General features: G+C 48.2%; 4 protein-coding genes across 6 annotated transcripts in view; 1 reads left to right on the top strand and 3 right to left on the bottom strand.

Moving 5' to 3' along the window:
• The window catches only part of FLVCR1 (FLVCR choline and heme transporter 1), a 40484-nt gene extending 32939 nt beyond the window's left edge, over window positions 1–7545 (bottom strand). For both annotated transcript variants that reach the window (XR_004245045.2, XM_032136863.2), the window contains exons 1-2: window positions 6660–7545; window positions 1677–1821 (exon numbers count right to left, since the gene is read on the bottom strand). Coding sequence is in view for 1 of the 2 variants with exons in the window: in XM_032136863.2 (XP_031992754.1) it covers window positions 1677–1821; window positions 6660–7397 (883 nt within the window). In the remaining variant the exon portion in view is untranslated. The remainder of the gene's footprint in view (window positions 1–1676; window positions 1822–6659) is intronic.
• Window positions 7546–16487: 8942 nt separating this feature from the next.
• TTC22 (tetratricopeptide repeat domain 22) lies at window positions 16488–39874 on the bottom strand. Of its 2 annotated transcripts, XM_032137674.2 has the most exons (7): window positions 39056–39874; window positions 25123–25178; window positions 24790–24905; window positions 24034–24152; window positions 23065–23226; window positions 19081–19233; window positions 16488–18537 (listed from the first exon to the last, which is right to left on the bottom strand). In XM_032137674.2, the coding sequence occupies exons 1-7, from the start codon at window positions 39620–39622 to the stop codon at window positions 18004–18006; spliced, it is 1707 nt and encodes a 568-aa protein (XP_031993565.1). In that variant the 5' UTR covers window positions 39623–39874; the 3' UTR covers window positions 16488–18003. The 2 variants fall into 2 exon arrangements, with proteins under 2 accessions (XP_031993565.1, XP_058286846.1); XM_058430863.1 differs by lacking the exons at window positions 16488–18537; window positions 19081–19233 and adding an exon at window positions 21634–22727.
• Window positions 39875–44558: 4684 nt separating this feature from the next.
• On the top strand, window positions 44559–64914 carry CIMAP2 (ciliary microtubule associated protein 2). Its single transcript, XM_058430868.1, has 11 exons — window positions 44559–44662; window positions 45430–45517; window positions 45961–46125; window positions 46324–46446; window positions 50351–50488; window positions 50603–50746; window positions 52355–52516; window positions 53457–53582; window positions 55528–55661; window positions 64463–64599; window positions 64755–64914. The coding sequence occupies exons 1-10, from the start codon at window positions 44559–44561 to the stop codon at window positions 64533–64535; spliced, it is 1257 nt and encodes a 418-aa protein (XP_058286851.1). The 3' UTR covers window positions 64536–64599; window positions 64755–64914.
• Window positions 64915–72561: 7647 nt separating this feature from the next.
• Window positions 72562–106578, bottom strand: DHCR24 (24-dehydrocholesterol reductase). The gene is made up of 9 exons (XM_032137670.2): window positions 106266–106578; window positions 102982–103137; window positions 95267–95372; window positions 94418–94536; window positions 90693–90956; window positions 84656–84799; window positions 76933–77130; window positions 76330–76508; window positions 72562–75293 (listed from the first exon to the last, which is right to left on the bottom strand). Exons 1-9 carry the CDS (start codon window positions 106494–106496, stop codon window positions 75140–75142), a joined length of 1551 nt encoding a protein of 516 aa, XP_031993561.1. The 5' UTR covers window positions 106497–106578; the 3' UTR covers window positions 72562–75139.
• Window positions 106579–133691: the final 27113 nt, after the last annotated feature.

Here is a 133691-nt window from a genome sequence, read left to right as displayed (position 1 = left end):
TGCCACTGCACTCCAGCCTGGGTGACAGAGCGAGACTCTGTCTCAAAAAAAAAGAAAAAAAAATCCCTATTGCAAATGGAAGGTCCGTTTATGCAAAATATATTTCCTATTTCATCTAGCAAATCAAACGTGGCTACCAGAAAAGTAGACTTAAGAATTTTAGTGTTTTTACCACATGTTCTCACTCATAGGTGGGAATTGAACAATGAAAACACATGGACACAGGAAGGCGAACATCACACACCAGGGCCTGTTGTGGGGTGGGGGGAGGGGGGAGGGATAGCATTAGGAGATACACCTAACGTAAATGACAAGTTAATGGGTGCAGCACACCAACATGGCACATGTATACATATGTAACAAACCTGCACATTGTGCACATGTACCCTAAAACTTAAATTAAAAAAAAAAAGGAATTTTGGTGTTTTTTTTTTAAGAATACAAAGTTCTTTTAAAACTTTGCTAAACTGCTAAAATAGGATAGTAATAATGTGTCCTTTTTAGTAGTCTGCACATTACAAATATGTCACTCCCTAACTAACTGAAAACAAAAACCAACAAGTGGATTAGACATGCTTGAATACTTATATGTTACCAAGAGAACATTCTGCTCATTATATTAAGGGAAATTAAGTACGTGGTCTGAGCTTCCTGTACCTGGATCCTGCAGTTCATCTACCAAGGCAGTCTCTATTCAAACACTCTAGAATCTTCAGCATACATTTCTTTGAAAACTAAGGATTTTATATCTGGAGATCACAAAATATGGATTTTCCATTACTATTATAGCCATTGTAAAAACTAGTATATAAATTTAAAACTCCAGCTATAATGAAATTATAAATTTGAATGATTAAAAGATGGCATTTCAACTTTATTAGTTCTTTTCCTCTTCAAATCAATTTCAGATAAGTGCCTAAAGGGCAATATTATAGTTATGCTAGCAGCTATATTACTTAAATAAACCTTACCTATCCTTTTCCCTGAAATCAGAAGTTTCCCATTAAAAATAAACTTTAAAAAGCAGACCTTCCCAAAGCTTCTTCCAAACTGATGATGGCTGCTTGCAGCTGATTTTGACTGACTGCTTCAAGAGACAGGCTCAGACGAGAGGACTCAGTGACGAGTGGTGGCAGCCGTGCTTTGCTGGAGTGGCCTAACAAGTAGATAGTTGCCACAGTTTGAAATTCTGCTGAACAGCTTGCTGCTGCCCAGGACCATTCACTAGTCAACATTTTCAGATCCAGTTAATTGTTAAATTGGAAATCCTTGGGAGAATTTAGCATTACCAGAAAGACCATAGCCTGCGTGCATCAGTTCAAAGCATGGCAAGAACTTGTTCCTGGCTAGGTAGGCATAAGAGGCATAAGCTGCAGACCATGTAGGCGAATATGAGAAGAGGAGGTAGGTAATATTTGAAACCAATAGTTACCAAGAAGAAAAGTTAGTAGAGGGATAAATGAATTAGTCTTCAAACCCTTTACAATGTGAAAACAAATGTAGTGGGCCATAACATCCCTAGGGTTGTAGCATTCATTACCTGAGCAAGACAGGGCATGGAAGAATGAAACAAGCACATGACACTTGAGATACTACCAACAAAAATTTCCAGAGTTAGTTATCCTCAAATTTCTATCATGCATTCATTTAAGCTTTAGGGAAAGTAATTCACTTACCAATTGCTGTTAAAATAAATAAAAGTGTGGCAACAGCTGATGTTCCATAAAACATGGTGCTGATATTACAAGCCAGGAGAGTTGTGTCATTCTGTGTGTTGGGTACTAAAACTGGTGGTAGCAAAAAGCCAACTGCAGTTCCAAGCTGAAAAACACATAGTCCTGTTAACAGCTGTTATCCTTAGAGAAAAAAGTAAATGCTGGCAATTAACAGAACATAAAGAGGACAGCTAGTGTTTATAAAGGTGCTTTGAAAATTAAACTATTATGTTCTTTTTTTTTTTTTTTTGAGACAGTCTCACTCTGTCGCCCAGGCTGGAGTGCAGTGACGCAATCTCTGCTCACTGCAACCTCTCCCTCCCAGGTTCAAGCAATTCTCCTGACTCAGCCTCCTGAGTAGCTGGGATTACAGGTGCGTGCCACCACGCTCAGCTAATTTTTGTATTTTAGTACAGACGGGGTTTCACCATGTTGGTCAGGCTGGTGTCGAACTCCTGACCTCATGATCCGCCCGCCTCAGCCTCCCAAAGTGCCGGGATTACAGGCGTGAGCCACTGCGCCCAGCCTAAACTACTATGTTCTAATGTCTTTTTTACTATTGTATTGTTAAAGGGAAATTGCTCACCAATATCTTTCCTATTCAAAAAACATTTACTGAGTTCCTACCATCTGAGTGATGCTGCTATTATAAAGCTGTGTAATATACAGTCCTTGTCCTGCAGATGCTTACAAAAGGGGAATAAGAATATGTAAAATAAGGCTGACAAAAGATGACCTACAGAATGAGAAAATATTTGTAAATTATATATCTGATTAGGGTATAGCTTCTAGAATACATAAAGACCATTACAGCTCAACAACAAAAAAGCAATATCCCAATTTTAAAATGGGTGAAAGACTTGAATAGACATTTCTCCAAAGAAGATATACAAATGGTCAATAAGCATTTGAAAACATGCCCAAATCAAAACCATAAGATACCACTCCACACCAGGTAGCATGGCTACTATAATAATAATAATAGCAATAGAAAAGTGTTGGCAAGAATGTGGAAAAATTGGAACCCTTCAATACTGCTGGTGGGACTATAAAATGGTGCAGCCACTGCAGACAAGTTTGGCAGTTCCTTAATAAGTTTAACATAGAATTACCATATGACCTAGCAATTCTACTCCTAGGTATATGTCCCCAAAACTGAGAACAGAAATTCAAACAAATAATTACATATGAATGTTCATAGCAGCCCTATTCACATTACCACAATAACCAAAAGGTGAAAATAATCCAAACGTTTATCAACAGATAAATGGATAAACAAAATGTGGTATATTCATACAATGAAATATTATTCAGCTATTAAAAAGGAATGAAGTACTGATACAGTGCTACAACATGGATGAACTTTGCAAATAAGCTAAGTGAAAGAAGCCAGACACAAAAGGTCACCTACTGTATGATTCCACTTATATGAAATATCCAGAACAGGTCAATCCACAGAAAGAAAAGGGAAATTAGTACTTGCCACAGGCTAGGGGAGGTGGCAATGGTAGGGAAGTGACGGTTTAGTAGGTATTGGGTCTTCTTTGGGGGTGGATAAAAATGTTTTGAAACTAGACAGAAGTAACAGTTGCACAACACTGTAAATGTACTAAATGCCACTGAATTGTACACATTAAAATGGTTAGTTTTATGTTATGTGAATTTTACCTCAACAAAAAATATGGCTAAATATCATAATCACAAGAAATACAATCAAACTATTAGGAGGTTCAATGGAGGAAGGTTTTTAGAAGGAAGATTTTTAGGAGGAAGGGCGTGAGGAGGAAGGGCCCAAGAAAGGAGTCTGAGGCAGAGATAGTCACACTTATCAAATACTTCATTTGCTCCCTTACAAAAAGCTAGATAAAGGCTGGGCGCGGTGGCTCACGCCTGTAATCCCAGCACTTTGGGAGGCCATGGCGAGTGGATCACGAGGTCAGGAGATCGAGACCATCCTGGCTAACATGGTGAAACCCCGTCTCTACTAAAAAATACAAAAAATTAGCTGGGCATGGTGGCAGGCGCCTGTAGTCCCAGCTACTCCGGAGGCTGAGGCAGGAGAATGGCGTTAACTCGGGAGGCGGAGCTTGCAGCGAGCCAAGATCGCACCACTGCACTCCAGCCTGGGAGACAGAGAGAGACTCTGTCTCAAAAAAAATAAATTAAATAAATAAATAAATAAATAAAAATAAAACAAAAAGCTAGATAGAAAGAATATAACTGGTAATTACAAGAGAGTGTGGTAATACAGTACTGTGATTGAGACTTAAAGAGTGCCAAGACTGGGGAGACCATGTAATTTACTATCCATCTAGAATACTCTTCAGAATGAAAGGGACTTCATTAGTAATTATACCAGACAACAGGTGTACCACTGGGACTATCCCAAGCAAACTGGGACATATGATCATGGTAGCTAAGAGAGTACTTTGGGGGAGCACCTTATGTAGAAATATTATTCAGCTATCAAAAAGAATGAAAAGAAATGGGGTTCAGAAAAAGTTCCTGAAGGAGCAAAGATCTGAATAAGAAATTGGAGTTAGTCAAGTGAAGAAATATTCCAAGCCAATAGGACATTACATACAAGGCCAGGAGGGAAAGGGCATGACCTTGTAAGGAACTGTAAGTAGGCACAGTTCTGCACAGAGCAGAGAAAGCATATGTCTGTGGGGACGGGTTGTGGAGACAGATAAAGTGGAAGGGCTGGCAGGAGGCAGATCTGGAGGGTCCCATATGTCACATAAGAGTGTTTGAATTTTATCCTAAGGACAATGGAAGCCACTGCAGGGGGTAAGGATGTGCCCTGAACAGATTCGCACATTGTGAAAGACCACACTGGATGAATGTGAGAACAGAAGGAAGACAGCAAGGGCTACAGATAGGGAGGACAGTTAGCAAGCTCTAGGTGAGAGCTGTGGGTGGCCCAAACCAAGACAGTGGCATTAGAGATAAACGGAAATGAGCACGGAGAAAGCAATTTTGAGTGATGTGCTCCCATGAAATATCCAAGTAGACTATCCAGCTGGCCAGTATCTGTATGAGTCTGAAGCTCCTTTATTTATTCAACATGGTTTTATGGAGAGTAATAAATGCTGGTGATACAGTTGTGTACATTCAGACCACATGCCTATTTTCATGAAACTTACAATCTAATGGTGGGGATGAGAGAAGAGTAATAGGTAAGTAACATATAAACAATAACATATGAGACAGGGATGAGTGCTACAAGGAGAATTAAAGTAAAATAATGTAAAGAGAGTTACCCGGCAATTCTAAATGGGATCAAGAAATGCTACTGAAGGCCGGGCGCGGTGGCTCACGCTTGTAATCCCAGCACTTTGGGAGGCCGAGGCGGGCGGATCACGAGGTCAGGAGATCGAGACCGCGGTGAAACCTCGTCTCTACTAAAAAACACAAAAAAATTAGCCGGGCGTGGTGGCGGGCGCCTGTAGTCCCAGCTACTCGGAGAGGCTGAGGCAGGAGAATGGCGTGAACCCGGGAGGCGGAGCTTGCAGTGACCCGAGATTGCGCCACGCACTCCAGCCTGGGCGACAGAGTGAGACTCCGTCTCAAGACAAAAAAAAAAAAAAAAAGAAATGCTACTGAATATTAAAAAATGAATTTAAACTGAGAGATGTGTGACAAAGAGAATGTAATCATGGCCAGGCGGGGTGGCTCACACCTGTAATCCCAGCACTTCGGGAGGCAGAGGTGGGCAGAGCTTGAGCTCAGCAGTTCGAGACAAGCATGAGCAACATGGAGAAACCCCATTTCTACAAAAAAAAAAAAAAAAAAAAAAACTCTAAAATAGCTTCTGTCCAAACCTGCAGATGCAACCAACTCAAGTATCAGTCATAAATTATTTTGGACACACAAACAACTACAGTTCAACCTACTCCATCTTCTGTACTTTTAGGTAAGGAAAATGACTATAAAGCAATAAGCATGTAGATTCTCGTGCCTCGGCCACCTGAGTAGCTGGAATTACAGGCATGCACTACCATGCCCCACAAATTTTTGTGTATTTGGTTTTGCCATGTTGGCCAGGCTGGTCTGACTCTTGGCCTCAAGTGATCCGCCTGCCTCAGCCTCCTAAAGTGCTGAGATTACAGGCGTGAGCCACCATGCGCAGCCCAGAACTTTTAGTTAGCAGTCATTTATGTGTCCCTTATGTGCCAGGCACTGTGCTGACTGCTAATATATGAAATTAAAAGGGAGCTGTTCACAATGACCTCTCAAAATGGAAACAATCTTCCCAGAACCCAGTACCTTCCTTTCACAAAGAATACACTGGTGACAAAAATAATACCCCAAGTCTTGTTCATTACTGCACTGACAAATTTTCTATGTTAGGCATACACAAGCCAGTAGAGTTAATTATTATTATTATGGTTACAGTTTATTATTATTATTATTTGAGACAGAGTCTCACTCTGTCACCTAAGCTGGAGTGCAAAGATGCAATCTCCGCTCACTGCAACCTCCACCTCCCAGGTTCAAGAGATTCTCCTGCCTCAGCCTCCTGAGTTGCTGGGACTACAGGCGCCCGCGAGCAGCCCGGCTAATTTTTGTATTTTTAATAGAGACGGGGTTTCCCTATGTTGCCCAGGCTGGTCTCGAACTCATGACTTTTAAGTGATCCACCCACCTCGGCCTCCCAAAGTGCTGGGATTACAGGTGTGTGCCACCGCGCCCGGCCCAGTTAATTATTTTATAGGTAATTTTCAAAGCAAGATGACAAGGTCGTTTGGAAAATTCTGTCCTTACAAAGAAATTTATAGCCCTCTTCAATCCAAGACGGCCTCCTATTCAACGGCTTCATCTCCTCTTTTATAGACAAATACCTCCTGGGGCAGTTCATCCATAGAGGTCATAGTTCTCACGGCCTATGACTTTTTCTGGTCTTTTAAGGATCTGACTTTCACCTACCACTCCAGTCCTTACCTGATTGCCCAGCACCGCGGTGGCACAAGCTGTGGACACCTCTTTGGGCCCAAACCATACTGAGGCGATGCGGGAGGGCAAGCCCAGGATGAACACCTGGGCCACCGAGCACAGGCACTGGCCCAACATGGTGACCCAGAAGAGATGCTGCTGCACACTGCCGCACTTGATCCAGGCACCCAGGCAGTTGAGGCCGGAGCCCAGCAGGGCGGTGAGCCGCAGGCCTCTGGTGTCCAGCAGCCAGGTGGCCGGGAAGATGAGGGGCACGTAGGCCAGCATGTACACCATGGACAGCCAGTCGATGTGCAGCAAGGTGACACCGTAGAAGCCTTCGAAGACGTTGCTAATGATGCTGTACTGGATCCACTGAAAGGCGTTTACCAGCGAGTACAGGCTAAAGATCAGAAGCACCACGAAGCGCCGCGGGGAGAGCGCCGTCCGGGGCAGCGGGGTGCTCTCGGCCCCCGGGGTCTCGGCTCCCGCGCCCGCAGGCAGCAGCCGGGCCTGGGTCTCCTCTTCTGGGGCCAGTGGAGTCTGAGGCCCGCCCAGAACTCCCGAGGCGGCAGCGAGGCTGTCCCGGGGGGCCCCATTCACCAGGAAGGTGCCCGCTTTGGGCCCGTTCTGCGGCTCCACGCTCTCCTTCCCAACGGGCGCGCCCCTCGGCAACGGGAGGTATCCTTTCGCGAGCGGGTGTCCGGGCGCCACCGCCGCCCCCTCCTCATCGTCTAGCCGCGCCATATCCCTGGCTCCCCGGCGCCACCTCGCTCCTCGGCGCCACCTCGCTCCCCCGCCCAACTCCCAGACTCCGCTCCCCCGGCCCACAGCCCGAGGTCCTCCTGGGACCCCACCTCCAACCCCTCGGCCCACCGCTAATCCGCGCTGCCGCCTGAACAGATGAAGGTGTCCTCTGACGCCGCGCAGCAATCACCCCTTGCCTGGTCCCGCCCCTAGAGTCGCGCGTCCTGCACGGCGACGGCGCTCCGGCCAATCAGCGTGCGCCTTTGCCCGGCGCGAGAGCCAGTGGGGGAGGTGCCGGGCGCGAACTGCTGGAGGTGGGGGAGGAAAGCGGGCGGGGAGCGCTGGCTGACATTTTCCTACCCGGAAGGATGCATGGCCCGGGGTCTCCTGCACCTGAGGGTGGGCGGAAGGCGGCCCCGCGGGTTGTGTTGCTGGAAAAAGGGGTCTCGATCCAGACCCCAAGAGAGGGTTCTTGGGTCTACCGCAGGGAAGAATTGGAGGCGAGTCACAGAGCGCAGTGAAGGAAGCAAGTTTATTGGAATCTACTCCGTTAGAGAGTGCAAGTCCTCAGACTGCAGGAGGAGGAACTCCCGTCCTTCGGTAGTGTCACTACTTAGAGGCAACTGTGAGGAGTTGTGATTAATCGTGAAATGTGCTGATGTGCCCACTAAAGATAGGGCTGTTGGTGCACTAATGACCTTTAATCCTTCAACCTAAGCCTGCGCATTGACGTTATCTCTGAGTAGAGGGCTGAGCCGGGCGTGGTGGCCACGTCTGTAATCGCGGCACTGTGGGAGGCCGGACAGGAGGCTCCCTTGAGCCCAGGATTTCGAGACCAGCCTGGGCAACATACTGAGATGCCATCTATTAAAAAAAAAAAAAAAAAAGCAAGTACCCAGGCGTGGTGGTGCATGCCTGTAGTCCCAGCTACTCGGGAGGCTGAGGCAGGAGAATTACTTGAACCTGGGAGGCGGAGGTTGCAGTGAGCTGAGATCGCACCACACTGCCCTCCAGCCTAGCCTGGGAGACAGAGTGAGACCTTATGGTTTCTTTTTTTCTTTTTTTTTTTTTTTTTTGAGTCAGAGTGTCGCTCTGTTGCCCAGGCTGGAGTGCAGTGGCGCGATCTCGGCTCACTGCAAGCTCTGCCTCCTGGGTTCACGCCATTCTCCTGCCTCAGCCTCCCGAGTAGCTGGGACTACAGGCGCCTGCCACCACACCCGGCTAATTTTTTGTATTTTTAGTAGAGACGGGGTTTCACTGTGTTAGCCAGGATGGTCTCAATCTCCTGACCTCATGATCCACCCGCCTCGGCCTCCCAAAGTGCTGGGATTACAGGCGTGAGCCACCGCGCCCGGCCTTTGCAGGCCATATGGTTTCTGTCCTAACTGATCAACTCTGTCACTGCAGCAGGAAAGCAGCTATAGAAATATGTAAACAGATAAGCATGGCTGTGTTCCAGTGAAACTTGGCTTAATTAGCCAGGCACTGTGGTGCCTGTCTGTAGTCCCAGCTACTCAGGAGAGTGAGGCAGGAGGATTGCTTGAGCCCAGGAGTTCAAGGTTGCAGTGAGCTAGATCTCACCACTGCACTCCAGCCTGGGCAACAGAGTGAGAGAGACTGTGGCTCAAACAAACAAAAACAACAAAAAAGAAACTTTTTTTTTTTTTTTTAAGAAGCAGGCAGCAGCCATAATTTGGCCTGCGGGCCACAGTTTGCCAATTCCTGGCCTAGATCAACTCATGGCACATTGTATTAGCTTGATGCAAAAGTAATGGCAAAAACCATGATTACTTTTGCACCAACCTAATAGCTGCTCAATAAATATTTACTGACTGAATTAATTGTGAACAAATGAGCACAGGACTCCAGGAGACACCTGATACAGTCCCTGGTACACAGCTGCACTCAATAAATACATATTCCTTCCTATTTTGTACTTAATAAATATGACAAGATAGGCTATGATAAATTGTATTAGAGGCACAAAGAAAGTGCTGTGGGAGAATTGAGGTGGAGGCTCTGCCCCTTGGGATGAGGGGGGACTTCAAGGATGTCTGTGTAAGAGTTCTCCAGAGAAACAGAACCAAAAGACCAACAGGGGGTGGGTGTGTGTGTGTGTGTGTGTGTGTGCGTGCGCGCGTGAGAGAGACAGAGAGAGAAAGAAAGAAAGAGCAAGAGATTTATTTTTAAGCAATTGGCTCATGTGATTATGGAGGCTGGCAAGCGCAATATTTGCAGAGTGGGCCAGCAGGCTGGAAACCCAGGGAAAAGCCAATGTTGCAGTTCAAGTCCAAATTCCCTCTTGCTTGAGGGAGGTCAGTCTGTTCTAGTTGGGCCTTCAACTGACTGGATGAGGCCCACCCACATTAGGGAGGCCAATCTGCTTTACTTGAAGTCCACAGATTAACATGTTAGTCTCATTCAAAATATACTCTCCAGGACCAGCCTGGCTAACATAGTGAAACCCCGACTATACTAAAAATACAAAAATCAGCCAGGCATGGTGGCACATGCCTGTAATCCCAGCTATTCGGGAGGCTGAGGCAGGAGAATCACTTGAACCTGGGAGACGGAGGTTGCAGTGAGCCAAGATCGTGCCACTGCACTCCAGCCTGGGTGACAGAGTGAGACTCTGTCTCAAAAAAACCCCCAAAAAACCCAAAATATACTCTCACAGAAACATCCAGAATAATATTTAACCAAATATCTGGGCACTGGTTGTCTTAGTGTGTATGTGCTGTGATGACAGAATATGTGAGACTGGGTAGTTTATAAAGAACAGAAATGTCTTTTTTTTTTTTTTTTTTTGGAGATGTGGTCTCACTTTGTTGCCCAGACCATAGTGCAGTGGCACGATCTTGGCTCACTGGCAACCTCCGCCTCCCAGGCTCAAGCAATTCTTCTGCCTCAGCCTCTCAAGTAGCTGGGATTACAGGTGTGCACCTCTACTGCCCGGCTAATTTTTGTATTTTTAGTAGAGACAGGGTTTCGCTATGTTGGCCAGGCTGGTCTCGAACTCCTGACCTCAGGTGATCCTCCTGCCTTGGCCTCCCAAAGTGCTGGGATTACAGGCGTGAGCCACCACATCTGGCCCAGAAATTTGTTTCTTACAGTTCTGGACACTGGAAAGTCCAAGATCAAGTCACTTGCTTTCAGCTTCTGGTGAGGGCTGCTCTCTGCTTCCAAGATGGCACTTTTTTGTTGCATGCTCACATGGTGGAAGGGGACAAAAAGGGACCAATGCTGCGTCCTCACATGGCAGCAGAAATGGAAGGCTAATAAGGGCCAGGCAGCTCTCTGAAGCCTCTTTCATTTATTTATTTATTTACTTATTGAGATGGAATCTCTCTCTGTTGCCCAGGCTGGAGTGCAGTGGTGTGATCTTGGCTCACTGTAACTTCCACCTCCTGGCTTCCAGCGATTCTCCTGCATCAGCCTCCCAGGTAGTTGGGACTATGGGCGTGTGCTACCTGGCTAATTTTGTATTTTTAGTAGAGACGGGATTTCACCATGTTGGCCAGGCTGGTCTCGAACTCCTGACCTCAGGTGATCCGCCCGCCTCGGCCTCCCAAAGTGCTGGGATTACAGGCCACCGCGCCCAGCCCTGAAGCCTCTTTTATAAGGGCACGAATCCATTCCTGAAATCAGAACCCTCATGACTTAATCACTTTCCCCAAAGCCCCATCTCTCAATAACATCACATTGGGGTTTAAGTTTCAACCTATGAATTTCAGAGCGACAGATACATTCAAACCATAGCAGTAGTCCAACTATGTTGACCCATAAAATTAATTATCAGTGTGCAAAGCTGCTTCCCTCAGAAGCAAACCCTAAGTCAAGGATTCAAGGGCAAGTAGTTTATTTTGTAGTGATCCCAGGAAGCACTGTTGGAGAGTGGGGAAATAAGAGGGGAGGGAAATGAATACAAGGTGTGATATGAACAGGTTTTGCTGCAGACAACTGGGCCTCAATCCCTCTGGGCACCTCAGTCCCTCTGGGAGACAATGTCAGGCTGCCTCAGAATTATCCTACTCCCAAGGCTTAGGAGGCTGGGATATTTATCCTCCAATGTCCATTCACCATTATTAGTGGAAGGCTGCTCCTGGGGCCACCGACCACCCGGTGCTTCCCGTCTGCTTGGGCTGAGAGAGAGCCCTCGATTGAGAGTGACAGATGCTTGCGGTAGGATGAAGGGCACGCACCTGGTGGGTGAGGGCAGAGGGAATGTGGGCAGGGCACTTTAGTGATACTTGGGCTGGCCTTGCAGGATAAGCCCCCATCTTGTTTAAGATACTGTTTTTCAAGTCTTTGACGCTCAGCGCTAAGACTAATCCTAAGTGGGGCAGTCACTAACAGCTGTCTCTGCCTCTCTGTGCTAGCAGAGAGGCAGAGAGCATTTTCTTTCTCCAGTGCCCAGCTGCGAAATTCTCTGGGAAGGACTCTGATTGGCCCAGCTTGGGTCACGTGCGTGCTCTTGAGCTCAGAGGGCGGGGTATTATGATTGGCAACCTCCACTACCACTCATAGTGAGGGGAGGAGCAGTTAGTAGCCCACCAAGAAGAGGTGTGCTACTCCCAGCAGGGAGGGGGCTGGGCAGGTGAAAAAATGGATCTCCTGTACAGGAAGAGTTCTTTCGTTTGTTTATTTTATTTTGTGGGTGACAAATAAAACTCACAGAGGAGCTGCAAGTTTAATGAAACAATTTACATGCCAAAATAGAACAAGCCTCACCACAGAGCTATTGACTGGTTTGGAAACACAAACACAAAACATCCAGCCTAATTTTATGTAATCAGTGTATAGAGTAACATATGTGATAGAAGAGAAAATAATTTAAACCCCAAATAGTTAAAAAGCCATTCATCAGCACTCTTTAGCCTGCCTGCCATTCAATGCTGTATAAAAGGACCTCAGGAGAGTCACTTAACCTCTTTGAGCCTCAGTTTCCTTCTCTGTAAAATGGTAATGATGCTAATCCCAGCACTTTGGGAGGCCAAGGCGGGCGAATCACGAGGTTCAGGAGTTCGAGACCAGCCTGGCCAAAATTGTGAAACCCTGTCTCTCCTAAAAATACAAAAATTAGCCAGGCGTGGTGGCACGCACCTGTAGTCCCAGCTGCTTGGGAGGCTGAGGCAGGAGAATCGCTTGAACCCAGGAGGTGGAGGTTGCAGTGATCGGAGATTGTGCTACTGCACTCCAGCCTGGGCAACAGAGCAAGACTCTTTCTCAAAAAAACAAAACAAAACAAAAAACCCAAAACACTACAGAGGTTGTATTCCAATGAGACCTGGGAGGCAGGAAAAGTGCCCTAAGTAGTGGATCGGGGGAGCAGAGACAAGGAAGCGGAAGTGAGAGCAGGTGTAGAGCCAGCTGTGCAGCCTGGGGTGCTGTGTGGGAGGAGGAGCTGGGGAGAAGGAGGAAAGCCGCTGTGTCTCTAACCCCATCAGCAAGCTCCACCACAGACTCTGGCCCCAGGAGCCGGGGAGGGTTTCTCACTGGAAGCATGCCTGCAATGCCGGGGATCTGTTTCCATCTGCTCATTTTACTGCCGAGTTGTAAAGTGCTAAATGTCATTATCCTCCCCTTCCTTAAACAAGAAAAAGAGTTAACAGCCTGAGAAAAGGAGATATTTCACTTCATTTGGCATCCAGCCACCATCATCCACACAGGGTGCTCCCTTGGGGTCTGGCTAGGGATGGAGAGGAGCCCTATTCTGTTCTGTTCTGCTTTCAGCTTCTAGCACCCACTCTGTGCAGGCTCCAGGCTGGGTGGCCAAGTCAGAGCTCAGCCTGGCTGCTGGCAGAGTAGCCAGCCACTCTCTGAACAGCTCAAACACTGCAATAGGTGCCAAAACAGAGGGAAAGTAACTTGTTCAAGGTCACTCTGCTTATTAGGGCCTGTTCTATATGGCCCGAGAAGGTGAACTTGAACCAAGGAAAATTATAGATTTCAACTCAATAGAAGGACAAACTCAGAAGACTTAGACCTGTTGAAAAATGATTCCTTCATGAGGTAGCGAGCTGTTTGTCTGCCAGAGGCATGCAAGTGTTGACTAGACCCTCCTTTCAGAAGACTCACTGTAGAGAGGAGTCTGCTCTAGATGGCGGGGCGGGGGTGGGGGGTAAAAAAGCTTATGATTAAGGTTCTTTCCAACTCTGAGACTCTAGAAATGTATACCTGAGAAATCTCACCCATTTTCACAGTCTTTAACATGCCTGGTCCCTGCTGTCTGAACAGGAGTTTCTGGCTGCCTGATGATGGCATGACGTAGAAGGAGTGAGCAGGCAGAACAAGGTGTGATTCATCTTCATTATTCTGATTATGGGGTCATCAAGGCTTTCACTCTGCGGTGCTCCCTCGAGGACCTCCTGCTGCTTCCACTGTATGACAGTTGATCCTCCCAGCGGCCCAGTGGGCAGGGGTGTCCCACAGGGCTCAAAGCCATACTTAAACATCACTCACCCATTCAAGCTGCAGTCCCTGTGGACGGCAAGGCCTGGCCTTAGCTGTGACTTGTTGAAGGGGGCAGCCATAGGCCAAATCCCAAGGTCCAGGAACAGCCATGCCCTTTTCTCCATCGGGCTGTGGAAAGGCCACTAACCCAGGATGAGTATGGCTAGTGTAGAGGGACTGGGGTTGCCAGCTAAAACCTTCAGTAGCTTCTCTTAGGTTTCCCACTGGTCCCTAGGGCCCAGTATAACTTCCTCACCATGGTCTAGACTGTGAGCTCCTAAAGGCAAGGACAGGGTCTGCTTTGTTTCCCACTGTGGCTCCAGAGCTTGGCAGTATGCTTGGCACTTGACCAGCGCTTGGTTTAAGTATCTGTTGAGTGAGTGAATGGAAAACCTGTAGTCTTCCCGAATGTGACAGAAGTGAAATTGGCAAGCAGGCATCCCTGAAAGGGTGGCCAGTGCTGTACCATGAGTGATACGCTTTGGCTTCTGTGTCTTACCCAAATCTCACGTGGAATTGTAATCCTCAGTGTTGGAGGTGGGGTCTGGTGGGAGGTGACTGAATCATGGGGGAGGTTTCTCATGACTGGTTTAGCACCATCCCCCTTGTGCTGTTGACGTGATAGAGTTCTCACCAGATCTGGTTGTTTACAAGTATGTTGCACCCCTGCCCCTCTCTCTTGCTCCTTCTCTGGCCATGTAAGACTTGCCTGCTTCCCCTTCACCTTCTGCCATGATTTGAAAGTTTCCTGAGGCCCCCTATGAAACCGAGCAGATGCCAGCATCATGCTTCCTGTACAGCCTAAGGAAACGTGAGTCAATTAAACCTCTTTTCTTTATAAATGACCCAGTCTCAAATGTTTCTTTGTAGCCATGTGAGAAGGGACTAATACAATGAGTCTGGAGGTTTGGACAAGTCCCTGCTCTTTGGGCCTCAGTTTCCCAATCAGAGAATTGGAGAACTGGCATGAGGCTGGATAGGGGGTAGGAAGAAAGGCCATGTTTCCTGGCTGAGCTCTAGACCTCAAGGGTCCTTGGGCTGTAGAGCTGGCGCCAGCCTCCGTCATTGGACCTGGTAATGGAGCCACATCTTTGGGACTGAGGTGCCACATCACTGCTGGGCATTTACTCAGTTCAACATCCAAAACTAAGCCTGTCTTATATGCCAAGTGCACGGTGGGCCATGGGGCCAAATGAGTTGTGGTTCCTGCTATGAAGAACCCAGAGTTGAGTGGGAGAATTGGACATGCAAAGAGAAGGAAAGAAATGCAACACAGTGGGACCAAATGCCCAAGAGCTCTCCCTGCGTGAAAGGGAGTGATTAATGAGAGCTGAAAGGATGTGCAAGACTTCCTGGAGGAGGTGCCTTTGAGCTGACCGTTTGGCATAGAAATGACAGGAAAAAAGCCAGTGGAGGAAAAGGGTGGGCAAAGGCACCAAGGTAAGGCAGTATGGGAGCAGAGATCGGGGTAAAATAACAGGTAGGGTAGGTGTTCACAGGGCATGGAAGAGGCCCAACTCTAGACCGAAGATGACACAGCTCTTGCACAGGACCGTGTCCCAGGAGGGAGCACTGAACGAGGCTGGTCTGGTTCAAATCCTGGCCCTTCACATACTTACCTGTGACCTTGTTCTGTGTCTCAATTTTCTCATCTGCAAAATGAGGATTCTAATACCTAACCTTCAGAGCTGTTGAGAGCATTAAGTGAGATTACAACATGAGATTGCATTAAGTGAGATTACATGAGATTAGCACAGAGTAGGCAGTCTGGGAAATGGGGTTTCCTATCTCTCTTTGGCTTTTTGTTAATACATAGATACTCCTGAGAAAAGCTATAGTGGGCATGTGTTAACCACTTATATAATTAGGGTGAGCGAGAGTATCAGAAAGTTTACTGAAAAAGTTATGAGAGGACAGGGAGGCAATGGAGGGAGAAATGCATGCCTTTAGGGACAGGAAAGGCAAGAAAGGAAACAAACAAACTAGGGAGCCTGGGGCAAAAGACAAATTTCATCAACCTTAAATTATGCCAGAAGATTGCCTTAAATTCAGTTTGTTTGTTTGTTTAAGGAAGGAGAAGAAAGCCGGGCGTGGTGGCTCAAGCCTGTAATCCCAGCACTTTGGGAGGCTGAGGCGGGCGGATCACGAGGTCAGGAGATCGGTGAAACCTGTCTCTACTAAAAAACAAAAATTAGCCGGGTGTTTGGGGGGCCTGTATTCCACTACTCGGAGGCTGGAGGCAGGAGTGGGTGAAAAAAAAAAAAAGGAAGGAGAAGAAAGAAATGGGTTCCCATCCTAGGGATGGTCATGGGTCACAGTCTTGGGCATAAGAGGGATAGGGGTGGGTAGGGGATAGAAGTGGACAGGGGTGCATGTGGCCTGCTGTGGAGTCACCTCCTGGCCTCTGCTGCAATGATGGTGAGAGGAGAAGGACGGTGAGAGAGAATGTCACCATTCAAAGTGGTGAAACATGGTGATCCACGAGGTAGAATTCAGGAGCCTTAGGGTGGCCTCCCTGCCATATTTCACAGGTACCTGGAATGCCACCGTTGTGTGTTGAAGCATTGTCCAAGTGGATATCAGAGTGACTCGTGTAACAAGTGACACACAAACCTTTAACATATAAACACTGAATACTTCAGTGTTGATCAGTTTATTAGTATTTTTCCAAACCTGAAGAATGGTGAAAGTTTGTGGTACAGTGTGGGGAAAACAGTAAGTGTGGCTTTGGGCAAGCCACTTCCCTTCTATGGCTCTCAGTTTTCCCATCTGCACAATGAGGGGGTTGGAGTGTGTGGTCTCTAAGGCACTGAATTTCAGTCTGTTCTCCATCCATCAGTGGATATGTGAGATGCAATGCAGGGGTGCTGGCCTGTCCCTGGTAATGAGTGAGGATATGAGCAAAGCAGTGAGTACAGCCTGGATTTCCAGCTACTCAGGAGGCTGAGGTAAGAGAATCACTTGAACTTGGGAGGCTGAGGTTTCAGTGAGCTGAGATCTGGCCACTGCACTCCAGCCTGGGCGACAGTGAGACTCTGTCTCAAAAAAAGGATTCTATGACTATGATTCCAAGAGTGTAAAATTCCAAAATGTTCTTTAGAATTAGTAGAATGGTCAAGACTGGCGGCAGGGCCGGGTGCAGTGCCTCACACCTATAATCCAAGCACTTTGGGAGTCTGAGGAGGGTGGATCAGTTGAGGTCAGGAGTTCGAGACCCCTGACCAACATGGTGAAACCCTGTCTCTACTAAAAATACAAAATTAGCCAGGCCTGGTGGTGCACGCCTGTAATCCCAGCTACTTAGGAGGCTGAGGCAGGAAGATCGCTTGAACTCAGGAGATGGAGGTTGCAGTGGGCCGAGATCGTGCCATTGCACTCCCGCATGGGCCACAAGAGCAAAACTCTGTTTCAAAAAAAAAAAAAAAATTGGGGGCAGGTGGCACCTCCTAATGGGTGGCCCTTAGTTTCCCCCAAGAAGAGGGAAATCAAGTGAAGTTTCTATTGATGAGCTCTATTTCAGAGCATAGGCCTTTTGGGCCAAGCTGACCGAGAAGGAGGCCTACTAGAAAAGTAGCAGAGAGGCAGGAATGAGCCCTGAGCACCAGGCTTAGGCTAGGGCCCTGTCCCGTAACTCACTCGCGGTGCCACCTTGCCCTCTGCTTTAGTCAGGGCTTTTCTGGCTGCAGGAGCTGAGACCCCACTCCAGTCAACTAAAGTAAACGGGGCTTTGTCATAAGGATAGAGTGTGGCCTACGGGAGTCCAAAGACAGGCACTCAGGCCTGAGGGATTGATCGCCCATACTAGAAAACTGCCACACTGAGGTAACTGTCTTCTGTTTCTCTCAGAAGCCTCACAACCATCTTGTTTTACCTGTCTGTCTAGAAAATTCTGTCCCTCAACTGGCAGCTTCCCAGTGTTTTCCCACCTCTGCTCCCAGCCTCTTCTGCTCTCGGGAATCAGGCCTTCCAGTCTGGGTGGGCATTTCAAACCGCCCGGGTGTCGCAACATCACCATTCACAATTCCCGACACAGAATCGAACTGGCTCCGCTCCCAGGCCAGCCTAAAGCAGGGAGTCCGTCCGGACCTGGTCCCATCAGCTGGGCGGGGCCTGGACGGGGTCCCAGGGAGCCTCCGGCCTGGGCACCCGAGCCCTAGAATGAGACAGCCCGGCGGTCCCGCGGCGCGGCGCCCTCGCCCTCGCGCTCCATGGTCTCGAAGAGCAGCCGCACCAGCGCCGGCCGTCCCTGGGCCACCAGGGCCCGGGCCAGCCCTAGCACCTCGTCCGTGTGCCCGCGCCACACGCGCTGCAGCTCCTGGCGCAGGCGCGCCGCGGGGTACTTGTCCTGGGCGCGGCGCAGCCAGGCGTCCACCTCGCGGCCCAGCTCTCCGTCGCTCAGCTGTGCCTGGCTCCACTGCGCCAGCAGCGCCTCGAGCAGGCAGCCGAAGCCGTCGGTGTGGCTGGAGCCCGCGTCGTCCAGCTCCACCGCGCGCTTGAAGCAGGCGGCCGCGTTGGCGTCCTCGCCCTTGATGCGCAGGCACTTGCCGCGCAGCAGCTGCAGCTCGGGCAGCGTGGCACCCACCTCCGACTCGCCCGCCTTGGCCAGGAACACCAGCGCCTGGTTCAGCGCCGCCTCGTCCACCGCCAGCAGCTCCTGCACCGCGTCCACGCCCATATAGTAGTAGACCTGGGGTGGGGGACGCGGGGTGAACCCTCCACCGAAGGCGTGGCTCCACGCTCATCCCCGCCTCACGCTTGCTTTAAAAGAAAGTCCACTCCTTCACTCATTCCCACCCTCTCTCCATCGACAGTTATTAATCACACGTTTTATTCCGGCTCCTCTAGAAAAGGAGTACCCCGATTCCAGTTCCAGCCCCTTCACACCTAGCCATACAACCTTGAGTGAGTCAATCTCTGGATCTCGGCTTTCTTGTATCTAAAATTATGATACTGTCACTTCTTGGTAAACATTCCCTGAACACAGATAGAGAATAGATGTCTTTTAGATAAAGAATAATGCCCACACTTCCTGAGTGCTTAGGAAGAGCCAGGCCTTGTTCTCAATACTGTACACACATCGTACTCAGTCCTCACCATGGCTGGAGGAGATGGGTACTGTTATGAGGGAGTGAAACTTTTTCTTCTGCATCCTGGCCTAGCCCTGGCCTAGCCCGGCAAGGAGTAAACAAATTCATGCTCAGCTATTGGCTAAGCCAAGAGACTGCCTTACCTGGCCGATGTCCAGGTACGCCTTGAAGCCTGGGCACACCCTGACCACTTCCTCGAGGTCAGCCTTGGCACAGGTCAGGTGGTTCCTGTCAGGCATGCCCCCGAGACCCATCTTGGCCCGCTCCAGGTCATGCAGGTAGGCCTTGATGTGGATCTGCCAACAGAGAGCCAGCTTGGGAAAGATGACCCAGCCAAGGGCCTCTGCCCCCTCTGCTCTAAATGAACCCAGTCTTTTTTTCAACAGCAACCAGGGAGGTTCTGTGTTGCAGTAGAAAGACCCTGAGGCCAGGACCCAGGAGTCCTAGGTCCTAGCCTGGGACCAACTTGGGCTAGCCACACCCTCTTTCTGGTCCTTAGTTTCCCTGTCTGTGCAATGAGTGAGTAGGATGAAGTAAGAGTCCCTTACTCATTCAACAGATATGTATTGAGTGCCCGCCATGTGCCAGTTCCTATGCTGGGTACAGGAGGTACCATGGTAACAAGATAGATGAGGTCCCTGCTCTGGCAGAACTTAGCATTCCAGCCGGGCGCGGTGGCTCACGCTTGTAATCCCAGCACTTTGGGAGGCCGAGGCGGGCGGATCACGAGGTCAGGAAATCGAGACCACGGTGAAACCCCGTCTCTACTAAAAATACAAAAAAATTAGCCGGGTGTGGTGGCGGGCGCCTGTAGTCCCAGCTACTCGGAGAGGCTGAGGCAGGAGAATGGTGTGAACCCGGGAGGTGGAGCTTGCAGTGAGCCGAGATTGCGCCACTGCACTCCAGCCTGGGTGACAGAGCCAGACTCCGTCTCAAAAAAAAAAAAAAAAAAAAAAAAAGAACTTAGCATTCCAGTAGGGGAGGCAGTCCATAGTCAACAGGACAATTTCAAGTGGTAAGTGCTGACAAAATAAATATGACAATGGGATAGAGGTGATTGGGGAGGATTATTTTAGGTAGGATGGCAGCACCGATTTTGTGAAAGTCTATGTCAACAAGCAGTTTGGGAAGAATGGCAAGTGGCCCCAACTGACAAGCATCACATTACAAATGATCTCAGACCCTTGCTTTCCTGAATTCCTCCATTTTCCCCACACTTAGAGCATTTACGAAGTTTGGAAGTTTAGGAGAGGTGGGTTTGGAAGTTTAGGAGAGGTGGGTTTGGGTTGGGTAGGAGGAAGTGAGGGAAAGGGCATTAGTGTTGTTGAAGGTATTAATGCTTTATAGTCATCAGAAGGGCTTTGGTTATAAGACAGCATCATGGAGGCAGGGGGAGATGAATCTCTGGCTTTCGGGTCAGTTGGACTAGGGTTTGAATTCCAGTCCTTCCCTCAGCCCCTAGCTATTGGCCATGTCATCTGGAGGGAGTTCCACAACTCTATGAACCTGAACCTCATTTCTATATCTGAAAACTTAGTACATGAATATCTTCCTTGGGGAATTACCATGATGTCTGAAAGAACATATTCTAGTCAGGAGCTAGTATATGGTAGGTGCTCAGTTCATTCATTCGTTCAGCAAATATTCATTAAGAGCCTCCTCTGTGCCAGACATTGTTGCAGGCACTGAGAATACAGTAGACAACAAAACCACAAAAATCCCCGCCCTTAAGTAGCTTATATGTTTTGGGGGAGAGAGAAAATAAACATGATAAAGATGTAAACAGTGTGTAAGGGAGTGATTAGTGCTAAGAAGAAAACTAAGCCAGGAAAGGAAAACATAAAATATTGGCGGGGGCTAGGTGTGGTGGCTCACACCTATAATCCCAGCCCTTTGGAAGGCTGCGGCCGGAGGACTGCTTGAGCCCAGGAATTTGAAACCAGCCTGGGCAGATACAGGCAGAACCCTGTATCTACAACAAATAATTTTTTAAAAATTAGCTGGGCGGGTGTGGTGGTGCACACCTGTGGTCCCAGCTACTTGGGAGGCTGAGGTAGGAGGATCACTTGATCCCAGGAGTTCAAGGCTGCAGTGGGCCATGATCATGCTACTCCACTCCAGCCTGGGTGACAGAGTGAGACCCTATCTCTAAAAGAATTTTACAGATAAATTAATTAACAAATTAAATGTTGGCATGGCTTTGACATTTTCAATTAGATGGCCACTAGAAGACCTGTAGGAAGTGAGGGAGGAAGCCTATCAGATGTCTGGGAGAAGAGCATTCCAGGCAGAGGCCCAGGCCAGCAGGGTTGGAAGACAGAGGCATGAGCAGAGGGAGGTGGGGTAGAGAGGTCATGGGGCCAAGGCCATGCTTATGGGCCGCAGTATGGACTGAGGCTTTTATACAGATAACGTGAGTTCCCTCCTCCTCACCATCTCTTCTCCACCATCCTGTGCTCCTCTAGTCATCTGAGTAGTAAGTGTGACCTTTGGCACCACAGAGAGGCCAGGATCATAAGACACCAGACGGTGATGGAGGGAGGAGAGTAAAGTTGGAGTTTCTGATTATTGAATGCAGTTCCTTGGGGAAGTTCCCTGCCTCCCTGGTTCTATGTGGCCTCATCTGTAGGATGGCACATGTCTGGCCTCTCTCACAGGATTCTTGTGAGCATTAAATCAGACCACGAACATGAAAGTGCTTGATGAAATTCAGAATTTTATAGAAATATTTTATTATTTACTATTATGGTTAATGTCATTATTATCTCTAATAATAACCACATCCACGACAGTGAAGGAATTTCACTCCTGCCTCGTACCTGCTGGCAAAGTAATTAAGCCACTGAGACCAAGACTAGGAGTAGATTTGCCACTAGGTCATGTGGATGGTAGTGGAGAAGATGAGGGAATGGGGGGACTCTTCGGCTTGCAGTGAAGTAAACTCGGAGCTCTGAGTCGGCTTCCTGAAGCACGTGGTCTCTGTGTGGGCTCTAGGGGGCAGGTCTGGGACCAGTGTGGGAAGCTAGCAGGAGGCAGACCTCACCTAAGTGTGTAACTTGCAGAGCTGAATGACTGTGCAGTGGACTGCATCAAGAGACAGTGAGATAATTCAAAAATATGCCTAACATTAAATTAGTAGCAGTCAGTCTCTTATGAAATCTTACTGTGTGCTTGAGGCTGAGTTTAACATACAAAACCTAATATAATTCTCATAACAACTCCAGTCTACAGACAAAGAAATTGAGGCTCAGAATCTGGGCAAGAGTATTTTGCCCAAGGTCCCATAGCACGTGGTGTTGTGGGATTTGAACCAAGGCTGTCTGTGTTCAGAGCCAGAGCTCTGATCCACTATATTAAATGACCTCTACTGGCTTTCAGAAAAGCACCTCCTATGTCTAAGGCACTGTGCTTTAGAAGCTACCTCACTGTGTCTGTTGACAACATCTTAAGGAAAGTGTTGTTATTTATAACTTACAGATTTGGGAACTGAGGTTTAGGGGGGTAAGTGGCTTGCCGCAAGTTCCACAAGGCGGAGAAGCCAGATTTCAACTCTGGTCAGTCTGATTCCACCCGTGCCAATCCAGAAGAGGCTGGGGGCTCACTGACCGGGAATTGTAGAAGGGATTCCTGCAGTGAGTGGAGGCTCCTGCACTCTTTCACTCAAAAGCCTTACACGGCTGGGTGTAGTGGCTCACACCTGGAATTCCAGCACTTTGGGAGGTCGAGGTGGGAGGACTGCTTGAGCCCAGGAGTTTGAGACCAGCCTGGGCAATGTAGTGAGACCTCGTCTCTACAAAACAAAACAAAAATTAGCCGGATGTGGTGGTGTGCACCTGTAGTCCCAGCTACTTGGGAAGCTGAGGCGGGAGGAATGCTTGAGCTTAGGAGGTCTAGGCTGCAGTGAGCCATGGTGGCACCACCATACTCCAGTTGGTGACAGAGCGAGACCCTGTCTCAAAACAAACAAAAAACTTTATAGAACCCAACTATGGCTTTTGATGGCTCCTAAGCTCCCTTCCACCATGAGGACTCCCTGACCCTTGGGCCCTGGCAACAGGGTCTTGGCCTCTGGCCCTTGTTTTCTGATTCCCGATGGCAGGGTGAGGTGGGGCAGGAAGTTGACCCACCTTGGCCCTTGTGCAGTATGCCTGCCAGTTGAGCTCTGGATCTCGTAGGACATCCAGGGCCATGTTGCAGGTCCCAGTGGCCATATCCTGCTTTCCCAGGAAGTAAAAGATTTTGGCCAGGCGATTCAGGATGGGAGGTTGGTTCTTGGCAATCTCGATGGCCTAGGTAAGGGAGGAGTGCAAAAACAAACCACTTTCTTGGTCATTAGCCAGAGCTGGCTAAACAGTGCTGAACCACAGGAACCCCATCTCTGGATACAGCTGTATCAACAGAGTGCCCTCTACCCATATCCACCCTTATCCACCTGCCAGTAAGTTGTCATATCATGGAGCCCAACACCTTGGGGCACAACCCATTGGCGCTCAACTCCTGAGATCCTGACCCATGAGCACATCACCGGTCACATCCAGTAAAGCCTTCCAGACCCCAGTCAGACCCCTCCTTCCCAGTGTATGCTCTCCCATCTTCCTGGGGCAGGTGAGAGGAAGGGCCAGAGGCAACCCCCATCCCCCAACCTTACAAAGTACAGGGTTTCTACCTGGGTAATAATACTTACCCCCACTATTGTCATTGCCTGCTTCCCGTTGTAAGTGACTTGTCTTAGTGTCACACAGCCTATGGGCGGGGCTGGCAAGGAGACACCAGCTAAACCCATCTTTCTACTATGCCATTGGGGGTGGAGAGGTAGGGAACTCCTGGCAGAGGGAATACTGTGAATGAAGGCCTCAAGGGAAAAAGTCTAAAGGTCTATTTCAAGGCTGGAGAAATGGGCTGGGGACAGAGTATGGGGAGGGTCTCTTTTGTTTTGAATGAAGAGAGGATGGAGAGCAAGGTCTGGAGTAAGTGTACTTCCTGGGTGGGCCACACGGTGGGGGTTGATGCCCAGAGAAGCCTGGGTTCTGGGTAGAGAGGCTGGGGTGCCAGCCTCCTTCTCAGTTTAGAGGGTGGGTGTAGGTGGGGGCACGTACCTTGCCAAAGCAGTCCAGAGGGTCGGTCCCTGAGTACCCGCAGTCGTGGACGCCCATGGGGGTGGTGGAGAAGGTGTCCTTCCGCTCCAGCAGCATCCCGAGGTAGCACCAGGCCAGGGCTGGGGGTGAAGGGTGGGAGAGGGTCTCTAGGAAGCAGCAGGGTGGAGAGAGGGAAGGGGCCATCTCCATCCTAGGTGTCGCCCATGAAGACAAAGCAAGGGACAGTAGAGTGAGATCACTGAGGGCAACCCAGGGACAGAGAGAAGCAAAGGTGGAGAGAGGGGCCGTGTGAGGGGTTAGTGAACCCATTTTAGTGCTTATTCTGTGTTCAATGTGTCATCAGGGGGACCTCATTTCAGGTATGTAGGTCTCTTCTGACTTCAGCTCTCACCAGCTCTGGTGGTTCTAGTCCCTGTTCTTGCTCTCTGGCCCTGCAAAAAAATGACTCGACTCCTCTCCAACAGAGGCTTCAATCTTCTGACCATAAATAGGTAGAAATAGGGGAAACTACCTCTCACCCTCCAGGTCACAAGCCGCAGACGCGGAAGCCTGCAGTCGCAGTGACTTGTAATTGGCATGTTCACTTGGGCAAGGTATGTGGGCTCCTTGAGGTGCACAGATGAGTGTAGGGGACAGAGCAAAGGAGGAAGAAACAGGAGCCAAGAAGGGGAGGTAGTGCCAGAGGTGGGTGCAATGCCAGCGGGCTGTTGGGCGGGGGGCAGAGGCTGCTGTCCCACCCATCCCCCGGGTCCCTACCTCGGTGGCGGGGGTCCTCGGACTTGAGCACTTGCCGGAGTAGGGCCAGTGTACGGTTGAAGGCAGGCAGTCTCTTCTTCTCCTCACTGCCCAGCTCCAGGAAGAGGCCATCTAGCCTGTGGCCGAGAAGGAGATGTGGTTGGGTGGCACCCCCTCCCGGCTGTCCTGTGTGCTGCCAGCCCTGCCCAGGCCTGTGGTGGTGGGGAGGTGGCAGTTTGGGGAGCCCTTTCCAGTAGGATGGGCCCAGCCACCTCTGCCCTTACCCTGCTGGCTGGGTGCCAGGCCACACCTCTCCCTCCTCCATCCCGTACCCCCGCCACCCTCTTGCCTGACCTGATGTAGAGTGTTGCCATGGTGAAATACCAGCCCCTTTTCTCCTCCATCGGGATCTAGGGAAACAGAGAACAGCCCACGCTGCCATTACTGAGGTGCTCTGGCCATTGTTCATAAACTGCCACACTCGCTGAACCCCAAGAGGCAGCAGGCACAGTGGGAAGGGCTTTGACCTTAAACACCCTTGATTACAGTCCTGGTTCTGCCCCTGACTGGCTGGGTGGCCTTGGGCAAGTCACTTCACTGCTCTGACTACAGAGGCTTTGTGAGGGCCCCCAGTGAGGTGCCCGTCCTAGGGTAGGTTTGAGGAGCATTTCCTCCCCCACCCTCCACAGGGCCCCCAACCCCAGGGCGCACACCCCGCTGCCCACCCTCTCCTCCACGCCCACCTGCCTCCCCGTTTGGTGCCATCCCTGCAGTCTTCACCTTCCTGAGAAAGCCCCTTTGGGCATGTTAAGTGAGCCCAGCTCAGCTGAAGCCCAAGACCCCCCTGAACTGTTTTGCCATTATTATTCCTGCCAACCTTGCTGTGTGACTTGGGCACTAGATAAAATATTTATGCTGTTATTTATGGGAGTAGCTGCTCCAGCTTCGGGAAGGAATTTTAATGAAAACCAATAAAACCCCCAGTGCATATCAGCAGCTCTCCCTCAGGCTCCAGCCCCTCCCTCCACATTCATCTCCGGTCCCTGATCTGGAGGCTTCACTCTGCACTCGCCACTCCCACTGTGGCCTCCTCAGCTGTGGGGGAGGGGGACCCATCATCTCTCTACCACCATCTCCAGCAGCTGGGGTGAATGCATTTGTGAGCACCTATGGCATAAAGCCCTGTGCTGGGTGCTCTGGGAATGTGGCACTGAATGGGACCTGCACCCTGACCCAAACGCACTCACAACCTGGCAGGGGAAGCAGATCCAGCCTTCAGTAATAGGATGCGACTCAGTGCCTGCATGTGCCAGGATCCTGACACCCATCTTCTCCATCTCACAACAAACCTATCAAGTAGCTGTTATCCACATTTTATAGAGGAACATATTGAAGCTCAGAGAGATAAAGTGACTTGCCTGAGGTCACACAGCTTTTGAGGGCCAGGGCTGGGATCTGGTCCCCATTTGTCAGCCTCCAAGGCCCATGCTTGCTTCCCCACACTGGGTTGCCAATAGCTGTGGTATGAAGCCAGGCCTGATCGAGGCCATGAGAGTGGTACACAGGAAGTGTGGCGGATGGGCAGGCCACTCCCAGCCGGGGGATGTGGGCTTAAGGAGGGTCTTGGGTCATATTGGCACTTCAAAGGGTGGGCTCCAGATGGAGGGCTCCTGTGAGCAGAGGCTTGGAGACATTGGGGATGGGCAGCTGATGGGTGTGCAGCACAGAGTGTGGGAATGGGGATCTGGGGGAGCCAATGCTAGCAGGTTAGATGTGGCTGCTCCGGGGACACATTGGATGAATTTGAAGGGAGGGGTCCTTGTGAGTCAGATCCCACCAACTGGTGTGACCGCCCATCAGGACAGGGTCTGGAACCCAGGTCCCAGTCAGACCACCCAAAAGGAGCCCCACTAATTGCATTTCTCAGTCAGTATTCCCTGAATATCTTCTCTGTGTGGCTCTCGGCTGGGCAATAAGGACAGGAGAGAAAAGGCAGGTCCCACGTTTATGGGCTCTGGGTCCTGCAGGAAAGCCAGACCCAAAGACACAATTAGAGTAGAAGGAACACGAGGGCTATGGGAGCCCAAGGAGGTATGCTATACAATCCAGGAACATCCCCATGGCTTTCCAGAGGAGGAAGTACTAGGGCAGGGTCCTCAAGGGCAAGTAGGAATCACCCAGGTGGATACGGTGAGAAAAGGCAATCTAGGAGGATGGGACATCAAGTGCAAAAGCTCAGAGAAGAGCGAGCAAGGCGTGCTGGGATCTGCATGCAGCCGGAGGGCTGGAACCCTGATGGTAAGGGGCGGAGGGAAGAGCCAGCAGGGGCATAATCAGGAGGGGCCCCTGAGTGCCAGGGTCAGGACTTGGAGCTCATCTGCAAGGTAGTGGGGAGCTATAGAAGGAGATAGAGCTGGGGGGTTGGGCGCAGTAGCTTGTGCCTGTAATCCCAGCACTTTGGGAAGCTGAGGCAGGAGGATCTCTGAAGCCCAGCAGCAGTCCAAGACCAGCCTGTGCAACATAGTAAGACCCTGTCTACTCAAAAATCAAAATCAAAATAGCCAGGCACGGTGGTGCAAGTCTATAGCCACAGATACTCTAAAGCCTGAGATGGGAGGATTGATTGAGCCCAGGAGTTTAAGGCTGCAGTGAACTATGATAGCACCACTGCCCTCCAGCCAGGGCAACAAAGTGAGACCTTGTTTCTTAAAAAAAAAAAAAGAAAGAAAAAAAAATTGGCTAGAGCTCAGGAATGCCAAGATCCGACTGATGTGTGCTTTTACATTTGTATCACCTTGAAGGGTAATCCTGTTACTTAGGTGGGAATATGTATACTGGGACTTTAGCTGGGAATAGGACTGTCTGGAGGGGAGAAGGGATGGCCTCAAGGCTTAAAGGGCATCCCTGAGAAGTGAGGAACACTTCCCAAAGCAAAAGGCAGGGATAGGACTCTGGATACCCTTATCTGCTTTACTTACACTGGACCTGGGAAGGAAGAAGGAGACTGGGATTTATGGAGCACCTAGTGTGGGCCAAACTGGCATGATGTGTCAAAGCCTGACCATGCAAAGGATCAGGGGCACATGGGGTGCCTCAGGCTTCCTGGCTGCTTCTTCTTTTTTCTTTCTTCTTCTTTCTTCTTCTTCTTCTCCTTCTTCCTCCTTCTTCCTCCTCCCTTCTTCTTCCTCCTTCCTTCTTCCTTTTTCCTTCTTCCTTCTTCTACTCGCTCCTCCTCCTCCTCCTTTTTCTTCTTCTCCCTCTTTTTTTGAGATGGAGTCTTGCTCTGTCACCTAGGCTGGAGTGCAGTGATGTGATCTCAACTCACTGCAACATCTGCCTGCTGAGTTCAAGCTATTCTGCCTCAGCCTCCCGAGTAGCTGGGATTACAGGTGTCTGCCACCACACCCGACTAGTTTTTATATTTTTAGTAGAGATGGGGTTTCGCTATGTTGGCCAGGCTGGTCTCGAATTCCTGACCTCAAGTGATCTGCCCACCTTGGCCTCCCAAAGTACTGGGATTACAGGCGTGAGCCACTGCGCCCAGCTCCCTGGCTGCTTCTATGTGAGCGATCCCATGACCTCTGGTCCCTCACCTGCTTTGAGGTTGGCTCAACTGAGTCATGGTGGGGAGAAAGAGAACCCATTCTCCCTTCCTTCCTCCTGGCAAGGGAGCCCAGCGTCCAGCAAGAACAGGTGTAGTAGACTTGGGGGGTGGGAATGCGAAGAGCTGAGGCTCGTGTGCCTGGCAGGCCTGGCCATATGAGATGGGCGACCTTGGGGGATGAGTTACCCCTGGCAGGTTATGTCCTTATCTGCAAAGGAGGATAATCATATGGGCCTCTCAGGAGTTGTGAGGGCAGTGCCTGGCCCAGAATAGATGTCTGTTCCCTTCCTCCTGGTCTGGGTAGAGCTAAGTAGGATTAGCGTTCTCTAGGAGGTTACTTTGTCTGCTGTGGTGTGTTTCAGGGCCCGATGAGGCAACGTGGCCTTTGGCCCTAGAATCTGGAGCCATCCTGCGGCACCCTACTGTCCTCTCCCCACTATCCTCCCAGGACCTCAGGACCTCCAGTCCCCTGTTGGGTCCCAGGCACCTTTCTTGCCTCCACAGGTCCCCAGTGTTGGAGACTAATGTGTTCTCCTCAGGGATCTCCCAGCCACTCTCTTGTTTGGTATTCAAGTGGCAAGAAATTAAACTATGTGTCCAAACCACAGTTAGTACATGACAGAGCTGGGGCTTAGACTCATGCCTCCATGATCCTATTCCCAAGCCTTGTCCACAACACTCAGTTATCCTGATCAATCTCCTTACTAGATATCCGAGGACACCGAGACGAGAGAGGTGAAGTGGCTTACCTAAGGTTCCACACTAGTTAGCAACAGAGCTTACAGTCCAGCGGTTTCACCACCACTCTGCGCACTGTTGACTATTACTGATTAATTCAAGAGCCTGGTTACGGTTTTCACTAAGCAAGCAATACCACCACCTGGTGGCAGTATGCCTGAATTGCAGGGGCAACTCCTAAGCGTCAACTCTCCTCCCCTTCAACTTGATGACTAAAATTGATTTTCAAAAAAGTAGCTAATTGGGTGACATCTGTGTGACTAATCCCTAAAGTAGTCCCTCATCAGATCCCGCTTGAGAGCAGCATTTGCAGGAGGGCTTGTGGGGTTGCAGATGGGGTCAGTGGATATGGAACAGAATTAATGGGATACACAGATCTAGTCAGAAGCCTCATTGTGCCTGGGCTTTATTCCTCTATCCATGTGGTGAAGCTGGTGTTGGCTGTTCACTCTGTGGTGCAATTCCGGCTCTAAAATAGACTGTCTCTCTCTCTCTCTCTCTTTTTTTTTTTAGACGGAGTCTTGCTCTTGTTGCCCAGACTGGAGTGCAATGGCGCGATCTTGGCTCACCGCAACCTCTGCCTCCAGGTTTAAGCAATTCTCCTGCCTCAGCCTCCCGAGTAGCTGGGACTACAGGCATGTGCCACCATGCCCAGCTAATTTTGTATTTTTAGTAGAGACGGGGTTTCTCCATGTTGGTCAAGCCAGTCTCGAACTTCTGATCTCAGGTGATCTGCCCACCTCGGCTTCCCAAACTGCTGGGATTACAGGCTTGAGCCACTGCATTTGGCTCTGGACTGTCTCTTTAAAAATCCTTCTGGTTGTAACTGAAGCAGTAACTGAAGCAGCCGCTGAAGCTGTTACCAGGGGCAACCTGGCAAGCCATAGTGCGTTAAATTAAATTAAACAGGCTTGTGACTGCCCCCTCCCCTCCTGGAGAAGGGAGGGGGTAGTCCCCCTCTATCCTGGAGAATAAAGTTGCTGTGAAACCTCTTATGGCTGCAAGGAATTCAGTTACAAGAGTTTACGACTCCCAGAGGCAAGATGTTTAGAGGCAGCCTGGGAGGAGGCTCACAGGACTTCTGCCAGAAGAGGAGTATTTATGGTGAACCTGCCTGGGGTGGGCGGCCTCCGGTCAGGACACCCCCACCTTTCTCTCATTTGATCCTTATCACAATCCCGTGTGCTGGGGATTCTATGGTCTATGAGAGAGGCTGGCCAGCATATGAGTCCAGGTTTATGCTAGAGGAGCTTACATTAGGCTGCTGTTCTGTGGCAGATTCATGGGAGGGAACTAGGCAAGGCCCATGCCGACCCTAAAATGAAATTTGTAGACCCTGGTACGAGCTGAAGGTACGAGTGAGAGACAGACCTCAGGTGAGGTGTTCTCAGCACACCTCCCAGCTCTTCTGAGGCCCTCGCTATTACTTTCCCCTCATATTAGGGATGGGGAAACTGAGGCTGACAGAAGCAGACTTGCCTACTTAACCTGGTACTTCAGGCCAGGTCTCTCTGACTTCAGTGCTCTTCCCACAAGATCTAGCTGCAAGGAGCTAGTGTTTGTACAGTGTTTACCATTTACGAAGGGCTTTCACACAGACTCCATGTGATCCTCAGAACAGCCTCATGGAATGTGAATGGAGTAACATTACCCTCTTTGTACAGATGGGAAGACTGAGGCAAGATGCTATCTTCACAGTCACATGTCCAGTGTGACAGCCTCGACTGAAACTTGGAGACGATGCTCTTTTGCTATACTAATAATAGCAACGTTTGAACACTTACTATGCACCAGGCACTTCATTTACATGTGCTACCCCATTAGACTTTCTCAAGGGTTACCTATGGGGTAGGGATTGTTATTCTCCCAAGTTTACAGATGAGGCAGCTGTGGCACAGAGTGGTTAGGGCATGTGCCCAGAGTGACACAGCTAGCAGGTAGTAGGGCTGAGAACTCTTCGAGTTAGCTCCAGAGTCTTTGCTTCCAACTACCCTAGACAAGTGGTTTTCAAAGTGTGGCCCCCAGACCAGCAACATCAGCAGCATCACCTGGGAATTTGATAGAAATGCAAATTCTTGACCCACTGAATCTAAAACTCTGGGGTGGGAGCCCAGCAACCTGTGTTTTCACCGGCCCCTACTGCATGCTGAAGTTTGAGAACCATTGCACGAGGCTCTTGCTGTACTACCCTAAGGTGGAGCAAAAATGGGCTAGAAGATTTGTCTCTTTTTTAGTGAGTAAAAGGATCAGAAATTGTGATCCTCAGGGAAGCCTGAAGATCGAAGCTCCTGTGGGCTGGGTGAGTAAGCAAAAAAGGTTAGTGACCTGACAAACTGCAGGAAATGGTAGGATTAGGATAAGCCATTACCAGAGCAGGTATGTCTTAACTCGGGTGGGGTGCAAGGTTGGATCTCAGCATCCCATTTACTTCAAAAGATGGCCCCAAAAGAAGGAAATGTTGGGGAGCTTGGCTATTTTAAGTTATTCCAATAGAAGATCTTTCACTACACCAATGACTTACAATATATATGCATTTGAACAGGCTATACAGACACCTTGCTGGTTAAGGAAAATATTTACCTTGTATTTTGAACTTTGCCCCTGATGACAGGCTGTCCTCTAGATGCAGAGTCAGTTCCTGAAAGAGACTAATTTTCTTTCTGGGGAGGAGGAATGAGAATGGACATTTCTCCAGTGTCACTGGGCTCCTCAGTGCATGATGGCACTGGGTTCTCACAGCAGCCTTAGAAGGCATAATGCATCTTCCTCCTTTTACAGATCAGGAAACAGAGACTACGGAAAAAGCCACCGGCCCAGCCCCATAGCCCAGGGCGGAAGTGCCAGGATTCAAGTCCAGATCTGCCTCCCTCCAATGCCCCTGTTGTTTCCACCTCATCGTGCTGACTCTGTGAAGGCTGACACTGCAGAAATAAAAGTCACAAGGTGGCAGGCCTGTGGATATGTCCTTCCTGCACAACTGGAATGTCCTCTGTGATGACACAGAGCAGCCTTTCTGCTCCTGCAGACCGAGCCCCACCCCACCTGGCCCCAGCCTGCCGCCTGTGGGCCATGTACAAGACAGGCAGGGAAGGGGGTTGCTCTTCCCCACACCCAGCTGCGGGTGGTGATGCTTTTGTGCTCCTGCCTTGTCAGGTGTGGGGAGGAAACAGAAGATGAGACTGGAGTCCCACGCCTGCCTCTCACTCCTCTAGGGGTCCTGGAGAGCCCACTGGCATGGCTCAGCTTCTACATCTGCAAACAGGGGTGACCCCACGTGGCCTGCCTGCATCACAGGCATGTTGGCCGAGGTGGTATGCACACAGGTGGAGGGAATTTGGGATTTGGGTGTTAGGCCATGGAAACAAATATTCGGTCCTGTCTTGGGCTCCCTGGACAGTTCCCTGCAGATTTCAAGCTTTGAGCAGCTCCCTGCTGCCACCTCCTTTCTGGTCCTAGGTCTGTCATTGCAAACAGAGGCCCTATGAGTCAGCTTTGCTCTGTGCTGGGTCCCAGACTTGCTGGACTGTGTTGAGCCACTTCTCTGTTTCATTGTCCCTAGTGAGAGGGCCATTCCCTGTCTGGTCCAGGGTCCAAATCCAACTCTAGCACAGGTAGTAGCTGAGTGGGTCTGCAGAAGTCTCTTACCCTCTCCAGTAACAACAGTGATGCCTGAATTTTCTCAGCTCCTCCCATGGGTCTGTGCTGTGCTGCACTCTAACATACATCATCCTTTCTCCTGTAAAAGAGGTGGTTGGACCGGATGATGCTAAAAGCAGCTTTCGCTCTGGGCTTCTGTATCTATGAGGAGGAGGGTACCCAGCTCTCAAACTTCCCAGCTAAGTGGGGAGAGAAGCCAGTAGCAAACTTAGAAGGCACTGATATGCAAAGGTGAGCACCCCAAGGCCACATAAGGCTGGAGCCAGACCCTTAGGAAAGCTGTCTCTCCTCCTGGGCTTTGATGTCCCATAGACCTGAGTTCAGTTCCTGCCAGCCACACGTGCCCTTGGGCAAGTCACAACGCCTCTCTGAGCCTTAGTTTGCTGTCTGTAGAATGGGGTTAATGGATTTGCCAGCATTTCTGTAGGGAAAATGAGATAATCGCTGAAAAGCACTTGTATGCACAATGCCTGGGATATCATCCAGCTTCATCTACCTCCTCTTGTAGCTGAACCAAATCAAACCACTCAGAATTGTGGAGTCGTGTGTGTGTGTGTGTGTGTGTGTGTGTGTGTGTGTGTGTGTGTCTGTGCGCATGTGCACGTGTGGACACGCAATGCATGCATACCAGGGATCCTGGGCTTGCTGACCTATGACACTCTCTTGGGCCTTCCTGCCAGGTCCCCACCCCGCTGGGTGCAGTGATGGATTGGAATGCCCACACCTTTGTTTGTGAGGCTGGCCACCTCCCTCCCCAGCTGCCTCAGCTGGCTGGTGAAGTATGGACAGCCCCGTGTGCACTGGGCCCACCTGGGCAAGTCCCTTCCCCTCCCTGAGTCTGTTATGCCCAGGGTGCAAGGGGGAATCACAATACCTGGCAGTGTGTCTGTGAGATTTGAATAAAAATAAAATGTGCGAAGGCAGGTAAGACCCTGAGCTCAGTGCCCGGTGCACCAGACACCATTGCGGGTGTGGTTCCTGTCATTACTCAGGGCCTGCCCTGGTGTGTGTGTGACTGCATGTGTGTGTTAAGGCACCAGTGTTTTGGGAAAAGGGGAAGAAAATAACATAACTGAGTTGGCTTGGGACAGGGATTTTTTTTTTAATCTTAGAAAATAAGTTCAAGTTACCTTATTTTAAAAAATAGGGATTTTAAAGACAAAATTGAGTTATTCGACTAAATTAAACAATGCCTGCAAACTCCTCTTGGGTGTTCAGCTCTATGTCAAACATTGAGGAGGGTGGATGGGGAAGAGAGAGAAAAGCCCAAGACAGAGTGCCCACACTCTAGGGGCAAGACAGAAACCAAGTTGGGGGGTAAGCCAGAGGTTGGGAGGGCTCTGTTGAAGAGCAGTGGCGAAGTGCTGTGGGCCAGGGCAGGCAGGGAGAAGCCCCAGGCAGGACCTCATGTGCCCCTGCCTGGTGCTTTTCATGTTCTCTCAATCCTCACAGCAACTATGTGAGGTTCATGTTAGAATCCCATTTTACAGAGGAGGAAACTGAGGCTCAGAGAATAAAGACTTGCCTGTAGCCAGCTAGTGATGGAGGCAGAATTCTCACCTGTTCTAACTCCAAAGCTTATGCTCTTAATAGCTACTTATTCTAGAGATTTGCTACCAAGGGTCCATCTGTGAGTGTATGTGTGTGTGATAGATGGCGTGTGCATACACATGTGTATATTTAGAGGGTTGATGGGAGGAGGAGGGGAGTGATCAAAGCGATCTGCCTCGTCATATTTTTTGTAATTTAAGAAAGAGAAACGTGGCTGGGCGCGGTGGCTCAGCACTTTGGGAGGCCGAGGCAGGCGGATCACCTGAGGTCAGGAGTTCAAGACCAGCCTGGCCAACATGGTGAAACCTAGTCTCTACAAAAATACAAAAATTAGCCAGGCATGATGACAGGTGCCTGTAATCCCAGCTACTTGGGAGGCTGAGCTGAGAGAATTGCTTGAACCCGGGAGGCAGAGGTTGCAGTGAGCCGAGATCGTGCCATTGCACTCTAGACTCAGTCTCAGAGAAAGAAAGAAAGAAAGAAATGGTAGGGAATGAAGAGCAAAGAAAGGAAGTCACAGAGACACACCCTTTCCCATACAAACACTGATTATGTTTGGATTATGGGCTGAATGATTAACTTTTATAATATTTTCTTTTATAATTTATTATTATTGTTATTATTTTGTAGTTTAGGTTAGCAGATGAGCAGCTGTTCACAGTTCTTCAGCAGCTCTGTGTCCTTTAAGCTCCAGAGGCTCTTCCCCACCTGGGAGAGTCCCAGCCCCACAAGGATGGAAAATCTCTCACTGCAGGGGGTCCCTCCTCCTCCTCCCTTCTTGGCCTGACTCTGACTTCACCTTCTACCTCATCCTCCCCAGTCTCTGGACACATGGCAACCCACTCACCTCCTCTCTCTCCATGATCCTCTGCCTTAGATTTCCAGGAGTACGCCTGCGAGGGGTCTCCCCTCACCATCCTGCTAGCCACCTGCATTATACCCCACTTCTCTGAACTCTCCAGAAAGAGCAAAGGCTGTGCAGTCAACCAGGGTGGCATGGATTTAACTGCCATTTACTAGCTCTGTGACCCTGGGCAAGCCTCATTCCTTGCCCCAGTTCAGCTGGCACTCAAGCCCCTGTGCTCTGCAGGCCCCACCACGGGGCCTTTGCACGCACCATGCCCCTGCTGGGTGTGTCCCCCCTCATTCCTGCCTGGGAACTCCTGCTGAAGGGGAGTGTTCCCTCTCTGACTCAGTCACTCCCACTTTATCCACAGGGCCCGGACTTCCCAGGTCACTCTTGATACCAACCTTTGGTCCCCATATGCCCAGAGTATACTTTCATTGTCAGCCCCTGGGGCCCTGTTTTTGGTTCAGAAAGTGTGACCTCTGGGTGTACAGCACTTAGAGATGATTGCCAATGACACACGCCTGTGATGAATGCCTGTGTCCTCAGCCAGTGGTAGACACGTCTCTGATTTGTCCCTTTGGCCCCCATTCCCAGAAGAGGGGCTCAGGTAAGCATAGTTAATGAAGAAGCAGATGTTTGCTTCTCCTTTTGTTCAAAGGCTTCTTAAAGGCAGGGACTTCTTAAAAACAGAGCCTGGCACATAGTAGGTGTTCAATAAATGTTAAAATGCTCAGTAAATGCCTCTCAGACATGCCCAGAATTTTCCAGTTTATGGGCATTTTTACTCTCATCATTTGTTGCATAATCCCAATAAACCTGGAGCTGATCAATGTTTATGAAGCAGAAACTCAGGCAAGTCACAAGAGATGACAAGTGACTTGTCCATAGCCACACAGCAAAATAATAACAGAACTAGGTGCTCAGAACCAAACCTCTGACTCTAAAAATGATGCAACCATCATTATTGCCATCCTGCCTGCAACTATCTCTTGAGCATCTACTCTGCCAGGTGCTTTAGAAGCATGATGTCATCTAATCCTCAGATGATAAATGGGGTCTCCAAATGCCAAACTCTCTCTGGAGGTTTGTGTAGGGGGCTGACCACAGCTGCTCTGTGCAGAACTGTGGAGCAGCTGCTGGGCCACGCCCCAGGAGACAGCACAGAGTTGGCAGCCACTCCCCCATGAAGCACTCGGCTCCCTCCCTGGAGTGCTGGGCACCCTGCTTAGCACTCCCTCATCTGGATGTTCACTCACTGGGGAATCCCCACTGTGGCCGTGTTCCCAGAGAGGGAAGAGCCAGCCTCTGTTTGATAGCTACCCCTGAATCACTGCTTTCCTGCTCACCTCCTCCAGGAAGGCTTCCCCCCAGTGAATGGCCTCCTAAGAGCAGGAAAGTGCCTCAGAGACCATGTAGCCCCTGCTTCCTGCACCCCTTCCACAGATGAAGAAACCGCAGCCCGGGGAGGAGAAGGCCCCACTGTGGGTAGTGTTGCAGCTGAGACAAGAACCGAGACCTCCTGGCTCCTAGCCCAGGGCTCTTCAGGCCCCTCTCTGCTGCCATGACCTGCTGTCATGACCACACTCAACACATCAATTTTGGCTGTGCCTTCCACTGAGGGTAGCCTGGCATTCAGGGCCGCAGGCTTAGGATTGAAACAAGAGACCTGGGTTCTTGTTGACCTCATGCAATCAATGGTCATGTCTATACCCAGCTTAGGAGCAGAAGAAGCTCTCCCAGCCGGGGAGAGGGAGGGGTCATCTGTGACCCTGCTCATCCCTGTGCAGGCTCTTTCTAGGTGCTTTACAAATATTAACTGTTAATTATGACATCAACCAAGTGAGGGATGTCCCTATTTTACAGATGACAAAGCCTATGACATATGTAACATTACTATCTCCATCTTACAGGGAGGGAAAAGGAGCTTGGTGGTGCTAAGCACTGATTTGAAGTGAGTGAGCATGGGGGAGCTGGAATTTGGATCCAGACCATCTAACCCAGGGTCAACTCTCTTAACCCCTACCCTGCATGCTGTCCTTAAGTCAGGTCCATGCCCTCCGACCTGTACTTTCTGAGGTCTTGATTCTCACATCTTCTTATTGAAGCCATGAACATTCATGGAAAAGGCACTGAGGGGAGTGTGCGGAGCCTTTGTGAAGGGAGCTGTGCTACCCATGTGTGAAGGCTTGTTATTGACATATCGCAAATCTAAAACATTATAAAACATCATTGTTATCAGCTCAACCTTGTCTGTGCTGTGCCTTCATGGAACCCCTCTGAACTGTGGTTTCCTCTTCGGTAAAAGAGAATAATGCTCTACCACATCATTTTTCTGTTATTCAGTGCCTAGTGTGGCAGGCTGCCTCTGAGATAGCCCCAGTGATCGCCACTTCCAGGTATTCACATCCTTGTGTAATCCTCCCCTTTGAGTGTGGGCTGAACCTATGACTTGCCTCTAATGAGCAGAAAATAGCAAAAGTGGTGAAATGTCCATGTGGCAAGGAAAAGAGGGAAGCCATTTGCAAGAGCCAGTGAGGAACTGAATCCTGCCAATAGCATGTGAGTGAGCTTGGAAGCAGACCCCCCCTAGTCAGGCCAGCCTTCAGATGAGACCACGGCCCAGAGGCACTGAGTGAAGCCATCCTGGATTCCTGACTCACAAAAACTGGGTCATAATATATACTTATTATTATCAGCTGCTAAATTTTGGGGGTATTTGTTATGCAGCAGTAGATAATATACCTAGTATTTGTCTATTGAATGCTAGGCCCTATGCTGCACATATATCCATTCATTTATTAGATACATTTATTGAGTGCCACTGTGTGCCAGGTACTGTGCCAGTGTGTATTGGCTTTACAGTGGTAAACCAGGCAGACATTGTCCTCACTCTCAGAGACCTCACGGTTGAGCTGGGGGTTTGGAAACAGACAGTGTGAGCAGTGCTATGGGAGCCCAGAGGAGGCACCTGACCCAGCCTGAGGAGTTAGTGGAGGCTTCCTAGAGGAGGGGATGTCTGAGACCAACCCGAGACTGAAGAGAACCTTCCAGGCAAAGGTGGAGCCGAAGGGCACCCCAGGAAGAGGCCGAGAAAGGGACAAGGTGAGCTGTAAGGAGATCTGGCCCACGGAGGAACAAGGGGAAGTAGAGTGTGGCAAAAGCCTGGCTTGGAAGGGGGAATGTGGCAGAGGAAGGACAGAGAGGTAGATCATGGAGGATGTCAGATACCCACCAAAGAGCCTAGGACTTATCTGCCAGGCAGTGGGGACATGGCCAGCAAGATGGAGCACCACTACACTGGCAGCAGACGGGAAGATGAAGCAGAAGGGTCAAGCTGGAGGGCAGGACCCCAAGGATGGGTGACAGCAGCTACCCTGGTGCAGGCAGGAAGGCATGGAGGCTGGGCTGGCAGAGGAAGGCTGGAGAAGTGTGGAGAGACCTCAGAGATAACAGGAGGTTGAGGGGACAAGATTTGGGGGCCGAATGGATGGGGATGGAGGTGAGGGGGAGAGAAGAGGTGGGAATGTGCTCAAGTTTCTGGCAGGATGCCTGATTGTGCCTTTTACTTAGGTGGGTGTGCACAGGCGCAAGAACAGGCGCTTGCTGGCAGGAGCAAGGTAAAAAGGATGAACTGTCCAGGTTGGGCTTGTGCTGTTTCCAAAAGAAGCTTGGGCAGGCAGTCCCACTAGGAAGTGGGTCCACTCCCTAGACCAGGAGAGGGCTACAGGCCTGGCTGGGGCAGACGGGGGATGCACATTGGAAAGGCATTTGGGAGGCCAAAAGACCAGGGTTGAGGGAGAGTCAGGGGTACCGGGGCATCTCTGCAGACAGAAGGGACCATGGTCACAGTCCTCCCAGCGGGAGGTAGGGAGACAGGGGTCACCCACCTGCTGCCCGTAGCCTAGCGCCTTGTCGTAGAGCGCGATGCCTGCCGCCAGCCCCCGCGCACGCTCCTCTGGGCTGGCGCAGCCCACGTCAAAGCCGTGCGCGTAGCCCTGCTCGGCCAGGCAGCGAGCGGCGCGGAGCTGGGGGTTCCCGGCGGCCTCGGGCTCCTCCGCCAGGCCCATGAGGCCGGCCAGCCGCGCGGCGCACGCCTCCTCCTCTTCCTCCTGGCCCAGCCGCCCGTACACATGTGCCAGATTGGCCCAGGCGTTGAGGTTGCCCGGGTGCTCGTGGGCCACCTCGAGGAAGCACTCGCGGGCCTCGTCCAGCTCCTCCAGGTAGAATGCGAAAGCGCCCAGGAGGTGACGCACAGCGGGGCGCTGCGGGGCGGCCGCCAGCTCAAGCTCCTGCCGCAGACCCTCCCGCTGCAGCTTCAGGTCCCGGGCGCGCTGTGGGGCCGGCGAGCGCGGCTCGAAGTTCAACTGCATCTCCAGGTGAAAGTGGCCCGGGAGGTAGTCCAGGTCGTCGATGAGGGCGTCTAGATCGTCGGCCACAGCCTCCAGCTCCGCCATGACTGCTCCCTCTGCTCCCCTGGCCTCGCCCTTGTCCCTGAGGCTGTGGAGGGCAGTGGATCGGGGCGTTCCCCGAGCGAGCTCCGTGCGGGAGGCGAGGGGCAGCCGGCAGAGGCCCCGGGCGCTGCGGCCTCTCGGTCTCAGGGCGCCTCCCGCAGGTGGGTGGGCCCGAGGAGTGCCCTGTAGGTGTTTCCGCTTTCGCTGCTCAGCGGCTTGTAGATGCTGACATTGCACAACCAGATGTGCCAGAAAAACAGGCGCATTGTCAAATATGGGGCGCGCAAACCTCGGTGCAAGGCAAAAGGCGTGTTTTTACTCTGCTAAGCAGAGGAGAAAACTGAGGCTCAGAGGAGGAAGAGAACTTGCCCAGGTCACAGAACTGGGGCGTACCCAAGTACGTAGGCCTGGAACCCCAGTTTGCTGAAGGCCGGGCCCTTCCTCCAGGGGCGCTGCTCCGCCCTGTCTGCTTGAGCTGTCAGGATTGGCTGTTCTAGCTGCGGCAGCCACCCTCACTCCTGCCGCTGTCCCATCCTCTCTGCAGGTCCTCAGTGCTTTTCCTCAGAATGGAGCCTGCCACCTCCCTTCTCTCTTTTTTTGGCCATTATTTATGACGCTTCTTTCCTGGGGTTTCTCTGTGCCCTCTCTGCTCAGCAGTGAGCTCCTGTGCAAAGACTATGGGCTGCATGTGCTGGTTCTAATCCTGCTTCTCCAACCCTAATAAAGTATGACCTGCCACCCTTTCATCACCTGTGACACGAGGATGACAATCCTTCCTCATTTATCAGGTAAGCCTGATAAATGGCCACTCTGGATAAATGTCAGCTCCCACTCCTCCAGCTTGGTTCCCATCCCGTCGTGCACTCCACCTGTGGTCCCAGTTTTCTTGCTTTGGCCAGTGTTCCTCCCAGGTCTAGAGTGGTCCCATAACCTCTAGCCTAGAGGCTGGGTGGCAGTGCTCCCTGCTGCAGGGGCCAGTTCCTCTCGCTCTTCTTTCCACCTGGGCCTGGCTCCTGCCATCCTTGTTGTTTCATCTTGATAGACAAATGAAATATATATCTAGATGAAATCTAGATAAAGTGTCTATGAAGTTATAGATGTAAATATTTATATTTCATATAGATGAAATATCTATATATTTCAAGATGAAGCAACAGAGACCAGCATTTCAAAAGAGGAAATAAAGCCAGTTAGTAAACTTGAAAAAATATTTGGCATTAGCAAAAAAAAAAAAAAGTTAAAACAACATCCTGGTGCCATGTTTCACCTGTCAATTTTTAAATATAAAATTAATTTTAATAATTTTTAATCGAAAATTTTGCTATAAATTGCTGGTGATCCTGTGATGAAACTCATTCTCTCACCTGCTTGAGAGTATCAGGGATGGATTCACAGAGGGTTTGGCTTTGAAAAAAAAATTGCGGGCCAGGCGCGGTGGCTCACACTTGTAATCCCAGCGCTTTGGGAGGTCGAGGCGGACGGATCACCTGAGGTTGGGAGTTTGAGACCAGCTTGCCAACATGGAGAAACCCCGTCTCTACTAAAAATATAAAATTTCCTGGGCGTGGTGGCGTATGCCTGTAATCCCAGCTACTTGAGAGGCTGAGGCAAGAGAATCGCTTGAACCCGGGAGGTGGAGGTTGCGGTGAGCCGAGATTGTGCCACTGCACTCCAGCCTGGGCAACAAGAGCAAAAAACTCCATCTCAAAGAAAAAAAAATTGCGACAACGTATACTTAACAAAGAATTGACAGTGTTAACCATTTTCAAGTGTACAGTTTAGTGGCATTAAGTGCATGAATGCTCCCCTGGCCTGCTCCTTGTCCCTGAGGGCACTGTTGTACCACTCTTCCCACCTTCCATCTCCAGAACTTCTTCATCTTCCCAAATGGAAACTCCATACCCATTAAACAATAACTCCTCATTTTCTCCCCGCCCAGCACCTGGTACCCACCATTTTATTTCTGTTTCAGTGAATTCAACTACTCTAGTTACCTTACATAAGTGGAATCATATAATATTTGTTCTTTTGCGACACGCTTATTTCCCTTAGCATAATTAAGTCTTCAAGAGTCATCCATGTGGTAGCATGTGTTAGAATTTCCTTCCTTTAAAAGGCTGAATAATATTCCATTGTATGAATATATCACATCTGGTTTATCCATGTATCTGTCGATGCACACTTGTGTTGCTTCTACCTTTTGATTATTGTGAACAATGCTGCTATGAACATGGGCACACAAATACATGTTTGAGTTCCTGCCTTTAATTCTTCTGGGTATATGCCCAGCAGTGAAATTGCTGGATCATATGGTAATTCTATGTTTAAATCTTTGAAAAACTACCATCCTGTTTTCCACAGCAGCTGGACTATTTTACTTTCCCACCAGTAATGGCCAAAGGTTCCAGTTTCTCTACAGCCTCACCAACATATGTTATTTTCTATTTTTTTTTTTTTTTTTTTTTAGATAATAGCCATCCTAACTGGTGGGTTTGGCTTTTGATTTGACTCTGAAAAAGATGAGTAAGAGAGTTGGGTGGGAAGGGTAGTAGGTTGGTGGGGGGGCGCATATCATCAGCAGCAAAGGTATGAAAAAGCTAGAGGTTCTCCAGGGGAGGGTGTGTCCTAGGGACAGAGCAGCCTTGTGGCTGGAGATTACAGAGCATAGGGCAGAGATGGCGGGAGATGAGGACTGAAGGCAGGGACCACAGCCCCATCACAGAGGCCCAAGTCCTGGCTGAGAAGCTTGACTTGACTCCACTGACATAACAGGTGGCTCTGGAGTCTGGACGGGTTAAACAGTCTTGCAGCCAGGGAGCTCTCCAATGTCCTTATGAGTCCCATATTCATGGTGTGACCCTATGCCTCAAGAGATGTGACCAGGGCAAGTTATTCTCCCCATCTGAGCCTTAGTTTCCTCTTGTGTACAATGAGGGTGCAATGGTGCCTATAAAAGAAAATGGGTGAGGTGCTAGACAAGGAAGCTGCTGTGATGGGAACCTTCGGGCTGACCAGGGCAGGCGGCCTGGCTGCAGAGCTGACTCACTTGGCCCGTTCTGGCTTTCCTGGCAGCCAGGGCTCCCAGCCCAGTGGACCTTGGCTTATAGCCTTTGGTCACTCCTCCATGAGTCCTAGAGCCATGGGGCTCAGGCCAGAAGAGAAGCAGCAATGTAGCTGCAGGCATGTCTGGGCCACCCCGAGAATACCCGAGCAGACCCAGGGCTGGCTGAAGTGCACAGGACTGGAGAGTGTGCACATCCACACCTCACTGACACCTCAAAACAGCCTTTCCAGGAAGCTACAGTCATAGGTCCATGTCACAGAAGAGGAAATCAAAGTTGGCAAGGGTAACTTGCCTAAGGTCAGCACCCAGGAAGTGGCAGAGCCAGATTTAAATGTGTCTTTGAGGATTTATGTGTTATTGGGTAGTTGGACCAGATGCATGTATTCATTCCCTTGCCACTCAACAAATACTTCCTGAACATTTACTATGTGCTAGATGCTGCACCAGGAGGAAATGATACAAGTGTCTGTCCTGAGGCCTCTGTAAAGGTCCCTAACCAAGGGCTGGGAATGACCTCCGATTGAGCTCCTGCTGTGTGCCAAGGGTATTACCTAAATCAGGTCATTTCATCCTCACAGCAGCCTGGGAGATAGAGATGATTACTTTCATTTTATAGAATGAAACTGATAATTCTGTGACTCAGAGAAAGGAGTGACTTGCTCAAGGTCCCACGGCTGGGAAGGGCAGAGTCTGCTTAGATGACCCAGACTCTCCGTTCTGTGCATTTTCCTGAGGCCTGCCACCTCTGACCATCAGCTCAGTGGTGCAGCGCAGACGCTCTGCCAGTGGTGGCTATGTACCCGCCAGGCCTGGAGCCCAAGAATCCAGCTCTCAGCTGTGCTGCGGAGCCACACTTCTTATTTAAATACTAGCTTGGGATGTCAGAAGGGCATTGGGTGGGCCCTGGTCCAGCTTCACCATGGGCTGGAAGCAGGACCTCTGGTACAACCTACACCTCTCTGGCTTCAATCCTGTCACCATGGAATGGGGTATGGGTCTCTGCCCCATCTTTGCCTAAGACCCTTGGGAAGATCACAGGCCATCATGGGAGAAATTAGACAATCTCAGAGCATGGCTGTGGAACACTGGTTGGGGGGTAAGGAAGGAGGGAAGAGAGAGCTGACTATGCCCTGTGTGGGGAGCACACCCTCAATTCCTTTCTTTACTTGGAAAGTCATCTATATGCTTCAGTGTTGAGTCTGGAATTCTCCTCCTCCAAGAAGTCTTCCCTGACCTACCTACCCACAGGCTGGGTCAGAGGCCTCCCAGTCTCATAGACCTGACCATAGCATGTGGTCATTGCTTCCCCCATTATTTTCAGGGTAGGGACCACATCTAGGTCCCAGGCATTTTGCACGGTGTCTGCCCAGAGTGGGCGCCAGGGACGTCTAGGGGCCGGTTGAATCCTGACTACCCCTGCAGCCTTGCCCAGCCCTCCACCCTCTGGCTCTCCTTGCCCTTTCCTCCTTACTTCTGCTCCCCTGGCTCCCGAAGTGGAGAAGGAGCTGGGATGTCATTTGCCCAAGTCGGCCCTCTCTGTGGGCCTCAGTTTCCCATCAGCACGAGGTGAACATTAAAATGTTCTTTCTGAGCCTAGGTAGGCTCCATGCAGCCAGAAATCAGAAACACTTCCTCAACAAATGACTGTAAGACCCCACCCAATGGCATCCATATTAAATACCAGAAGGGCCATTACATCTGCAGGGGCCAGGGAAGGACCCTGAAAATGTGCGTGGACAAGTGAAAAATCAGCGGGCTACGTGCGCACGCCGGTGGGGGCGCCACGTGGGCGAGGGCGCGGCCCACAGCTCCGGGGCGCATCACAAGGCCCGGGTTGCGTGGCAGCTGCGGAGGCGGGCGGCGCGCAGGCCTGCCATGAGGGAAAGCCAGGATGCCGCCAGAGCTCATGGCTGGAACCGCGTCGGCTCCGTGGCCACCAAGTGGTTCACCGGGGCGCCTTTCGGGGTGCAGAGCCACAGGTGGGGCCCGTTTGCGTCCTGGGCTCAAGCCCACGGTCCAAGGCAGCTGCTGCCCACCCCGAAGCCACGCTTGGCCTCGGGAGAGAGGGTGTCCACCTACACGCGGGGCTGAGCCTGGCCGGGAGGGGAACCAGAAGAGTGGGGGCCGGCAGTGAGGAGGGGCTGGGCTTTCTCTCCCCCTCATGCTTACTGCTCTTTCCTGCCCAGGGTTCTTTTACCATCTAAGTGAGTTCTTTAAAACCATTACAAGAGCACTTACTATGTGCCAGGTTTAGAGAGGTCACATGGCCTGGTCCATAGTAGGCCACTCAGCTCAAAAGTGGTGGGTGGGATTTCAGCCCAGGTGCCTGTCTTCCATTCATTCATATTCCACTCTGTCTCTTTCTCTCTCTCACCGACTGTGTTCCAGGCACAGTTCTAGGATCTGGGGCTACAGCAGTGAACACAACAGCAAAGCCCTGTACTCATGGAGTTTGCTCTCTTCTGTGGGGGTGGGGTTGGATAATAAACAAAAGTATGTATATCTGTAAAACGTTGGGTATTGGTAAGGGCTGTGGAGAAAAATGAAGCTGGGAGGAGGATGGCGGGTGGGGTGGGGTGGAAGCGGCCTGGAACATTGGAAGCCACTGCAACTCCACTACTTTTCTTTCATGAGCTTGCTCCGAAGTCACCTTCCCAGGCAGCCAACTCCCCCATGCTCCAGAACTGCCCACGCCAGGGCCAGGTGCCAGGCACAGGGCTCTCACTGGGCCACCGTCCCTCCCTAGGTTTGACATCTCTGCTGTTTATCCCAACCGGAAGAAGTTCAGCACCTTCACTGAGGCCCCATACTCCACGCGTTATTCTACCCAAGTGGTGAGTTTGCACAGCTTCCCTGACTCCTCCCACAGGGTCTGGCTGCTGCCCCTTCGAGCTGCCTACTGTGGTGGATGAGCTGAACTGTAGAAGGGGCGTACCTTCTACCTTCTTCCGGCGCAGAGCTGGGCCCACAGTGGGGGCTTCCAGTGTGTTTGATAAATGAGGGACTGCAGCACTCCCAGCTTGTGCACTGACTACCTCTGGGCTCTTGAGGGAGCTATTATACCTTCCTGCAGTGTGAGGGGGCAGTGATAGAGGATGTCACGATTTCACCTTGAGTGCCAAGCCTGTTGGTGCCAGCCTTAGTGTTGAGGGTGGGAGCCACAGCGGGGATTGCCTACTCCCTTCCTCCGGGTCAGGGTGGTGGCTTGGTGAGGGCCTGCTCTGTGGGTAGACTGGGCGGGCGTGGCTGTCACAGCTCTGACCACACTCTGACTCAGTCCCACATAGGCCCTGGGACTTACAGCTCCAAGGAAACATGCTTCAGCAAGAAGAAGCTGATGAATGAGGTGGACACAGGCTGGGCCAAGGCCCAGGAAGCCACGCGGCTGACCCAGCTACCCCACTTCCAGTACCAGGCCATCATGAAAGAGAAGCGGCTGAAGGTGAGGCCTCTGGGGCCATGCCTCTCCCTCTCTGGTGCCAGGTCTTCCTGTCCATTGCGGCTGCTCCGTGTGGCCTTCAGTGTCCTCCCAAGGCCAGATGGAGATTATCCTTGAAGGAACACCATCATGTCTTGGGCTTCTTCCTGCGTGGACTTTCCAAAGTTTAAGGCTTTCATTTTCTCTCTTCTCTTGGCACAGGAGCAAAAGCTGGGGCCTGGCTCCTACAACCTCAAAGACTTCTTAGAACAGCTGCAGGAGAAACCATGTAGCACCCGGGGGCTGCTCAGCTCTGGGGAGGTTCGCTTCCGAGGACTCATCGGAGTAGGTGTTCTCATGTCTGGAGTCCCGAGCAAAGAGCCTGGCATACACTGGGTGCTCAACAAATTCATTCACTTATATATCCATCCAGCCAGCCAGCCAGGAATAAGGATTAAGCACCTCCTAAGTGGCATACACTGTCCTAGGCCTTGGGGATCTAGCAGTGACGAAGACAAGGTCCCTGCTCTCATGAAGTAGATGTCCTAGTGTTAGAAATAGTAGTACAAAGAAGGAAATATAATACATATATAAGCAGGGCTATGAACACAAATTAGACAGGGAAGGGACAGGCAGTGATGGTGGTGCAATTGATAGAGAGTAGTCAGGGCTCTGGGAGGAGGTGACATTTGAGGAAACCTACAGGTCATGAGCAACGGAGACTTGCAATGTCTGGTAGAGCATTCCAGGCATTGGAAGCAGCAGAGGCTAAGGCCTTGAGGTGGGAACATGCTTGTCAAATCAGACCGGCAGGCAGGAGGCCAGTGTGGCTGGAGGGCACTGGCCGAGGGTGAGAGGAGGCAAGCGAGAGGGCAGAGGAGTGAAGTGCTGGGTCACGAGGACCCTGCAGCCAAGGTGGGGCCTTGGTGTTATTCCAGGTGCTGCCAGGGGGCAGTGGAGGGCTTTGACAGGAGGAGGACCTAACTTACCTTTTTAGAGGAATACCCTCATGAGGGCCAGGGTTGGGAGGAGGCGATGGTGCTGAGAGGTGGGGGTGGCAGCGCTGGGGGATGATGATCTCATCAGGAGGACACTGAGTGAGGCTGACACTCAGTAAGGGCACGAGGGAAAAGGCAGGAGTCACCCCCTACCAAGGGAGCCAGCGCTGCAGTTTGTTGGCCTGGACCTCTCTGTGCTGGACACTCTGTTATCCTTCTCCCAGCCCCTCATATAGGCCATGCTCTTTCACATGGGGCTTTGCCCCTGCTGTTCTCTTGGCTAGGAATGCCCTTCCTCCCTTGGCACCCTCTTCTCCTTGGGCATGCCTACTCATCCCACAGCTCTCAGCTTCCAGAAGCCTTCCTCAGCCCCGCTAGGTGGCGTCTCCCTTCCTAGGAGTCTCCACTGTAGTTGTGTGTTTAGCATCCCTCCCCCACTGGACAGCAGCCCCTGAGGGCAGACCACGTCTGCCTGGCTCCTTCACTGCAGCATTCTGAGGTTCTCGCAGTGCCTGGCACACATGGGCACGCAATAAGTATTTGTGGACTGAATAAGTGCATGCATCCTAAATATCAGGTGCTCCAAAACATTCTCTCTAATTCTTTGCAACCACTCCAGATGAGGCCCTGGAGGCTCAGAGAAGATAAGCAAGTTGCCCCAGAATGCACAGCTGCCAAGTGGGCAAGCTGGGATGCACACATGGGAATGTCCAACCCTAGAGCCAGGGTCTTTCTCCTACACCTCACCACTGGGAATGCTTCTATGAAGGCTGGAAATTACTCCTGACAGGGTCTGGGGATGAGCAGATGCATCTTCAGGTGCAGAAGCTGTAACTGTAACTTAGGGAGAGGGGATACCTGGAGCATTTAAAAATGTCATTACCGTCCAATCTAAAGTAATAATAGTGGACATGTAACATAGCACTTACCACGTGCTAATTAATTTCATGTTCATGACAACCCTATGAAGCAGGCACTATCATTATGTCCGTTCTACAGATGAGAAAAGTGGAGTACAGAGTGAGTAACCTACTGCCCAAGGTCATGAAGCTACCAACTGGCAGAAGTAGGCTTTTGAATCCCAGGTGTCCAACATGTACCTTGCATTTCACCCACAGGTTTGGCCCCCATAGTTCTTGGACTTTGCCCCCTGAGTCTCTGTGGAGGCCAAGGCCTGGGTGTGGGAACTCAGCCAAGCTGATGGCAGGGGAGCTAGGGGGACAAACCTGGCTCTGTTTCCTTCCTGCCTTTGCTCTTTTTGTCTTCGTCACTCTTTTTGCCTGGGGGACCTTCCCACCTTCCCTCGTACCTGTCTTTGGGGATCCTTCTCAAAGTCCAGCCTGAAAAAAAAAAACCAAAAACTTAAAAGTGATGATTCATTCATTTCCACACTCCCCCTCTCCAATTAATCATTCCTGTTTGAGTCCCCAAAGCTCAGACAACATAACATTCTAGTTAAAACCATAGGCTTTCCCATCAGCCCAAGTGTGGCACTGAACCTCTGAACCTGGTTTTAAGGAAGAAAATAGGATCATCCTGATGAAGTGCCCAGCGCTGGGCTTCCCTCTGGGTTCCAGGAGCAGGGCCATTCTCACCCTTGGTATAACCCTCATCTTCAAAGTCTCCCAGGTCCTGTGGTGCTCACTGCCCACCCACCCCGGTGCCTTCCACAGAGCCTGGCAAACAGTAGAGGCTCAGAAAGGTTATGGATTTTGGAGTTGAAACTCTCATGCTGTCTCTTTCTGGAGGTGGGACCTGAGATATGCAGTTTGCCTCTCTGAGACTCAGTTTCCCCATCTGTTAATTGTGGCTGGTGCTGACTTGGTCTCTCCCAGTCACTGCCAGGACCAAGATGTTAAGGCTTGTGAAGCACCTAACACACCATGCAGGGATCCAGCTATCCTTGGGGGCTTTCTCCAGAATGTACGTGGGAACCCTGGAAGGAGACATGTAGCTCCATTCCTCTGGGAGCGAACAAATCTGATGCCCTTAGTGGCCTGACTCCCCATGCAGAGGTCCCTGCCCTCCCCGCCCCATCCTGCTTCCCCAGAGCCAGGTTCCAGGCTCAGAGGTAGGGCATGGCTGAGCCATCTATGGAGCAGCAGTGACCCCGCGTGGCTAAAAGGTGCAGATCGGCAGAAAGCGTCCTGCCAGGTCTCTACCCAAGGTGGACTGCTCTCTTCACTCTGCCTACAAAATCACGCTTCTGACCCTGGCAGCCCAGGTCCCAGATGGTCAGTCCAACCAGTTCCTAACCTCTCCTCCTGCCCCCCAAGACATTCAGCCACCCCACCCTGACTTACCATGTGTCGGTGTCCACTCTGTGCCAGACACCGTTGCCTGTGAGCCTCCACTACTGCTCGCACCTTCACTTCCAAGTTCAGCCTCTTCTCCAGGGCCCTACTGGCCCGTCCATGCGATGTGTCACTGCCTGTTCCCTGCATCTCACGCTCTGACACGGTGGGCTCCTCGCTGCTCCCCAAGCACGTGCCATTCCGCCCAACCTCCTTCCCTTGCTTGCAGACATTATTTAACTTCATCGTCATTACCTGGAAGAAAGTATTCCTATCCCATGGTACCAGTATGGACCATGAGACTCAGAAGGCCCGAGGTCACTCAGCTAGGAGGCAGCAGAGCCAGGATCTGAACCCAGAACGGCAGTCCTTCCCTGTCACAGCACTGTTCACAGCACATTGAGAAAGCCCTCATGTCACGCAGGGCCGTGGTGCAGGGGTGGAAATGTTGGAATTGCCGAATCCCCCAAAGCAGGCAACTGCCTCAGGTGGCAGCAGGAGGAAGGCTTCTTTCCCAGGAGAGATGACATGTGAGCTGGCTTTGCAGGAGCAGTAGAATTGTCCAAGGCAAAGAGGGCAGGAAGGGCATTCTGGGTGGTGGTTACAGCATGAGCCAATGAGGGAAGAAGGTTGGGTGGAATGGCATGTGCTTGAGGAGCAGCAAGAAGCCCACTATGTTGGCCAAAGTGTGCAATGTAAGGAGGGGGCGGTGAGATATAACTTGCACATTCCAGTCCAAGTTCAGCCGGGGAAGAGGCTGAACTTGGAGGTGAAGGTGTGAGCAGTGGTGGACGCTCACGGGCAACAATGTTGTGTGTCAGAGGGCAGGTAGCAAGCGGGCACCCTGAAAATCCCATTCCCTTCTTGGGGATGGCTATCTCAGGTGTCTGTTCCTCAGGCACACTCAGCACAAGGAGTGGTTCTGACGGCCTGTATGCCCCCACCCCCGCCCCACAGAACTACTATCCAGGCCCCGGAAATTATGGGGAGAAGGGCAACCCATACACCAAGCTGGAGGAGAATGCCTGGAACCGGTCCCATTCCGAGGGCCTCATGTGCAGGATGAGCAACAAGCCGCACCCCCGGCCTCATCAGGTACCCCCTCGGCTGGCCAGGCCTTGCCTGCCTTCCCGTCCTGCAGGGGCACTCCCAGGGCAGAAGGGGAAGCTGAGCTCTCCTGCAGGCCTCATCACCTCTGCTGTGCTCTAGGGGAGTGGTCTGGGACCCGGCACCTACTCCTTCAAAAGCGACCTTGAGACATACGTGGCACGATCCGTCGGCACCCGCGGCCCCTATGACACTTTCTCTGGTGATCGGAGCAAGCCACTGCCTTATGGGCACTACTCCATGCAGGTGTGTACCCAGGGGTTGAAGGGTGTAGTCCATGCCCCAGCAGGATGACAGGCCTCACTAGTCAGCACCAGGAACACCAGCCTGTGCGCCAGGCACCGGGCCGTTCCCACACCCCCTCACTTCACCCTCACAGCCAGGGCCGGATCCAGTTTCCCATGTTAGGTAGGGAAAACTGAGGCTGGCCACATGGCTGGAAGGAGCAGAGCTGGGATTTGAACCCAAGGACGTCTGTCTGACTTCACTGCTGGCTCTCTCCTCTGCACTGGCATGAAGTGCCCAGGAGGTGAAGATGGGCCACAGTGCCAGGGGAGCTTGGCCATGAGGAAACTTGATGGCACAAGGTGGTGGCGTCCTCCTGTTTTGGAAACAGCAGGCATTATAGACCAAGCTGGCTGGGTCAGTGCCAACGCTGTTAACAAGGCAGAAAACAGGAGGCCCAGGAAGGGAAATTAAGGTAGAATTTTATCTTGATATCTCACAGCTTGCTGCGCTTTGCTTGCTTTGTGCTCATAGCCACTGGAATTAAGTTTTGCCTAATTGCCTGTTTAGCTTGTCTCCGTTATGAATTCTCGCAGTGGGTATGATTAAGCCAGGTAGTAGGTGAGGCACAGGGGAAAGCAGCCCTTGCGGAACTTACGTTCTAGTGGGGAAAGAAACTCAGTCATCAATGAATAAGAAAAAAATTATCGAGTGTGAGCAGGCAATGAGTGCTATGGCAGAGCTCAGGAGCGCTTAGGAGGGTGGTGGTTCACGTAGAAGGACCTCAGGACCAGCTGGCAGGTAGCCACTGAGCTAAGGCCTTCGACCTGTCTGCTCCCTGGAGCCCCCCAGACCTCCCCATGAGCAGCTATGGCAGGGGTCAATGGACCCTCCTCAGGCACTGTGGCCAGTGCCCATTCTGGCTGGCCAGCGCCCAGGCCACGCTATTTGCTTTTGTTTGTAAGACTTTTTTTTTTTTAGATCAGTTTCAGATTCAAAGCAAAATTGAGTGGAAAGTACAAGGAGTTCCCATGTACCCACTGCCCTCTCCGCACCACGCACAGCCTCCCCCACCACCACCATCCCACGGCAGCCTGGTCTGTTTGCTGCCGTTGAAGAACTGATACGTCATTATCGCCGCAAGTCTGTGGCATACCTTAGGGTTCACTCAGATGGTGTACATCCTGTGGGTTTGGCCAAATGTGTGACATGCAGCCACAATTTTAGTATCATACAGAATAGTTTCACTGCCGCCCAAATCCTCTATGCTCCTCCAGTCACTCTGGTTTTAAATATTTAAGACATTGTTCCTGCTTAGAATAGTGCCAGACTCAATACATGTCCAACAAATGAAAGAAAGAAGAAATGGATGAAAAGGAGCTGGGCAGTAGGGTGTGGCAGGTGCATGGTGCAAGAGACTAACCCCACCCTGACCCGCTGGTTGGGGAAAGACTGACTGTTTCCAGCAGCCCAGGTCAGGGGGGCCTTGAGGCTGGCCTGGCCTCCAGGATGTCTGCACAGCAGGATAGTAAGTGATGCCCCATTGCTTTTCTCTGGTTGCGGGGGAGGGTTGAGAAAGGAGCTCTTGATTTTCCTGGCATAGCAGATTCCTTTCTCTCTTTTTCTTAGGAAGAAAGGCCCAGGGAACTGATGAATTTCAAGAGCTTCGTAGAAGAACTTAACTCACATCACAATAAGAAGCATGGGGTTTTTTCTAAACTTCCCCGCAACCCGAAAACCCCTACAGAGAGGATTTACTGGGCCAACCTCAGCCAGTGCCCCCGCACACTGGTGAGTTCGCTCCTATGGCCGGCCTTCCTCTCTCGGAGGGCAGCTCTCCTTCCGGGGCTGGGCACAGGGTAGGGTGGCTACTTTCACGGGGAATAGCTCGGTCTTGGGATCAGACTGACTTGGTTTCCAATCCTGGTCTTGAACATTGGGACACTTTAGGTGAGACCTTGTTTGGGCGTCGGTTTACACCCATGTCCTATGAAGATGGTGAAGTGGTTGTGAGAATTGGATGGCGCCCCGTACTCGGAGCCTACAGCATGGTGCCTGGTACCCAGGAAGCACCCAGCCAGTGCCGACCTTCCCCCTGCGCCTCCCTCCTTTGGCCTCAGAGCGTTGGGGGATGGGCAGGGGAAACTGGAGCAGGGCAGAGTGCAGTCTACCCACTGGAGCCTGCCCACCTGCTCCGCCCAAGGGAGTGGTGCACTCGGCCCTAGTGTCAAAGCAGCCCTCTGGGGGTCTGAGCAGGCCCCCAAAGCAGGGTCTGCCCCTGCTAGGCACTTTCCAGCCTTCCTGAGGTAGGGATTATCATTTGCATTTCACTAAAGGAAACTGCAGCCCAGATCTGGAAAGGGATGTGCCAAGTTTCTCCAGCAAGGGTGAGAAGGGGCTGAGATTGGAACCCAGCTCATCTGGCTCCAGGTCTGGTGTGGTCTCCTTCCTCAGAAATGGGGTCTTCAGCCGTCTGGGCCCCACCAGACAATGAAGGCCCTTGGACACCTGAAAAGAGGCATCAGGCTGTGATGGGTGTTTGTTAGAGTGGATGGCATGGGTCATGAGGGCCCTTTTGCTGGGAGATAGCTGGGTACCTCCACCATCCTTGGCTCAAGACCCAGGGCTGCTGGATGGGTGGAGTCAGCTGGCCAGAGCCCTCACCTGCCCTGGGCCCAGGCTGACACTGCCAGAAACTCTCCAGGTTTCAGCCTTCCTTCCTTACTTGTAGGCCACATCTGGCCCCAGTTTCTGGCTTCCACAAGAGAAGAAATGTAAACCCGTCAACCAGCCCCCATTCCTGTTGACCTCCAAGGGGTCAGGCCCAAAGGCCTGCCAGATGATTATGGGAAGCTGGGTAAGTGGGTCTGGGGTGAGGGATACATGGGAACTCTCTTCTGCCTCTACAGCCAACATCAAAGCCTCTTTGTCCCCAGGTAACTGATGTTTTGAGTGAGCCATATGCTTCCCCTTTCTTTTCCCCAAGGGACCTGAGGTCCACTCCCACTGTCTTATTTTCCTAAGGCATTGGTTCTCAAACTTCAACTGGTGTTAGCATCACCTGCAGGACTTGTTAAAACACAGATGGCTGGGCCCCATACCAGAGCTTCTGATACAGTAGGCCTGGGTTGGGACGTGGGAATTTGCGTTTCCAACAAATTCAGGTGATGGGGATGATGCTCTTCCAGGGACCACACTTTGAGAACCAATGAGCTAAGAAACATCACACCGCAGCCATGCCATTCTCTTATTTTCCCAGACAAATGCTCCTTCCATTTTCTGTGTTTGTCTTGGGCTTCAGGGGCAGCTGGTGAAGCTGGTGCATTTCCCGTCCCTTGCTGAGCAAAGCCCCTTCTGGCCCCTTCCCTTTCCCACTCTCTTCCTTCTCTCCAGAGGCAGCCATCCCCAAGTGTGCGACGTAATCTTTAGTTAGTGTTCTTGTAAACCAGCTAAATTCTTGGCCTTGGGCTTTGACCTCATTCTGTTTCTTACTCCACCCCTTTTCAGCTTGTAATGCACCTTTTATTGGAGTCTAATAATCATAGAGAAAGGCACTGAGTCCTAAGTGCATAGCTCCATGAATTGTCACATAATGGTCATAACTACTCCCCAGAGCATTTAACAGCTCTCATTTCCAGCTCCCCAAGAGCCTCTGCCATTCCCACCCCCACCCCAATTAGAGAGCCTGTTGTCCTGACTTCCAGTAGCACGGGTCAGCTGCCTCACCTCCTTACCTCCCACCACGGTGGCAAGGTCCTCAGCGTGCCCAGACCCCAATGACCGATTGTTGTGAGGACCAGCTGGTTGTCCCCAAATCCTTCCTTTTTTCACCTCTAGCCTGCACTCCCTGCAGGGGAGGAAGCCTTTACCTGAGGGTCCCCAAGTGAAATGTTTAGACCAGAGCCAGACGACCCTACTGCTACCACAGAGCCAGCCACTGTGAAGTGGGAAGGGCTGATGTGAGGTCTGGGTTCTGGTGGCTCAGCTAGCCGCACCCCACAGGGCGGGAGAGCCCCTCTGCTGGCACCCCCAAAACCCGGGTGCCTCATGAAACAGGCTTCTCCCTTGTGGGAGGCAACTTCTGTTTAGCATGGGATCAGCTTCTGGGTCCTAACATCTCCCCAGCCCACCCCTTAAGACTGCTTCTCTGCAGATGGCTGGGTTCTTGTCCTGCCTTTATTCCGCCCTTGTCGTGTTACCTTGGGCAAGTTGCATCTCCTTTCCCAACCTCTCTGTTGGTGCCTCTAGGATCTGTGACCCCGATATCTGGGTGGGATGCTGTATTCCCTTCCTAGGGCTGCCACAAACTAGTAGGTGGCTTAAAGCAACAGAAATATTCTCTGACAGTTCTGGAGGCGAGAAGTCTGAAATCAAGGCATCTGCAGGTCCGTGCTCCCTCTGAAACCTGTTGAGAAGAATCTGTCCTTGCCTCTTCGTAGCTTCTGGTGGTGGCCAGCAATCCTTGATGTTCCTTGGCTTGTAGTCGTCACTCCAATCTGTCTCCTGGCATGGCTGTCTTCCTGTGTGTCTCTTCTTAAGAGGACACATTGGATGAAGGGCCCACCTTACTGCAGTATGACTTAATCTTAACTAATTATGTCTGTAGCAACCTTTTTTCCAAATAAGGTCACATTCTGCGGTACTGGGGTTGCTCGGGATTGGGACCTCAACATATCTTTTTGGGAGACACAATTCAGTTCATAACAGATGGAGTAGGGAAGCGTCCAAGGGGAGGAGAGGAAGCCGAGACGCAGTCTCCAAGCCAGGCTTGCTGATGTCCTGCCGTCCTCTCCCTGTTGCAGAACCCAGTAGGTGTGGGCCGCTACCTCAACACCTGGCTGATGGAGACAAAGGACAGGCGGCAGCGGTATCGATCCCTATTCCTGAGTGGATCCAAACGCTACCTCACAGACCTGGCCCGGGACACGCTCATGCAGTGAGTGCAGCTGGGGCTGCAGGCGAAGGGGCGAGGGCGGTGGGGGGGTCTTACTCCGGGGTGGGCTGGTGGTTCCCATGTTTGGTTCCCATGGGAACACAGCTTCTGCCCCTAATGCCAGCCAAACAGCAGAGGCAGTGGAGGGACGTTCACGTTCAGATCCTGGCTCTGCCACTTACTGGATGTGTGAGGTGGGGCATGCTGTGTAACTTCGCTGAGCCTCATTTCCTTCAGCTGTCAAAAGAGCAGATGTTTGAGGAGACCCAAATGAAATGATCTGTTGAAAACCCTTGGTAAGGAAAAGGTACTCAATCAACCCTAAATCTGCCACCCAGAGCCCATACAGTCCAGTCTCGGCTCTCAGTGGCTTCACCACGTGGAATCTGTTTCTTGGTGTTCATAATGGGGTTGGTAAAACTCATTTCAGGAGGTTGCAAAGCCTAAGAAGGGAAAGGTACATTAAATACTGTGGCAAACTATACAACAGCTTGTAAATGTTAGCTGCTGCCATATTTTATTGACCTAAGAGGCCATCAATTGTAATATAGTAACAATTTCAGAAATGTTACAATGTTGACAAACATGCACTTTATAATCCAGTATTTTTTTTTTTTTTTTGAAATTATGGTGAGGACATGAAGACCAGATTCTGAGGACCAGATTTCTCAGGAGAAATCAGCTTTTAAATGTAATTTTAAAGAATATTTTATTTTTTTATCAAAGTAGTGCTGTGTCTTCCTCCTTCTCAACTTACCCCTTTGTTTTGGTGGGTTCCTGAGAAAGGGCTGAAGAAGGTAAGATTTTTGATAGAATGTGTGCCTGAAAATGTTTATTTTTCCTTTCTGCACATCTGATCAATAGTTTGGTTGGAAATAAAATTCTAGGTTGGATATAATTTTCCCTCTGAATTTTGAAGGCCTTTCATAGCCTCCTAGCTTCAAATATGGTTGTTGAGAAGTCTTATGCCTTTCTGGTTTTCTGTGCTGTGTATGTGACCTGCATTTCCTTCCTGGAAGCTTTCAGGATATTCTCTTTGTACTTCCTGTTCTGATGCGTCTTGGCATGGGTCTGTTTCATCCTTTGTGCTGGGTACTTAGTGGCTTCCCTCCATCTGGAGACTCAGCACCTTCTATTCTGAGAGAATCTTCTGAGTTTTGTCTTTGACGATTTCCTCTCCTCTGTGTTCTCTCTGCTGCCTTTCAGATAATCTCTTTTAGATGAATGTTAGATGCCCTGGTTTGGCACTCTAGTTTTCCTTTTTTTTTTTTTTTTTTTTTTTCTTCTCTCTTCTTTCTTATTTTCCATCTTACCTTTCTGTTCTACTTTCTGGTAAAATTTTCTTGTCTTTATCTACCCTATTATTACTTTAAAAATTTTGGCTGTCATATTTTTTAGTTTCCAAGAGTTCTTTTGTTGTGGATTGCTTTTTTCTTTCTTCTTTTAATAGCACCCAGTTCTGTGTCATGTATGCAGTGTGCAGTATGTTCTTTTTTTTTCTTTTAAGATGAGATCTCACTCTGACACCCAGCCTGGAGCACAGTGATGCAATCTTGGCTCACTGCAACCTCTGCCTCCCAGGCACAAGCGATCCTCCTGCCTCAGCCTCCCAAATAGCTGGGATTACAGGCATGCACCACCATGCCTGGCTAATTTTTGTATTTTTTGTAGAGGCCAGGTTTCGTCATGTTGTCCAGGCTGGTCTTGAACTCCTGAGCTCAAGTAATCTGCCCATCTCAGCCTCCCAAAGTGCTGGGATTACAGGTGTGAGCCACTGCGGCTGGCTGCAGTATGTTCTTTTATCTAAGGATGTTAATTAAGTTTTCCTGAAGTTCTTTTGCCGCCTGTGTTGTCTCCAATTCTTCCAAGTTCCTTTTTTTCTTTTGCTTGTTTGTTCGTACTGAAGAGGAAAGCACTAAATAATACTGTGAGTCTGGGTGGGGCCTGTCAGTCACTGTTAGTGATTGGCAGGGGATCTGGTCTTTCTGTTAAGACCCTCAAATGCCAGTGTCTCTAGGTGTTTTCTGTGGGACTGTTCAGCTTCTCTAGAAAACAATCCTGTGTCCTGGGTGGGGGTAAGTGTGGTTGTTGGCGATTAGAGGAAGGAGACTGGGCTGTCTCATTCAGCATATGGGCTGTCTCCTACCCCCTCTTCTCATCCTGGGACCTGTCTGCCTACATTCCACTGTGCGCCTCCTCCTAGCCTCCTGGAATCTATCCACAAAGCAAACCTCCAGTCTACTGCTGGCTGGGTGAGGAGTCAGCAGGAGGTCGTGTCTAGATGGGATCTCATTCTGTTACCCAGGCGGGAGTGTAGTGGCACAATCAGAGCTCACAGCAGCCTAGAACTCCTGAGCCAAAGTAATCCTCACCTTGGTCTCCCATGTAGCTGCAACTGTAGGTGCATGCCACCATGCCTGGCTACTTTTTTGTTTTTATTTTTGTAGAGACAGAGTCTCACTATATTGCCCAGGCTTGTCTTGAACTCTTGGGCTCAGGCTGTCATACCGCTGTGGCCTCCCAAAGTGCTGGGATTATAGACATGAGCCACTGTGCCCGGCCTGACCTGTTTTTTAAGATACCTGTGTGTCCCATTCCTAGATCTTTCTGAGGTTTTGTGGCAGGAGTTGGCAAGTGTCTCCTCAGCTTTCCCTACCCTCCCTCCCTCCCTCCCTCCCTTCCTTCCTTCCTTTTCTTCTTTTCTTCTTTCTTTCTTTCTTTCTTTCTCCTTCTTTCTTCCTTTCTTCCTCTCTCTCTTTCTTTCTTCCTTTCTTCTTTCCCTTCCTTCTTCTTTCCTTTCTTCCCTCCCTCCCCCATCCCTCCCTATATTTCTTTTCTTTCTTTCTTTTCTTTCTTTCTTTCTCTTTCTTTCTTTTCTTTCTTTCTCTTTCTTTTCTTTCTTTCTTTTTCCTGTTCCTTCTTTCTCTCTCTCTCTCTTTCTTCTTTCTTTCTCTCTCTCTTTTCCTTCCTTCCTTCCTTCCTTCCTTCCTTCTTCTCTCCCTCCCTACCTCCCTTCCTTCCTTCCCTCCTCTCTCTTTCTCTCTCTCTTCCTTCCTTCCTTCCTTCCTTTTCTTTTCTGCTGTCTTTCTCTCTCTTCTTTTCTTTTCCTTTTTTACAGTGCAGTGGTATGAACATGGCTCACTGAAGCCTCGACTTCTCAGGCTTAAGCGATTCCCCAACCTCAGTCTCCCTGGTAGCTGGAACCGCAGGTGTGCACCAGCGCACCTGGCTAATTTAAAAAGGTTTTTTTTTTTTTTTTTTTAATAGAGACAGGGTCTCACTATGTTGCTAGGGCTGGTCTCAAACTCCTGGCTTCAAGTGGTCCTCCCACCTCGGTCTCCCAAAGTGCTGAGATTACAGATGTGAGCCACCACGCCTGGCCTATTTTTAGTTTTTTAAAGAAACTTCCATACTGTTTTCCATAATGGCTGTTCTAATTTACATTCCTACCAAAAGCATGTAAGAGCTCCCTTTTCTCCACAACCTTGCCAGCATTTGTTACTTTTTGTCTTTGTGATAGTAGCCATCTTAACTGGAGTGAGATGATATCCCTCAATTGGGGTTTTGATTTGCATTTCCCTGATGATTTGTGATGTCAAGCATTTTTTCATATACCTGTTGAGCATTTGTATGCTTTCTTTTGAGAAATGCCTACTCATGTCCTTTGCCCACTTTTTTTGTTTGTTTGTTTGAGATGGAGTTTCGCTCTGTCACCCAGGCTGAAGTGCTGTGGCGTGATCTTGGCTCACTGCAACCTCCACCTCCTGGGTTCAAGCGATTCTCTTGCCTCTGCCTCCTGAGTAGCTGGGATTACAGGTGTACACCACCACCCCCAGATAATTTTTGTATTTTTAGTAGAGACGGGGTTTCACCATGTTGGCCAGGCTGGTCTTGAACTCCTGACCTCAGGTGATCCGACCACCTTGGCCTCCCAAAGTGCTAGGATTATAGGCATGAGCCACTGCACCCAGCCTGCCCACTTTTTAAATGGGAGTTTTATTATTGCTGTTGAGTTCCTTGAATATTCTGGATATAAGTTTCTTGTCTGATGAATAGTTTGCAGACAGTTTCTCCTATTCTACACGTTGTCACTTCACTCTATTGATTGTTTCTTTTGCTGTGCAAAAGCTTTTTAGTTTAATATAGTCCCATTTGTGTATTTTTGTTTTTGTTGCTTGTGCTTTTGAAGTTTGAGTCATAAAGTTGTTGCCTAGACCAGTGTCCTAAAGTTTTTCCCTTATGTTTTATTCTAGTAGTTTTACAATTTTGGGTCTGACATTTAAGTCTTTAATCAATTTTGAGTTGATTTTTATATATAGTGAGGGGTCTAGTTTCATTCTTATGGATATTCAGTTTTTCTAACACCATTTATTGAATGGGGGTGCCATGTTGGCCAGGCTGGTCTCAAACTCCAATTTAGCTGATTCAATTCAGGATACATTTACTGAGCGCCAACAACGTGCAAGGAAGTCTGCTGGGATCACCCCTGAAGGGGGCTGTGTGTAATGGTTGGAAGGAGCAGAGGCCTGGGAGGAAGGAGAACAGACTTTCTGTCCCTAATCTATACAGATCATTTCATCTTTTTCTGGCATTGAGTACACATCTGTACTGGATACCTATGTTTAAGGCTATGGCTATTCTTCCAAATTGCTTATAGTTGAGGATAGAGTGTATTGGAGGGGGAGAGAGGAAATACTATGAGAGTTCAGAGGAGGCAAATATTATATTGAATTTGGAGCCTTCCAAGCAGGGAGGGCTGCTTGGAAGAAGTGGCATTTGATCTGGTTCTCAAAAGCTGGATAAGAGTTGGGCTTGGAAAGGGGTAACAACTGTTAATCAAAGGTTGACTGTGTGCCAGGCACTGTACTCAGCTCTGTATAAACATCTTTCATCTGGGTGTAGTGGTTCATGCCTGTAATCCCAGCACTTTGGGAGGCTGAGACAGGCAGATCACCTGAGGTGAGACCATCCTGACCAACATGGTGAAAGCATGTCTTTACTAAAAATACAAAAATTAGCCGGGTACGGTGGCGGATGCCTGTAGTCCCAACTACTCGGGAGGCTGAGGCAGGAGAATCGCTTGAATCCAGTGGCGGAGGTTGCAGTGAGCCGAGATCCCACCACTGCACTCCAGCCTAGGCAACAGAATGAGACTCCATCTCAATTTAAAAAAAAAATCATCTCTCATGGGCATCACAAAGCCCTGTGAGGTATGTAATAATTGCTTTTATTATATAGATGAGGAAACTGAGTAACTTTCCCAGGGCCACAGCGAGTTACTGACTGTAGCAGTTAGCTATTGCTACATAACAAGCCACCCAGAAACTCAGTGGCTTAAAACAATAGCCATTTGTTATTGTTCATGAGTCTGTGGGCTGGCTGGGGGCTGGCTGGTCTGGGATGGTCTTGGATGGAACAACTAGACTCTCTTCCACGCAGACTCTGGCCTTCAGTGGTGTAGCCCAGGCTTGCTCCTATGGAGGAGGCTGGGGTTTGAGAGAGGAAGTGTGCAAGGCCTTTTGCAGCCCAGCCTCAGCATGCCACACCATTATTTCTACCACATTCTGTTGGCCAAAGCAAGTTCCGTGGCCAGCCCAGATTAGAGCAGGGCAGGGGTTGGGGAGGAGTAGACTCTACCTCTTCATGGGAGAGGCTGCAAAGTCACACTGGAAAGGCCACCAATAGAAGGAGCTATGGAGGCCTGGGCCATTTTTGCTCTCTGTGTAGTACAATCACAAAATAGGATTGGATCTCTGGTCCATCTGGCTGTAAGCAGTGTTCTTTTTCTTCTTCCAGGCAGGAGAAAAAAAATTAGGACAGAGGGAAGAGCATGAGTGAAGGAAAGGAAGCAAAAAGTTCAGGACCTATCTGGGCAATACTAAATGGCTCATTTTGAATGATGTGTGGGGTGTGTAGAGGGGAGTAGTGGAGAATAAGGCAGGAGAGGTGGTTCGGTCAGTCCTTAGAGGGCTGGAATGCTATAGCTAAGCTGCTTGGACTTTATCCTGTATTTGAGAAGCCACAGAACTTTTTTAAAGTTGAATTTACTTATTTATTTATTTATTTATTTATTTACTTATTTTTGAGACAGTTTTATTTTGCTCTGTTGCTCAGGCTGGAGTGCAATGGCACAATCTTGGCTCACTCCAACCTCTGCCTCCTGGGTTCAAGCGATTCTATTGCCTCAGCCTCCCAAGTAGCTGGGATTACAGGCACCTGCCACCACACCCGGCTAATGTTTGTATTTGTAGTAGAGACAGGGTTTCGCCATGTTGGTCAGGCTGGTCTCAAACTCTTGACCTCAGGTGATCCACCTGCCTTGGCCTCCCAAAGTGCTAGGATTACAGGCGTGAGCCACCATGCCCAGCCTAAAGTTGAACTTATTATAGTATAACTCACATGCAGTAAAATTCATTCTCTTTAGGTATACAATTCTATGAGATTTTGTTGTTGTTTTTTGAGACAGTATCAACACTCTGTCACCCAAGCTACAGCACAGTGGCGTGAACATGGCTCATGGCAGCCTTGACCTTCTGGGCTCAAGCAATCCTCCCACCTCATTCTCCCAAGTACTGGGACTACAGGTGTGCACCACTACACCCAGCTAATTTTTAAATTTTTTGTAGAGACATGCTTTTGCCATTCTGCCCAGGCTGTTCTTGAGCACCTGGGCTCAAGCAATCCACCCACCTCAGCCTCCCAGAGTGCTGGGACTACAGGCATGAGCCACCACACCCAGCCCAATTCTATGAGTTTTGACAAATGCATGTAGTTGTCATACATATCACCTCAGGCAAGATATAGAATATTCCTATCCCCCTTGTGCTATCTGTAGTCAGTCTGCTCCTCCCACTGCCAACCCTGGCAACTCTACCATCCCTGGAGTTTTGCCTTTTCCAGAATGTCATATAAGTGGAATCATCTGTATGTAGAATTTTGTATCTTTTTCTTTCATGTTACACGGTGCTCTTGAGATTCAGCCATGCTGTTGTTGTGTGTATCATAGTTTGTTCCTTTTCAATGCTGAGTTGGATTGCATTGTATGGTTGTGACACAGTTTGTTTATCCATTCTTAAGTTGAGGGACGTTTGGATTGTTTACAGTTTGGGGAATTTTTAATAAAGCTGCTATAAACAGTTACATACAGGTCTTCATGTAGACATATGTTTTTATTTCTCTCTGGTAAATATCCAGGAGTAGGATTTCTTTTTTTTTTTTTTTTTTTTTTTTGAGACGGAGTCTCGCTCTGTCGCCCAGGCTGGAGTGCAGTGGCTCAATCTCAGCTCACTGCAAGCTCCGCCTCCCGGGTTCACGCCATTCTCCTGCCTCAGCCTCTCCGAGTAGCTGGGACTACAGGCGCCTGCCACCACGCCCGGCTAATTTTTTTGTATTTTTAGTAGAGATGGGGTTTCACCGTGGTCTCGATCTCTTGACCTCGTGATCCGCCTGCCTCAGCCTCCCAAAGTGCTGGGATTACAAGCGTAAGCCACAGCGCCCGGCCTAGGAGTAGGATTTCTGAGTCATTTGGTGGATGTGTGTATAACTTTGTAAGAAGCTGCTGAACTATCTTGAAATGGCTGGTCCATTTTGCACTCCCACCAGCAATGGATGAGGGGTCTAAAAGTTCTGCATCCTTGCCAGCACTTGATATTGTCAGGGTTTTTCTTTTCTAATTTAAGCCATTCTAATAGTATATTTCATTATGGTTTGAATTTGCATTTCTCCGGTGACAAGATGTTGAGGATCTTTTCATATGCGTCCTCCGATGTCTTCTTTTGGTGAAGTGTTTTCAAATCTTTTGCACATTTTAAACAAATGGGCTGCTTTGGGTTCCTTAGATATTCTAAGCATAAGTCCTTTATCAGATATGTGTTTTACAAACATTTTTTCCCAGATATCCAGAAGGATTTTAATGGGAAGTAATTCTTGTGTTTAATAAACGTACTTATGGCATTACGGACTGTTGCGGGGATAGAGACAAGGAGGCTGCCTCAATAATAGAGATGAGAAATGAGGCATGGGGCTGGGCCAGGGGCCGTGGGCATGGTGAGGAATGGAGAGACAGGAAGCGTGGAGACCCACTGGATGGTGGGAAAGACCTCTCTTACCCTGGTGAGTCCTCCCTCCTTTGACAAATATTTGTTAAGCACAGGTAATGATCTAGGCATAGGGGAAATACCAGTGAAGAAGTCCAAGTCCTGTGTTCACGGAGTTCACATCTTGTTGGGGAGGACAGACAACAAACAGATACATAAAGTGTGTAACATAAGGGCTGGCGGATGCTGTTTGACACACACAACAAGGGCTTCTTATGGAAGTGCCATCTTCCGAAAGGCTCACGGGATGGGAGGTTGAGTCCTCAGGGTTTCCACTCATGGGAAAGAATTGGAGCAGTGGAGGGGAAGTGGGACTGAGGTCAGGGCTTACATTCTGGCCCTGATGCTGGCCTTCAGGTGACCTCAGGTAAGTTCCCTCCTCTCTCTGGTCCTTGGTCTTCCTCTCAGGGTTGGGTTAGATAATCTTCCAGGCACTATGATTTTATACCTGAAGTTCTTACAAGCCAACTTGGGTGCTTTAATGAGCTGAACTGGGTGTGAATTGCTGTAATCCCATCCTTAGAATCAGGCTGTTTTGTTGGAAAGATCTAGAAGTCATCAATTTTGGCCTCTCACCAATGTAGGATCTCCTGTGAAGCAGAACCAACAGGTACCTGTTCATTCCCTATGGGTGTCCCTCCAGGGTTGAGGATCCCACTCCCTTCCAAGGGATCACTTCCATTTTTAATTTTTTCTGTCTTTTTAAAGGGAAAGGATCACACCATTTACTAAGGGGAAGTGCCCTCCAACTGTGGATTACAATTCAGATCCTACTCCTTAAAGCCACATGTGAAGGACAGCCCGCAGTGACCGGAGAGCCCAAAGGCCTGAAGACAAATCTGGGGGTGAGAGCATGGGCGTGGGAGTGGGGTGTCTTAGAGAAAGGACACATGGGCCTGGGAGAGGGGAGAGATGTATGGGGATCACCTTTGCCGGAGCTGCATACCTGAAGGTCACAGTGTCTTCCGGGACAGCTGGGGACAGGTATCTTTTGTTGCAGGAGATCAATTATCCTGAGAACTCAACTCAGCCAGTGACATGAACATGGGGGCCAGAGAGCAGATGGACTGAAGGGATGGGACGTGATTGACACTCGTGGGACCCTTTCTATTCTAAAGCCAGAGTGCTTGGCTCCCTGTTTATTAAAGGTCAGAAAGTGGTGGGAGAGTGTAGCATGTATTACACGGCAATTCTAGGACTCTCCAGGAGCACCTCATTGCCATCCCAGGATGCTTCTGGAAGCTTAGCAGGGCCTCACTGATGAGGAAACTGCTGACCTCAGGCAATGTCCAGCCATGGGGAACATCGGCTTCACCCCTGAGTCAGCCCTTGTGGGCACCCTTCCCTCACTGTTTCATGTCAGTGAGAATGGGGGAGCGGGTTGTCCCTAGAGGAGACTGGGATACCACAGCTTCGTCCACAAAGCTCACATAATGATAAAAAATACTTGAAACACTTTCTTCCGTGCGTGAGTGTCTTACAAAAAGCAGTTGTTCTCCTGTGTCAAAACAAATGTTTTTGAAGAAGTAAAGCCATCTTTTTTTTTTTTTGAGACGGAGTCTCGCTCTGTCGCCCAGGCTGGAGTGCAGTGGCGCGATCTCGGCTCACTGCAAGCTCCGCCTCCCGGGTTCACGCCATTCTCCTGCCTCAGCCTCTCCGAGTAGCTGGGACTACAGGCGCCCGCCACCACGCCCGGCTAATTTTTTGTATTTTTGGTAGAGACAGGGTTTCACCGTGGTCTCGATCTCCTGACCTCGTGATCCGCCTGCCTCGGCCTCCCAAAGTGCTGGGATTACAAGCGTGAGCCACCGCGCCCGGCCAAGCCATCTTTATTCACCTTGCCAACGTATTGCACATGACCAGGTGCCCATGCCCACTAGGTGATCCTCAGAACCTGGTTGCCGCAGGACTGCCTATGTTTGACACCCACTCATTGTTATGTTACTTGTGGTCCATGTTGCAAGGGGGTGCTGAAGGCATACTAAGAACCTGGACGTTAGGAGTGGGAAAAAACTGCGACCCTCCTGAGCAACCAGGGAGGTGCTAGAACCTGATGTTACTTTTTTAAGATTTATGTGCTGGAGTGTTCAACCCAATCACCCGCAGGACCACTTGTGGAGACTGAACTGGAATTCGGTGGTTATGAAACATTTATTCATTTATTTTTGGGGGCTGAGGAGCTCTTTTTTTTCTTTTCCCCCAAACAAAAGCGTTTAGGGAAAGTCCAATATAATAAACATGTAGCCACTTTGAATCAAGCTGGGTGAGGCCGGGAGACCAGCCCTCGTGGCCAGCCCCTGTGCCCTCCTTCCCCAGGGATTGTTAGGAACCAGGCCGCGCAGTCGGAGGTGAGCAGTGTCCGCCTCCTGTCAGATCAGCGGCAGCATTAGATTCTCACAGGAGCCGAACCCTATTGTGAACTGCACATGTGAGGGATCTAGGTTGCATGCTCCTTATGAGAATATAACTAATGCCTGATGATCTGAGGTGGAACAGTTTCATCCTGAAACCATCCTCTCCTGCCACCCCGCCCTACCCTGGTCTGTGGAAGAACTGTCTTCCATGAAACCGGTTCCTGGTGCCAAAAAGGCTGGGGAACGCTGTAATAAACGACTTACATCCAGAATATATATGTGAGTTCATATATATCTCAATAAGAACAACAACAAAAATGTATAAAAGATGTAACAGACACTTTACCAAGAAGATATATGGATGGCAAATAAACACATGAAAATAAACTCAATGTCATTAGGCATTAAGGAAATGCAAATTAAAACCACAATGAGATACCACTACCCACCTATTAGGCTGGCTAAAATTGAAAAGACTGACCATACCAAGTGTTGGTGAGAATGTGGAACTCTCGTATACTGCTGGTGGAAATGTAAAATGGTACAACTATCTTAGTTCATGTAGAAGATGTTAACATCAGGCTGGGTGCAGTGGCTCACGCCTGTAATGCCAGCACTTTGGGAGGCCAAAGCGGGTGGATCACCTGAGGTCAGGAGTTCGAGGTCAGCCTGGCCAACATGGTGAAACCTTCTCTCTACTAAAAATACAAAAAAATTAGCTGGGCGTGGTGATGGGCACCTATAGTCCCAGCTACCCGGGAGGCTGAGGCAGGAGAATCGCTTGAACCTGGGAGGCAGAGGTTGCAGTGAGCTGAGATCGTGCCATTGCACTCCAGCCTGGGTGACAGAGCGAGACTCCGTCTCAAAAAAAAAAGATGTTAACATCAGGGGAAGGTGAGTGAGGGGGACTGCTGTACTACTGACTTGAGTGAGGGGGACTGCTGTACTACTACCATTGCAACGTTTCTGTACAATTAATTAAAAATAAAAAGTAATAAAACGAGTTAAAATAATGCAATAAAACTTTTTAAAGAAACTGTTTACCTTACAAAATAAGTATATTTGTTCAAATATCTCTATCAGCTATCATATTACAGACAGTCACTGTCACTGTAGAGAAGGTCAGCAAGGCTGGGTGCGGTGGCTCACACCTGTAACCCCAGCACTTTGGGAGGCCAAGGTGGGCAGATTACCTGAGGTCAGGAGTTCGAGACCAGCCTGGCCAACATGGTAGAACCCTGTCTCTACTAAAAATACAAAAAAAAAAAAAAAAAAAGATTAGCCAGGCGTAGTGGCAGGCACTTGTAATCCCAGCTACTTGTGGGGCTGAGGTAGGAGAATTGCTTAAACCTGGGAAGTGGAGGTTGCAGTGAGCAGAGATCAAGCCACTGCACTCCAGCCTGGGCGACAGAGCAAGACTCTGTTTCAAAAAAACAAAAAACAAAAAAAAAAGAGAGAAGGTCAGCAAATTTGTGATGCTTGTCTTTTTATAAGAGAAACCTGTGTAACAACTTTATTTATTTATTTATTGAGACAGGGTCTTGCTGTGTCCAGCCCAGGCTGGAGTGCAGTGGCGTCATCACGGCTAACTACAGCCTCGGCCTCCTGGGCTCAAGTGATGCTGACACCTCTCCGCCTCTCAAGTAGCTGGGACTATAGGCTGCACCACCACGCCTGGATAATGTTTTTGTTTTTTCAGAGATAGCGTCTTGCTATGTTGCCCAGCTTGCTCTGGAACTCTTGGGCTCAAGCTGTCTTCCCACCTTGGCCTCCTAAAGTGCTGGCATTATAGGCATAAATCACCGAGCCTGGCCACAACTTTTTTTTATTTTTTATTTTTTAATTTTTTTTGAGACAAAGTCTTGCTCTGTCGCCCAGGCTGGAGTGTAGTGGTGGGATCTCAGCTCACTGCAACCTCTGCCTCCCGGGTTCTAGCGATTGTCATGCCTCAGCCCCCCAAGTAGCTGGGACTACAGGCATGAGCCACCACGACCAGCTATGTTTGTATTTTTAGTAGAGATGGGGTTTTGGCTGGTCTCAAACTCCTGGCCTCAAGTGATCTACCAGCCTTGGCCTCCCAAAGTGCTGGGATTACAGGTGTGAGCCACCGCGTCTGGCCCCTGGCCACAACTTTAAATTAGGCAATTCTTTTAAATATTTTGCTATAAGATAAGAAAGAGTTCATGTGTGTTACAAAAATAATGTGTGCTGGGGAGGGACATTCATCTATAAAGGAGCAAAAGGCTCTCTGGCTGCCAGGGCCGGCCTTGCTGCCTATGGAGGGCTAGAAGTGCCAGGGACTCCACATCCCTCTGGAGCTACCCTCACTGAAGGAAGGTGGTGTATAAATACCAGCTCCCTCAGCCCTTGTGGGACGTACCTTTGAAACGCATGTTTTACACTGGTTTCCAGTTTTCCCAGTACAGTTACACTGTAGCGGCCCCCAGCGGTAACCTGCTTGAGAATGAACCCATTATTGGCTGTTATCCCTTCCCCACTCCCCTGCTGGTGTTTTCTTCACCTCCCAAATAAACTGCTTGCACTCAAATCTTTGTCTTAGGGTTGGCTTCTAGGGAAACCCAAATCAAGACAAACACTAACATTTTTTCAGACATCCCGATGGATCATCCTGTTACACCCTGGGCTTGGGAACCTCATTTGGTGACCACTGCTCTGCTCTGCGACAGTAACTCCATCTGTCTGTCCAGGCTCTCCTTGCACACCCCCAAGACAGCCCTTCCCAGTGCAGGGCAGCTATGATGGTAAAAGGGTCCTTTGGATGTTGAGCTAAAATCTGGCTTGTTGTGACCCTTGCCCTCCTGCCTGCACAGGGCCATAAGAGGACACGGAGTTCTGCAGGTTGTTAACTGGGCTCTGCTGGGGCCTCCAGCAATCCCTGGAGAAGGAGGGCACAGGGCCTGGCCATGAGGGCTGGACTGCTGGCCCCACCCAGCTTGACTCAAAGTAGCTCCATGTTTGCTACATATTGGACTTTCCCTAAAAGCTTTTGTTTGGGGATAAAAGCTCCACCGCCAAAAATGAAATGAATAAATATTTAATAACCACCAAATTCTAGTTCCATCTCTTGAAGTTGTCCTGAAGGTGGCTGGGCTGAACCCTCCAGCACATACATCTTAAAAAGTAACAGCAGGTTCTAGCACCTCCCTGCTTGCTCGGGGGGTAGTGATCTCTCCCACTCCAGTGCGAGATGCTGCCAGGTTGTGGGAAGCCCTGAGCAGGCCAAAAATAGCCTTCTACAAGCGATGCCACCAGATTTAACATCCAGGTTCTTACTATGCCTTCAGCACCACCTTGCAACATGGACCACAGGTAACGTAACAATGAGTTGACGTCACACATAGGCAGTCCTGCTGCAACCAGCTTCTGAAGATCAGCCAGTGGGCATGGGCAGCTGGTCATCTGCAATGCCTTGGCAAGCTGAAGCATGGCTGGCATAGCTGCTCACTTTACAGGGAGAAACTGAGGCCCACAGGAGGAACAAGTTTACATAGGTTGCACGGCATGGTTGCTTTAGTAAACATTAATAGAATGGGACTTCATTTGCTGTGTTAGGTTCTTATCAATACCTAAGGGTGACGGTTCTGACCATCATGAATGCTGTACTGTGCTGTCTTTGGCTTTTTACCTTGAGTTCACAACATCCCTGGGCACACCAGCCAGGCCAGCTCTGGGAAGCTCCCTTTGTTCAAAGCTCAGGTCCTCCCATCCTCATCGCTGTGGGCTGCTCGATGCCTGTCCTGGTCCTGAGCAAGCCCAGGTCCCACTCGGGCCCTGCCATAGTCCTTTGGCCCTGAAGGCAGTTTCACCTTCACGAACTTGACCCTTGGAGCTCCTCCTTCTCAGGAGCAGTTTACACCTGTTCCCAGGTTCAGCTGATCCACTCCCTCTTCCTGGACCTGCTGCAGCATTAGCCAGGGAATGGGTGTTCACCAATAACGAGAATGATTAACAAGGGGGTGGGGGATGATCATAGAGATGCCTGAGGTTCAGAAGCCTGAGTGGCGAATGTACTGAGGCCAGAGCCAGGGTGCAGGAGCCACCTTTCCTGCTAAGCTTGGATTTGGAGGGCTCATTAGGAGAGGTCTCTGTTAAGTGGTGTGCTGGTAAATGTTTGTCTCTCAAAACAAAACAAAGCCCTCCTGTGATAGTTAATTCTATGTGTCAGTTTCACAGGACTATGGGGTGCCCAGACCATGTGACCAAATATTACTTTGGGTGTGTCTGGGAGGGTGTTTCTCGATGAGATTAACATTGAATCAGACTGAGCAAAGCAGGGTGCCCTTCGTAAAGCAGGTGGGTCTCATTCAATCAACTGAAGACACGAACAGAACAAAAGGACTGAATGAGAGGAAACTCCTCCTGCCTGAGTGCTTAAGCTGGGACATCAGGCTTTTCCTGCCTTCAGACTTGGAACTGAAAAATGGGCTCTTCTTGGGTCTTGAGCCTACCAGCTTTTGGACTGGAACTTACACCATTGGCTCTCCTGGTTCTCAGCCCTTTGGACTCAAACTGGAACTATATCATTGGCTTTCCTGGGTATCTAGCTTGCCTACTGTAGATCTTGGGACTTCTTAGCCTCCATAATCACATGAACCAATACTTTATAATAAATCTCTGTTTCTCTGTCTCTTCATGTGTCTGCCTTTCTATACAGTCATATGATGCATAACATTTTGGTCAATGACAGACTACATATACAATGGTGGACCCATAAGATTATAATGCCGTATTTTTACTGTACCTTTTCTATGTTTAGATATACAAGTACTTACCATTGTGTTATAATTGCTTATAGTATTCAGCACTGTACCATGTTGTACAGGTCAGTAGCCTAGGAGCAATAAGCTATCCCATATAGCTGTGTAGTAGGCTGTACCATTTAGGTTTGTGTAACTACACTGTGGGATATTCACACAATAATGAAATCACCTAATGATGCATTTCTCAGAACTTATCCTCGTTAAGGGATGTGTGCCTGTGTGTGTGTTTGTGTGTATCTCCTATTGGTTGTTTCTCTGGAGAACACTGATTAATATAACATTACAAGCCCTGATTCGTAGTGCTGCTAATTTCTGTGGTGTAGATGCTCCCCCTGCGGGTGATTTCAGGCTGCCAATGTCACTGAACGTGGAAGTGGAAGGAGGTGTGCATGATGGCCCTTGTAAACTGGTACAAGCCGTATCCAGCACGCCACTGACCCCCTCCCACAAACATCTTTCTCACCCCTCCCTCAGGGGGACCAGACTTCAGGTCTGCCAGTGGGGTAACTAGAAGTTCCAAGGATACACATGTGAATTCTCTTCTACTTTCAGTTTCCATTAGATCAGATAGTGAACAGACTGTTGACACCCTCCTGTAAGGAGGTTGGTAAACCAAGCCAAGGCCCCCCAGGTGGCCCTCTTGCTTCTTCTCATAGATCTCGATGCCAGGTTCATGGCTTGAGGCTTGTAAGGCAGCTGCTGCTAAGATTCAGATTTGCAACTGGGAGCAGCAACATACAGATTGTCCAGTCTAGCGCCTAAGCTCAGCAAACCAAGGAGCTCTGGGTTGGGCTCTCAGGCACCAGCCCAGATAATGCCTTATTTATTTATTTATTGAGACAGGGTTTTCCTCTGTGTCACCCCGGCTGGAGTGCAGTAGCACGATCATAGGTCACTTCAGCCTCGTTTCTGGACTGAAGCAATCCTCCTGCCTCAGCCTCCAGAGTAGCTGGGCCTACAGATACTTGCCACCATACTTAGCTAATTTTTAGACGGGGTCTCACTATGTTGCTCAGGCTTGGTCTTGAACTTCTGGCCACAAGCACTTCTCCTGCAGTGACTCAGGAATCCAGGTTCCTTCTGATATAAGTCTCTCCAACCACCTATGGCCTGGTTGTCATCTGCACTGAGTGAAGGGGAGAGCCAGGAGACCTCATACAGGTTTTTATGACTTCTGTTTACATTCCACTGGAAAGCTCTTAACACAAGGACACAACTGACTGTAAGAAAGGCTGGGAAAGGTAGTCTAGCTATGTGTCCAAAGAACGGAGGAGTGCATTTTAATGGACAGCTAGTGGGTCCACCAGTTTGTAGATGAGGACAATAGTCTCAACAGGATTGACTTGCTAAAATTAATTGGTCACAACCAAGTGACAAAGTCAGGCCTCCACCCTAACCAGAGCCACCATCATCTCACCTGGATTGCAGTGGTGGCCTTCTCACTGGTCTGCTTGCCACCCTGCACACAAAGGGATCCTTTCAACACTGACTCCAATCACACTCTGACAGTGATAGAAATAAACTTGTCAGTTCCTGCATGTTCTTCTAGCCCTCGGCCATGGGCTCATGGGTTCAGTGAGAGCAACTGAGTTGGGGAATGGCACAGCCTGAACCTGAGCCCAGATCTGACTCCACATTTTGGTCCCCCAAGCAAGAAACGACAAATGCCAGCTTCCAGGCCACTTTTATTTAAACAGAAGCAGTGGCCCCACAGCCATGGGGACATGTCTTCCAGACAGTAGACACAGTGCCTGTGGCTGTAAGAGCCTGACAGGGGAGATTCATGCCTTTCTCCTTGGCCCCCATGACCAAAGAAGAAAATAAAAATCACACACCATACACTGCCACACCCATCTCTACCCCTCCCTTTCAGTAATATCCAATTATTCATCCTTCTGGCCAAAGAAACTGGCTACAATTCTGATTCTAAAGAAAACTTTCATGCAGCCAAGAAACTTGGGACTCTGGAGGGGAGAGGCTTACTCTGATACTTTCCACATGCACTGCCCACTGGCGTCAAGTTTAACTCCACCCAAAACCATCACATGGATGGCCAGGGACAGGACTGGCTACAAAAAAAAAAGCCATGAACTCAGCTCACCATGCTAAGAAGATTGCCTCTTTCCAGGCAAGATTTTACTGGAGCAACATAACCTGAGGGTGTGATTCCAAAATACCTTCCTTTCCAAGCCCTAGGTTGTGGATAAGGTCTGGATTTTGGTTATATGACTAAGGGCGACAGAGGCTGCTGGCATCTCTGGCCACAGTCCCAGTGGCTTAGGATTGGAGGCTTCACTGGCAAAACAATGGCACTGTTTGATTAACTAGCTCGTGTTAACCACTCATCTACAGCAAGTAGAATCATCAGTTTTGCACTGAGCGAGGAAGCACATGGGTCTCCTATGAGAGCTAATGCCAGAATTCACATGCTTTGTAAAATAGAGGATGAGGTTTGTTTCTTTCTTCTGCCCCCTCCAGAGGCCAAATGGGTAGGGTGGTTCTTTTGCCTTCCGAGTGCCTGGATGCCCCCAGCCCTCACAAGACCCTGCTAAGACACTGGCAGTGTGCCAAGCCTTGGGTGGGATGGGTGAACACCCTCAATGACTCTGAGAGGATTCTGGCACCTGGAATGACAAGGCAGATACTTCCCTGCAAGCCAGGTATGAGCCTTTCTGAAAATGAGATGGGAGCTGGCCTTGGGGTTGAAGGAAGGATCTTGAATGACAGATAATCCCCAAGTGTCCACTGGATCATTTATTTTTCCTCTGACTTTCCACACAAACGAGGCTTTCTGTGGGTTTTGCAACCACAGTGTCTAAGACAATCAGAAGGGTTCCAGGGAGGTCTTGTCTGTAGCGATGTGACAGATGAGGAAACTGCAGCTCAGAGGACAATGACTTGCCCACCTTGCACAGCTCACTGACAGTAGAGAGGGGCTGAAACCTAGGTCTCCTGACTCACACGCCACAACCATGACTGGCTCAGCTCCCTTAATTCCAGCTTCCCTTACATGATGCAATTCCTTCTCAGATTCGGGTTTTCAGCTGAGGCTGGGCAGTTCTTAAGATAGAGTTGCATAAACAACCAAGTTTTGTGTTATAACAAGCCAGGGAAGGACCTAGGGAGGTTCCCTTCCCTCTGGAACGGAAATGGAACTTTCTCTGAGCTTAGGATTTGTAAGGCACTGAAATTAACTACAGCTGGGGGTGGGGAGTGATGGGAGAAAGCAAAAGAGGGATGAGTGGTTGGAGAAATCAAGTCGATACTCTTTTCTTCCAGCCCCACAGTGAGAATCCTACAGAAACATGAGGGTGGACCCCACTTTCCCACCCGATGCTGTCCACTCCCCAGCCCCCATGCTGCAGAGCAGCACGGACCACTCCCACCATGACAAAGTGGGTTTTGGGACAGGATGAGGCCTGCAGGGTTGGTGAGCCAAGAAGAATGAGCCCAGGTCCCCTGGATCCAATTCAGAGTGGAGACCACTCTCTCCACCTAGGTGTCCCAGGCTGAGGCTGGGACAGGATTCAACCCTGGAATGCCTTCTCCAGGAACACAGGGGCCCTCCAGGCCCAGGCATGAAGGAGGAAGGGGCAAGATGGCACCAAGGATGGCAGGGGGAACTTTGGCCTTGGACCTGGCTTTGGCACAGCGCATCTGGGGCCTCCCCGCTCCGTGGCTGCCCTCCTGAGATCCCAGGGTGGGGAAGAGCTGTCCTTCTCCTATGAGGACCTCGTCTGGCTGAAGGAGGCGATGGCAGGGCAACTCCAGGGTATCCCCTTCATCATTCCAGCCATGGCTGTGCACAGGAGACCTAATGTGGAGCCTTTTCAGACTCCGCTGCAGATGTGACGCTGAACGGGAAGCAACAAGAGCTACCACTTACCCAGCACCTTCAATGTGACCGGTGCTCAACTCAGATGACAACAACCTGCAAGTAGGTATTACTATCCCCTTCAACTGATGAAGAGACTGGGCTCAGAGGGGTTAAGGGACTCACCCAGAGTCACACAGCTAATGAGTTCTAAACGGAGAACTGGACTCAGGCTTGTCTGACTCCAAATCCCACATTCTTTCCATTCCACTGGGCTGCCCCTGGAAGCCAGGAGGGAGGTGGTGTTGGGCTGTCAGGGTGGGAGTTCTGGAGGGGTTACTCTCTGAAAGTGTGGATCTGGGAAAGCAGCCAAGCTTGAGTGAAGGGAAGACGCCTGACCACTCACACGTGTCTGTCTCTCCAGGTGGGCTCCAGCTCAGTGCCTGGCGGCCTTGCAGATCTTGTCGTACACCTCGGGGAAGGCGTCCTGGCAACCCAGCTTCTCTCGCAGCTTGTGATACAAGGAGCCATCAAACATCTCCCAGAACTCCTCCCGGTTCATGTAGCAGTCGGCATACAGCATCTGGAAGCTGCAGAGGCAGAGAAGTGGGTGAGGACGCCAGGAGGCGCATGGAGCGTGAGGCGTGAGAGAAACCCAGCTGCTCACTCTGCAGCCCAGAAAGGGCTTTTGGAGGATTCCTCTTGTTTAACCCCCTTAACCTGTGAAGAAGATGGTGCAGGTATTCTTATCCCCCTTTTGCAGGTAGGGAATTGGGGCTTGGGGGTTAGGTAGCTTAGCAGTGGAGGCAGAGTCAGGAGTAAAGCTCAGACTGCCGGGCTTCTGCCCCTCTCCTTGGCCAGAGGCACAGCTGCCTCCCCTAATGGAGCAGTGGGGCTGTTTTCCTTGAATCTGTTATTGACTTTCAATAAACTGGAAAAGTATACAATTGGATAAGCTTGACACATGCATGCAACCAAGGACTCCAATCACTGCAGTCCAGATTGTGGCTATAACCATCAGCCCCAAACTTTCCCCGTGCCCCTTAGTTATCCGTCGCCCTCTGCCATCCCCAGGCAACTACTGATGCACTATCAGTACGGATTCATGTGTGTTTTTGGGAATTTTATATGAAAGGAATCATATGGTACTGTTTTTTCCTGGCTTTGTCCATGTTCCACTCAATAGTTTATCCAGGCTGTTTTCTGAGCAATCCTCTGTCCTGGGCCTCTCTGCGGTTTTCATAGTCAGGAATCCCTCTCTCCTTAGCTTTGGCCTTTCCATCTGGAGCAGTCGCCCCTGGACACAGCTAAGCCCACACCCATCATCTGTCCCATGGGAAGGAGTGGGGTGACTCCCAGGTTTCTGGCTGGAGCTGCTGGGAGCGTGTGACGTGTTCACTGGAGGAGGGGGTGCAGGGAGAAGGGGGCAAGTAGTCCTGCAAGCCCACCCCCTGCCTATCTTCACAGCTTAACTCCTGACCCAGAGGCTGCCACAGCTCCAGGGGCCCTAAGAAACCAGTTGATAGGCCTGGGCTCCTGGTTCTCCATAGAGCTGGCCTCATTCCCCTGGAGCAGTACCCTGGGGCTGTCAGCTAGAGGGACCATACTGTACTCTGGGCCACTCACCCATGCACGCTGCGGACAAACTTCTCCAACTGCCTCATGCAGGACCTGGCTTCAAAGTGTTTCACACGCGGCTCCCCATATGCTCCAATGTCGATGTAGAGCTCTGCCTCATTTCCCTTGGGGTGCACTAGGCCTGGCTGGCTGGGCAGGATGAATGGACACAGCCAGATGGGGTAGACCTGGGTAGACCAGGGAGGTGGGTATTGGTGCTTTTTCTCCAACAGGTGACAGGCTCATGGCTGGCCCGCTCATACCCACCCAAATGAAGGCTTTGCAGCATTCTCAAGACCCCCTCAGGTGCTCTCGGCTTCACTCCCTGCCCCCTAGCCCTGGCTGAGAACACCCTGACTCCACCACCCTGGAGGACACAATCGGAGCAGGTCATGGGAGTGCTCAATGCCAGACCCTACGACTCCTCTCCCAGGGGGACCATCACTGAGTGGGCCGAGGCCTCAGCAGACACAGGGACAAGGACCTCATCTTAAAGTTGGGAAAATACCCAGAGGGCAGGTGTGCCCAAGGTCGGTCACACAATTCAGGGGAGGAGACCATGGATTCCAAGGGAATGTGCCTGGTGCGCCCTCCCTGGCCTGCCCCACTCACGTGGATGTCGTTTTGAAAGGTGTGCAGGGCCTGCTGCAGGCACTTCATGGGCACCAGCATGTCCTGCACCACGTGGTGCTGCTCGTACAGCTTGCGCAGGGTCTCACCCTGGGTCAGCTTCAGGAGGGAGATCTTGGGAGGCACCATCCAGCCAAAGAGGTAGCGGAAGATGGGGTTGTTGCCAAAGGGGATGATGTCCTGGAAAACAAAGATTAGGGATGGAGAGAAAAAAACCAACAAGGGTTGAATGTCTCCAAGTGCAAGGGGCCAGGGGCCAGGTCCCATTCTGTGCTTGACAGAAGCATGCCTGGGTCCAATTCCCCTCTTTGGAGGGGGTGTGATGGGACCTAGGACTTTACCAGTCCAATCTAGGTTTGCTTCTCAGCTCTGTCATTCACCAGCAGTGATAACCCCGGGCTAGTTACTTAACTTCTTTGAGCTCAGTTTCCTTATCTGTAAAATGGGCCTTGTGAGGATAATGAGATATTAATACCAAGTGGAAGGCACTCAACCCTGTGCCTGGAGCGCAATAATGAGGTAGCTATCATTCCTGGTCTAGCTGTTGAATGAGCATAGTGATACTCAGAGAACTTAAGCAGACTCCCTAGGGGCACACAGCCAGAGACAGCTCTCATGGGGTGGGTACAGTCTGGCTCAGGTTGGACAAGGAGCCCATTGGTTTGCAGCATCCCTTGCTCACAGCCTGACCACCCGCCTGGCTCCCCCAGTTCGGTCTCCCTGGAAACCCTCCTGCGCAGAAGCTGTTCTCTTCCATGCCTCAAACTGCCACGAGGCGGGAGCTTCCTCGCTCAGCACTGCTGCCTCCTGACGATGCCCCCCACTCCCCTCCAGCTCTGCCCACCTCCAACAGAGAAGACTTTGGCCCCTGGGTCAAAATCTTCCTCCCCGCTTGAGTCCTGCCATGTTCCTGAGGGTCCCCAGTGTCCACTGATGACCGATTCTCACAGCTCCGGGAGCCCTTGAGTCCAAGGCCGCTCCTCCATTCATTAAACAGTTCCAGCCGGGTGCGGTGGCTCACGCCTGTAATCCCAACACTTTGGGAGGCTGAGGCGGACGGATCACAAGGTCAGGAGATCGAGACCATCCTGGCTAACATGGTGAACCCCCATCTCTACTAAAAATACAAAAAATTAGCCGGGCGTGGTGGCAGGCACCTGTAGTCCCAGCTACTCAGGAGGCTGAGGCAGGAGAATGGCGTGAACCTGGGAGGCAGAGTTTGCAGTGAGCCGAGATCGTGCCACTAAACTCCAGCCTGGGCGACAGAGCAAGACTCCGTCTCAAAAAATAAAACAAACAGGCCGGGCGCGGTGGCTCACGCTTGTAATCCCAGCACTTTGGGAGGCCGAGGCGGGCGGATCACGAGGTCAGGAGATCGAGACCACGGTGAAACCCCGTCTCTACCAAAAATACAAAAAATTAGCCGGGCGTGTTGGCGGGCGCCTGTAGTCCCAGCTACTCGGAGAGGCTGAGGCAGGAGAATGGCGTGAACCCGGGAGGCGGAGGTTGCAGTGAGCCGAGATCGCGCCACTGCACTCCAGCCTGGGCGACAGAGCAAGACTCCGTCTCAAAAAAATAAAAAAAAAATAAAAAAAAATAAAATAAAATAAAACAAACAAACAGGAGCTAAAACTATAAAACACAGGGAAAAATCTTCATGACACTGGATTTGGCAACAATTTCTTGCATATGGCACCAAAAACAGAGGCACTAAAAAATGGAATATAACCCAAACCATTGAATCACACTTTTTTTTTTTTTTTTTTAAAGACAAGGTCTCACTCTGTTGCCCAACCTGTAGTACAGTGGCACGATCACAGCTCACTGTAGCGTCCACTATCTAGGCTCAAGCAATCCTCCCATCTCAGTCTCCTGAGTAGCTGGGACCATAGGCACACACCACCATGTCTGGCTAATTTATTTTTGTTTTTTGTAGAGACAGGGTATTCCTATGTTGCTGAGGCTGGTCTTGAACTCCTGGGCTAAAGCAGTCCTCCTGCCTCAGCCTCCCAAAGTGCTGGGCTTATAGGCGTAAGCCACTACACTCCGCAAATGACACATTTTATTTTCTATTTTATTCATTTATTTATTTATTTAATTTATTTTTTGAGACAGAGTCTCACTCCATCATCCAGGCTGGAGTGCAGTGGCGTGATCTCGGCTCACTGCAACCTCCACCTCCCGGTTTCAAGCCATTCCCAAATAGCTGGGATTATAGGCATGTGCCACCATACCCGGCTAATTTTTTTTTTTTTTTGAGATGGAGTCTCACTCTGTTGCCCAGACTGGAGTACAGTAGCATAATCTCGGCTCACTGCAACCTCCACCTCCCAGGTTCAAGCAATTCTCCTGCCTCAGCCTCCTGAGTAGCTGGAATTACAGGTGTGTGCCACCACACTTGGCTAATTTTTGTATTTTTAGTACAGACGGGGTTTCAGCATGTTGGTCAGGCTGGTCTCGAACTCCTGACCTCATGATCTGCTTGCCTCAGCCTTTGTATTTTTAGTACAGACGGGGTTTCAGCATGTTGGTTAGGCTGGTCTCGAACTCCTGACCTCATGATCTGCTTGCCTCGGCCTCCCAAAGTATTGGGATTACAGGAGTGAGCCACCGCGCCCAGCCTCAGCTACTTTTTTGTATTTTTTAGTAGAGACAGGGTTTCACCATGTTGGCCAGGCCGGTCTTGAACCCCTGACCTCAAGTGATCCACCCGCCTCAGCCTCCCAAAGTGCTGGGATTACAGGCATGAGCCACCACACCTGGCTGACACATTTTAAATAGGTGAATTATATGGCTTGTGAATTATATGACAATAATAACTGAACATCCACATGCAAAATAATGAAGCTGAACCCCCACCTCACACCATAAACAAAAATTAACACAAATTGTACCAAAGACCTAAAAGTAAGAGCTAACATTATTAAACTCTTAGAAGAAAACATGGCATAAATCTTAATGACCTTAGACTAGGCAATGATTTCTTTAAATATGACACCAAAAGCACAAACAATAAAAGAAAAATTAGACAAATTGGACAATGCCAAAATTTAAAACTTTTGTGTTTCAAAGGACACCATCAAGAAAATGAAAAGGCGACCAACAGAATAGAAGAAAAAATATTAGTAAATTGGCCGGGCATGGTGGCTCATGCCTGTAATGCCAGCACTTTGGGAAGCTGAGGAGGGAGGATTGCTTGATCCCAGGAGTTCAAGACCAGACTGGTCAACATAGTGAGTCCCTGCCTCTACAAAATATACAAAAGTTAGCCAGATGTGGTGGTGCATGCCTGTGGTCCTAGCCACTTGGGAGGCTGTGGTGGGAGGATTGCTTGAGCCTGGGAGGTGGAGGTTGCAGTGAGCCGAGATCATGCCGCTGCACTCCAGCCTGGGTGACAGAGTGAGACCCTGTCTCAAAAAAGTAAAAAATAAAAATACAAAAGAAAAATAAAATAGCCAAGGCCAGGCGCGGTGGCTCACACCTGTAATCCCAGCACTTTGGGAGGTCAAGGTGGGTGGATTATGAGGTCAGAAGATCGAGACCATCCTGGCTAACATGGTGAAACTCCGTCTCTACTAAAAATACAAAAAATTAGCCAGGCGTGGTGGTGGTGGGAGCCTGTAGTCCCCGCTACTCGGGGAGCTGAGGCAGGAGAATGGCGTGAACTCAGGAGGCGGAGCTTGCAGTGAGCCGAGATACAGCCACTGCACTCCAGCCTGGGTGACAGAGCATGACTTCGTCTCAAAAAAAAAAAAAAAAAAAACTTTTGGTGATTTAAAACCCACAGAGAAGGTCCTGACCACGCCTGGCCTCTCTGCCCTTGGCCTTCTTTCTTTACATTCCAGTGATCTTATCTTCCACATGTCCTTGGCCACCGGCTCTCACAACATACCCTGGAGGAGGGGACAGAAATTACTACCCGTGGGGATCCAGTGTGGGAGCGCAGAAGTGAGCCCACTGGCCACATGTGGCCTAATGACTATTTCTGTAAATTTGGTTTTACTGGGGCCAGTCATCCCTATTCACTTATGTACCGTCCTTGGCTGTTTCCGTGTGGCAGATCTGGGGAGCTGTCATAGATTCTGTGGCTTGGAATGCCTAAAATATTTGTTGTTTGGCCCTTTAGGAAAGTTTGCTGACCCCTAGGCTCTGTCACCCTGCCCTACATTCAGTCTCCATAGCTTCCACTGCAAGTGTTTGCTCTCAGCCATCACCGCCTCTCTTCCTAGCTTACGCCCTCTAGTCCTCTGACTTTAATGCTCCACTCCACCCAGGGCATCCTGTCCACCATATCAGTCCCTTGTCAGTCCCTGGGGACCTCTCACATCCAGCCTCCCCTCCATAGCTGGCTTAGATTTCATCAAAACCACAACCTTGGGTCCTCACTCTTGCCTACACATCACACTCCCTGCAAAACCTCAGCCATGGTTAAATATAACTGCCTACTCTGTACCCCACCAACACAGATTCCTGGGTGAAAACCCACAACCACAGGGCTGGTCTCACTGTAAATTCATGAATGTGAATCCCTGGTAGGCCCAGTGCTGCCTGGCAATGCCACAATGTTTCCCCAGTTAATTCATTTCCCACTCTCCGAGGGACAGCTTCACATCTCTTCTCTCCTGAAACCATCAAAATCCTCTCCCCTTTCATCTCAGCCGAAATCCTTATTTCATTGAGAAAATAGAAGCAATCAGAAGAGAACTCCCACACCCTCCCACCACGCTATGGTCCTCCCATTAGTAGCAACTGTAGCCATTAGTACTGCTTCCCTCCTGACAATTGGATGAACTTTCCATGTGCCCATCAAAAGGCAACCTCTCCACCTGAGCTCAGGAGCCACTCCACTCCCCTACTCAAGACTTCACCCTATCAATATACCCTCTCTTCTGCATTGTCATTTTCCCCTCCACTGGATTGTCATGACTGCCATCTCTCCCATCTTAAAGCAATCACACAAAGTACCTTCACCCAGCCATCACCTTGTTTCTCTGCCTCTCTTGATAGTGAACCTCAGGTTTGTTTTCACTGTGTCCACTGCCTCGTCTCCAGTTCTCTCTCAAACCCACTGGTCAAGGATTCACCCCTATTGCTTAAAGTCAATGATGACATTCCTATGGCCAAATCCAGAGGTAGAGTCTCTGTCTTCATCTCCTTCAGCAGCACGTGGCACAGTTGCTGGTCTTCCTTCTGAAACAGTCTTCCCTTGGCTTCTGGGATGCCACATCCTCCTGGTTTTGTTCCCCTGCCCTGGTTGACAGCACTTTCTCCTGCCCTTGGCTGGTTCCTCCTCCCCTAACCTGCAGGGTGCTCCAGGGTCTTGTCTATCCACCCTCACTCATCTCCCTCCATGGCTTTAGAAAACATTTCTCTGTGGCTGAGGCTCCAACCTCCACTGAACTCCTGAAGTCCCGACACACGTCACTGGCTCCTGCTGTCATCCCACCTGGACATCTGAATGGCTTCTGATTCCCCTTTCCAGTCCCCTCCCCCATGTTTCAAATGGCAGTCAACCTTGGCCCTGAACCTTGGAATCACATCCATGGCCGATCTGTCTGGAAATCCTGTTGGTTGGTTTAACCTGCACTGCATCTCCCAGATTTGACGGTTCTCCTCTGCTGCTGCCCAGACAACAGTATCTTCCTTCTTCTACTCTTCCACTCTTGTCCACTCCCACCCCCATCCACTCTATCCAGCTGTCACAGTTATTCTTTTAAAACAAAAATCAGGCCATGCCACTTTCCTGTTCAAAGCCCTCATTGGCTTCCTATTATACTTAGAATAAAATATAAAGTCTTTCCTAACCTACAAGGAGCCATATGATCTAGCCTCTGGTGGCTGTTTGACCTCATTCCTCACCATAGCTCAGCGTGGGCATGCTGGCCCTGAAGGCTTCTTGCTGTCTTTCAAACACATGCAGCCTTGCTGGGACACCTGGATAGCTATATGCAAAAGAATGGAGCCTGGACTCCTACCCCACTCAACAACCTAAATATTACAGCTGCAATTATAAAGGTCTTTGAAGAAAACATAGGGGCTTGGACTTGGTAATAAATTCTTACATATGGCACTAAAAGCACAAACAAAAGGGAAAATAGATAAATTGGAATTCATCTAAATTAAAAACTTCTGTGCATCAAAGGACGTTACCAAGACAATGAAAAGAAACCTACAGAAGTGGAGAAAATGTTTGCAAATCATATATCTGATGAGGGTCTAGTATCCAGAGTATATAAAGAACTCTTACATCTCAACAACAAAGACAAATGACCAAATTTTAAAAGGGGGCAAAGGATTCAAATAGACTTTTCACCAAAGAAGATATACAGAACAGCTAACATGCACATAAAAAGATGCTCAACATCATTAGTTTCAAGAAAAATGCAAGTCAATACCACAAACCCACCAGAATGGCTATAATAATAATACTAATAATTTAAAAACCAGAAAATAACAAGTGTTGGTGAGAATGTTGAAAAATAGAGCGCTCATACATTGCTGGTGGGAATTAAAAATGGCACAGCCTCAGTGGAAAAGAATTTGGTTGTTGCTCAGAAAGTTAGACACAGAATTAGCATATGACCCAGCAATTCCACTCCTAGTTCAATATCTCAAAGAACTGAAAACAGGTATTCAAACAAATACATGCACATGAAGGTTTGTAGCAGCATTGTTCACAGTAGGCAAAAGGTTGAAACAATCCACATGTCCATCAACAGATGAGTGACAAAACAAAATGTGGTATCTCATATAATGAACTACTATCCTGCCATAAAAAGAAATGAAATATTGATACATGAAAACATTATGCTATGTAAAAGAAGCCAGTCACAAAAGGCACATACTGAATGATTCCATATATGTGAAATATCCAGAATAAGTAAATCTACAGAGACAGAAGATGAATTGGTGGTTGCCACAGGCTGGGGAAAGGGGAGAGAGTAGGGAGTGGCTGCTTAATGGGTATAGGGTTTCCTTTTTGGAGATGAAAATGTTTGGAACTACACAGAGGTAGTGCTTGCAAAGCACTGTGAATGTACTAAATTACCCTGAACTGTCCATTTTATAATGGTTAATTTCCTGTTAGCCCAGCTCAAGCCCTGGGCTCTGGCTGTCCCTCTGCCTGTGAACAGAGTTCCAGAGTCCTCCCCAGAGTTGTTCCTGGCCTGCCCTCCCTATGTTCAGGTCCCTGCTCACAAAGTCATCTCCTGAGGGGTTCTTCCTGACCTTCCCCCACTTAAAGTGTCACTGTTCCTCATCCACCCACCCATCTACACATGCAACAGCAAATTCTCACTCACCTTTCACAGCCAGGCTTGGCTGTTACCTCGAGCCCTAGGCAGAACTAGCCACTTCCTACCAATGTTCCTGCGGCCCTTTACAGTGCAGGGATCTGTCTGCTCACCGTGGCTAGAGGCTAACCCTTCCTCAAGGGCGGAACAGGTCTGTGTTCCCCAAAGTACCGGCCTAGGGGCTTACTCCCCAGCACCAAGCAGATGCTTGCTAAGAGCCTGCTGCTTGAACTGAAGGTAGTCGGTTCCTTCAGAAGGAAACGACCGTGTTGCTGCTTGAGAAGTCGTTGCAGTTCCTTAGGACAAAGCCACTCTTTACCCTGAAGGGAGAGAGTATGGCTACAGTGTTAACTGTCCGGGCTCCCTGCCCAGCTGGCCCGGAGGAGCCAGGACTACAAAAACCCAAGCCTCACCTGGAGCTCCCAGAAGATGCTGCGCGTGTGGCGGTGGTAGTAGTGTCTCAAGGGAATGTACTCCAGGCCCTCTCGGTTTGTCTTCAGATAGTTCTCCACGTGCTTAAAGAACCACGGCTTGTAGTAATTGCCAATGCTATTCAGCTGAAATGACAGAGGGCACTGTGATCAGCCTGCAGACAAGCGCCCAGCGCCATCGGGGCGTAACAGCGACACCCGGCTTCTGTTCAGCACTCCTGGCCTTTTCAAAGCTCTTTCATGTCTATTACTGCCTTTGAGACTCTTGAAAGCTGGTGAGGTTAGGCACAGTGGGTATCCTCTAGCAGAGAGAGCAGGAGCTCAAAGAGGTTAAGTGATGTGTGCCCAGGGCCAGTGAGTCCCCGACAGTCTAGAGAACTCAGCGACCCCAGCCTAGCCTGGTGCAAGTGTTTAACAGAGTTAAACATTTAACTGCCCTGATGCAGTGCTCCATGCAGGGGAATTCCCTCCCTCCCTTCCTTCCCACCTTCCCCGAGGCCAGGGAAGCACGAACTCTGGGCATGGGTCAGCCCCTCAATGCGACCCAGGGCTCATGGCACTAACTGGTCATGGCACTTTCCCTGCTGTCCCTGGACCAAGCTCCACAGTCCTCTGGGCACAGCACTCCCCAGGCAGCCACCATCGTCTGGAGGATGCTCAAATGAATAAGGCTCATACCTCCCTGGCCCTGGGGGCTCCCCCACCCAAATCTTCTATTGAGCTGATGTCTCCTTCAGCCCTAAATGGTCATGACTCAATGTGCTGTGTGCCTTGGGATGGCTGAGCTTCTCCGGGCCTCAGCTTCCTCATCCATAAATGAATTCTGGCAGATGCTCTGGGGGAGAGGCAGGGGGGATCCTGGAAAAGCACAAGCTTCAGGGTGGGCAGCTCGGGACACACCCAGTTCCCCACCAGCTGTGCGGCCTCAGGCAGGTCATCTCTGAGCCTATTTCTTCACATGTAACATGACAATAAAAATACATACTTTGTGGGAGTTATTTGCCTATTAGAAATTACATACATATGCCCACTGTTTTTAAAAAATAGGACCATCTTTTTTTTTTTTGTTGAGATGGAGTCTCGCTCTGTCACCCAGGCTGGAGTGCAGTGGCATGATCTCGGCTCACTGCAAGCTCCGCCTCCCCGGTTCACGCCATTCTCCTGCCTCAGCCTCCTGAAAAATGGGACCATCTTACACGTATTGTTTGCCAATTTGCTTTTTCCATTTACAACACACTTAGCAGAGCCTAGGCAGGTTACTTAGCATTTCCGGAAGACTAAAAGAGATGATGTAGAAAGTGCCAAGCACGGTGCCTGGTCCACAAGTGGCTGGAGTATCAGTCCCCACCCATTCCCTTGCTGACCTGCTCTACCCTAGAGCCAGGCAACCCTTTGCCCTGGATCTCTGGCCTCCAGCACTTGCAGCTTATCTGTGTGCCACCTGCTTGTGCAGGCCCACCCTGCTGGTAAGGCCACCCTGCTGGTGAGGCCACTCTGCAGGGATGAAACTGGGGCTAAAGAGCCTATTTGCCCAAATTAGTTTTGGTGTGGACGGTATGGGGCAGGGCAAAAAACACTCACGCTGGCCTCTGCCTGCTACTGTGAACAGGGGAACCCAGCAGGAAACAGAGCAACCTGATCTAACCCCAGGTGAGGCGTGGCACATACCTGGCAGTGGCAGCAGCTGCATAATGAAAGTGAGACTTAGGGCCACCTGGATACAGGCGCTGCTGGTGCTCATTGATGCATCAGGAGCCATGCAGAGAAGCCCAGGACATGGGAAAGAACCCAGATAGTCTGCCTCTTCCAGGCACACACCAGCTGAGGTGGCCAGGTGGCTGCACGAGCTCCAGTCCACCCCAGCCCTTGACTGCAAGCCACTTCCTATCTCTGGGCCTCCTCTGTGAAATGGGGGCAGGCTGCTTCTCACAGGATTGCAGCAAGCTTTACACGGGGCAGTGCCTGCAGAGGGCCCATCACAGGGCCTGGCACACAGGGACAAATTCCTGAATGCTTAGAAACAGAAATGTTTGGAAGCAATGCTCCTAAAATGAAATGCCCAGATGTCTAATGGCATCCACCACTCTGCCCCAGCCCTGTTCCCATCGGGCATCAGGGTCTTGTTCACTGGAGCACTTGGCAAACATCCCTCTGCTGCTGATTCTGGGAGGGCCTTTGGGTAAGGCTCTCTGTGCCTCACAGTCTTCTCCTTGGGAAATAAGGGAATCAGTTCAGGTCTCCAAATATTTCAAAAGCTGGGTAAACCCCTCTGCCAAATCATAATCTTAGGTGGCATCTAATACATCAAATGGATGACAGCAGAGCCACTTTGGGTACAGTGGGGGTGGTGACTCCCCTTGGTCCCATCCCTCAGCTTTCCTATCCCTGAGAGCCTCAAGGAACACCTCAGAGCAGTTGGAAAGCTCTGGTCTAGATGTCCTTGCTAGGTGACTTGGTGCTAGGTGACACACACTGTCTGGGCTTTGGCTTCAGGCAGATCCAGGGGCCCAGGAGGGCCAGAGCACTTCGGCTCAATGTCTGGTATTGCCACCGCTGTTCCAGGACCTCCAGCACTTACTGCAGTGTCCCACAGGGAGCAATGTTTGCATGGTGCTAAAGTCTGCAGGCTGATATGTCAGGGAACTGACAATGAACCAGGAGTCAGAAGCTGGAATTTAAATCTGTTCTGTGCTAGCTGTGTGTCCTCAGAGAAGTCTCTTTCCCTTTCTGGGCCTCATTTCCTTATTTGTAGAGAGGATTGCACGGGATGATTTTATAGCCCTTCACAACTTTAAAATGTTTTAAGTATGTATATAGGTATAGATTAAGAGTCTTAAGGGATGCCTATCCTTTGATCTGCGATTTTATGTTAAGATATTACTCAAATTGGCCGGGCGCGGTGGCTCACGCCTGTAATCCCAACACACTGGGAGGCCGAGGTGGGTGGATCACGAGGTCAGGAGATTGAGACAATCCTGGCTAACACAGTGAAACCCCGTCTCTACTAAAAATACAAAAAATTAGCCAGGAGCAGTGGTGGGTGCCTGCAGTCCCAGCTACTCGGGGAGCTGAGGCAGGAGAGTGGCATGAACCCAGGAGGCGGAGCTTGCGGTAAGCTGAGATCCCGCCACTGCACTCCAGCCTGGGCCACAGAGCGAGACTCTGTCTCAAAAAACAAAACAAAACAAAACAAAAAAACAAAAGATATTACTCAAATTACAGACAAAAGATGTTCATTGCTCCATTAATTAAAATAATAAAAAAATTGGAAGCAACTTAAATTTCCAACTATGGGCATTCGTTTCCTCAATGCAAGGTGCAATGCAAGGTTGGCCATTCTAATTGGGATTCTTCAGTTCTAATAAGAATGGACATTAACAATGACGGTTATGAAGGCAATGTAACAACAGGGGGAAATGCTTATCACAATAAACAAGAAAAAGGCTGGGTGCAGTGGCTCACGCCTGTAATCCCAGCATTTTGGGAGGCCGAGGCAGGCGGATCACCTGAGCTCAGAAGTTCAAGACCGACCTGGGCAACATGGTGAAACCCTGTCTCTACTAAAAATACCAAAATTAGCCAGGTGCAGTGGCATGCGCCTGTAGTCCCAGCTACTCGGGAGACTGAGACAGGAGAATTGCTTGAGCCTGGGAGGTAGAGGTTGCAGTGAGCCAAGATCGCACCATTGCACTCCAGTCTGGGTGACAGAGTGAGACCTTGTCTCAAAACAAAACAAAACAAAACAAAAAACAAGAAACAAGAAAAGACAAATGTGAACAAGTGATCACAGCTGAAGACAAACAAGCTCCAAAATGCTGCAAAGAGAGGCTCACCCTCACGAGTGATCCAAGAACTGCAAAATAAAACGAGATACTATTTTTAACCCTATCAGATTGGCAAAAATGAAAGAGTGATCCTATTTAGTGTTGGCAAGAATGTAGGGAAAAAGGTGTTCTCACAGACCATTGCTGCAAGTAGGCATAAACACAGCTCTTCTCGAGGGCTGTTTGGTCATATCTATTAATATTTAATGTGCTCAAACCTTTGTGTAACAAAGTCCATTTTTCTGACTCAATCCTACACAAATATTTGTACAGAAGGACAGGATAAATGTAAGAGAGTCTTAAATCTTCAGTGCAATCTTATTTGTAAGAGCAAAACAGTTTATGCAACATAAATGTCAGTAAGGGCTAAATTAGCCCAATTATTTACATGCAAAAATGGGATATTACAGAATGAAATGAAGACATGCACACATACATACACATACACACACACACACACACACACACACACACACACACACACACACACACAGAAATAGGTCTCGGCTGGGTTTGGTGGCTCACCCCTGTAATCCCAATACTTTGGGAGGCTGAGGTGGGAAGACTGCTTGAGGCCAGGAGTTCAAGACTAGCCTTGGCAATATAGCAAGACCCCATCCTTACAAAAAAATTTTAAAAATTAAAAAAATTAACCAGGCCAGGCACAGTGGCTCGCACCTGTAATCCTAGCACTTGGCTTGGGAGGCCAAGGCAGGCAGATCACCTGAGGTCAGGAGTTCGAGACCAGCCTGGCCAACACGGTGAACTCCATTTCTACTAAAAATACAAAAATTAGGCAGGCATGTGGCGCATGCCTGTAATCCCAGCTACTTAGGAGGCTGAGGCATGAGAATCATGTGAACCTGGGAGACAGAGATGGCAGTGAGATGAGATCACGCACTGTACTCCAGCCTGAGCAACAGAAACTCCATCTCAAAAAAAAAAAAAAAAAAAAAAAAGTTAACTGGACATGGTGGCACACGCCTGTAGTCCCAGCTAATTAGGAGGCTAAGGCGGGAGGATTGCTTGAGCCCTAGAGTTCAAGGCTGCAGTGAGCTGTGATCGTACCACTGTACTCCAGCCTGAGCTACAGAGACCCTGTCTCAAAAAAAAAAACATAAGAAAATAAATAAATAAAAATAAATAGGTCTTGAAGAATGCACACAAAACTGTTATACATAAGTGGTTACACCCTGGTGTAAAGAGATGCACTTTAACTTTTTCTTTATATATTTCAGCATTGTTATATTACTTTTATAATTTAAAAACTTTCAAAAAAATCCATACACAGAAAAAGGAAATAAATACAGTTGTCTCTCAGTATCCACGGGGGATTTGTTCCAGGATCCCCCAAAATCCATGAATGCTCAAGTCCCTTACATAAAATGATTTAGTATTTGCATATAACCCTATGCACATCCTCCTGTAGACTTTAAATCATCTCTAGATTTCTTACAATACTTAATACAATGTAAATGCTATGTAACAGTTAAGGAATAATGACAAGAAAAAAAGTCTGTCCATGTTCAGTTCAGATGAAACCATCCATTTTTTGCCCCCTGAATGCTTTCAATCTGCAGTTGGTTGAATCCACTGATGTGGAACCCACAGACAAAAGGGGCCAACTGTATATCAAACACATTAGCAACATTGGCTTTGGGTCATATTTACAGGTGGAGTCTTTTCTTTCCTTTTTACTTGTTTGTACCTTCCAAGTCTCTTAAGCACAAATCCTTTCTAAATGGAGAAAAAACTGCTAATAAAAATTACATGGTATATGTGGAAGGAATGTCAATCTAGATTCCAAGGCATCAGATCGATTACTCGAATCTTGTGGAAGTTTACATTACCTCTTTTAAGTGTTGGGATTATAGGTGTGAGCCACTGTGCCCAGCCTACATTACCTCTTGAAGACTCAGTTTCCTCATCTATAAAATGGGTTTGCTATAAGGACCAAAGATTACATCCACTAAGAGACAAGCACATCCCAGGTGGAAGGGGCAGAGTAGATGAAAGCTTCCATCACTGTCTAATACATTCTGACGACAGATCCTGTTGCCTGTACCCCAGGTGGGTTGACCCAGGCAGCAGCCTTGAAGAGGTGGCTGCCAGGGTCAGGATAGGGGAACCGGCTCAGTCCCAGCACACTCATGCCTCCCCAGTCTTGGTCTGCAGCAGCCGACACCCTGGCTTACCTTGCTGGGCTCTGCCTCATCTGTCATGACCCCTGTCATAATGACAGCCTCATCCAGGGAGTAGAGCAGCCCTTCCACGAAGTGGTTCTCCTGCCGCTGGGACTCGTGGGTGAACTTGGCACAGATAGCCTCCAGGCCCCGCACTGGCTCGAAACGCAGCTTGACGTACTTCTTGGCAGGGATGATGCGGATCTCGGCAGCCACCAGGAAACCCAGCGTCCCACAGGACCAGGGTACGGCATAGAACAGGTCTGAGTTTTCGGACTGTGAGACAGAATTGATGTGAGCTGAAACCTTGGGCCCCACATGGTGGCATGCAGTCAGTGGGGGAGCAAAGCCTGGGAGAGTCCCTATTCTCTCACTCTCTTGTGTAAACCCAAACAATGAGCTTTACAAACTGTGCTTGCTGGGCTTTAGTTTCCTCTCTGCAGCTTCGACATGACATGGAACCTAATACTGCCCTCTGTCTCAGGGACCCTCACTGAGAGAGCATCCTCCTTCTCCCATCTAGGCACAGCCCCTGACCCAAAGGCTATTCAGGAAAAAGCTGGGACTGGCACTGCTGCCCAACGACCCACAATGGCAGGGGCATTGCACAAGGGCAGGAGTCTAAGGCCAGGCCTTAACACCCTTAGTGGGTGTCAGGCAGTGTAGCTGGGGAACATTAAAATGCCTCCCTTCTGAACCATTACTGAAATTTACAAGGCCTTTCCCAGTCCATCGGCTTGTGGGATCCACCCCCGACAGAGCCCAGGGAGAGCGCCAGCACCTCCTTATGACAAGTAAAGAAACTGAGTCTCTGAGAGCTGCCATGACTCACCAAAGTCTTCTCAGAAAAGTCAGCTGCAGCAACGCTAGGGCTCAGGCAAGACCACCTAACTCCCCAGCCAGCGTTTTTCCTACAACAGCTCATCTGCTTCCATAAATCAATGTCCAACCTCATCATTTTATTGTTTTGACATGTCTTGGACACAGACAACTTTTCCTTGGCCATTCTGATTGGGATTCTTTAGTTCTAATAAAGCTCTTTTGAGAAAGTCCAGCCATGGCTTGCCCTTACTAACAGGACAGCCCTGTGCTGTCTCCACGAAACCTGAATGCTCTTGGTGGTGGGCACAGTGAATGCAGCAGGGCAGGAAAGCTGAAGCAAGGAGGCTCTGCCAGCAGGCTGGCAGAAACCTCAGGAACAGCAGCTCTAGGCCACCAATTCCCCCTTGGGCCCACAGCTAATCACATTCTCCTGGCCATGGCAGTGAAGATGACACACTTGCTGCATGCTCAGCTCTATGCAAGGAGCTTCTCATACAGGACCTGCTTATTCCTCTCAACCACGTATTTGTCAGTGAGGAACCTGGGCCTCAGAGAAGGGAAGGAATTCACAAATGTCTGTCTCCTTTCTCTGCCGATAATAAATAGGTCAAAAGACAGGGCCCCGCAAGCGTTCAGGAAAGCAGGATGAACTAATGTGAATCTTGCTAGGGGTATCTCTCAACCAAGACCAGTGCTGCCAAGCTGGGAGTCTTTCCCTGGGCCCTCTTCTGTGAAGTGAAGGAGTCTGGTGGCTCCCTGAAATACCCACTTCAACAGGACCCACTGTCCCTCCCATCCCAGGGGTCCCTCACACCTGCCAGGGCAGATCCAAGGTTATTTAAAGTGTCACTCCTATCCCACCCCTTAGGTAAAACGCTTTAAATGTTTGAATCCCAGTTTGGGTGGTAGAAGTGTCTCATTTTTCTAAAACAGCCTCTCTAATCACTTTTACTTACATGATCACATGCTACATAAAGACGTTTCAGTCAACAATGGGCCACAGATAAAATGGTGGTCTCATAAGATTATAATGGAGCTGAAAAAGTCCTGTTGCCTAGTGGTATCACTGCTATCACAGCTGTCCTAATGTCATACTCATGTGTTTATGGTAACACTGGTGTAAGCAAACCTACTGTACTGCCAGTTGTATAAAAGTATAGCACATATAATTATGTACACTACATAATACTTGATAATGATAAATGACTGTCATTGGTTTATGTATTCACTACACTATACTTTTAATTGTTATTTTAGAGTGTACTCTTTCTGCTTATTAAAAAAAAGTTAACTGTAAACAGCCTCAGGCAGGTCCTTCAGGAGGTATTCCAGAAGAAGGCATTGTTGTCAGAGATGACAGCTCCATGTGTGTTATTGCCCCTGAAGACCTTCCAGTGGGATAAGATGTGGAAGTGGAAGCGTTATTGATAATCTTGACTCTGTGTAGGCCTAAACTAACATGTGTTTATGTCTTGACCTTTTTTCTTTGAGACAGGGTCTCGCTCTGTCACCCAGGCTAGAGTGCAGTGGCGTAATGACAGTTCACTGCAATCTCTGCCTCCCAGGCTCAAGTGATCCTCCTGCTTCACCCTCCACAGTAGCTGGAAATACAGGAACACACCACCATGCCCAGCTAATTTTTGTACTGTTTGCAGACCATGTTGTAGGCCATGTTGCCCAGGCTGGTCTCAAACTGCTAAGCTCAAGCAGTCCACCTGCCTTGGCCTCCCAAAGTGCTGGTATTACAGGAGTGAGCCACTGCACCCAGCCTTGTGTCTAAGTTTTCAACAAAAAAACTTTAACAAGTTAAAAAAAAAAACTTAAATACAAAAAAAGCTTATAGAATAAGGATATAAAGAAGGAAACTATTTTTGTACACCTGTACAATGTGTTTGCATTTTAAGCTAAGTGTTATTACAAGAGTCAAAAGTTTTTAAAAAGTTTATGAAGTAAAAATGTTATAGTAAGCTAACAGTAATTTATTATTGAAGAAAGAAAATTTCAAAAAATAAATTTAGTGTAGCCTAAGTGTACAGTGTTTATAAAGTCTACAGTGGTGTACAGTAATGTCCCAGGACTTCACATTCACTCACCACTCACTCACTGACTCACCCAGAGCAACTTCCAGTCCTGCAAGCTCCATGCATGGTAAGTACACTACATAGGTGTACCATTCATCTTTTATACTGTATTTTTACTGTACCTTTTCTAAGTGTAGGTATGTTTAGATACATAAATACCATTGTGTTACAGCTGCCTACAGTACTGAGCACAGTACCATGCTGTATAGGTCTGCAGTCAAGGAGTAGTAGGCTATCCAAACAGCCTAGGTGTGAAGTAGGCTATCTCATCTAGGTTTATGTAATTACACTCTTATGATGTTTGCACAATGACAAAATTGCCTACAACTTGTTTCTTATAACATATCCCTACTGTTCTGTGACACCTGACTGTACCTCACAGTGTTAAGACACACAGCTTTGATGCCAAGGCCTGACTTCCTCCAGAGAGGCAGGATGGCATAATGAAAGGCTAAGGGACCTGGGAGCCTGATTACTGGGGTGTGAGACCCAGCTGTGTGACCTATGGCAAATAATCTCTCTGAGCTTTAGTTTCCTATCTACAAAATAGGGATAATAATCCTTCTATTATCTAATAATAATCTATAAAATAGGGATAATAAACATCCCTCATTAGGCTGTTGAAGGATTACATGCATGCCTTAATATATATAATGGATTTACAACATTGCCTAAGCTCATAGAAGGGGCTACACAAATTTTTGTTTACAGATATAGACCCAGACTGAACAGGGATTGGAAATGAAGCGCACCTAGAGGAGCCAGCCCCCTTGACCTCAGGATCCTTAATGCCCAGAGCAGGCTGGCATGGATGTCTCCCATTGCTGAACTCACCGGAGTGCATCGCACAAAGCTGCCATCAGCCAGGACCAGCTCGTAGGCAGTGCAGATGTGTTGGAACAGGCCGTACTTGTGGGACGATGACTCGATGCCTGTGCCCATGATCAAGCCCCCTGCACAGACATCACACACAGTGTCAGCAGGGAGAGCTGTGGGTACAGGGTTGGGGGTGGGTTGGAGCTGGGGGACCTCCTAGCATGAGAGAGGTATGGCAGGCTAGCAGAAATGGGGCTGTTGACTTAGGGGAGATTTCCCACCTGTCAATCTAGAGAGCAGGAGAGGGAAGGAGGGGCTCAGATGGGAGCATGAGGGCATCCTTAGAGGAAGGGGGTGGCGAGCAGACCTTGTCAAGTGTACTCACACCTCACCTCTGGCCAGACTCAACCTAGAAATCTGTGTGCATTCATCTTGAGAGGGACTTTAATGAAAAGGGGGGTTGAAGGGGTGACAGGAAGCCCTGTCCCATGGGAATAGTTAAAAGAACTGAAGGTGTTTTCCCTAAAGAAGAAGAGGCTTTGGGAGCTATGAATCCTATGGGAGGAGAAGAGAGACTAGACTTATTCTGTGTGTTCCATGGGGTGGAATTGGAGCAATGGGAACAAATCACAGGGAAGCAGATTCAAACCAGAAATTAAAAGTGCCTTCTGATAACTTGAGCTGCTCAGAAATGGAACAGCAGGCAGTGAACACCCTGTCATTGGAGCAGGCAAGTCAGAGACTGAATGACTTCTGTCACAGATGGAATAGCGGCAATTCCAGGACTAGATGGAGGGTGGCCAAGGCCCATCAGCTCCAGTCCTAGGACCGCGTGTCTCTTCTTGCCCGTTAATATAGGGTCCTCACCCACTGTGAGGTCATCAAGCTCAGGCAACACAGGGAGAGTCCAGCCAATGGAGGTCAGCAGGGCAGTCACCTGGCCCATGGTCACCAAGGGCTCCACACGGACAATCTGTTGACACAAGAAAAGAGACCCTGGGTCAAAAGGAGGCTGCCAGGCCCAAGGGGAGCTCCTGCACACAGAAGGTGTCATCTCAAACCTTCCCAAACACTCACTGCAGGGATTCCTATATAGCCTTTACAGGCTCTTTCTAGAACAGGGAATGTGATTTCTGGCTCTCGGTTAGCTAGTGTTCAACCTCGCCCTTCAAGTATCTTTATACTAAATATTTGACTTATCCTTTTCTAAATTACAGGAGAAATACTCATTCACTTAGAAGATACAGCAAAAGTGAAGAAGAAAACAAAAATCACCCATCCTGGCTGGGCGTGGTGACTCATGTCTGTAATCCCAGCACTTTGTGAGGCGAAGGCGGGTGAATCATCTGAGTTCAGGAGTTTGAGACCAGCCTGGCCAACTTGGTGAAACCCTGTTTCTACTAAAAATACAAAAATCAGCCAGGCGTGGTGGCGGGCACCTGTAGTCCCAGCTGCTTGGGAGGCTGAGGCAGGAGAATCACTTGAACCCGGGAGGCGGAGGTTAAAGTGAGCCGAGATCGTGCCACTGTACTCCAGCCTAGGCAACAGAGTGAGACTCCGTCTCCAAAAAAAAAAAAAAAAATCACCCTTCCTAGTTCTTCAGAATTACTAATGTTAATAACAGAGTGTATTTACTTTGTTTTTTTTTTTCCCACACATACTATATTGGTACTGTGAACCCCGAATATCAGAGACAGGTCTCAGTTAATCCAGAAAGTTTACTTTGCCAAGGTTGAGGATGTGTGCCCCGATACAGCCTCAGTACGTCCTGACAACATGTGCCCAAGGAGGCTGGTGCACAGCTTAATCTTACACATTTTAGGGAGACAGAAGACATCAATCAATATATGTAAGAAGTATATTGGTTCTGTCCAGGAAGGCGAGGACAACTTGAAGCAAAAATCTTACACATTTTAGGGAGACAGAAGACATCAATCAATATATGTAAGAAGTATACTGGTTCTGTCCAGGATGTCGGGGACAACTTGAAGCAGGGAGAGGGCTTGCGGTCACAGGTAGATAAGAGACAAATGGCTGCATGCTTTTCAGTTTCTGATAAGCCCTTCCGAAGGAGCTAATCAGAATATGCATCTATCTCAGTGAGCAGAGGGATGACTTTGAATAGAATGCGGAAGCAGGTTTGTCCTGCGCAGTTCCCAGCTTGACTTTTCCCTTAGTTTAGTAATTTGGGGCCCCAAGATTTTCCTTTCACACTATTTTGTATGTTTTAACACAACACACACAAACCAGAAGCATATCTCATTTTCTGTCTTGCCTTTCCAAAATTTAACACTATACTATGACCATCATCTCTTATCATTACACATTCTTGGAACACATGATTTTTAATGTACACATCCCTTGGACTTCTACTTCTAGCCAAAGTGGAACAACAGGAACCACATTTACCCTGCTGCCTGAAAAAAAAACCTGACAAAATATATGAAATAAGAGTTTTCAATGCAGTGGACATAAACAATGAAAGTTAGTGATCCCTCAGAGACAGGAAACAAGGTGAGCTCTGAGGCGGGAGGATTGCTTGAGGCCAGGGGTTCGAGACCAGCCAGGACAACATAGCAAGACCTAAAAATAAAAAAATAAAAAATTATTTTAAAAAAAGGTGAGCTCTAGGGATGGCCCATCTAACTGCCTGGAGTTAGGCAGTGCAGGGAGGGAAACCCAGGTGGAGTCCAGTGGATTTTCTAAGAGCTAAAAAGATGGAGGTGAGGCTGGGCGTGGTGGCTCACACCTGTAATCTCAGCACTTTGGGAGACCGAGGTGGGTGGATCACCTGAGGTCAGGAGTTCAAGACTAGCCCGACAACATGGCAAACACCCGCCTCTGCTAAAAATACAAAAAATTAGCTGGGTGTGGTGGCAGGCGCCTGTAATCCCAGCTACTCAGGAGGCTGAGGCAAGAGAATCACTTGAACCCATGGAGGTTGCAGTGAGCCAAGACTGTACCACTGCACTCCAGCCTGGATGACAGGGCGAGATTCTGTCTCAAAAAAAAAAAAAAAAAAAAGAAAAAAAAAAGACGATAGAGGTGAGAGTTCCAGAAGACCAAGGTGAATAGAGCGTGCAGGATAGAGTACTAGAGAGGAGAGAGTTGCACAGAGAAAAAACTGAAGAAATGCAAACGGCGTCCTTGGGAATTCAACTGAGTACTAACTGGTAAATACACGAGAGGCTATTACCTGAGGCTGAAGCCAGGGAAAAAACTGCCAGAAAAGACAACAGGTAATAGGCTGGGCATGGTGGCTCATGCCTATAATCCCAGCAGTTTGGGAGGCCAAGGTAGGTGGACCACCTGAGGTCAGGAGTTTGAGACCAGCCTTGCCAACATGATGAAACCCCGCCTCTGCTAAAAAAAAAATACAAAAAATTAGCTGGGCTTGGTGGTGGGTGCCTGTAATCCCAGCTACTCAGGAAGCAGAGACAGGAGAATTGCTTGAACCCAGGAGGTGGAGGTTGCAGTGAGCTAAGATTGCGCCACTGCACTCCAGTCTGGGCAACAAGAGTGAAACTCTGTCTCAAAAAAAAAAAAAAAAAAGATAACAGGTAATAGTACCAGGGACTCACACAGGGCAGGAGATAGTGTCTGTTCCCACAAGCCGGACTGGAAAACTTGATGATTCACAGGGCACTGTGTAGAGTACTCAAAATGATCTTGCCTCATAATTAGCTCGAGATTAAATAATTCCCTGGCCCCATCTAAAAAATCAAGACCCAGTGGGATCAAACTATTTCCAAGTAACTTAGCTGCCTCCTAGAGCAAAACTCAAAATTTATAGGAACATAAAAATACCCAGCTCCCCAAAAGGTAAAATGTCAGAGTATCACAATGTCAGAATCCAATAGAATTTTACCAGGCATACAAAGAGGCAGGAAAATTCAACCCATAATGAGAAAAATCAATCAATCAAACAGACCCAGAACTGACATAGATATTAGAATTAGTGAACAGGAACATCAGAACATTTATAATAACTATATTCTCTATATTCAAAAATTTAACTAGAGACATTAAGAATATATTAAACAGATCCGGCCAGGTGCAGTGCCTCACACCTGTAATCCCAGTGCTTTGGGAGGCCAAGGCAGGTGGATCACCTGAGATCAGGAGTTCGAAACCAGCCTGGCCAACATGGCAAAACTCCGTCTCTACTAAAAATACAAAAAAATTAGCCAGGCGCGGTGGTGCGTGCCTGTAATCCCAGCTACTCGGGAGGCTGTGACAGGAGAATCGCTGGAACCCAGGAGGTGGAGGTTGCAGTGAGCCGAAATCACAACACTGCACCCAGTCCAGCCTGGAGGACAGAGCAAGACTCTGTCTCAGAAAAAAAAAAAAAAAATCCAAATCAAACTTCTGGAAATGAAAACCACGATGTGTGAAATGAAAGATACAATGGATGGCACTAACAGCAAATTAGAAATTGCAGAAGAAAAGATTAGTTAACTTAAATACATAGCAACAGAAACCATCTAAAATGAAAGACAGGAAAAAAATTTTTTTTAAATGAACAGTGCCTCAATGACCTGAGCTGTAGAACAACTTGAAATGGCCTAATATATAGGCCTAGCTGTCTCTAAACTAGATGAGATAAAGAAGGGGACAGAAAAATAGATGAAGAAATAATGGCCCCCAAATTTCCTGATTTGATGAAAAATTATGACAAATTCCAAACAAGAATTATGAATAAAACTATACCAAAGCACATCATAATAAAATTGCTCAAAACTAGTGATAAAAAATCAACATCCTTCTAAATAATCCATGGGTCAAAGCAGACATGAAAAGGGAAATCAAAGTATTTTGAACTGAAATAAAAAGAAAAGAAAACATAGAAATTTGTGAGCTGCCTCCAAAAGAGTGCTTAGGGGAAAATTTATAGCACTAAACATTTATATTAGAAAAAAAAAGGTCTAAGTCAATGACTTTAACCTTAAAAAACTAGAAAAAGAGTAAAATTAAACCCAATGTAAGAAAAGAAATGAAATAATAAAGACCAAAGCAGAAATCAATGAAATTGAAAACAAAACACAGACACACAAAGGGAAAAATCAATGATATCAAAGCTAGTTTTTGAGAAGATCAATAAAATTCAATAGCCTTTAGCCAGACTGTTCAGGAAGAAAAGAGAACAGAAACAAAATACCAATATCAAGAATGAAAGACTTGACATAGCTACAGATGTCTATAGGAAGTATTGTGAACAACTTTATGTCAATAAATTATACAACTTAGTGAAATGGACAAATACCTTTGAGACACAAACTACCAAAGCTAACCCAAGAAGAAATAAATAAACTGAAGAGCCCAATATCTGTTAAATAAATTGAATTTGTGCTTAAAAACTTGCTCACAAAGAAAATTCCAGGCCCAGAGATATTCACTTTAAGGTTTCTATAAAACTTCTAGAAGAAAGCCTTTTTGACATTGGATAGGCAAAAATTTCCTAAATAAGACATCAAAAACACAAAGTAAGACAAGCGCGGTGGCTCACGCCTGTAATCCCAGCACTTTGGGAGGCCAAGGTAGGTGGATCATTTGGGGCCAGGAGTTCGAAACCAGCCTGACCAATGTGGTGAAACCCCCTCTCTATTAAAAATACAAAAATTAACCAGGTGTGATGGTGTGCACCTGTAATCCCAGCTACTTGGGAGGGTGAGGCACAAGAATTGCTTGAAACCGGGAGGTGGAGGTTGCCAAGAGCTGAGATAGCACCACTGCACTCCAGCCGGGGCCACAGAGCAAGACTCTGTCTCAAAAAACAAAAATATAAACGAACAAACAAACAAAACCCCCACAATGCATAAAAGAAGAAATTAACAAATTGGGAAAAATTTAAACTTCTGATTTGGCCAGGTGTGGTGGCTCACACCTGTAATCCTAGCACTTTGGAAGGCCAAGGCAGGCAGATCACCTGAGGTCAAGAGTTCAAGACCAGCCTGGCCAACATGGTGAAACCCCGTCTCTACTGAAAATACAAAAAATTAGCTGGGTGTGCTGGCACATGCCTGTACTCCCAGCTACCCAGGAGGCTGAGGCAGGAGAACCACTGGAACCTGGGAGACGGAGGCTGCAGTGAACCGAGATCGTGCCACAAACTCTGTCTCAAAAAGAAAAAATAAATAAAGCTTCTGGTTTTCAAAAGAGGAGCCATAGACTGTGAGAAAATATTTGCAAATCATGAATCTAATAAACGGTGTTGTTTCAGGGTCTAATATCCAGCATTGATAAGGAACTTAAATAAACTTACAAGAACAAAACAACCCCCACTAAAAAGTGAACAAAGGACATGAACAGACACTTTTCAAAAGACAAGCATGTGGCCAAGAAGCATATGAAAAAAAGCTCAACATTACTGATTATTAAAGAAATGCAAATCAAAACCACAGTGAAATACCAACTGACACAGTCAGAATGGCTGTTATTAAAAAGTCAAAAAATAACAGATGCTAGCGAAGTTGCAGAGAAAAAGGAACATTTATACACTGTTGGTGGGAGTGTAAATTAGTTCAACCATGTGGAAGACAGTGTGGTGATTCCTTAAAGACCGAAAAACAGAAGTAGCATTCGACCCAGCAATCTCATTACTGGGTATGTATACCCAAAGGAATATAAACCATTCTATCATAAAGACACATGCATGTGTATGTTTACTGCAGCACAATTCACAATAGCAAAGACATGGAATCAACTTAAATGCCCATCAGTGGTAGACTGGATAAAGAAAATGTGGTACGTATACACCATGGAATACTATGCAGCCATGTTCCTTTGCGAGAACATGGATGGAGCTGGAAGCCATTATCCTTAGCAAACTAATGCAGGAACAGGAAACCAAATACCCCATGTTCTCACTTATAAGTGGGAGCTAAATGATGAGAACACATGGACACATACAGGGGAGCAACAGACACTGGGTCCTATCAGAGGGTGGAGGGAGGGAGAAGGGAGAGGATCAGGAAAAATAACTAATAGGTACTAGGCTTAATACCTGGGTGATGAAATAATATGTACAACAAACCCCATGACACACGATTACCTATATAACAAACCTGTACAGGTACCACTGAACTTAAAAGTTAAAAAAAAAAAAAAAAGATGTTTCCAGAATATATAAGAAAACAACCTGATTTTCTTAAATTGGCAAAAGATTTGATCAGGCCTCACCAAAGAAGATATACAAATAGCAAACATGCACATGAAAAGATCATTAGTCACTAGGGAAATGTGAATTAAAATTACAATGAAAAACTACCACACATCTATTAGAATGGCTAAAATTAAGACTAACCATATCAAGTTTATTACAATGTGGAACAAGAACACTCACGCTGCTGGCAGAAATGTAAAATGCTACAATCACTTTGAAAAAAAATTTGGCAGTTCCTTAAAAGGTTAAATGTATACCCACCATATGATCTAGCCATTCCACTCCTAGATATTTGCCCAAGAGAAAGGAAGGCATATGCCCATACAAAGACTGTTCACAAATGTTCCATTTTATTTGTAATTGCCCCAAACTGGAGCCAGCCAAAATGTCCATCAGTAGGTGAATGGATAAACCGGCTGTGATACATCCACACAATATGTGTGGGAATATGACTCAGCAGTGAAAGAGAATGTACTATTGACACACCCTTCAACATGGATGAATCTCCACATAAAGATGTTGAGTGAAAGAGGCTAGACAAACAAAAAGTACTATATGATTCCATTTATATAAACTCTAGAATCAAACTAATTTATAGTGGCAGAAAGGTCATTGTTTGCCTAAGGCTGTGGGGGGTGGGTAGGGGAAGAGGCAGGGCTAGGGTCTAGGGGAAGGGATTACCAAGGAGCAGGACGAAATTTTGGGGTGTGATGGGTATGTTTGTTGTCTTGATTGTGGTAAGAGTTTTACCACACTTTAAATACATCAATAAAGCTATTAAAAAAAAATGGCACAGAGAGATTAAGTAACTTGGCCAAGGTCTCACAATAATAACAACATGCCATCAAGTAGACATACCATATTTAATGACTCCCCTATTATTGGATATTGTGTTGTTGTCAATTAGAAATAAAGCTGTGATATAATCGCTCTGTGTTGGGTATCTTTAATTATATCGAAGCCTACTTCGTTTTTCCTTAAGCCAGGTTTCGAGAAGTAAAATTACTCGACGGGCCAAAAAGCATGTACATTTCGAAGGCTATTAAACAAGAGGGTCTCCAGGAAGCTTATAACAAGACCCACGCCTCTCAGTCACTTCTGTAGCCCATTTTCTACCAGCGCACTTCCTTATCAGGAAGGGGCAAGTAGACTCCTTTTTGCCTCTCATTTTTGCTCATGAATTCCCCATTTCTGACTTTCTGTGGAAACACAAAGGGTTCCCCTGAGCTATTATGACCCATCTCTCCCCCGGTGGCTGTGAGGCTTGAGGACAGCAATGGCAGGGAGTATCTTCTATGACTGTGGGCCTTGGTCCTGTCCACTCTGGGATGCCCTTGGCTAAAATCATCTCCCTGTGAGTCACTTGCACCAGGGGCAGTGCCCCACCTGCTCCCAGAGCCCAGAAAAGTGCTACTCTCACCTGTTTCTTGGTGTCCACTTCCAGAATGTCCATCAGGTTAATCATGATGTTTTTGTGCGTCTTCTTGTACTTCCCGACACGTAGTGAGACAGTGAGCCAGCCAGGGCGCCCAGTGCACATGAAGGTCTTGCTGCCCTGCTCCTTCCATTCCCGCACCTGCAACCACAGGACAGAGGGTGAGCTGGCCCCACTGGGAATCCCCAGAGCAGCCTGCAGCCCTGCTTTCATCGAGGGGCAGCTGGGAATGATGCCTCCATCAGGCACTGGAGAAAAAGAACGATGAAAAGGTCTGCTGGCCCTACCCTCTGGCACACCCCTGGCCAACAAGGCTGACAGAAAAGCCAACATATTGCTACACCACCAGGCAGAATGATGAAAGAGCTAGAAGAGAGGATCAGAGTGTTCTGAAAACATTAACTCTAGCTGGGAAGTTCAGAAAAGGTTTTGTAATGGTGATACCAGCAAGTATAAAAATGATGACCATTTACTGGGTATTCCTAACACACTAGGCATCTACTGCACACTGTCTTGTGTAATTCCTATAACAGTCCCAGGAAGTTAGGATGACACCCTTTTTTTGAGGATGAGGAAATTCAAAGCAAAAGAACTTGTCCAAAGTCACACAATTGGTAAATGGCAGAGCTGAGATTCATAGCCAGGACTGTTTGACTTCAGGACAGGAAAGATAGATGGAGTTGTGGTAACAGTTCACAGGGTAATAGCTAACATGTATGGAGGCTTATCACATGCCAAGGCCTGTTTAAACATTTGTGTATGTTAACTTATGTATCACTTTGAGGGGGAGAGGAGAAGCAGGGAAGGACCGCCAAGCCAATGGAAGGAAGAGGTTTTACAAAACCTCTAAGGTAAGTGACCAGAGCACAAAACACAGAACAAATGGCCCACGGATGACAAGCCCATCAGAAACGCAGGAGGAAGTGTTTCTTTTCTGCTGAGATAGACAAGTGCAGGGGAGGTGGATATTTGTCGTTTTGACCTGTGACCATCCATTTCCTCTTCATCCACTTCTAACAATCCCCATCTTCCTTTGGTCCAAGTGAGACTGATTATACTCCCCTACCCCAGGAGGTGGGTACATGGCTGAGGTCTGATTCTATCCTTCTGGCCAAAGAGATAGGTTAAGAGATGGGTCTATGACCCAAGTCAAGCCAATGAGACCAGTTCCAGGACAGCCACTCTACTGGGGTCGCTAAGCTGGTTGGATATGAGCCAGAAACTGTTGGGGCCTCTGCAGGGAGACAGGCTCCAGAGAATGAAGTCAACCTAGAAAAGCAGGGCCAACAGATGGCAGAGGGATGGACAGATGCAGATGGGGGACAGAGGATCCTGGATCCAGCCATGCCTGATCCAGTTGTACTCCCAGACTTTTCAGGACCTGAGCCAATAAAATCCCTTTTTGCTCAAGTCAGTTTGAATTGAGCCTCTTTCACTTGCAACCAAAAATCTAGTCGAATACTGGTCAGGTCTCCTGGAGAAGGCTGCACTGGAGCTGGCCAGGCAAACAGTTCAACAGGGGGAAGGACTTTTCTTTGATCAGAGGCCAGGGAGCCAGTAGGGGGCAGGTATTAAGGAAGAGATTCCTGTGATTTGGGGGAAAAGGGATGATAGGTGGGATTCCATGACCAACCAGGTCTCATCCCTGCCTGAATCTGCAGCCACAGAGTTTGATACAAGCCCAGAGACGGGAGGGAGTGATTAGGGATGCTGCATTGAAGCTGGAGGCCAAAGAGAGAGCCCAGAAAAAAGGGCAACTGGGTCAGACAGCTATTGCAAGCCAGGTGTGATGCTGAACCAGACCTACAGGGGGGAAGGGAAAGCCTGGGAAAGAAGAAATGTCAGAGTTCAGGCTCTGAAATTGAGCTAACCTAGGTTCCAGCCCCATTTACTGGCTAGTCTTCCTGAGCACATGACTCACACTCTGAAACTCAATTTTCCCTGTTTGTAAAATAGGCACAAGATCTACTTGTGTGGGTTGCTGTGAGGATGGCAATGGCACATGGCAGGTCCGGGGTAGAGGCTAGTCCAGCTGGACCCCAGTTTTCCTGCTCACAGTGAACCTTGTGGCTTAGCTGAGATTAATAGGCACTCGCTAGGCTGTTTTGAGCCAGGCCCTATGGGCCATAGGCGAGTCACATAACAGTCCCTGCATTCTAGGAGCTCACAGTCTGACAGGGGAGACAAGAGGTAAATGGAGAATTAGAACTCGAGAAAAGAGCTAGGAAACAGGGTGCAGGCGGGGAGGGAAGACAGGCAGAGGCTCTGGAGCCACAATTGTGACCAGCAAAATCCAGAGCTACAGGGCAAAGCACTTCCAGACACTGCGTTCTCCCACCAGGCCCCAGGTCTTATGCCTCATGGGAACGTCTCTCCGCATCCATCTTCATGTCCTTGCCTGCAGCACCCAGCGCGGAGCAAGCAGAATATGGAGGCTGCTACACCTACGGAAGGGTGGCAGCAGGAAACAGAAGCTCTCTGCAACCTGATGCCAGCAAGAGAGGAACATAAAGAGAAGCAGAGTGAGTCAAGAAACTGCCCAGGTCCCTGGATGCAGAGGAGGCTCCACCGTGAGCCACAGCAGGTCACAGCCTCCGTGGGTACCTGAGGAACTGAGAGATGGACCGAATGCCTTTATCAAGGAGTGAGCCTTCCGTCACCAGAGGCTGTGAGGCTCTTCCCTCCCGCTTCTGGGCTGGGTTCTACCTTCTTGCTTTAGTCTTCTATCCTAAACCCAATCAAAAGCGTCTTGCTGTACAAAATAAAGTCCAAACTCGGCCTTGGCATCAAGGCCCCTCTCCAGCCTAGCACCAAACGGACTTTTCGACGTTCTCCCGCCCCTGCTCTGCACTTGTCGGCTTCCTAGCCTTTCCTCACACCAGTCCCTCCAACCACACACCTTCCCCCAGTCATTTCCCATACTTCCCAATCTCTAGACCCAGCTCCACCTCCCGGAAGCCTTTCCTTCTCTGAAATGCTTGGGCCGGGTGAGAGTTACCTGAGTGCTGCGCACCTCCCCCTCTTCCCCTTCTTCATCTCCCTCCAGGTACCCGCATATGCCCTGCACACAGTGGGCACTTTGCCTGTTCTGTTCCCCTGCCCCCATCACATTTTTGTTTCGTTCCAACCCCTCTCCAACGCCAGCTCCCCACCCCCCCGGGAAGTCCTGGCCGCCCCCGCACCGCAGCTCCCGTCGCCACCTCGCGTCCCGCTATCCCCGGGCACGCCGGCCCCGGCCCTGAGTCCTGGCCGCACCCGGCGCCGCTCACCTGCTTCTGGATGTCCCGCACGCGCTGCTCGTGCAGGCGCGGCGCGCTGCTGAGCTTGAACACCACCCAGGCGCGCACGTAGTAGTAGATATCGAAGATAAGCGAGAGCGGCAGGAGGAAGAGGCACACGAACACCCAGCGCTGGTGGATGAGCACGAACTCCAGCCCCTTCACGCGCACCCACAGCAGGAAGAGCAGTGCGCACACGGCCAGCGACACGGCGGGCTCCATGATGCGGCGCCGCGCGGTAAGGGCTGCGGGTTGGCGCCTCCTGTCACCGTCGCCAGCTCCGCGCCTGGCCCGCTCTCCGCCTGCCGCCAGCCGCCAGGGGAGCCCGGGATCGCCCGCCGCCTCGCGATTGGCTCGGGTCGCCGAGGTTCGGTGGGCCGAGACCCGGGCGGCGACCAATGGCGAGCCGCGCCGGGGATCGGACCAGGAACCCGCAGCTTTCATTGGCTGCGGGAGTCCGACCGCTCCACCCTTTTCTCCCCGCCGCCTCGCGAGGCGGGGATGCCAGGGACTGGGTGCCGGTGGGGTCCGCTGCGGATACCGGGGGCGGGCAGCTGGGACTCAGGGCCCCAGGACCTCGGGGCTGCGGGGCCGCCTCCCCCAAACGCGCCTTAAGCGGTTTTGCAGTGGCTTTCCGCCTGAGGGCTGGGAGGCGCCCCGGCCCTGAGTCAGTCACCCTTTGGCCGGGCAGGCGATTCCCGGGCGCAGAGGATGGAAACCTGGCGGTAACCTCTGCAGGTCGTGCCACTCGCTGTGCGCAAGGCCTCCAGAGGCATCTTTTCATTTTTAGGAGGCACTTTCCACGAATTCATTTGAGCTACACAGCAGTCCTGGGCAGTGGGGAGTGGTGAGCTGCATTGTGTACACTTGGAAGCAGCCCAGAAAGGTGAAGACCTGTTCGTGAACTCCAGAGGCCATTGGAAGCGTGGAAGGCTATGGCTGGCACTCTTCCTCTTTTTCCAGTTCGCTGAGGCAGATGGGAGGCCCGGAGGAGAAAGAATGAAGGAAGGCATTTCAGCCCGAGTAAACTCTCCAGGCCCCCTCTGTGCCAGGCAGTGTTGCAAGCCTCAGGTAGGGTGGTGAGCAAAGCAGATGGCCCTGCCCTCACTCCGCAACCAGTGTAGGGGAGCTGCCACGGTTACCAGCAAAAGCTGAAATCCAGCGCCATTTGCATTTCATATGGAATTTTGGGAAGTTTTCGAGATGTTTTAGTTTAGAAGCTAAACATGACATCCAGGTTCTTCTCTGTCTGGCCTTGCATACCTATCCAGTTCCCTCTCCATTCATCTCTGCCCTGACATGCACTCTTAGGAGGCTCCCTGGGCCTCAGCATTCCTCATTTGCGCGCCTCTGGTCAAGCAAGTACCTCTGAATGCCCTTTCCCATCCGCTTCTCAGAGTTCAGGTCACACATTCCGAAGCCAGCTCAGGGCCACCTCTGAAACATTTATAGCATTCCCCTCCCCATCCAGATGCTCATTAAATAGTGTGCATCTCTGTCACCGTTCTTTCATGTTATTTTATAATTGTCTCTTTATGTGTCTCTCACCCCCACAGACTGAGCCTTAGGGCAAACAATGTCTTGTTCACTTTTGTCCTTCCAGCTTCTAGCACAGTGCTTTGTGCACAGTAAACACTCCAGCGGCTGTTGACCAATGAATGAATGAAGATTGTAGGCTCAAATATTCAAGTTATCAAAGTGCGAAGAATGAGAGGTTGTTTGCACTGGACTTCAAAAATAAATAGCCTGGACCCGTACTGTCTTACACAACGGCTACGAGCTACTGGTATGTGGCTAGTCCAAACTGAAATGCCCTTTAAGAGTAAAACACACACTGGATTTCAAAGACTTGGTACAAAGAAAAAATGCAAAATAGCTCATTAGTAATTTTTATGTTAATGACATGTTGAAATAACATTTTGATATATTGAGTTAAGTAAAATATAGTATTAGAATTAATTTCACCTGTTTTATTTACTTTTTTAAGGTGGCTACTAGAAAATTTAAAATTACAGATTTGTCTTGTATTACATCTCTAGAAGCTCCAACCAACAGGGGGACGCTGAAGTATGAAGAGGAAAGCCGATGTGAAAAATGCCTCTCCCCGATTCTGTCTGACTCTGTTAGAGAGGGCTTTGCTTTAGAAGCTTAACCGTTCTGATTATTTTGGGGGTATGAGGTAATCTGGAAAGTAAAGTTTACCTAAAAATTAACTGAAGAGTGTTGTGTAGGAGAAACAGTGGAAATTACTGGTTAATCAGAATAGTTTTTATACTTGGGAAGAGAAGGATGGAGTCCCAGAAAGTAGATAAAACTGATCTTTAAGAAACAACTCCCAAAAAAGGAAAGGAATAAAAAAGTACTCAGGCTGGGTGTGGTGGTTCATGCCTGTAATCTCAGCACTTTGAGAGGCCGAGAGGGGCAGATTGCTTGAGCCCAAGAGTTCAAGACAAGCCTGGGCAACAGGCTTGTCTCTACAAAAAAAAAAAAAAAAAAAAAGAAGAAAAAGAAAAAAAAAAGCTGGGCCTGGTGGCATGCACTCGTAGTGTCAGCTTACTCAGGAGGTTGAGGTGGGAGGATCAATCACTTGAGCCTGGGAGGTCAAGGCTGCAGTGAGCCATGATCACGCCACTGCATACCAGTGTTAGCAACAGGCTGTCTCAACAACAACAAAAAAAAGTGAAAAAGTACTCAGAACAGTTGTTTGTTCAGTGTGCACGTTTCTCATTCTCTCTTCCTGCCTACCCTCCTCATATTTCTGATTCTTCTTTTCTCTCTCCACAAACTCTAATCCTTTGGGTTGCTTTTATCCAGGTAAGGAAAACAGTCACTTGAGTTGAGCCAATCAATTAATTAATTTTTTCAGTTAACATATAGTAAAACTGCTTAATCTTTGTAAAGCAGATGAATTTTAGCATGATGAGGATTCCTGTAACTGCTACCGCAATGAGGATATAGAATAGTTCCACCACCCCAAAAAACTCCCTCTGCTGCCCCTTTGTAGTCATACTCTCCCCCACCTCCTAGCCCCTGGCAATCATTGCCCTCTTCTGTCACTATAGTTTTTTTTCCAGAAGGTCATATGAATGGAATCATATGATATATAACCTTGGACCTACTAATTTTTGCTGGAGTCAAAGCAGCTCCCTTTGTCAGGGAATCTACGCATATTACACATTATTACAGAGTTGATGGAGCATGCAAACAGTCAGAATGCTTAGGAATAAGATGTTCTGGGCAACAACTTTTCAGGTTAACTAGGTAAACCCCTTTTATAGTTTGACCATGTAGCAATCTTTCTACAATGTGCGAGCCTCTATTTCTTTCTTTATAAATAGAGCCTAAAGAACAGTTTTTTTTCCTTCAATTAAGGAGCACGATAAATACCAGAGTCCTAACAAATTGCATTTTCTTATATTCGTACAGTGCAGCTACTGAGATCATTTGATCTTTGCAACCGGTCTCAGGAGTGGCAATGCAGGGAATTAATATGTGTCTTTTTTTAATAAATGGGGACATTTAGACTCAGGTTAAGTGACTTACCTGATGAATATCTTATTCTGGTGAATAGAGAATTCTAATGCAGTTGGTCTGCAAACTACACTTCACACAATAATCCAGGGAGCAGATTCAAATGATGGAAAGATCCAGAAGATGGGAGCCATTCATGTGGTTCCGTTCCATAGATATGAAGTAGAAGTTTTAGAATAGGGTTTGTTGAAATGTGGTTTGCAGACCAACTGCAACAGAATGCTTGCTAAAATGCGGAGTCCTAGACTCTACCATATCCCACTGAAGCTAAATCTCCAGAGGTGGGGCCAGAAATCTACTTTTTAAGAAGGCATCTATGTTATTCTTATGCATGCTAAAATTTAGGAGATTGGACTGAATATTAATCCTGGAACTTCTTTAAGAATATTACCTTTGTTTGGCCGGGCACGGTGGCTCACGCCTGTAATCCCAACACTTTGGGAAGCCGTGGCGGGCAGATCCCAAGGTCAGGAGATCAAGACCATCCTGGCTAACATGGTGAAACCCCATCTCTACTAAAAATGCAAAAAATTAGCCAGGCATGGTGGTGGGCACCTGTAGTCCCAGCTACTCGGGAGGCTGAGGCAGGAGAATGGTGTGAACCCAGGAGGCGGAGCTTGCAATGAGCTGAGATCACGCCACTGCACTCCTGCCTGGGCGACAGAGCAGGACTCCATCTCAAAAAAAAAAAAATACATATATATTTATATATATATATATAAAATATTACCTTTGTTTTCTTTGTTTTAAAATAAAGCCCTAACAGGCCAAGGTTGGTGGCTCATGCCTGTAATTCCAGCACTTTGGGAGGCCTGGGGGAGGTGGGTCGCTTGAGGTCAGGAGTTCGAGACCAGCCTGGCCAACATGGTGAAACCCCATCTCTACTGAAAATACAAAAATTAGCCTGGCATGGTGGTGCACACCTATAATCCCAGCTACCTGGGAGGCTGAGGCAGGAGAATGTTTGAACCCGGGAGGTTGAGGCTGCAGTGAGCTGTGAATAGCACCGCTGTACTCCAGCCTGGGTGATAGACAGACCCTGTCCAAAACAAAAAAGAAGTCCGAATGCAGATTGACCAAGTTGGTTAATTCATTGGTTCAGTGAGAATTTGAAAGACCCAGTTCTGGCCGGGCGCGATGGCTCACGCCTGTAATCCCAGCATTTTGGGAGGCCGAGGCGGGTGGATCACGAGGTCAGGAGATCGAGACCATCCTGGCTAACACGGTGAAACCCCGTCTCTACTAAAAATACAAAAAATTCTCTGGGCGTGGTGGCGGGCGCCTGTAGTCCCAGCTACTTGGGAGGCTGAGGCAGGAGAATGGCGTGAGCTCGGGAGGTGGAGCTTGCAGCGAACCGAGATCGCGCCACTGCTCTCCAGCCTGGGCGACAGAGTGAGACTCCGTCTCAAAAAAAAAAAAAAAAAAGACTCAGTTCTTTTTATCTTTTGCTTACTCTGTCTTCTCAGGTTAACTCCCCTGATGATGGCAGAGCAGCCATGTTCCAGGTGCTACATCAGATACAGCAACATCTAACAAAATAAGGGGAACCAATTTCAGATGGAAATTAACCATTTCTGCAGCACATTCATTCAATGATTTTAAATGTGCGGGAATTATGCAAAATGGTGGGGACACAGTAGTGAATTAGACACAGTTCTTGTCCTGACAGATCATGTGTGGATCTAGGCAATCAACAAATAATTATAAATCAACATCATAAGTACTATGATAAGCGTACTATGGAAGCACATGAAGATATCTATCTATCAATCCATTGACAGGTAGATAGAGATATGCAGTCCCAAAGGGCTTCTGAGAGGAAGTGATGAGTAAGCAGAGATACCATGGGGTAAGTGGAAGTTAGCCAGGTGAAGTATTGGGTCTAAGGAATAAGAGCATTCCAGAAGAGGGATGCCATGTGCAAAAAGCTCAGAAGGAGGTGAGTGGATGTGATATTTAGGGGAACTGAAAGTTTATCCTGTACAGTACAAACAACAGAGAACTACTGGGAGATTTTTGACGAGAGAGTGCCACCATTATCACAATATTTAGGACAATTGCTCTGACTGCAGGAAGGGAGACAAATCAGTGGTGAGCAGGAGTGAGGCCAGGTAGGGTGCCGACAAAAATCCAGGTGAGAAGTGATGAGGTTACAAAGCTAAGGTAGTATCAGTAGAAATGGAAAGTAGATGAATAGTTGGAGACAGATTGAAGGAGAAGGTAGGAAAAAAGAAAAGGAGTCAAAGAGGATTTCCGGGCATTTTGCTTGGATGACAAGGATGTTTACCAGCATGGCAGAGAATGTAGGTTTAGAATCAGTCTTGGGCTTAGAGTGGGAGGGAAGATGAATTAGAAGTCATCTGGTGTGGTGAAAAGAAATGATAGCTGGACATCTTCAGGGTGTGCATAGCAAAGCCACAGAGTACGTCTCCTGTATCCTTTCCCTTTGGGTTGCTGATGTCTTCTTCCCAAGATGTCAATGAATCAATCTGACAGATGAGCCCTTACTAAAGCATGGCTGTCTCTGAAGCAATAATATTTTCTTGAAAGGAGATTAATAATAGCTATAACATTATATTTTATGTAAAAATCATTGTATTGCTTCTGTAAACATGGCATATGCTTTTCTAAACAATTCAAACTATACAGGGAAGTACAGAGAAGAAACTAAAAATTGACTCATTCCATCATGCAGATGACTGAGGTTCACATTTTCATAACATTCCTTTTAGACATATCTCTAGGCCTATATACACATATGTATAGTATTTAATAAAATAAGAGCAACTCTACAGGAGCTTTACAATTTGTTTTTAAAAAACTTAACAATATACTATAGACATATGGTTTCTTTGTATTCCAGTGTGTGTATTCAGGTGTATGTGTTTAGGTGTGTGCACACCTATATATGTGTAGCTTAATTTATTCAAAGAGTCTATTATTGAAAGATATTTAAGTGTTTTTAAAGTTTCGTTATGATGAGCAAAGTTTCAGTGAATTTTCCTTATTATTCACATTTTCAAACTGTCAACCTAAATAACAACGAGAGGCTCTCTAAAAGAAATATATTTGGGAATAAAACATTGTGATGGGAATACATGTGCCATAGTAAGCTATGTGCATTTTCAGGGAGGTTAAGGAAGACAAAGATTTTTAAAGGAAAAAATGAGGAGGATTACACAATTGTTTTGAAATAATTATCCTTGGCTGCAAAGATAAGTAACAAGGGTTATGCCTTACCGAGAGTACACAGGAAGTTGCTGGGCAGATGTCCTTGCAGAAGCATTTTTTATGTAAGCTTGTGATGGCCTTTAGTCCAAGGCTGTGGTTTTTGTAGTCTTTTTTTGTTATCAGGCATACACGATAACCCTCTTTTCACGGCCTTCCCAGCTCTATTTATCAGGGTTTTCTTGACATTAGTGACTCCATTTTGATGCTGACACTGTTACAAAACTTATAAAATTTTCTTAAAATAAATTTATATTTTAAAATCTAGGCCAGGCATGATGGCTCACACCTATAATCCCAGCACTTTGGGAGGCTGAGGTAGGAGGATAGCTTGAGCTCATGAGTTTTGAGACCAGCCTGGGCAATATAGCAAGACCCCATCTCTACAAAAAAACAACACAACCTATTGAAAAATTACTCTCTAAAAATGCTACCCACAGGATATAAGAATAACAATGTCTCCACCTTTTTTTTTTTTTTTTTTTGAGATCGAGTCTTGCTCTGTTGCCCAGGCTGGAGTGAGGTGGCACGATCTCGGCTCACTGCAAGCTCTGCCTCCCGGGTTTAAGCCATTCTTCTGTCTCAGCCTCCCGAGTAGCTGGGACTACAGGCACCCGCCACCACGCCCGGCTAATTTTTTGTATTTTTAGTAGAGATAGGGTTTCCCCGTGTTAGCCAGGATGGTCTCGATCTCCTGACCTCATGATCCGCCAGCCTCAGCCTCCCAAAGTGCTGGGATTACAGGCGTGAGCCACTGTGCCGGGCCCCCAATGTCTCCACCTTTATATCACCATGATAAATCAACAGGCAATTATAAATCAATTATAAAACGATGATCTCTTTGTTGTTTAAAAGGTAGGAATTTCAGATACTTAGCTGGTTGCTCCATCTGGCCTTTTAGTATCTCCCATATCACACATAAAAGGAGTTTGCTTAAGACCAGTCCACCATGGAGGAAATTCATCCACCAGTCTCCTTTTCCAGACTGCCAAAATGTTTAGTTCTCAGGGCTTTCTAGATAAGAAAAACAAGTGAATGTCCCAGACTGACCAGTCATCGTGATCCAAAGGCAGTCAGCAGAAATCAGTGTCATTACCATTTCTATCCTTGGTGCTGTGGCAGGCCAGAGTGTTTTCACCCTTTATGATCATTCTCAAGAGCAGTTCTTACTGTTCCTTTGTGACTACAACCTTCTTTGTGGTCAGGTCAGTGACAAACTTTCTGACCAATGTTCTTGAGTCAACACTCATTCATTTAAGAAAGCAATCAGTAAATCATTGAGTATTAAACATCTTCAGAGTAGTCATAATGTGCCTATGTATTAGCTTGTATCCCCTGTTATTTATTGGTTTTAATTTTCTTCTGGGTGGAACTTTATGATATCAGGGGCTTATTTCATACCTTCCAGCTGCCATCATGGATGGAAAGGTATAGAACATGGAAATTTTTACAATTCAGATGGAGAATGGAGGACAGCATGCTTAGGGAGCTGTGGCTATGCTTTAATATAAACCAGGCATGCTGCCAGATGCTGGACATAAAACGGAAAATGAGATGTTCTTCTTTTTTTGTTTTTTTTGAGACAGAGTCTTGCTCTGTCGCCAGGCTGGATCTCTGCCTCCTGGGTTCAAGCCATTCTCCTACCTCAGCCTCTTGAGTAGCTGGGATTACAGGTGCGCGCCACCACACCCAGCTAATTTTTGTATTTTTTTTTAGTAGAGACTGGGTTTCACCATGTTGGCCAGGATGGTCTTGATCTCCTGACCTCGTGATCTGCCCGCCTAGGCCTCCCAAAGTGCTGGGATTACAGGCATGAGCCACAGCGCCTAGCTGAAATGAGATGTTCTGTGCTCAACCCTCATGGAGCAAGGCTTGTCAACCTCAACATTATTGACATTTTTGGTCAGATAGTTCTTTGCTGTGGGGATGTCTTAGGTATTGCAGATTGTTTAGTAGTAGCTGGATGCCACTAGCACCCTCCACCAAGTTGTGACAACCAGAAATGCCTCCAGACATTGCCACATGTCCTCTAGGAGGTAAACTCTTCCCTGGTTGAGAACCACCGGTGTAAGGGGAAGACAGACAGAACGAGAAATCACAAGTGAAATTCTTCTCAAGTTACACAGTAGAGAAACATAGACTGGTAAAGCAAGGACTTCATGAAGTCCAGGGCCTGACCGCTCAGAATGTGATCCTTGGACAGGCACTCCAGTCTGGACAACAGAGCGAGACTCCATCTCAAAAAAAAAAAAAAAGTGAAGGCCGGGGCACGGTGGCTCATGCCTGTAATCCCAGCACTTTGGGAGGCCAAGGCAGGCAGATCATGAGGTCAGGAGATCGAGACCATCCTGGCTAACACAGTGAAACCCTGTCTCTACTAAAAAATACAAAAAATTAGCCGGGCGTGGTGGCGGGCGCCTGTAGTCCCAGCTACTTAGGAGGCTGAGGCAGAAGAATGGCGTGAACCCGGGAGGCGGAGCTTGCAGTGAGCCGAGATGGAGCCACTGCACTCCAGCCTGGGAGACAGAGCAAGACTCCATCTCAAAAAAAAAAAAAAGTAAAAAAAAAAAGTGAATTAAATCACAAATATCACAAAATCTAGAAAAATTATGTTATATTTTAATTAAACTGCCAGATACACTTCTCTAATACTTTTCTCCCCTATATTTTGGGGCTACATTCTCTTTTATCATTTCTTCATGTGACAACAATTTTTTTGCATTTTATATAGAGAGAATAAAATGATAATCCAGACCTTCCAACATGGTTGATTAAAATTTATTTTTTTATTATTGATAGTTTAGAACAGTTTTAGGTATATAAATAGCTATTGTTAATACTATAATACAATTTGATTGTTGTCAAATTTGGTAAAGGCTCTATTAAGTTTCTTTTTTTTTTTTTTTGAAATGGAGTCTCACTCTGTCACTCAGGCTGGAGGGCAGTGGCAAGATCTCGGCTCACTGCAACCTCCACCTCCCGGGTTCAAGCAATTCTCCTGCTTCAGCCTCCCGAGTAGATGGGATTACAGGTGCCTGCCACCATGCCTGGCTAATTTCTGTATTTTTAGTAGAGATGGAGTTTCACTTGTTGGCCAGGCTGGTCTTGAACTCCTGACCTCAGGTGATCTGCCCACCTCGGCCTCCGGATGTGTTGGGATTACATGTGTGATCCGCCACGCCCAGCTATTAAGTTTCTTTTAATTATGAGCTGTAATGTTTCAAAGCATTTCAAATTTTCTCATGTAGTGAACAATCTCTGCTTTCTGAATTGAGTATACTCATTAACCAGGGCTTCAGGAGATGATCTATCAAGTGAGTAGCTCTGAAGCTGAAGTACCATTAATTTCACCTAAATACTTTTCTGTGTATGCAGTTTCAATGACAGATAATAAACTGAGCTGGGTCTTAAATGACAGAGACTCAGTCCTTGCCAAAAGGACAGTCATGGACCAATGGGGAAGATATGAAAACAGCTAGCTATAAAGCAGGCAGTATGAAGCACTAACAAACTGTATGACAGATACAACCTTCACTAAAAATGCTGGGCATATCACATACATGTTCATAATGGTATAAGATAGGCAATAATCCTTTCCATAAGTGTTCATCAAGTGACTATTATGTGCCAGCAGTGCTAGGCATGGATTGGGAGGAAATATGAGTACATACAGCAGGACTTCTGTCCCATAGATCTTAATTTAGTAGGTAAGATGTGTATGCAGAAAAAGCAATGCCAATCACAGTAGTGGTTAACAGCTCATATTTATTGAGCATGTGTTATTTGTCAGGCACTGTGATGATTAATTTTAGCGTCAACTTGACTGGGTTAGGGAATACCCAGATCGCCGAGAAAGCAGAAGAGAACTGGCATTTGAATTAGTAGACTCAGCAAGGAAGATCCTCAGTATGGGTAGGCACCACCCAATCGGTTGAGGTCCCAGATAGAACAAAAAGGCAGAGGAAAGATGACTTTGCTCTCTCTTCTGGAGCTAGGATACCTATCTTCTTTTACTCTGGGTCCTCAGAAATTCAGGTTCTTCGGCTTTCAGATTGGGAAACTTGCTGTGGCCCGCTGAGGTCCTTCAGCCTTTGGTTTTGGCCTAAGAGTTACACTATCAGCTCCGCTGGTTCTCAGGCCTTCAGACTTGAACTTGGAATGAGCGAAGCCACTGCTTCTCTGGTTCTCCATCTTGTGGACAGCATGCCATGGGACTTCTCAGCCTCCATAATTGCATGAGCCAATTCCCATAATAAATCTCCTATCTATCTATCTATCTATCTATCTATCTATCTATCTATCTATCTATCTCTGTCTGTCGTCTATCTATCCATCCATTCATCCTTCTATCCTATTGGTTCTGTTTCTCTAGTGAACCCTAACTAATACAGGCACAGTTCTAAATGCTTTACATTTAAATATAATACAATAATGTGATTAAATACAACAGCAAAAAGTAGAATGTGCTAAATATTATACTTTGCAAGTGGTCCAATGCTGAGTAAGTACTTAAAAGGAGGGAAAATCTTCTGACTCAATAATAACAGGTATTGAGCACCTGTTGTGCACCAGGCTTGACACACCCATCATCTCAATATAACTCTTAACACATCTCTACCAAGTGGACATGCCCTCCATATATCAGGGTTCAGAGAAGTTAGGGAGCTGGTCCAAGGAGAGTAAGTGGTGGAACCAGGGGCTGGACACTGGACTTCTTAGGAAAGATGTCACAAATCAGGCACTGATGGCCAGAATGAGTCTCAGCTTTGTTCAACTTAAATATAGGATACAAGCATGTAGTCCAACGGACCTAAGAAGAGTGAAAGTACTTTAACAAAAATAGCAGCCTCCTGCTCCTCTCTTCCATACCCAGCCCTGCTTTTTTCTCTTATATCTGGTTCCATTTGGCAGGACAGCTCCTTGAGGGCAAGGACTGTCCCCTAATCTCTGTGTGCCCAGTGCCCAACACAGGCCAGTGTCCTGAAGTAAACTGGCCCTTAGTTTGATCCTTTTTTTTTTTTTTAAGACAGGATCTTGCACCATCGCCCAAGCTGAAGTGCAGTGGCACGATCATAGCTTATTTGCAGCCTGAAACTCCTGGGCTCAAGTGATTCTCTCATCTCAGCCTCTGGAGTAGCTAGGACTACAGGTGTGCACCACCACACCCGGCTAATTTATTTATTTTTTGTACAGATGGGGTCAGGCTATGTTGCTCCAGTCTGCTCTCAAACTCCTGTCCTTAAGCAATCTTCCCACCTTGGCCTCCCAAAGTGCTGGGATCATAGGTGTGAGCCACTGCCCTCGGCATCCAGCTTGAATCTTGAGTAAGAATCATTTGAGTTTCTTCTCACAAAGTCGGAACATTAAAAAAAAAAAAATTAGTGAGTAAGCATAATATACAAAAATATTTCCACTTAGTGGTCAGACTAACAGTAGCTTACTGTTGAAAACAACAATGAAAACAGGTGAAAGTTAGCCATACCCATTTCATTCAGACAGTCCCAGCTGGGGTCCCTGCTCTTCTCTCCATTATCCTTGAGCAAGTTATTCAGCCACTCCAGATAAGTTCTGGCATGTGTTAATTCTCCATGAATATCTGTCATTACCATTTCCTAACAGAAAGGAGCAAATGTCTTTGATCATTTACTAAGCCTATGCCCACATTTCTTGGCAGGGATAAACTATCCAAAAGTCACAGACTATTGACTTAAATGAATGTATGGAATGAAAGCACTGATTTAATAAGCTCGGTGGCATGACATTCTCGGGGCATGGGTGAGGAGGAAGCTGACGCAGGAGCAGAGATGCTAATGGGGGTGAGAGCAAACCGCAGAGGCAGCAGGATGGCTGTGCACCCAACAGAAAAGCAGCATGGGGGTTTAATGAGGGACACACAGTCCTCTTTCTTAAGTAGCCTCCTGGAGGGCATGACTGTGAGTTTGACAGCTCTTTATAGCAGTAGGTGCAGATAATGATCACTTGAAGTATCAGTAAAAATGTCAATCAAAAAAATATGTTCAGAGAAGCACCCAGCTAGGCCAAAAAAAAAAAAAAAAAGTGTATAATGCTTTTTTAAAAGACACCTGAGAATCTGTTTGACTTTGGGAGAGCTCTAAGAAGCAGTGTTTTCTAAATTTTAGGAGTTCATGGCCCAAAAAAGAATTAAAAAAAATTAAGGCCCACCATAGGGCTACCAACTTGTTATTGTGGCACATAAAGACACTAAGAAACAACCAACAAAAGAATCACCACCTACTTTTGTCATATTTTCATAGAAGATAGGAAATTTTAATGTCAGAAATAGTAGGAAGATCCCAATCTTAGCATAAAGGACAGTCCTTCAAATGGAATACATTTAGCATTATGAAAAGCTTGCTGCATTTCATATTTTTTCTGACTTTCCTGCAATTTCTGGAAGCATTGTCACGAACCGACGAAATGGACCCTGCATTTAGAAACTACTATCCTCTAATGCTGTGGTTTTCAAAGAATAGGCTGTCAGCCAGCAGCATCAGCATGGCTGGGAACCTGCCAGAGATACAAATTCTCAGGCCCCATCCCAGGCTGAAGCAAAAATTCTGGAAGTGGGCCCAGCAACCTGTGTTTTGACAAGTTTTCCAGATAGTTCTGACGTGCCCAAGTTTAAGAATTAACTGTTGGCCGGGCGCGGTGGCTCATGCCTGTAATCTCAGCACTTTGGGAGGCCGAGGCGGGTGGATCATGAGATTAGAAGATCAAGACCATCCTGGCTAACACGGTGAAACCCCGTTTCTACTAAAAATAGAAAAAAATTAGCTGGTCGTGGTGGCGGGCGCCTGTAGTCCCGGCTACTTGGGAGACTGAGGCAGGAGAATGGCGAGAACCTGGGAGGCGGAGCTTGCAGTGAGCAGAGATGTCGCCACTGCACTCCAGCCTGGGTGACAGAGCAAGACTCCTTCTCAAAAAAACAAACAAACAAACAAACAAAAGAATTAACTGTTATGAAAGGAAAATATCTTGGGGCCCCAAGATCACTAAGCTACAAGGAAAACTCAAGCTGGAAATTGCTCAGGACAAACCTGCCTCCCGTTCTATTCAAAGTTATCTCTCTGTTCACTGAGATAAATGCATATCTTATTGCATTCTTTTGCTAGAATGTCTCTCCCTAACAAAGGAGTGGGGCTTTCAGGCATAATTAGAAAAGCATGTGAAAAGAGTAAAGTTCCCCAGTCACAATTTAGTGGCTGAGAGAAGCATCTAGTGACTGCCTGTCCTAGGACCCCTCGGATAGTGACAGTTCTGGAGGACAGTTGTCCAGGACAGAAGTGTAAGACTGAGAAGGCCGCGTCAGTGTCCAGGAGACAGTTAACCTCCTGGCCCTCAATTGTCAAGCATACCCGGGGCTCTGTGAGGGTGATGGCATGGGCTGGCACTTGCCCCGGGCACCCTCAGTCCTGCTGCTGGATCATCTGGTTAGTGGCTTCTGACTCAGAGGACCTTCATCCCCTGAGGCAATGGGCCTTCCAGTGATTCCCTTGACATAAGGGGCATGGACGAGGGGGCGGCTTATTTCTACTTGGACAATCTTTTTTAAAGTGTCCTTGTAGACTGCACTGGAAACAAGCCCTGTTAGGCATTCAATTTGCCCAGCTTTTCCCTTTTCCAGAGCCTCCAAAGTCCGCTTGCTTGAAGGCCATGAACAAAGCGATGGCTTTTGTTTTATCCTGTTTGTCCCGTTCCACTTGCTTCTCCTGATCTCTATTATAAAAAACTGAGGTTACCAAGTTCAATAGGGTTTCTAAGTTTTGCTCTGGGCCTAAGGTGACTTTTGAAGTTTTTTTCTAATGTCCACAGCTGACTGAGTGATAAACTTATCCTTTAAGATTAGTTGGCCTTCAATAGAGTCAGGTGACAGACAGGTATACTTCCTCAATGCCTTAGTCTCTACAGAAAGGCAGTAGGATTTTCTTCCTTTCCCTGTGTTATAGTGGACGTCATTGAATAATTCACAGGCTTCTTCCTAGTTTTCCTTAGTCCTTCTAACATGCAAATTAGCAAATGTCTACAGCACTAATCTCCATGTTCTGATTCTATGTCCCAGTGAGGGTCTACACTGGGAACTGCCTGCTGGCCTATGGGGAATCATTCTCTTTCCTCTGTTGTCATACTATCATTGACCTGACTGAGATACCAGAGATCACCAAACTCTCGGGCTGCAGTTATGGCGGCACTTCTCTCATTTGGGGTTAGTGTCTGATCTAGCAGTAACATTATCTCTCTCCACATCAGATCAAAGGATTGTCCTAACCCTTGTAAAACATCAATATAGCTATCAGGGTTATCTGAGAATTTACCTAGGTCTATTTTAATTTGCTTTAAGTCTGAGAGAGAAAAAGGTACATGCACTCTGGCTGGACCGAATTCTCCTCCTCCCACTCCTTGGAGGGGGCATAATCAGGGAATATTGGTACTATTTGGTTCATTGTTTACCCCTTTGTCTATCTCTTTTTGGACCGTTTGGGGTGAAGGGGGGTCCTTTTAGTTGGGGAAGGAGTCAGGGGGACGCTGGGGTAAGGAGGTGGACTCTGAGGGCTTCCTGTAGGGCGTAAATCACACTTTTTACAAAATTGTGAGTTGTCTCTTCATGAAAAGAAAGTTTGTACATATGGCACTTCACTCCATTTGCCTTCTTTTCTACAAAAGAGGTCTAGCTGTAAGATGGTGTTATAATTTATACTTCCCTCAGGAGGCCAGGTTTCTCCCTCTTGAAGAGGATATCGTGGCCAGGTGATACTACAGAAGAATATAAGTCGTTTCTTAGCATCTGAGGGTCAAATTGGTCCCAATTCTCAAGAATACATCTTAGGGGCATTTTTGCTTTGTGGGGAATGTTTCCCATCTGAAAAAAGAACACAGGGATGCCAGCACCCCTAGTCATTTTCCAGTGAGCATTAATTGTAGAGTGTCCTCTGTGGTCCTAATGCTTATTCCTTTCCAGGGTGCGTCACCACCCATGGACCTCTGCTTATCGGATTAGGTACGCTCACCGATGTAGCAGTCCTGCACCTGTTTTCCCACCTTCCTTGACCACGAAGAAAGGGGTCCGGGCTGCTGGATTCTAGTGGTCCTTTACCAGCATGCCCAACATTGCCTTTGTGCTCAGCGGTGAGTCCTAGAGCTGGGCTGGGTTCCTGAGTATTTCATAACAACCCAGCTGCCCCATCAAGATGCATTCCCATAAGCAACAGTTCTTATGCAAATTCGTTTCACAGAGGGTGTAGGTAACCTTTTGAGTCAGGATTGAGATAGTCTTTTTTCATTCTGTAAGTACTTTAAGGCTTGGCTGAGTGCAAACAACTCCCATGTTTGAGGAGACAATTATTAGGCAATTCTCCTAACTCTGCTTCCACCAGAGTCTCCCTATCAATTACTGAATACCCATACCTGGGAGGAACCATCTATTGTCCTGTCTTGAAGGGAGTTCCTCCTAGGTCTGGTTGGGCCTTTGTATGGTAATTAAGATTTAAATCCCCTGGTAGGAAATCTGCTAGGTTAGGGGAATTATCAGTGGTTAGTGTTAAATTACATTTTTTCTAACAGAATAGCCCCATACTTTAAGATTTTTGAATTAATAAGCTACATTTTTGCCTTTTTTGACTTAGAATAATTCTGAACTGGTGAGGTTTGCTCACAATGAGGCTTCCTCTAGAAGTTACTTCTCTACTTTCTGTTAGCAAAGCAGTTGCCGCTACAGATTGAATGCATTTGGGCCATCCGCGGGTTACCGGGTTAAGGATTTTTGATAGGAAGGCTACGGGTTGTCAGTGGTCTCAGTGTTTTCAGGCTACGCCCTTGTTTACACTGACAGGTTGTACTGGAGTGTTATACGGGAAGACCTTCAATTATCAATTATAGGTTTTAAATTTACCCTGGCTTTTAAAGGAATAGGGCACACTTTTTTTGTTTTTTAACTATTTCTTTTTCTTTGTCTCTCTCTCCCTCCTCTGTCTCTCTCTCTCCCTCCTCCGTCTTGCTCTCTCCCTCCTCCATCTCTCTCTCCTTCTCTTAGCCATTACAAACTTGGGGCCCTGGCAAGGGTGGTGGGGAACGGGTCCCACATAACTGCCTATGTCGAGAGCTGTATACCTAAATCGGGAGGGACACCAGGGATAAGACTCCTTGGATTTATAGCCTAGGGGCCTAAGGACTCAGAGTAGAGCTTCCTTAGATCCCTCTGGAGATACAACTTGCCAGCGGAAATACAAGTCTGAACCATTAGTACCTAGGAGGCAGGGATCAGAGGAAGTAGCTTGAGAGGTAAGGAGAATTTTGGGGCTATACTTTCAAGAAAGTCGTGGTCGGGACCCAGAAGGTATGGGTCAGAAGGAAAGGTAGGGGTGCACGCATGGGCAACTGTTGAGTAGAGACTTCTGGCTGCGCCATGATCTCAACTGGCTAATGCCAGGAGTTCAGGACAACAGCTTTCTGCCTCTAGTTGACCCTGGGCTTCCCCAAGAATATTGAAAGTGGAAGCTGGTTCTAGGCAGACGAATGCTTCCAACCCAGAAGGGTTGGGGGTTGTTAGAGAGCCCTTAATACTCACACCTGAGTCTTAAGTCCAGTGGCCACGCTAATCGTTTTTAATTGGCTGACAGGTGCCTTGTTATTTTCCTCCAATTCTAAGGAAGGATAGGATAGAATAGCAAGTGAAAATGGTCTAATATTACTGACTGCTTTGGAGGTCCCTTCGTGGTTGCCAAAATGTTATCGGGGGGTCCTTGCTCCCAGAGCTCCCAAGATGGTGGCGGGCTGCTTCCAAGATGGTGGCAAGCCTCATGTTCTCTGACCTGGGGTTCTTGGCCTCATGGATTCCAAGGGATGGAATCTTGGGCCATGCGGTGAGTGTTATGGCTCTATTAGAAGCCGTGGGTCATGGAAGAGAACCGTGGAACCCAGTGACTAGTGTTCAGCTCGATTAGGATGAACACGGGCACTTAGCCATGCAGGAACAATGGCAAACCTTCAGCCTGATCAGGAGCGGCAATGGGCGCCTTGCTGGATCAAGAGCACAGCGGACACCCTGCTGGATTCGGAGGGATGAAAGTCAGCGGCGGGTCTGTGATGGCGGCAAACAGCAGTGGTGGATGGCGAGCGAAAGATCAGCTCGAGCCATAACAAACATGGACCAGAAGAGAGTGCAGTTGCAAGATTTAATAGAGTGAAAACAGATCCCCCATACGAAGGGAGGGGACCCAAAGAGGGTAGCCGTTGCCAGCTCGAATGCCTGGGTTTATATCCCAATCATTGTCCCTCCCACTGTGCTCTCAGGTGATAGATGATTGGCTATTTCTTTATCTCCTGTTTGTGCCTAATTAGCATTTTAGTAAGCTCTCTTTACTACCTGATTGGTCGGGTGTGAGCTAAGTTGCAAGCCCCGTGTTTAAAGGTGGATGCAGTGACCTTCCCAGCTAGGCTTAGGGATTCTTAGTCAGCCTAGGAAATCCAGCTAGTCCTTTCTCTCACTGGGAAGCAGGTCTGCTCTCTCCATTTTACAGAAAGAAAATCAGCTCAGGGAGGCCAAGTAACAAACATACCCAGTATCACTTGGCTTGTGAATAACTGAGCCAGGATCCCACACTCAGGTCTGTGGCACTCTGGAGCTCATGCTATTTCCATTATCTCAGAATGCTCTGAAATTTCCATACAAATATTGTTAATTTGGAGGAGGCTGAGCCAGGAAGAAGTGGCCACGAGGGTTGAGTAGGTAGCGTGGTGAGTATGATAGACTTTGGAGTCAAACAAATCTGGGTTGAACGATGTCTGTGCAATTACTAATTATATGACCTTGTGTGTATTTCCACTCTCTCTAAGCCTCAATTTCCTCATCTGTACAATAGGTATAATAATAGCATCCACTTAATAAGGCTGCTATTAGTAGAAAATGGATTAGTGCTTATAAAGCACTTAGCAAAGTGCCAATACAAGCAAATACTCAATAAATACCTCTGTTTTTACTACTAAACATATGTGTTCAGCAATTATAAAATTGTAATATAGATGGATTGCATCTAGATACATGTACATTATAGCAACGTACATCATTGTCACCTTTCCAATCCCACTGCACACCAACTATTTCTGGGCCTGGACTACATTAGCAACCTCTTAATAGATTCCTGGCCTCCAATTCCTCTCCCTTTGGCAAGCCAGCCTACATATGCTGACAGGCTGATCTCCCTAAAACCTAGTTCTGATTATGCATTACGATGCATCATCCACCTGCTGAAATAATGTCTTCAAAGTAAGTCCAAGTTTCTCTTCTTGGCTTTCAAGAGCTTGCATATGATATAGCCCCAAATTCCTGCTCCCACCTTGTCCCCACTATTGTCCCACCTTGCTTGTCCCACTTGCTCCCACCTGCACCCACTTTGTCCCACCTAGTCCCCACTATATGGACTCTGGTTCCAGTTGAACTGAGTTGTGGGCTTTTATTTATAGATACAGTTCCTCCTGCATTTTCTCCATCCAAAAATGGCCACCCATCTCCACACACCTGCCCTCAAATTGTCTTGCTGTCAAATATTTTCAGTGACCCAGTACTACTTCTCTCGTGAAACTTTTCCTGCCATCCCCAAAGAGATGTGAGCAACTTGTTCCTTTGAACTCATTTTGCCTTTATTTTTTAAATTATAGTGGTGTTATGAAAAGAGCTTAGGTTTTGCCACCAGTTAGACCTGCGTTTGAGTTCTGAATCTTCCTTTTATTAGTGTATCATGTCCCTGAGATTAAATTCCTTGTCTGTAATTTGTGGATAATAAAATCCTTTTCTTATGGTGTCTGTGAAGACTAAATGAGACCAAGGCACAGAAGGCCCCCTGCTCAGAGCCTTCAGTGTCTGTCTCGCTCCTCTCCCGTGCATGGGTAACATGTTTTATGTCCCCTATTTGTTGAGAGTAGGGACTTCACCTTAATCACCTTTGTATTTCTTTCTTTCTTTTTATTTGAGACAGGGTCTCACTCTGTCACCCAGGCTGGAGTGCAGTGGTGCAATCTTGGCTCACTGCAACCTCTGCCCTCTGGGTTCAAGCGATTCTCCTGCCTCAGCCTCCCGAGTGACTGGGATTACAGGTGCCCGCCACCATGACCGGCTAATTTTTGTATTTTTAGTAGAGATGGGATTTCACCATGTTGGCCAGGCTGGTCTCGAACTCCTGACCTCAGGTGATCCACCCACCTGAGCCTCCCAAAGTGCTGAGATTACAGGTGTGAGGCACTATGCCCAGCCTACCTTTGTATTTCTCACAGTGTTTAGAATAGTACTTTCTGGTTTTTTTTTTTTTTTTTTTTTGCGATGGAGTCTCACTCTGTCACCCAGGCTGGAGTGCGGTGGCGCGATATTGACTCACTGCAAGCTCTGCCTCCCGGGTTCACGCCATTCTCCTGCCTCAGCCTCCTGAGTAGCTGGGACTACAGGCTCCCATCACCATGCCCAGCTAATTTTTTTTGTATTTTTAGTAGAGACGGGGTTTCACCATGTTAGCCAGGATTGTCTCCATCTCCTGACCTCGTGTTCCGCCTGCCTCAGCCTCCCAAAATGCTGGGATTACAGGCGTGAGCCACCGCGCCTGGCCGAATAGTACTTTCTACACAGATGCTCAGTAAATACATTTTGGACTGAACTAACTACCACTTACTAGCTAAGTGTGCTCCGTTTGGTTAACCTCTTTCAGCATTCCTTTTCTTGTCCTTAGGGTTGGTGACATTAAATATAAATCTTTATGTTTTTTTCAGCTGTGTCATTTTTTCATTCGGTGTTAGGTGGTCTCCTAGGTTCTAGGGATGCAATGGTGAGTAAGTCAGGTATCCTATAACTAGAACTCTGTTCCGTAGTAGTGAAAACTCAGCCTAGCACTGGTCCTGGAGTGTGGACCAGCAGGGTTAGTAGAGGCAGATGTTGGCATTAGTGAGAATGTGTGTAGCAGCTTGAAAGAGTTGGAGCCTCTAGGAATAAAGCATTCTTTCATTGTAGGTGGAAAACTAATTGTTTCCCTTGGCTTAGTGTGTCACATTGTACACGCTGTTTTTAGAACATGTATTGAGATAGAATTTATATGTCATAAAATTCACCTGTTCAAAGTGTACAATTCAATACTTCTTTAGTATATTTACAGAGGTGTGCAACCATCACCATTTCTAATTTTAGGACAGTTTCATCCCCCAAAGAAACCAGCATGTTTATTTTTTTTTTAACTTTTAAGTTCAGGGTTACAGGTGCAAGTTTGTTACATAGGTAAACTTATGTCATAGGGTTTGTTGTACAGATTTTTTCATCACCCAGATATCAAGCTTAGTAGCTGTTAATCGTTTTTCCTGATCCTCTCCCTCCTCTCACCCTCCAACAGGCCCCAGTGTGTAGTGTTTCCCTCTATGTGTCCACGTGTTCTCATTATTTAGATTATTTAGCTCCCACTTGAAAGTGAAAATGTGGTATTTGGTTTTCTGTTTCTGTGTTACTTTGGTAAGAATAGTGGTCTCCAGCTCCATCCATGTCCCTGCAAAGGACATGATCGCATTCTTTTATATGGCTGCATAGTATTCCATGGTGTATATGGACGACATTTTCCTTATCCAGTCTATCATTGATGAGCATTTAGGTTGATTCCATGTCTTTGCTACTGTGAATAGCAGTACATTTATATTTGTGAAACAGGCTGAGTTAATATCTTTGCCCAAATCAAGTCCTGGCTTTCTTCACCAGCACAGTAATGTTGCTCAGCTAGTTATGAAGATGATAGGGTTGAACAATGATAGTATGATTCTCAAGTAAGTGGGCTTGAAACTAAACGTCAACCCAAGATCCTCTGGGCAGACTCCCCAGCCAAATTAAAGGCAGACACCCCAGCTAACTTAATCTTCGTTACATGCGGCAACAATCCTATCAGCCTTTTGCCCAACCAGCTTCAGTGCTCTCTGCCAAGGACAAATTCCTTCTGCTGGCAGTCACAGGCTAACCCAACTGGGGCCCGGCCTCTCCTCTCATTATTCCTTACATGTGCTCTTACATCCCCTTCCCCGCAAACTCCACTCACTCCAATCATCTCTCTGTCCTGTCTTCAAGTGTGCTCTTGCAACAACAAAACCCTCTCCTGATCCTGCCTCCCTCCCTCCCCACCCCAACCATTGCCCTCATGTCTCATTTTCTCTTTACACAACAAGCACCTTTTCAAAATAATACCTTTGCCTAAGTCAGGTCCTACCTTTCCTCACCAGCACAGTAATGTTGCTCAGCTAGTTTGTGAAGACGAAAGGGTTGAGAAATCATAATGTGGAAATACACCTTAATTTGATCTTTGGTATTCATTTGGTAAATTGGCCTGAACATGTCATAACCCTAGATGTCCCCTGGGAAGACTCTGTTAAAGGCAAACACCTCAGCTAAGTCAATCTTCTCCAGGTACCTCAAGGATCCTATTAGCCCCTTGCCCAGCCAGCATCTCTCACCTTCTCTTAAAGACAAGTTCTTGGCCAGGCACGCTGGCTCATGCCTGTAATCCCAGCACTCTGGGAGGCCGAGGCAGGAGGATCACTTGAGGTCAGGAGTTTGAGACCAGCCTGGCCAACATGGTGAAACCTTGTCTGTACTAAAAATACAAAAATTAGCAGGGCTTGGTGGCACATGTCTGTAGTCCTAGATACTAGGGAGGCTGAGGCAGGAGAATTGCTTGAACCTGGGAGGCAGAGGTTGCAGTGAGCCAAGATCTCACCACACTGCAACCAGCCTGGGCAACAGAGCGAGACTCCATCTCAAACAAATAAATAAATAAAAAAGACAAGTTCCTTGGCTGAGGGGTGGCCATACTGGCTGCTCCCACTTCCTTGCTCCTATACCCACAGTAGGCTTGCTTCAGCTCTGGTGACTCTCTGCTAATCACTGGCTTCTAGGCCACCAATGGCTTTAGAATTGCTAGATCCAGTGGGCTCTTCTCAGTCCTCCTACCTGCCCTCTCAGTCCCCTCTCTCCTCCTGAAACCTATTGGGGAACCTGCCCCTGATCATCACGTAGGTTCTTTTCTATTTTCCCTAAGCATTGGCTGGGTTGAGAAATAAAGGGACAGAGTACAAAAGAGAGAAATTTTAAAGCTGGGCGTCCAGGGGAGACATCACATGTCGGTAGGTTCCGTGATGCCTCCTGAGACGTAAAACCAGCAAGTTTTTATTAGTGATTTTCAAAAGGGGAGGGAGTGTACAAATAGGGTGTGGGTCACAGAGGTCACGTGCTTCACAAGGTAATAGAATATCACAAGGCAAATGGAGGCAGGGCAAGATCACAGAACCACAGGACTGGGGCGAAATTAAAATTGCTAATGAAGTTTTGGGCACACATGGTCATTGATAACATCTTATCAGGAGACAGGGTTTGAGAGCAGACAACCGGTCTGATAAAAAATTTATTAGGCAGGAATTTCCTTATCCTAATAAGCCTGGGAGTGCTACAGGAGACTGGGGCTTATTTCGTCCCTACAGTTTCGACCATAGAAGATGGCCACCCCCAAGGGGGCCATTTTAGAGGCCTACCCTCAGGGGTGCATTCTCTTTCTCAGGGATGTTCCTTGCTGAGAAAAAGAATTCAGCGATATTTCTCCCATTTGCTTTTGAAAGAAGAGAAATATGGCTCTGTTCTGCCCGGCTCACCGGCAGTCAGAGTTTAAGGTTATCTCTCTTGTTCCCTGAACATTGCTGTTATCCTGTTCTTTTTTCAAGGTGCCCAGATTTCATATTGTTCAAACACACATGTTCTACAATTTGTGCAGTTAATGCAATCATCACACGGTCCTGAGGTGACATACATCCTCCTCAGCTTATGAGATGACAGGATTAAGAGATTAAAGTAAAGATAGGTGTAGGAAATCACAACGGTATTGATTGGGGAAGTGATAAGTGTCCATGAAATCTTCACAATTTATGTTCTTCTGCCATGGCTTCAGCCGGTCCCTCCGTTTGGGGTCCCTGACTTCCTGCAACAGAAACCCTGTCCTCCCATGGCTCTGTGAACAACAGCCTCCTTCCATCAGTCTGACCCCTTGGCCCCATGCCTGGCTCTGCCCCTCCCCCAGCCCCAGCCTTGGTGTGGCTCAGGGTCCCCTTCTTGCCCATTGCTCTCTGAAAACTTGACATTCCCCACTCCTGTTTTGACCTCACTTATCACCTACGTGCAGAAGCTCCCAAACCTATCTAGGCAGCAAGTCTAGCAGGCAGAAATGTAGTTTTCAAGCAAGACGCCTTGGCACTGATCTTCTGAGTTCTGTGAAGGGTCTCAAGAGTCAGCTCTGTTTGTGTTACAGCTCTCTTAGTCTCACGTTTTACAAACGTCCCTTCAGATTCCAGTCTCTTTGGTTTGTCTGTTCACATCCTGTGAATTCTTCAGATTCCAGTCTCTTTGGTTTGTCTGTTCACATCCTGTGAATTCTTTGAGATCCAGCTTCAGTTTTGCTCTCAGGAGGCCTGCCCTGATGTCCTGACCCATACGGATTCTAAAACAGAGTCTACAAAATGATGCTGAGTCCCTGCTGGTGCTGGGAGTGTCTGCCCTTCATTTCATCCTTATCACAATCCTGTGAGTTTCGTGTAATTCCCCTCTTCTCCCTTCTTTTTCAGGTGAGGAAATTAAAGTTGAGAGACACTAAGCAACTGGCCCAGGCTTCCATGGCAGATTAAGGATTCAGGTCTAGCCTGTCTAACTGTTAACCCCATCCCTTTCCGTCACATTTTTATGCCTACCTAGCACCGGCCTGGCTAGCAGGGCTCTTGAAGTAGAGCTTTTCAAATGCAACTGCACCTGTGCATCTTGCTAAGATGTGGATTCTGATGCAGGACTTCTGGGTAGGGGCTGAGACTACATTTCTCACAAGTCCCCAAGTCATTCCAGTGCTGCTGGCCTGCAAAGCACAATGTAAGAAGCAGGAATTCAGCCCCTGCCCCCCTCATTTTGCAGCAGAACAAATTGAGGTTGTTGAAGTCAAGCGACTTACTTCAAGCCACATAGCACGTTAGTGGAAGAGGCAGGATACAGACATGGGAACGCTAATTTCTAGTCCAGAGTCTTGCCTTTACCATGTGTGCCAGTTACTAGGCTATTGTCTCTTTGCTCCAACCCCATCCTTCTGCACTTAGCTTTGGATGCTGGGGTTGTGCTATGGACTGAATATTTATGTCCCTCCCCAAATCCATGTGTTGAAGCCTAATCTTCAGTGGGATGGAATTAGGAGGTAGGGAGGTAATTAGGTCATGAGTGGGATTAGTGCTTTATAAAAGACAAGAGAGAGCTTGCATCCTCGTGCTCTGCAGTCCACTGCATGAGCATAGAATGAAAAGACAGCCGTCTGCAAAGAAGAGTGTCCTCATCAAACAGTAGATCAGCTGGCACCTTGATCTTGGACTTCTCAGCCTCCATAACTGTGAAAAATAAATGTTATTTGAGACACTCATTCTGTGGTATTTTGTTATAGTAGCCCAAAGAGACTAAGATAGGCTGGGACTAGGCAAACCATATTTTCCTGCTTTGCCCACTGGCCCCATGTTAGGATCTGTGCATGTGCTCAAGGAGAAAGAGAGAGGGAGGGGAGAGAGAGAGAGAGAGAGAGAGAGAGGGAGAAGCACTACTCAGCTACCTGCTAGACAGGGGAGGAGGGATGTCTAGTTTCCTCTTTCTGGGCGCATCACCCAGCAACACTGCCATTGCAGTAGCATTGCCTTTCTGTAACAGCAACTGGATCCAGTTTGCATTTTCCCAGTCCTTGCAGAACCATCCTCATCACCATCAACCTCAAAGGCACCAGGACCAGCCAATTGGGACCCCTTCCCCAGGGGTTGGGTTCCAGACCCACAAGAACCTCCTTTAGCACTTACTTTTAATAATTCCAACCTCTTCCCTTCGCTCCCCAAACCTAGGAAGGGAGGCAGTTTCTTGCACTTGCCACCTCCATGATATTTAAGTGTTTAATTCCTGACTTTTCTGCTACCGAGTCAGCAATTTAAACCTAGCTTACATTTCTCTATACTCTCTGTTAAAACAACTGGACCTTGACTAACATATTGTAGGATCTGTTAATTTGAAAATGAACAAAATATCCCCACTAGACTCTGAATTACTGGAAGGCAGCCACTGGGTCATTGTGATGAGTCCAGCCTCTGTCAGAGTGAGAGCCTGATGTATAGTAGCAAATACACACATACACACACACACACACACACACCAGAATGGGTGAAGCTACTACATGCTTTTCCCTTAATGCTAGGTCCATAGAAAGGCCTTATTATTAACTATTTGCTAGTTGAATTGAAAATAATTTTTTAGCTTTCCAGAGGTGGTGAGGAATGAAAAAGCGTCCAGGTTTTAGAATAAACAGGACTTCTTCTAAAGGTAGTTCTCCCACTTGTTAGGCAAATTGCTTGCTCTTCCTTTCCTTTTCCTCCTCTGGAAGGTGGAGTTAATAATACTTTCCTTCTGGTTATTCTTAGAACTAGAAGTAATGTCAGTGAAAGGCTGACTCCTGTGATTGGAGCCTCCTTTGGAGAGCTGCCAGGGCATAACATGTTAAAAGGAGATTAAGTCAATCTTTGAAACAGAACAAGAACAAGAAGCACATGGTGAGTTAGGAAGGTTGAGTTGTCCATGAAGATGAAATTAGTGGGAGATAATTTTCTGATGAAGTAACAATAGGAAGGAAGTTGAGGCCTAAAGTCTTCTCAGAGAAGATTTGGGGTTTATCAGGAATTTTTGGATTTATGAGGAGCCTGGGGTCCGCAGAGGGGCTATTCAGTTCATAAACATGAGGACCCTCTAGATGCCAGGCCCTGTGCTGGGCACTAGGGGGCAGAGATGAATGAGATAGGGTTGTTGTTCTCGGAGGCACCCAGGACATTCAATGAATTCATTCAACCCATATTCACCGAGGGACTAAAGCAGGCCAGGGGCTGGAGCTGCAAAGATGAATTAGAGTAGGCTCAGACCTCAGGAATTCAGAATGTAATAAGAGGCAAGTGAAAACAAAACAATGGCAGGCACCTAAAGCTTGGAGGATGCCCTGCTATTTTTTTTTTTTTTTTTCGAGACAGGGTCTTCTTCTGTCACCCAGGCTAGAATGCAGTGACGCCATCTCGGCTCACTGTAGCTTCAACATCCCAGGTTCAAGTGATCCTCTCACCTCAGCCTCCCCAAAATGCTAGGATTACAGAGGCTGATGCCTTGCTGTATAAACTGCGGCCTGCTGGCTCTCCCTCTCCAACCCAGCCTGCTAACTCACCACGGTTCCATTCATATCCCTAAAGCTCAGCTGTACCCTGAAAAAGAGCTTAGCAGTTGAGAACTCTCATACAGGGGACAGAAATATCTGGGTTCAAATCCTAGTTCCTCACTTGTTACTCATGTGGCCTTGAGCAAATCTGAGCCAGATTCCACCTCTAAACTTAGATATTATGTAACCTCATAAGGTTGCAGTGAGGAAAACAAGATGATGTGTGCAAAGTGCCCAGCACAGTGACTGGTATAGGATTAAGTGCTCAATCAATGCTAGTTATTGCTAACTACCTTTCATTAAAGGCTGCTTATATGGTGGTGCTTTGCATACTTTATCTCATTTAATATTCAGATAATCCTGCAAGGTAAGAATTATGAGTCTT

The sequence above is a fragment of the Hylobates moloch genome, unplaced genomic scaffold, assembly GCF_009828535.3.
Source record: "Hylobates moloch isolate HMO894 unplaced genomic scaffold, HMol_V3 SCAFFOLD_18, whole genome shotgun sequence".
Lineage (NCBI taxonomy): Eukaryota > Metazoa > Chordata > Mammalia > Primates > Hylobatidae > Hylobates > Hylobates moloch.
This window is presented reverse-complemented; position numbering and strand designations above follow the sequence as displayed.

Bases quoted from the DNA above. Each gene is read 5' to 3' on its own strand.
- DHCR24 (XM_032137670.2), bottom strand. From the start codon at position 106,496: ATGGAGCCCGCCGTGTCGCTGGCCGTGTGCGCACTGCTCTTCCTGCTG. The intron at 77,131-84,655 runs GTGAGGCTTGGG...TTTGTTTTCCAG, and splicing joins GCATCTTCTGGGAGCTCCAG to GACATCATCCCCTTTGGCAA. The intron at 75,294-76,329 runs GTGAGTGGCCCA...CTGCCTCTGCAG, and splicing joins TTTGTCCGCAGCGTGCATGG to CTTCCAGATGCTGTATGCCG.
- CIMAP2 (XM_058430868.1), top strand. From the start codon at position 44,559: ATGAGGGAAAGCCAGGATGCCGCCAGAGCTCATGGCTGGAACCGCGTC. The intron at 50,747-52,354 runs GTGTGTACCCAG...TCTTTTTCTTAG, and splicing joins ATGGGCACTACTCCATGCAG to GAAGAAAGGCCCAGGGAACT. The intron at 52,517-53,456 runs GTGAGTTCGCTC...CCTTACTTGTAG, and splicing joins GCCAGTGCCCCCGCACACTG to GCCACATCTGGCCCCAGTTT.
- TTC22 (XM_032137674.2), bottom strand. From the start codon at position 39,622: ATGGCGGAGCTGGAGGCTGTGGCCGACGATCTAGACGCCCTCATCGAC. The intron at 24,153-24,789 runs GTAGGGACCCGG...CTTCACCCCCAG, and splicing joins CGAGGACCCCCGCCACCGAG to CCCTGGCCTGGTGCTACCTC. The intron at 19,234-23,064 runs GTGGGTCAACTT...CTCTGTTGGCAG, and splicing joins CATACTGCACAAGGGCCAAG to ATCCACATCAAGGCCTACCT.